This window comes from Cryptomeria japonica, chromosome 7 (assembly GCF_030272615.1).
Source record: "Cryptomeria japonica chromosome 7, Sugi_1.0, whole genome shotgun sequence".
Taxonomy (NCBI): domain Eukaryota; kingdom Viridiplantae; phylum Streptophyta; class Pinopsida; order Cupressales; family Cupressaceae; genus Cryptomeria; species Cryptomeria japonica.
Genome location: NC_081411.1, coordinates 630,341,248 through 630,485,426, shown reverse-complemented (window position 1 = coordinate 630,485,426; position 144,179 = coordinate 630,341,248).

The following is a 144,179-nucleotide window of genomic DNA, read 5'->3' as shown; positions in this document are numbered from 1 at the left end:
TCCTCCACATGAGCAAGGGATGTGTATACAATTCAACCAATATTACATAGGTATCAAATCATTATCCACAGAATTGAGATCCAACCAGGCTCCATCTCTAAAATAATCGGCCACCCAGACACCAATTTTTCTAAGACATAATTCTTTGAAAGGAGGAGCTCAAACAAAATCCATTAGGGGGGCATCACTAGTCCACCATTCATCCTAAAACCTGATTTTGGTACCATTCCCTAGTACCCATCTACAACCATGCAAAATAACTTTAGACGAGTCAAAGAAGTTGCTCCATAAATCAGAAACAACATTGGGAAGGTCATAAGATTCCAGAGTGTTTTGGATATCCAAAATGTGGTATTTATGTTTGAAAATATCAATCCATTTATTATTCTCTTTTAAGACATCTCCATAGTTGCTTGGCCATCAAGGGTTTATTGAAATCTCTCAAATTTTGGATGTCCAGTCCCCCCATGGACTTGGAAAGGAAAACCTGATTCCAAGCCACAAGATGTAATCTATTCTTAGATTCAGTCCCTATCTACAATTTTTTTTGTATTCTTTGCAATTTATCAGCAATTTTGACTAGGATTTTGAATAACCTCACAGCGTAAACTGGGAGACTTTGAAGAAAAGCTTTAGCAGTTGGAGCTTACCAACTTCGCTTAACAAAGCACCTTCCACCCAACCAACTTATTCTAGAATTTATCAATAAGGTTTGACAAGAAGAAGTCTAGGGCCAGACCATGGCAGAGGGAGAGACCTAAATAAGAGTCGGGCATAATTCCAACTTTATGCCCTAGAATCGAGGCAATCTTCTTTTTTCTATGCTTAGGGGTGTTAAATAAAAAAATTGAGCTTTTAGCGAGGCTAATTTTTTGCCAAGAACCTTGTTCATAAGTATCCAGAGTCTTTTTTAAATTATTATCTTCTTTAACCAAGCCTTCCCCCATCAACAAAGTATCATCTACAAATTGTTGGTGAGAGCATGGATAGGCCTTAAAGGAGGGTCGTAATCCCATAATATTGTCTTTTTTGACTTCCCTCTGTATAAGTTTACTAAGAGCTTCACTTATCAAAATGAAAAAGAAAGGAGATAGAGGATCCCCTTGTCTAATGCCACTTGACATGGAGAAGAAACCAGAGGCAGATCCATTGATCAACACTACAAATTTGGGGGTGGACACACATTATTCAATTATTAGGATGAAGTTATCTTTGAATCCAAACACCCTAAGGATTCGGAGAAGAAAACTCCAGTTGACTCTCTCAAAATCTTTCAATAGGTCCAATTTCAGAAGAAAAAAAAAGTCATGTCTTTTATTGATAGATGGGGAGTGGATGTTCTCATGCACCACAATAACAGAATCCAGGATCTCCCTCCTAGGAACAAACCCATTTTGATGCTTGGAAATTAAAGAAGGGATGAAATTCTTTAGTCTGAGCACTAGGATTTTGGTCAAAATTTTATGTAAAGAATTGTAGAGACTAATAGGTCTAAAATCCTGGAAAGAGAAGGCATCAGATTTCTTGGGGATGAGGACAAAGAAGGTGGTATTCATCTCCTTCAGGAGAGAGCGGGAACCAAAAAATTATTGAGCCACAGTGACCACATCAGAGAAAATAATCTGCCAAAAATTCTAAAAGAAAAACAGAGGGAAGCCATCAGGACCAGGGACTTTGCTACCTTCAAAAGAGAAGACCGCATTGTGAACTTCACCAACAGAAGGGATTCTGATAAGATCCAACTTCATATCTAGGGAGATAATGGTGGGAACCTTGTACAAGATTTCATTTTGAGCTAGAGGGTCAAGGGCATCATCCAAAAAAAGGAGATTAGAGAAATAGCTGATGGCTTCCTAGCAAATCTCTTCATGCTTATCAACCCATCTTTGGCCAATCTGAATTTTATTTATTCTATTAGCAACCTTGTGCTTAAGGGTTGTTATATGAAAGAACTTAGTTTTTTTGTCACCACTTTTAAGCCATAAATCTCTAGATATCTGTTTCCAAAATTTCTCTTTTTTGGAAATAATATCATGCAATCTAGTCAAAATCTTAATTTCTTTGTTTGAGACATCTTTATCAAACCCAAATACTTGTGTGTGCTTTTGAACATCATCAAGATCCAGTTTGAGATGATCTTTAATTTTGAAGATATTGCCAAAAGAGGACTTTCTCCAATGTTGAATATTGAACTTGACATTATATAGCTTCTTGGCTATACGAAACATGGTCATACCCTAGATATCAATATTCCACCACTCCATAATTTTATCTTGGATGTCAGGGGCCATCAACCATATTTTCTCAAATCTGAAGGGATACGCCTTTCAACCAAATAATGGAGTCACTGAAAGGCAAATAGGGAAGTGGTTTGATCCAACATGAGGCAAGGCATTGAGTCTACAAAAAGTTTTTTGAATCGAATTAGGAGAGACAAGGCCTCTATAAAGCTTAACTTGAATTAGATCCTCCCCAGTGGGTCTATTGGACAAGTTGAATTTAGCACCAATAAGGTCCAGATCTAAAAGTCTCAAAGAGCTGATCATGTCAACCAAGTCTTGTCTACTATCAATAGAGATAGGCATACCCTTGAGTTTCTCCAAATTTGAGAGTGGGGTGTTGAAATTGCTCAGAAGAACCCATTTCTCATTAGGGAAGAGCGATCTAGCATGGAAAATGGAACACAAGAGGGCTTTCCTAGTAGATCTCCCATTAGGAGCATAGATGTTGGAAATCATCTAGGAGGATCCATCTTTAAGATTATAGAATTTAGTAGAACTGTGATTAGGAAAAGAGAGGACCACCTTGCCACATAGCAGTATCAGATTCAAAAGGGTGGTAATACCGCCTGAAGCACCATCTGCATCCACATAGTGAACATGACAATCTCCAAAAATTGCGAGTTTAATTTTTTCCACTTTGCTTCCATGCATTTTAGTTTCTCGGATGAGGCAAATATCTGGTTTATGATCTCCAACCAAATTGGATAGCAAGTCATGCTTGTGGGGATGATTTAAACCCATTATATTCCACGAGATGACTTTCATTTAGTGTGAGAGGGGGATCCCATCCCCATTTTTGGTAATGTTCTCTGAGCTCCATCTGCAATGGAAAACTGACTCTGCCTATCTCTATTGACTACATTGGGTGGTCTCCCAACCCCCTTGAGTTCAACCCATAGTCCACTTTTTATTTTTTTCTGGTGAAGACCCCTTGAGACCAAAGTGTTTTGGCTAATAGGAGAGTTCCTTATTCTTTGTTTGGGTTTGAACTCAATAAAAGGAGTAGAGTCCTCAAGGGATGGATCCAGCATGGAAGAGGTTAGGGGTTTCATTTCAATAGAGTTATCCATATCAACAACCAGTTGAATGGGAATATCCTAGGCAGATCTAGTAGCATTAAAAATCTCTTCATCACAAGGGGCATCCATAGTAGGGGATTCCCCATTATTCTCCTTAGGGAGCGAGAGGTTTGGGTCAAGGGCAACAAGAACTTTTGAAGAGAAGTCAACTCTAGGCAACATCCCAACCCCCACAGTCGACGTAGGAATAGAGGGAACAAATCCATCCAAATCATTGCTCAAATATTTCAAAGGAGGCTCTGCAAGCAAGGCATCCGTCTTCTCTAAGAGTGGCATATCATTCCTCTTTCTCTGTTCCTTCTTTGGCATAGACAGACATTGCCTGGCCTAATGACCTTCTTTTTTACAATAGAAACATGCAAAAGGGATGGATTCATACTCCACTTTCTACACCCATCTACCTAACTTAGAGAAAAGATCTGTCTTGGAAGGTAGGTTTGTAGACATTTTAGCATCGACACATAGTCTGGCATAAACCAATGGTCTTTTAGTTACAGTCATTGGGTCAATTGAGTTTAGCTCACCAAAACAGGCTGCAATGCCCGCAAATATTTCTTCTCCCCAAAATTCCATGGGTAAACCTAACAATCTGACCTAGATAGGGGCTTCATTAAATTTCCAATCTTTAGGGTTAAAACCTAGTTCCCACTTTTAAGGGGTAGCAAGGCTTTGCCTAGCTTCCAGGGACCTCCTACCAAAATAGATCAAAAAGCTTCTTCATAGGTGAATGAAAAGGAGAAGAAGCCACCAGCCATAGCCACAATATCAATTTGACCCTTACCTTTCCATTTCCTAGACACCTAGTATCTAATAGCCTCAATATTAGGGTGTGGTCCAACAAATTTTTCCACCAAACTAAGTTCATGTGAGCCACATTCTAATCCACAATACAGTCTAGGATAGACATGGAGCAACTGCAACAATCTTAGTCAGCTTTATGTGGTATCGGCGAAATGGCCTTACCATTAAGATTAGTTGCAAAAGAGAAACCCATTTCTTGTTGTATTCTACAAAGGGAATCTTATTATGTTGGCATTTTTTATGATTATGTTTTGATTGTCATTGATGGACACACACTTGCTATAAGATCACTTTGTGAATGTATGAATTATGCTCAACCGGTATCATGTTGTAGTCTTTAGACTATTGATGTTTATGCAAAGAGTGTTTACTGATCTCAAGCGGTATAAAGACCCAAGCGATATTGAGAGATCAAGCGGTTTAAGGATTTCAAGAGGAATGAAACAAAGGAGCTAGAAGCGGCAGTTATCATTTTCCCAGTCTTCAATTTTTGTCAACCGGTAATTTGTTTTATAATTGAACCGATATTACTCTATGTTACCAACCGATAATTGAAAAGTTGTATAAACCGGTAATACTTTGTGATGAGTTACCAGTTAGTATATTTTGTGATGAGTTACCATCCACCGACATTTTGATGGTGATTTTGTGTTGTGTTACTAAATGAGTCTAGATACAATGAACCTAGGAACTTGCAATGTAATCCTATTGGACCAACATGAAATTAGATTCCTTTTAAGGACATCATGTCTAGGGTTTTGTATGTATGAGTGTAGCTGTTAGGTCTTGGTGGTTGTCCAAGTTCTTGTATGTGTGATCTTAACTGAGAAGATTAAGTCTGTGTGTTGTAATAGAGTGTGGAGTTACTGAAGACTGAAGTAATACTAAAATGCATTAGCAATGAGCTATCATGGATCTAATCAAGCAGATTGTGCCATTTGCTAGATCATTCACTTGTTGATTACTCACATCTTTGACAAGTCAGAAACCTTTAACTGGCTAGGCCCAGAAAAGCCTTTGTAAATCCTCTAACAAGGTGGTTCACATGTGTGGATCTAAAATCCTCTCACAAGGTAGTCTTTAATTGGACTTATCTCCTAACAGAGATTGAGATTCCTAATAGGATCTATTCTAGTAAAGAACATTGTATGACCTTAACCAGTTTGACATTAACTAGTCTGGTTACTATTCTGTAGATAGTTACTTGTGAGTTTCATCTCACCGTGGTTTTTCCATTTTGGGTTTTCACGTCAAAATCTCTTGTGTTATGGTGATTGTGCTTCTATTGGTGAATGCCTTATTTTCTATTTGGTTTGCATGTGTGTTAACTGGTTTGTTAGTTAAACTAGTTTATCAGTTTACTGGTAGACTATTAAAGTGTTTAAGTACAGTATCTTTTGGTATACTAATTCACACCCCCTCTTAGTATTCATCAATTGGTATCAGAGCCAACCTTTCTATAAGTCTAACCACTTGGAAAGAGATATGGGGGAATACACTGTGAGGGAACTTACTCATCGGCTCACTCAGACTGAGAAAGCCTATGATGAACTTAAGGTCAAATATAAGGCCTCTCGAGCAAAAAGAAGAGAGCATGCTGAAAAACTGATGGAGCTAACTGAAAATAGTTCTTCTGATGAAGCAGACATGGAAGCTCTGATTCAAGAAGTTAAAAAATTGAATGAATCCGATACCAAATTGAAAAAGGAGTTGGAAGTACTGACTATCCAAATGTGTCAAGAGCTTGAGAATTGAAGGAAAACTGAAGATCTAGTAAAAGACAAAGATCATGAGATCTCCAAGCTAAAGCAAGAGATTAGTGCACTTACTGCTCATCATCATAAAAGCAAAATGGAAAAAGAAGAAGTGCAAGGTGAAATAAACATGGCTATCTCTGAGAACGCAACCTTGAAGGAATCCAATGCTACTATTTCCAAATAACTCACTAAATCAAAGGAAATACTTGCCAAATTCAACAAGAGCATTGTCAAGCCAGAATAGAAGCTTGAATCAGCTAAGCTGGTAAAGAATACCAATGGTCTTGGTTTCTCTGATCATGAGGAAGGTGAGACCTCTGGAACAAAAGATGGAGTATCAAATAAACAACCGACATGAAAGGATAAAGGTAAGCAAAAGTTCCAACCTGTTTGCTTTAATTGTCTCAAGGAAGGACACACTGCTAATGTATGTAGAAGTAAGGCTTACAATAAGTTTCCTTATTTTCTAAACGATAAGCCTAGACCCAATAGATTCAATGGTAATTGTTATGCATGCAACAAGTTTGGGCATAGAGCATTTGAATGTAGGTCTGTCATGCACAATACGAGAAGGTATCCTCAAAGGAGTCAAGCAGTTTTTTCTGAACCCTTTGGGAATCGGAATCCAAACTAGTTTTATACCCATAATCATCAGTCAGGTAGCAGTGGCTATCAAGCAACAATCAGATGGAGAGCAATCTGTGTGATTTGTCGTGGTCATGGTCACACTGATGCAACATATAGAAGGAAGAGTGGAAACATGAATAATGGACCCTGGAAAGCACCTGGAATGGTTTGCTATCATTGCAACAAACCGGGTCATATAGCAAGATTCTACAAAACAAGATAGAGTATATCAGATGATATACCAGTCACTCCGGAAGGAAAGATTGATGTTGAAACTGTTCAAGTGGATATGAAGAAAATCTGGAAGAAGAAGCTAGAAGAAGTTATTCAAGTAGAACTAATTTCTGCACCTAGTGTGGAAGTCGTTGAACCGGAAAACTAAGCATCAGAAAAGCTTAGGGGGAGGAAAGGATGAAATATCTCAAACCCCCAGTTTACACCAATAAAAGACCTCAACTAGTATGTGATACTTGTCAGTTGGTAGAAGACCAAAAATGGTAAAAGGAAAATTAGGGTTTACGCCCTAATAGTGGAACATTTATTATGGTAGGTGGAGAATCTGTTTAAAAGGAATTTTCAAATCATTTTTCACTTATCATTTTTTTGAGCAAAGGAGTTTTCAAGCACAGAGCAAGGAAAAGCGATTTGGATTGCGATTCAAAGAATTTATCAAAATCCTGAAGAAGAATCAGAAGCAAACATCTATTGGTGAAGTGTAGAACAAAAAGCGATATTTCAGCAACCAAAGGAGTGTATAGCGAAGTTTAAATTGCGAGCCCCAAATTTTGACTTACGAAGGTATTTTTCAAATTTTTTTGTTTATCATGGCTTCCACATCACATGATAGTTCTAATGCACCCATTGATTTAGTAGACTTCATTCAACGAAAGGAAAAATACAATGCCCTATCTCAAATACCTACTAGTGTCATAGTCGAAGAAGGCATTTCTAATTACATTGACTATAAGATTGAAGATCTGGGATCTCTGGTGATCCATTCTCAGTTGAGTTTTTTCTATGGGAAGGAGAAAAAGATTAAACTAAAATTCAGCATTCTGGAAAAGAAGAAACTTCACAATGTTGTTTATTTCCTTGAAGAATTTTTAGATGATCACATCCACATATTCTAAGCAAAGTACACGGTGAAAAAATGTACTTAGAGTGGATGCATGATATTACACTAGAAGCAATTCATGCCATCATCGGTTTATATAACGTCAATGAAGTGCCAACCCTAAGGAAGATCAGCAAAATGGAAATGACCAAGCTCACCGGTTCTATGAGAGACTCATGAGGAATGATTGCCAATTCCATCAAGGATGATCTTGTCAAATATGCATGTATGGTGATAGGATACTAGACGTTCCATGCTAGCAGAATCAACTCTGTCTCTACTACAGCAGTAAATGTTGCCTAAAGAATGATCAAGGAAGATGCATTGTTTGATTTGTGCACTTGTATGCAAAGACAACTTATGTTGAATCTCAAGTCGATCAAACAGGACAATGCCTTGAGATTTAAGTTCAGACAACTATTTGTTGGGTTGTTCTTCTACTTCCAAGGCTACTTTCTAGGAGTGGGTGATATTTAGTGGTCTACTGACCAACTAGTGACAAAGAAAATCAAGGAAAGCCTACAAGTGGTAGGAACCAGTTATCTGGAAGTGCTGAACAAATACTTTTATGAGTTCAGATGCAAAATGAACCAAAGAGTAAGAATATCTGGTGATATTGTCAAGAAGTATGAGGAGGACATCTGCATCACCATCAAAGTTGATGAGTGCATAATGGAGGCGCTTGAGCCTAGATAGGAAGAAGTGGAACTGATGGGATACAAGGTAATGTATGATATGCTAGATGGGTATACCTCTACCCTACTCACCTTGCCTCTTGATACAAAGGCAAAGAGAACTGACACCTATTTAGAAAGGGTTACACTGGTTAAAGAACCCTCAGTAAAGAAGGGAAAGGCAGTGCCTTCAACATCGACACCTGTTATTGTAGCAGGTCCCAAAGTGACCAAACGGTCACCAGTAAACAAGAAAATGAAAGCTGCACACACTAAAGTCTTTGAGAGGAAGCGAAAGACAAAAAGAAATACACTAGACTCAGAGGATACTGTCTCTAAAGAACAACCTAAAAAGACCAAGCAATCAAGGAAAAAGACAAAGAATGAACCGACAACATCTGGATCGGTAAATATTGATATTTCTTCTTACAAACCTTTGACACATTGTCAAAGAATAATTAAGAATATTAGAAGAAAAGTGCTTGGTGATTTGGAAGACTGCTTTGATGATTTTAATGATGATGAAAAGGAAGAAGTTGAATAGGAAGTCATTAATTATTTATGTATTAATGACCAATGGCCTTCAGAAATTAAGTCTGAGACACCTGATTCTTTATATAATTCTTTAGATAACAAATGGTGCATTGCCATAGAGAAAGAACAAGAAATAAGAGAAGAAGTATTTGCACAATACTTCACTGATGTGCCTAAATCAGAATTGTATGAAGTGGTGGAGAGATATAAGGGCCTCTTCTTCATGAGAAGAAGAAGACTCATGTTGCTAGAAGGAAAAGTTTCAGAAGTGGTGAAAGATACCCACTCCCTTGCTCAATCAGCTTTAAGATTGCATCAAGTGGCTGAAGCCAATGAAAAGGCTGAGCAAGAACTGGAAATCACTCAACCGGATAAAGTATATGATAGTGAAGGAGAACCAGTCACTACTTAATTGGACCCAATTGATGTTGATGCCTTGAATGGTGAAAATATTACTCTGGATGCACCAATTGAAATAGAAGGTCAAAAGAATCAGGAGGAAGACAAGAGAAAATAGGCAGAGGAAGAGAAGAAGAAACAAGAGGAAGAAAATAGAAACCAAGCAGAAGTGGAAAAGAAACAAAAGGAAGAAGAGAAGAAGAAGAAGGAAGTGGAATAGTAAGAGGAGAAGAAATAGGAAGAGGAGAAGAGAAAGGAAGAGGAGAAGAAGAAGCAGGAAGAGGAGAAGAAGAAGAAGGATGAAGATGAAGAGAAGTAGAAAGAAGAGGAGAAAAAGAAGGCAGATGAAAACAAGAAAAGAGCTAAAGAGAAAGAGGAAGTGGCACAGAGCACTTAGATGGAGACCCCAAAGGCAACTAGTAGTCACGCCAAATCGGTTGACATTACCAGTCCCATTGACCTCTAGTCTATAAATGAATCGGAGCTGCTGCAAAGCATTAAGCTTTCTCAAGAGCGGTTGGATGCTCTAAGGATGGAAAAGGAGGACGATGTTATTCAAACTGCGGTGGAAACTCTTACCTATTTGATACTCAGTATGAACCTCCTCAGTACCAAATCCTCACTTGCCTAATTGGAGCTCCTATGTATAGTTGTGGAAGACTAGGTCCAAAGCCTCAAAGAGGTTGCAGAAGCAAATGCCAAGAAGGAGCATCAAAAGGCTCTAAACATTGCCTTGGTGAAGAAGTTGAATGAGCTTCAATTAGAACTTCAGAAGGCACAAGAGGACATTAGAGATGGAATGGATGAGGGAAAATTACCACTTAGTAAGATATGCCAACCCCATCTATTATGTGATGATGTACTTGCTCAAATAGACAAACTACAATCTGATATGCAATCATTCATTAGCACTTTCAAGATGCCATATGATTCCTTCTCCACATATGGACAAACTGCTCACCGGTTTCAACTCCAGTCTACAAGAATAGAGGTAGAGATAAGCAACCAGACACGTAATCTCCAGGAACTTCAACTAGTCCTACTACCAAGACTACAAATTCTCCATAAATGCTACCTCAATCTAGATGCCCTAACGGTCACTCAAGAGATGAGTACCATGGAAGAGCAAGTTTATTAGATGCAAATGGAGAATGAGGTTGCTACCTCATTGCTTGAATCATGGTCTTTATCCATGAAGACATTTATGTAGGACTTTAAATCAGTTTTTGACAAGTTTCACTCTTTATTGTCATAAACTCTTTAAATTAGTTTTTAATGCTAATGGAACAAGGGTTATTCAGTTGTACTTTGTCATTGTTGGCAAAGGGGGAGTAGTATTCTATTTTTAAAATTTTGATGGGGAGTAGTATTCTCTATTTAAATTTTGATGCATGCTATGTATACTTTCATGTCTATCTTTGTAAGGAAGTAATATACATTGTATTATCTGAAAAAGGGATAGTGTATATGCTTAGGCAGAGTAATTTTTATTATGGCATGATTTTGTTGTAAAACACTTAGATGTCAAAAATTTTCCTAAGTGTTGCCATCAATGCCAAAGGGGGGGATTGTTGGCATTTTTGATGATTATGTTGTGATTGTCATTGATGGACACACACTTGCTATAAGATCACTTTGTGAATGTATCAATTATGCTCAACCGATAATTGATCCAAACCAGTATCATGTTGTAGTCTTTAGATTATTGATGTTATGCAGAAAGTGTTTATCGATCTCAAGCGGTATAAAGACCCAAGCGGCATAGAGAGATCAAGCAGTTTAAGGATTTCAAGCAGAGTGGAACAAAGGAGCTAGAAGCGGCAGTTATCATTTTCCCAGTCTTCAATTTTTGTCAACCAGTAATCTATTTTATAATTGAACCAGTATTACTCTGAGTTACCAACCGGTAACCAAAAAGTTGTATAAACCGGTAATAATCTGTGATGAGTTACCAACCGGTATTATTTTGTGATGAGTTACCATCCACCGACACTTTGATGGTTATTTTGTGTCGTGTTACCAAATGTGTCTAGATACAATGAACCTAGGAACTTGTAAAGTAATCCTATTGGACTGACATGAAATCAGATTCCTTTTAAGGACATCATGTCTAGGGTTTTGTATGTATGAGTGTAGCTGTTAGGTCTTGCTGGTTGTCCAAGTTCTTGTATGTGCGATCTTAACTAAGAAGATTAAGTCTATGTGCTATAACAGAGTGTGGAGAGTTATTGAACACTAAAGTAATGCTAAAATGCATTGACAATGAGCTATCATGGATCTAATCAAGCAGACTGTGCCATTTGCTAGATCATTCACTTGTTGATTACTCACATCTTTGACAAGTCGAAAACCTTTAACCGAGTAGGCCCAGAAAAGCCTTTGTAAATCCTCTAACAAGGTGGTTCACATGTGTGGATCTGAAATCCTTTCACAAGGTAGTCTTTAATCAGACTTATCTCCTAACAGAGATTGAGATTCCTAACAAGATCTATTCTGGTAAAGAACATTATATGACCTTAAACAGTCTGACCTTAACCGGTCTAGTTACTATTCTACAGATAGTTACTTGTGAGTTTCATCTCATCGTGGTTTTTCCCTTTTGGGTTTCCATGTCAAAATCTCTTGTGTTGTGGTGATTGTGCTTCTATGGGTGAATGCCTTATTTTCTATTTGGTTTGCATGTGTGTTAACCAGTTTGTTTGTTAAACTGTTTTACCAATTTACTGCTAGACTGTTAAAGTGTTTAAGTACAATATGTTTTGGTATAATAATTCACCCCCCCCTCTTGGTATACATCAATTTGTATCAGAGCCAACCTTTCTATAAGTCTAACCACTTGGAAAGAGATATGGGGGAATAAATTGTGAGGGAACTTACTCATTGGCTCACTTAGGCTAAGCAAGCCTATGATGAACTTAAGGTCAAATATAAGGCCTCTCAAGCAAAAAGAAGAGAGCATGCTAAAAAACTGATGAAGCTAACTGAAAACAGTTCTTCTGATGAAGCAGACATGGAAGCCCTAATTCAAGAAGTAGAAAAGCTGAATGAATCCAATACCAACCTGAGAAAGGAGGTGGAAGGACTGACTATCTGAATGTGTCAAGAGCTTGAGAACCAGAGGAAAATTGAAGATCTAGTAAAAGACAAAGATCATGAGATCTCCAAGCTAAAGCAAGACATCGGTGCACTTACTGCTCATCTTCATGAAAGAAAAATGGAAAAAGAAGAAGTGCAAGGTGAACTAAACATGGTTATCTCTAAGAATGCAACCTTGAAGGAATCCAATGCTGCTATTTCCAAAGAACTCACTGAGTCAAAGGAAATACTTGCCAAATTCAACAAGAGCACTGCCAAGCTTGAACTCAATCAACTTTATAAGGTACCGGTGAAATGGCCTTACCCTTAAGATTAGTTGCAAAAGAGAAGCCCATTTCTTGTTGCATTCTATAAAGGGAATCTTATTATTGGGGCACTCAACCTCACCAGGATTGTTAGAAATGACAGATTTACCATTGGCAGTATTTTACATGGTACCACCATCCCATCTATCATTCGAGGCCCCATCCAAAGGATCAGGTGCCAATTTTTTGGGGTGAGTCATGGGGGAATGCCCTGGAATCCCAGAACCAAAGTCATTCAAATTCAAACCTAAACCTGCTCCCATGTCAACCCCTGCTCCTGCTCCTTGCTCCTAGAAAGTGTGCCATTTTTTATTTGCTACTAGGATATGTTGTTGTCGTTGATGTCAATATATTCTTGTATTCCTATGTTGTAGAGAGTTTCTTTGGTGGTTCGGTGTTTGTAGTGAGTTGATATGATTGGTTTATCTATTTGGTATTTTGAATCAACTAGAGATACTTCATTCCATATTGATTTTATGATTTTATATGGTGATTTGACCGAGTTGTGGATTCTTGTATGAAGAATGGTTTTTAGTGTTCAATGTTGCAGTATTTTGGTGTTTGATCTGTTGTGCTCTAGAATGATTATATCTTGTGTTGTGGATTTGGGAGAGTGTTTGGGATGTTTGTGTGTATGATCATTTCAGATGGTTCATGATTTGGTGCTCTACAAGTTATCTTTCTTGTCTGACTTTCTTCTTTTGAGTTGATTGAATTTGGATAATCACATGGTAAATTTGAGACTGCATTTGAGGCCTCTATATTTGGGAAGCAGAAGTATGATCTGGAAGAGATTTCATCTACAGTTTCCAGATATGAAAGAGAAATGAGAGAGATGGAAGAACCAGAATAAGATTTGGATGAGCTTGAAGCACTTATTGCTCAGAGATTGCCTAAGGGAGCCGATAAGTGTGATGGAAAGTTACCTTTGAAATGGTTCTCTTATAATAAGATAGGACATTTTTCTTCTAGGTGCCCTGAAATAATGTCAAGATATGATAAGCATGATAAATTTGATAAGAATGATATATATGAGAGATATGATAAGTATGATAAGTATGATAAGCCCTATAAGCCTAATGTGAAGGAAAAATATGAGAAGAAATGTTATTATGTTGCTGATGAAGGTGGGATAGATGAAAAATCAGTGAATTCAAAAGATGAACTTGTATTTATTGCTATCAAGGAGATGATCTAGTACTAGTGAATTATACAAGCTACATTATTGGGAAGAAAGCTTTGGCTGCTAAGATTGAAGAGAAAGATGAATGGGTAATTGACAACAGTTGTTCACATCATATGATGGGTGATAAAATAAAATTTGTGAATATGTAGAATTGTGATGGTGGTATATTAATATTTGGTTATGATAAAGCTTGTGTGATTCATGGTAAAGGTTATATTTCTTTTGATGGTAAGCATACTACGGATGATGTCTTATATGTTGAAGGTTTGAAGCATAATCTTTTGAGCGTTGGACAGATGGTTGATAAGGGATATGATTTGCAATTCAAGAATGGTAAATGCAAGATTTTGAATGCCTTTGATATAGAGATTGCATTGGGGACTAAGACAAAAGGTAATAACTTTCACTTGAATGCTGGCGAGAATATTTATTTGATTTCTTAGATAGATGAAAGTTGGTTGTGACATAGAAGGATGTGTCATTTTAATCTTGATTGCATGACCAGGATAAGTTCTACTCAAGCTGTTAGAGATTTTCCTAAGATTTTGAAACCTTCTAATCTGATATGTAAATAATTTTAGTTGGGAAAGAAAACAAAAATTTCATTTAAGAGTAAGAAGTATACATCTAATGTATTATTAGATCTCGTGCATACTAATTTGCATGGTCCTACAAGATTGATAAGTATGTAGGGTGAAAGATATTTCATGTTGTTGATTGATGACTACTCTAGAATGATGTGGGTTACTTTTCTAAGGGAGAAATCAAAAGCATTGGATAACTTCAAGATATTCAAAGCTAAGGTGGAGATAGAGACAAGGTTGAAGCTAAAATGTCTGAGATTTGACAAAGGAGGAGAATTCACATTTGGTGAGTTTTATTCATTTTGTGAAAGGAATGGAATTAGAAGATAGTTATCTTCTCCTAGAACCCCAAAATAGATCTTTGGCATTGTTGTCAAAGCGGGAGAGAAGCATGTGAAAAACTTCCTTAGATTGGAAGCTTTGTGTTCATGATCTTAGGGGGAGATTATTGGTGTTGATTTATTCATTTGCATTATTTTTTTTTCACATTCATATGTTGCAATCAATGTCAAAGGGAGAGATTGTTGGATATTGTTGCTACTACGATATGTTGTTGTCATTGATGTCAACATATTCTTGTGTTCCTATGTTGCAAAGAGTTGCTTTGGTGATTTAGTGTTTACACTAAGTTGATCTGGTTGGTTTATCTATTTGGTATGTTAAATCAACTAGAGATACTTCATTGGACATATTGATTTCATGATTCTATGTGGTGATTTGATCAAGTTGTGGATTCCGGTATGTAGATTGCTTTTTAGTGTTTAGTCTTGCAATGTTTTGGTGTTTGATCCATTGTGACCTTGAAATGATTATATCTTAATTTTAGATTTGGGAGAGTGTTTGGGATATTTGTGTGTATCTTCATTTTAGATGGTTCATGATTTGGTGCTTTGCAAAATATATTCCTTATCTGAGTTGTTGGTCTTGAGTGTTCTTGAGTATTAGCATGTTGATTGATAAAGATTTGATTAAGTGGTGTTGGTGCAGCTAATGCAGATGGTTTTTATGTGCTTGTTGGTGTTTTCTAATCATGTTTTATTTGTTTTGGTGGTCTGTATTGATCATTGTGCACGTTATTGAAGATCTTATGGGTCCAGTGATATTCTTTGTGTTATGCGACATATTCAGTGGTGTAACATGTTGCATTCGAGGAGTTTATTTATGTATCGTATGGTGTAATTTTGTAATTAGGTGTTGCAGGTATGGTCAACCTTGTAGTCAAGGTTGATGATTTATATAAATAGGTGTTATACTCATGTAATTTGGGTATGGGTGTTGAGTCTACAATTTTAAAGAGTGGTAGATGTGAGAACAAGAGAATTTATCTTTCGGTGTGGTGTATTGAGCAAAGTATGTTGTAGGGCAGATAATTGTGCTTAACTAGAACTTTTATCAAGCACTAGGAGATGCTATTCTTTCAATTCATCTTAATCGGATTGTAGTTTGAATATTTTTGTAAGGTAGTGAACCTTCCTTGAGGGTTGTAGCCTTCTGGGTCATCATATTTTCTGCAGTAAGCTCTAGGTAGTGTGTCTTAATTCATGTACATTCCCCATTGTAATATTTACATATACATCTGCAGAGTATCCTCTTACTATGGGTAGGTTCCCACTATGGTTTTTCCCTTAACCAAGTTTCTCCATGTCAAAAATCTTGGTGTTATGTGTGTTACTGTTATTATGTTTATTTTTATTCTTATTGCAGTTGATCATATCTGAGATTGACAATATTTATAATAATCAACATTTTTTAGAAGTGACATTTATTCTATAATGCATAACATATTTTATAGGAAGAAGGAAATTCTAATTTTTAAAATACAGAGTTGTCACACCAATATCTAGTGGATGGATACTTTTCCTTTTTTTTTTGTTACATATATATTTTTTTCATTAATTTTTAAAGTCGGAGTAATTATAATTTCGATAGAGGTGTGTTTTGTAAAGCATAATGTTTTTTGTATGCATTTGAATTAACTTCTTTTTGTGTTGAAATTAGGATATCAATATCTATGAAATAGATATTCTTTACAATTTTAATTCTCTATTTTTCAAATTTACCACATGTGAAACACAATCCTTAATGTTCAATGAAAAAATTACATTCATAAGAAATAAAACAAAAATATATTAAAAAATATAATATTTGGAAATATTATAATAAGGACTTACATACTTAAAAAAATAAAACTTTTAAATGAATTCATTTAACACCCCAAAAGCTAATGTAAATGTGGCTTTTAATAAATATTTTGATAGGTGCGAAGGATATTCCATTGCAGGTATGATTTAAGAGTAGAGAGTTTATATCCAATGGATTTTGATCTAAGAGGATTTGATATATCTCTCTTCAATTAGTTACTTCAAATGGGACCTCTCAAGACAAATCATTGTATTTTATAAAATATGTACAATTTCAACAAAAATCAACATGTACCAAAAAGTATAACCTAGTGTTATGGGATCACCCAAAGGAGAAGTGGAAGTGACAAATGGTGTCTCCCTATACAACAATGGATCCCATACCTCTTTCTTCAAGGCTACCCTAGATTCTGGCACCCCGTCCTTTGCAAAAGATTCAAATAAAAATATTTCCTTTTTTTAAAAAGTTAGAGTTCAATGTAATGAATGGAATGAAGATAATGCCCCCATTTAGTAGACCATCCCTTCATGTCTTTGGGGTGTGGCTAGTTGGTTTTTTCTTTTTCAATTTGTCTCTAATCTTGTTAAGGTCATCTGGTGGTTTCTAGTGTGTTTGGGTGTCTTATATTTTTTCGCTAAGTGCACATTCCTCTTATGCCCGAGGTATTGATGTTTGGTAGATATGTAAGGGTTCAAGCCTGTACAACTCTAATTACTTAGAACATATATACATATTACAACTAAATAACTCATATAGAACTAAAATTAAAGCACTTGAAGATTTTAATGAATTAAAAACCAAAAATTCATGTTTTTTCATTAACTCAAGATATATAGTGCTAGAAAAAATATTATTATTAACATAAAGAGAACGGTTCATCATAGGGAGCTTTAATATCATGAATTGGTAAACAGACTAAAAGTTCTACATAATCTATACCAATACTACAAGGTATACGATAAGGTAAGATCTTAGTAGATATGTAGTTATCACTATCATAATCTACAATCTCATCATAGATGATATAATTATATATAATAGAAATGAATCAGTAACACTTTTCAATTCAATAAAGAAAATAATGGTATGTGGTATAGAAAAATATTCATAAAATGTACATCTTTATCTATAATGTAAGACATGTAATTGAAATGACAAGGATAGGGGGATAATGAAAATTGAAATATGTGAACCTATTAAAATTTGAGATGTATGCATGAATATCAACTAATAAGTAATAGATATTAGGAACTATGAGGATATGTTAGATAAGGGTGGTGGGGTGTACTAAACTATGTCTATCAAAATGAAAAACTTAAAGCCTAATCAAAGTATATTAAGCATATGTAATTTAATTAAATTCAAACCTTAAGATGTCTAAAATGAATTATAAAAATAAGAAATATAGTAGACCTAAAATACCATGAGATTAGTGTAGATACTTAAGGTCAAACCTTAATTTGATATTGTAAACTTGATCACATTAAACAAAAAGATAAATGAAAAAAAAATCTCAAATTAAGTTATTCTATGTTAACTAAATTAATGTATTGTAATGACATCTAAACCAACCAATATTAACCAATTCATAATAGGTAAAAATGATGAGTTAATTACATTATTTTAGAAAAAGTAAATAAGAGAGATCAAGGAGTGTGTATCTAGGAACAATGTTGAAGAAATAAGTCTAATGTAGCATGAAATCCCACTCACCTAAATACTAACAATGATTTCCCTTATTCAAATATATCCCTTGGATTAAAAACAATATTCAAATTCTTTGTGGCATTTTTTTATCCTTCAAGATTTTTCTCACTTGGCTCATGAGACTGTTAGGACATGTAGTAGTGAGTCATAACTCAAGCGAATTTACCCACTAATAGTAAACTGAAGTGACCTATATCACTTGGATATATCTAAGATGATAATCAAGCTTGTAATTGTCTTCTATTATGCGTAACATAATTTAGCTATCTAAACCAACAAATTTATTAAACACCCACATAATAATTATATCCATCATATATTGTTAAGGCTATGAACTCATTGATCATCCTCAAAGGTGCATTTTCAACATCTATTTCTTCTGATAATTTTTTTAATACTTGATAATAAAAGGTGCATTATGTATGACATTGATGTCAATAACTTTCAAAGACTGTTCATCAATGCCTTAGTATTTTGAGCATCTATTTTTCTATATTCATGTAACAATGGATATATCATTTAAAGAAAAACTTCTGACTATTTTTAATTAGGATAGCACATGAAGATTCACTCTAGATTGCCATATGCTAATATTCAAATTTCACTTCTCTGCTAAATGACAAATCAAGAATAAAGCCTTACATACATCACTGACACAATTTTAGAAACCCTATACTTTCACTAATCCTTTACATTGATCCAAATTAAACTCTTCAATCATTTGTTTCACTAATTTCTAATGTACATAAAAATACATAATTTGAATTTTCAAGTTTACAAGCCATTTTCTTCATAAAATCCAAACATGTTCACATCAACTCAAACAAATTTAACACATTTATAATTTATCTTTTTTTAAATTAAATAACTTGAAAAAATTTACAAGCTCAATTACAAATCCATATAATCCATAAATTGATCCAATCAAACTTTGCATCATTAATTTCATAAACTTTTAATACATAAAAAAACATAATTTGACTTTTAAAGTTGATAAACCTTTTTTCTTTATAAAACTCAAAAATATCTACATTCCCTTAGATGAATTTGACATCAATAAGCTTAAAAATTCATTGAATGCATGTTTAAAACTTTTCAATTAAATTAAAGAATAATTTTCTTTAATACTAGTAATAGGCTAAGAGCACAAATTAGTGAAAAGGCCAATGAAAAGAAAGGTACCACTAAAGAAAGAAAAGGGGGGAAGGGGAATTCCAATATACATGGTGATAGAATACTTTGCTTTGATTCTTATGGTTTACCTACTTTTTCGAGAAGTAAATGGCCTGTAAAGTTGTCCAATCAATATTTATTACTTTTACAATATAGTCAGCAATTAAAAGGACAAAGATCACTGCCATGAATTTAGTATAAGAGTACACACTATAAGATCTGGTATTTAGTCAAAAAGATTCGTAGAGAAGAGTACACACTATAAGATTTCGTATTTAGTCAAAAATATTTGTAGAGTAGGTAATTGTGATTTTTAGTTCCTGCCTATTGGAACTATAGCAAAGGCCAAAACCATTGAACACTAATTAAATTTTTACCGTACAACCAATGGAATTGATAGACCTTATTTAAATATGCAATGTAGAAGTTGCATATTTTTTACAAGAATTTTGTACCAATTTTTTTTTGGCTGTGTTTGATTGGCTTTTCAGATGGTCTGTAGAGCATTTCATGAAAATCAACTTAAGAGAACACAATCCAAACAAGGTCTCGAGGGTGTGAATTCTTGAAAATCTCTATAGACTGCAAGTTCCGGTTGGCGCTAGGGTTCCAATTTTGCTTGCATGTTGCTGCGAGGTGGCGATAACAAAAGAGTTTCTTAAGAAATATATTTATGCTTTCAACAATGGTTAGTTTCCACTTGTAGTAAATACACCATCCTGTGCAAAAAAATAGAATGAAATTTGAGTAATATCCATAATTTGGAGACTCATTCTTATTAGGATGAAAAATCGAATTGAAAACAATGGATAAATAGAACTAACAACACACAACACAAACAATGAGACACACAGATTTATTGTGGTTCGACAATTGCCTACATCTACACTTGAAGCAGGGGAAACACTCTATTATTCACCAATTTGGTTTACATATACACAGCTACAATCAGCTCCAGCAATTAACCTTTTGAAATGAATTATAATCAGCTCTTAAAGAGCTTGCAAAGAGAATATGAATAGCCAACAGTTTTGGCAGCGAACAAGGAAGGAGTCCATTGGACTTCAACTTCCAACAATCTCCCACTGAAGGCCAGCAAACTGCTGCAATAAGTAGATTCCCCCACTCCGTTCTACTATCAGTTATTGGAAAGGCCAAGAGAAGCTCGGTAGAAATCAAACTTCTCCCACTTAACCACTTTAGTGAGCGCATCTGCTGGATTCAGGTTGGTATGAATCTTATCTACATGAAACTTGCCTTCTTCAACCATTTGGTAAACATAATGACTGCGAACATCAACATGTTTTGACTGTGGCTGAGATGTCTGATGTTTAGTCATAAAAATTGCACTGTTGTTATCACAAAATAAAGAAAAATCTGATTGCTTCAAACCCAACTCACTGAACAAGAGCTGCAACCATACCATCTCTTTTTCTCTCTCAGAAAGAGCTATGTATTCTGCTTCTGTGGTTGATTGATCAACTATATGTTGCAATTTTGAAGCCCAACTAATCGCTGCCCTAAAAAATGTGAAATCATAACCAGAAGTAGACTTTCTTTAGTCTAAGTCATCAGCAAAATCATAATCGGTAAACCCTTGCAAAACTGCCTTGTCCTTTCCAAACCATAAACAAAAATCAAAATTACCTTTGAGTTACCTCAAGATATACTTAACCGCCTCCCAATGTGATTTGCCCAGATTAGCCATAAATCTTCTCACCAAACCCACAACATGAGCAATGTCTAGTTGAGTAGACGCCATAGCATACATGAGGCTTCCAACTGCAGATTTGTATGGAATTTTATCAATAAACTCTTTATCTTCTTGTGTTTTAGGACACAATTGAGAAGACAACTGAAATTGAGAGGCTAAAGGTACACAAATAGACTTAGCATCTACCATACCAAATCTGTCCAAGAATTTTTTAATGTATTCTTGCTGAGATAGTTTGAGTTCTCTCTTTTTTCTATCCCAAAAAATAGTCATTCCTAGGATCTTCTTTGCTGCCCCTAAATCTTTCATGGCAAATTCCTTTGTTAAATGAGTCTTAAGCTCACTCACAACCCTCATGCTTGTTCTGGCCACTAGCATATCATCCACATAAAGGAGAAGAATGACAATTTTTCTATTAGGAAACTTCTTGTAATAGATACAAGGATCAGACTTGTTGTGAGTAAACTTGTGATCAATCATGAACTTGTCAAATTTATGATACCACTATCGGGGGCTTTCTTAAGCCCATACAAACTGTGTTTCAATCTGCAATAAAGGTGTTCCTGCCCCTTTTTAATGAACCCTTTTGACTGACGCATAAATAGTTCCTCATCAAGGTCGCCATGGAGAAAAGTCGTCTTTACATCTAGCTATTCAAGTTCAAGATCCCAGGCTACAACTAAGCCCAATACTGCTCGGATGGTAGTCATTTTAACTACTAGAGAGAAAATTTCTTTGAGGTCAAGGTTTTGCTACTGAGCGTATCCCTTTACAACCTGTCTTGCTTGAAATCTTTTGTGACCATTGGCTTCATCTTTTAGTTTGTATACCCATTTATTTCTTAATGCTTTTCTGTCAACCGGAAGTGGCACCAAATCCCATGTCTGATTTCTCACTAGCACATCCATTTCTTCCAACATTGCAGCATGCCAGTTATTATTGTCTACATTTTTACAAGCTTCTTTGTATGGTGCAGGTTCTGTTTGATCAAAGATGAGCAAAGAAGTTTCAGCTTCTTCACAAAACAATAAGTCATAATCAAAAAAATTTGCAAGAGGTCGCCTCTGTTTGGTTGATTTCCTCAATTGACTCTTTGTTTTAGTGGTAGAGTCATTTAATTTTTGTGATCCTTGTTTATTCAATTTTACATCTCTCCCATTGTCTTTGATTATGTCCCCTTTAATGACTCTATTTTTGAGTCTAGTTTGATCTCTATCTGCAGGGTAATCAGAAACTTGTTGATTTTTATCCATGTTTGATGCACGCAAATCGCAAGAGGGGAACCTTGTAGAAGTTTTATCCATGATGTGAAATGGGCAAGAGGGCTAGGTGTGCAAGGCCGTGGAAACATCCTCACAGGCCTGCATGGGAGGGAGACTCTACGAGTGGACTACGGAGGTGGATCCTGCAGGGACCACATGGAGTGGACTGCAGGGAGCCCGCAAGAGAGATGAGAGGACTGCGAGAGACTCACAGGGGGGGGGGGGGGACTGCTAGGGGCTTGCAGAGGAGTGGAGGAAACTATGGGGAGCTTACACAAGGAACTGCAGGTTGCGAGGTGTGAGGACTACGGTGGGTGTGCTGCACGTGAAGACTGCGCAACATGCCATGAGGAGTATACATCACAATTTGCAGAATGCGGTGGAGGTGCAAAGCACCATGGAGGATCCCCAAACAATGTGGAATAATGTGAGCCAAGATGCTCACCATAAGGGTGATCTTCCAAGTTTCCTCCAACATCAGTGCTATTTTGGGGAGGATTTTCTCTGTTTGGCAGACCCCCAAATTCTAAATTAAATGTAAACCAAACATTTTCAACACTTTCTTCATCATTCACAGACTAAGAATTGTATTCAACTGATGTAGATTTAATAGGAGCTCCCACTAAATGAGAGACTGGAGGCAGAGTGCTGGTAGTCGAATTCTAAAATAGAGACATAGGGACATAATTTGTCTCTGATTTATTTGCATCTTGTAGTGCGGGAAAGGAGGTTTCATGAAAGACTACATCTCTACTGCGAACAATTCTTTTGTGAACTGAATCCCACAATCTTAAACCAAACTGCTCTTATTCATACCCTACAAAGATACATTTCAGTGACTTTGGATCTAATTTCATTTTCTTTTCTTTGGGTATATGTGAGAAGGCTTCGCATCCAAACACATGAAGATGCAAATATGAAATCCTCTTCCCTTGCCATTCCTCTTACAGAATACCAAAATACAATTTAGATGATGGACTTTGGTTGATTAAATATACTGTTGCATTATATGCTTGTGCCCAAAATTCTTTGCCTAAATCTGCATTAGACAACATACATCATGTCTTCTCAAGGTTTGTTCTATTCATCCTCTGGGCTGCACCGTTTTCTTAAGGAGTGAAAGGAACAACCTCGATTCTTCTAATCCCATTATTAGCACAAAAATCATCAAATTTATGTGAACAAAATTCCCCGCCATTATCGGTTTGTAAGCATTTAATCCTATGCCCAATTTGATTTTCAACTAAAACCTTGAAAATTTTAAATTTTGAAAATACTACAGATTTCCTAGAAAGCATATAAATCCATACTTTTCTTGTACAATCATAAAGAAATGTTACAAAGTAGTTATCTCCTCCAATGGAGGTTACCTCGGTCGGTCCAAAAACATCCGAGTATACAAGCTCCAGTGGTGTTGTCTTTGTGTCATGCCCACCTTTCAAAAAATTGACTCTCTTTTATTTACCATAGAGGTAATGTTCACAAAAGGATAAGTCAACAAGCTTGAGGCCCGGTAGCTGATTTCTTGTATGCATAACATGGAGACTTGTCTTGCTAATGTGCCCAAGTCTTTGATGCCAAAGATCCGCTTTGTTGTCCTCAATCACCATTGCAGCTCCCACTTCACCATAAGTCTTAAATATGTATAGACTTCCCACTTTATTACCATTTGCAATCAGCATGGTACCATGTATTACTTTCCATGTATCTGAGAGAAAATTAACATTAAGACAGAGTTTGGGGTCCAGATTCCAAAGACAGAGTTTGGGGATAGATTAACTATTAGTTAATGATTGCCTTTAGGCATCATTTCTATGATCAAATGTGTGAGGAGGATTATCATAATAAATGTTGGTTTTATGTGGCCATTAACATCAGATTTTAAACTACGAAAGAGACTTTGTCCTATTATTCTAGAATTTTGCACAAGAACTTGGGGTTATACCGGCAAACTATGAAATACATCTTTGGGTACTTCTACTTGCTATTCAAAATGGGTGGTAATTTAAATAGGAATGAGTCCCTTGGCTGCGAAAACTAGAAGAGTGAACGAAAATTCTAGAGAAGGCTTCATAGATATGGCTTTACTGACTATATGGAAAGGCTATACGGAAGTAGAAATTCGGTGTCACATGATTTTGCTAGAGGCTAGAACAACAACAAAGTCACCTTGTTTAGGGAGACATGGCAAATTGATGAGGATCTGGTTGCGGAGGTCACGGGTCTTCAGAAGGAGGGTACTAAATTCTATAGAGACCGGAAGTATGCAGCCGAAGCGTTCAAAAACTTCCTGAAATCGGAGGATGAGAAGGTCAAGCTTGTCAAGAAAGAAAACATCTCCTACTACCTTCCCCAGTAGGTAAAGTCCTTTTGGCAGAAATTTTTAAGGGTTTTAATGGAGTTTCTCACTGTTGATGGTAGATTCACTAAAATCTATAACTATCATTTTGCAATTCTTAATCACTTCCATCATGGGGATAAAATCTCCCTGCCTTATTACTTAGCGTCCTCTCTGAATGAGAGTTTGGTTGATCATGCTAAAAAGCCTAATTCTTACCCTATAGCCCATTAGGTGCTCATCTTGCTTATTTATGAATACCTAAAAGAAAAAGCTAGGGCTAGAAAAGATGATCCCCTGGTCACTAATGCACTTATTACTGAGAGTTGTTAAGATTCTAATTCAGATGAGGATCAGCCTAATGCCCCTATACATAAAAATAGGAGAGTTGATATAGATAATGTGGAAATGGAGGTGCACTATGATTTGGAGGAGGAAAAGGGGAAGGATATTGAGACAAAAATGGAGAGTGAGAAGGATGAGAATGTTGGTGAAGAGGAAGAAGGGGGTAACTTTGAAAACCCTTACTCTAACCCTATGGGTTCGGATAGTAGGAATGTCGCCCTGAATTCTAAGGAGGAAGACAACCCTAATATATGTGGGCACTGAGCAGGGTAGGGATTCAGCAAATACTATTTTGAATACTTCTCGTAACTGTACTCTAGAATCCTTCAACTTCCAGAAATGGGTTATTGACAACATTACTAGCATTCAGAGCAAACAGAAGGATTTGGAAAATAAGATAAACAATTTGATTAAGGAAACAAATTTAGGGAAAAAGAATGAGGAGACGGAAACCAGTAAAGCCGAGGAGGAAATCGAGATGGAGGACTGGCTGGAAAAAGACCCGATTAAAGGGGATTTGAAACATCTGGAGGATGTTAACAGAATTGTGAAAAAACAGGCTAAGGAGGATAAAGACAATATCAATACTCGGGTTGCTCACACTGAGAAGGCTCTAAAAAGTTTCATGAACCACAGTCTTGAGATCCCAAAAGTTTCGTCATAGAATATGAATGCCTTGGTGGATCACTTAGAGAGGAAAAATCAGGATAAGAACTTGGTAATCATTGAAGATGTACCGACCTCCAGCTCCACCCATCAAATTTCTAGGTGAAGGACTAGGCAGAACACCACTGAGATGGAAACCAAAATGAAAGACATCCAGCTGAATCAGGAGAGAAATGATCTGAGGGAAGCGGCCAAGGTGATGATGCTATTGGTTCAGAATGTTGAGGATTCTATAAAAGTATTCAATTGATATGTAATGTTGGGTTTTGGATGCCAATTTCTTGTTGGCTCCTTGTTGTCTTTTTGTCCTAGCTGCCGATTTTTGTGCTGGTCTTTTGCAACTATTTTGACTTGTTTATTTCATGCTCATCTTTCATATTGTAAGCGGGTTTCGGGTCCCTTAAAACCTATTTTTTCTTAAACAAAAACATTAAGACCTTGACCAAAGAGCTGTCCAACGGATATCAAATTTCACTTTAATTTTGGGACATGGCGAACATCTTTGAGCAGCCATGTTTCACCACCTTCTAATGGCAACAATACATCCCCTTTGCCTGTAATTTCACAAGCTTTGTTGTCTCCTAAGAAAACATTGCCAAAATGACCTTCATGGTAGTTAATGAATGCTTCAAGACATGAGGTAACATGATAGGAGGCACTGGAATCAAGCACCCATGAATCTGGAGTAGTGTTGGTTGTTGAAAGGATAAAAACACTATCATCTTTATCAAAAACTGTATTTGCTTTGTTGTCCCACACTCTCTCTTGTTCTCTTTTGAAATTTCTGCAATCCTTTTTCACATGACCAGCTTTGCCACAAAACCAACATTCACCATCTATGTTTCTAGACTTTGATCTCTTTGCTAATTTTGAACGTCTATGGTAATTATTTCTGCCTCTATTATGACTTCTACCTCTATTATCGGTGCTGTCCACCGTTAAGGCTTCACCTGATGAAGGTTCATCATTCTTTCTTCTCAAATCCTCGCTGAGAAGAGTAGCTGCTACATCATTAAAAACTAACTTATTTTTACTGGATATAGATGTGCTAACTGTTGTTACAACACCATCCTAGCTGCTTGGTAAAGAATATAATAGCGAAACAACCTTGCTTTCATCATCTTGTGTCATCCCCACCGAAGTTGCTTGACTAATCAATGTATTGAATTCATTGATGTGCTTTGCCATAGCACAACCTTCCTTCATTTTTAGTTTGTACAAGCGCTTCATAATAAAAAAATTATTTGCAGTCAATGCCATTTCATACATGGCTAAGAGTCTATCCCATACATCTTTTGTTGTTGCATCACCCATGACATTAAAGGGAACATTATTGGATAATGAGAGAAAACTTGTCGCTCTCACCTTCTTGTCCAATATTTCCCAATCTTCATTAGCCATCCCAACTAGTTTCTTTGATTTCCCTTCAAGCGCGAGTGAAAGGTCTTTCTTTATCAGCAAAGACTCCATGTGCACTTTACATAACCCAAAGCTCTGACCGGAGAACTTCTCTATCTTTGATTCTTCCATGATTCTCGAAATTCAAACACCAAAATCTAAGCAACGATCTAACCTCACTCTGATACCAATTGTTAAGATGAAAAATCGAATTGAAAACAACAAATAAATAAAATTAACAACACACAACACAAACAATGAGACACAAAGATTTATCGTGGTTCGTCAATTGCCTACATCCACACTTGAAGTAGGGGAATCACTCTATTATTCACCAATCTGGTTTACATATACACAGCTGCAATCAGCTCCAGCAATTAACCTTTTGAAATGAATTACAATCAGCTCTTAAAGAGCTTGCAAAGAGAATATGAATAGCTAAGAGTTTTGGCGGCAAACAAGGAAGGAGTCTGTTGGACTTCAACATCCAACAATTCCTGCCTCATTACAATGAGTTTGGTGAGATTCTTCTTTTGTTTTGTCGCTTCTTTTCCATGTTCCATTGGAGCTCTGTGCTTCTCCAAATTTTCATACTTTGCAGTAAGTTCTTATACAAGTTGCATTATTTAAATTGTATATTTTTTAAACAACTTTATATTGTATTTTTTATTATTTTAATTAAGCGTTTTACGAGAAATGTCCTGAGAGAGTGGTATTGGAAATATAGAGTTTGGATTTCAAGGATTTACCTTTTTAGTATGTAGTTTGCTCATTTTGTCGAGTATGGCCTTACAATGGCCAATTGCATTAGCTTGAAAGTTCTTAAAGATATTTCAACAAAACCATTTGTGGATATTGTACAGTCATTGTAGTCCGTGAGACTGACCCTCTTTGTGGCTTTCTATCAAACAAATCACATGCCTTGTGCTTCAATATTTTACATTCATATCTACCAGGAAAGTTGTTCTTACAATGTCTGACCAAATTTCTCTGTCTATCTTACAATGTCTGACCAAATTTCTCTGTCTATTATGCCTTGATATATGTTTATACCCTATTCCAAAGCTCTTATTTTGGCTCAGACAGTAATGATGCTGGCAAAGGTTCTACAATTTAGCCTCTAAACCTGCCAATTGCATTTTCTTGAAAGTTTCTTAAACCTTTTCAACAATTCCATTTTGTGCATAATCTGCAATCGTAGCAGTCCACGAGGACACATCTCATTGAGTTTTTCTGTTGAACAGTTCACATGGCCTGTAAGTGCTTCCACATTGAATGCAAAACTACCAGGGCAGTTGCAGCTACAACATCTAACATGCATGCTTTGATGGAATTCCATACCTTGTTCTAAAGCTCCCATTTTGGCATAGGCCAGCAGGATGCTGGCAAAAATTGTGGAATTTGGCTTTACAACTACCAATTGCATTTGCTTCAAAGTTTGTATATCCTTTTGAAAAAATCCATTTTGTCATATCCTGCAATCATGGGATTTCATGAGACCACATTTCTTTCAGACATCCTGTCAAATGGTTCATGTTCCTTTTCTATGCTTCAACAGTTTGCAAACATGTCTACCAGAGAATGTCCTACTATAATATTTGACAAAAATCTCCCTTCCACTATGCTTTGATGGATGTCCATACCATCTTCCAAAGCACCCATTTAGCACAACATGTAGGATGCTGCAAAAGGTTATTAATTTTGAATTTACACCTACCAATATAGTTGCTTGAAAGTTTCAAAAGCCTTATCAAGTTATCAACAAATCCATTTTGTGCATATCTTGCAATCATTGTATTCCATGAGATGAGATATCTTCGATGCATTATTTAAAATAGGTCATATGTCTTGTCTATCTTTCCACATTTTGCATACATGCATACCAAGGCAGTTGCAGCTATAACATCTGACAAAAACCCCCCTTCCATTATGTTTTGATGAATGTCCATACCCTATCTAAGTCTCCCATTTTGCCACAGGCAGGGAGGATACTGGCAAATGTTGTTGGGTCTGGCTTTACACCTACCAATTGCATTGGCTTGAAAGTTTCTAGAGACTTTTCAACTAATCCATTTTGTGCATATTCTGCAATCATTGTTCCATGTGACCAAATCTTTTTGAGGCATCCTGTCTAATAATTCACATGCCCTTTTAATGCATTCACATTCTGTAAACAGAATGTATGAAATCAAAGGAAGAGTACCTGTCCACAAATTTGGTCTCTTGGATTTCGAACTTGATTCCATTGTTTCCAAGCTAGCTCTAGCCTCTCAAGACCAACATCGGCCTATCTCAATTGTAATGCCTACTAGTCAAACCCTTATGCCCATGCCAATCTTAAAATCCAGCCTTGATGGTTGTCACAAGCAATCTATTAACATCATCAGGCCACAAATCTTAAAAACAGTGTTGTGTATCAAATAACTAATTTCAGATTCAAAAAAGCAATATCTGTGGCTTAGTTATAAATCTAGTATTAGAGATGTGTGTGGCATCACATCACACCACAGACTGCTTGGTTAACATCTGAAACAAGTTTTGGTAACACTCAACAGCATAAATGTGTTCTTCAAAGAAATTTCTCTTTTCTATTTTTAAGAGTACAAATTCAAGACTTGCAAACTGCGAATCGAATAATGCAGGAAGGAAACTCCAAGTTGTGCCTCAATCAACAAAAAGGTATAAACTTAAATGTTTGAAAAGCACTCATCAAAGAGTAAATGTAAAAGTGAATTAAAATACATTTGAGTGAGAAAAATGGAAACTGTTTGGTGTCTCTATTTTAATATGATGCCTAACTTCATCACCAGCCATTAAAGAGTCAAATTCACAAGGCTCACCAAAAGGTAGGCCATGTAGGGTCCAATTCCAATCTTCAATTTTCAAGATACCCATCAAAAGATAGGCCATGTAGAATCTGATTCCAATATTTAATTTTTAAGCCACTCACCAAAAGGTAGGCCATGTTGAGTCGAACTTAAATCCTTGAGTTTCAAGGCACCTTATTCTAGTGCTATCTATTCTGACACCACATATGGAAAACAAGCATGATCTCTTAAATAATTGAAAAGATTAACTGACCTGTAGCGACCCCCAAGTTGGCTCCTAAGGACTGAATAATCAGCAAAGCATTGTATATGAAGAAGTACAACATGTTTGAATTCCTTTCAGTGAAGCCAGATACTTGGTTGAAGGGCTTTCGTTAATAAATTTTATATCTCTGGCAAGTGCAATGTCTTATAATTTGAAAGGTAAAGTTGGTTGTTATAATTGCTTATGGTACAATGGCAAATTTGGTTGTTATAAGTGCTTATGGTACAATGGTAAGAATGATCATTCCACTATCTTGAGTGGTCCATGGTGGATGAATTCTTACTTAAGATTTATGCTGGTAGCATTGAAATGTTTTTCACTTTGCCTTGTAGACAATTAAAATGTATGTTTTTTTCTACTAAACTTGGCGCTATACTGTTTCAATATGCAAAGTTTTCTATTACGTAGACAAAATTTTTAAAATAAAGCTCATTTTCTTTATTGGAAAAATTGTATTTTTGTACTTTTGATTTTTGTGATTGATAAAAATATACCTCTCTTTTTTTTCTACAGGAAGTAATTTTAATTTCTCTATAATCTATTGGAAAATCTTTATTCAAATATATGACCTTTGATGAAAAATGAATTAAACTATCATAAATTTGGCCAGAATTTATGTATATCTTATCAAAATAATGGAGTGATTTAGATATATCTTATTCAAAATAATGGAGCGTTAGATGGTGCATTCAAAACGGTATTGTAAACTTTAAATTTCCTCTTAAACATGGATTTTTTTTGTTATTTTCAAATGTTGACTAGGGGAGTGTTGAAATGCACCTTTTCAATCCAACTCCTCTCTTTACTAAAATTGATTAACTGACTTTTGTTTCTCTATTCTTAAATAGATCAAACAAATGAAAAAAAAAATTTCTTATCTTTGGCAGGAACTTTGCTGCTCTGCAACCTTGTTTCAAAATGATGTGTCCATTGAAGGAAATGCGCACTTAATTTCTTAGAAACAGAAACAGTGAGAATCAAGTACTTGAAATAGTCGAGTCATATGCCAAGTATCAAGGCATATGACAACTAATTCAACAAACGGTCTACCTCATTGCCAACACAATCACCATAAGGCTTAAATCTACTTGTAATTTCTAAAGTAACATTTTCCTTCACCTTAAATTAAGATTAAGGTTTATTATTCTTTTATTTATCAGAATATTTTCCTTCATGTTAGGTTATGCTAATTAATATATATATATATAAATATATATATAAAATACGCTAATAAATTTTTAATAGTTAAGAATATGTTAATTAGTTTAGTCAATTAGTACAAAGAATTAATTTTTTGAAAAAAAAGTATAGTCCAAGTTTAATTTTTTATTTTAAATGATTATAAAAATGACTATTTTTTTATTCTTATTGATGTGAGAGTATTAAATTTAATTTTCTAAAATAAAAACACCACTTTTTAATGCATTTAATTCATTAATTAATTTGTTAGTTTACTCAAATTGGTCCACCGTCTTAGGTTTTAATGGCTCAAAATAAATAGGTCAATGTGTTGGTTCCACTCCCTATACTTTTGTAATGGAAGAGGTTCAATTATATTTGGCCTTAAATTGCCTTATTACCTTACTCATGCTAACAAATTGCAATAAAATCATATTTTCTAGGGGAAGAACACCAATTACCACCCATGTTCCATGTTCCAATAATTGTGCACTACTTGTGCACCCAACCCCCACTTACTAACTATAAGGAAACCATAAAAATGATTACCAAAATCTCATTAATAAATTTTAAATGTAGAAATAACCGCTCAGTTTTAGCTTTGTCACTCCATAATTGGCCCACTTGTGCACGACTACTGGGGCATTTGTCCACAACTACTAGATCATTTATGTATAAGTACTGAAATTTTTTAAGTGTGTGATTATTCGGGCATCATTATGTAGGTATTGGATGACACTTTGAAAAATGAACGTTTTTACCCTTAAGTGCATAACAAATCCTATACCATGCATTCTTACTACCTAGAAGCCAGAACAATAGATATAAGTATCTAAGTCACATGTGGAGACAACCAAAAATAAATAGATTGTTGAAATCTAATGTACCGTAGAGGATTTCTGGGTGCATGAAGTTAGCTATAATGGCTACTAGTACACTTCCCCTACTACCTAAATAAGAAGTAGCATTAACAAACTTCATTATTGCAATGGACAAAAATAAATTTGCTAATTTTAAACATTGTCACATAAATACTTTTTTAACTACATAATATTGGATTTATTTCACACATTAATGAATTTTAGCTATTTTAATAATAGAATATTTTTGGCAATTAATATATTTTTGTAATTTGAGATTAGGTTGGATATTGTGGTTTAGTTTATTTATTAGGTTATTATATATGAAGTTTTTGATTAAGATAAACAAGTTTTACATGGACTCAAAACCCAAAATCATCCAAAATATAAACAGAGTTAATAAAAAACTAACTAGAAGCTAAACAACAACTAAAACAGAGACTCGCCTCAGCAAGTCTAACCACAAGAAAAACCAACCCAAAAACTAAGTAAGAGCTTTCAAAAGCTCAGTAATCTTTTGGATCACTCTATTGTTGATCTCGTAGAGTTCTTCCATGATGAACCTCAAACTACCTCTTTCTTGTTACTTGCCCTTGGTCCTTGTGGAGGGTCTCATAGATGTAGGCATATCCTAGATTCTCTTGTCCCAGTTAGTGTCTGAGGATAATTTAGATCTGGTCATGTGAAATTTTTGCAAGGGGATTTCCTCATTGACTCTTCTGAGACCTTCAACACAAGTATATTTTTCTTCCTTACTAACTTCCACCAAACCCTTAAGCTGGCTCTTTAAATACTGGATTTCTTTCTCCAACCTGTCTGTCCTAGCCTCATGTTTAGTCTTCATAACCTTAATGTCTTCCACATTTTTTGGGGAAAAATTCAGGAGTTTGTCAGTTTTATTAGGTGTTGGATTCTCCATGAAAGAGTCCACAATACCCTTGATCCCCTATTTCGGGAAAATAATTTCACCAAAAACCCATCGAAAGCATTTCTCCTTGTTAGCCAACGAATTTCCCAAGAGCTTGTCAATATCCATTTCATCACATTTAATCTCATTGGGGTCCACATTTAGGGGAATATCAAGTGTAATTTTATTTTCCCCTTTTCCTTGAATTTGTATTGTTTTTCCAGTTTTCAATTTTTTAGGATTTTGTGGACCCAAGTTTTGGGGATGAGACATGGGAGATTTCAATTTTTTCACTGCCCATCTAGGTGGATTTTTCTTGCTACTATTTTTTCCAAGTGTGGGCTTCTATGAGGATCCTCATCCTCTGAGGCTTTATATTCAAAATCTTTTGAAACCTCTATGTCATTCCAGTCCATAGAAACTGTGCCCTCTGTCTTGCCAAACTCAGTATCTAAAACATCACGCACCTTCTGGTTGGCTAAGGTCTTAGGGTCTCTCATAACCGGGGAGGGTTTAACCTCATGAGCCTGAGCGAACTCCATAATCAAGAGGACTAAAACCTCATGCAAAACTGGGTTTTCCTCATTCTAAAGATTCTTATGGATGAAATTCTCAAGAGATGACATCAAATAGAATGGAATTGAAATTATTTTATCATGCCTAAAGTGGTCCACAATTGTAAAATTATAAATCTAATAGCAAAGCAGCCATCGAGGGTTATGTACCACATGATAAATTCCACCATATTTGCCCAGAGCTTCAGAAGGACCTTTCGATTGTAGCCTTCATCCAAGTTCTTCTTGACTCTGCTTTGTTCACTCTTTTTATCATAGAAAGATGAAAGGCCTTCTTCCAAATTTTTCCTCTCCTTGTAGAACTTTTTACCCTCCATGCTAAGCCCAGAAATCTCAGCGATGAAGGGTTCATCAATCCTGAACTTTGCCCTATACACACTTAGAACCCCATTATTCCACTTTTTCACAAACAAATCCGCGAGCTAGTGATTTTGACCATTGAGTTTTGTGATAAATGGTTCCATACCTCCATCCACGACTTCCCTCCAAACCTCTTCATTATTCTCCCAAAGCTTGCACAAAGACGACTCCAATTTGTTCTTGTCTCCCCCATAAGATTGTTGCCTCTATAGATTTCTAAGAATAGCTTTACACATGTGCAAATATTTCATAATTAATTCTCAATCGAAGAGAAATTTATGACATCATCCCTCGCTAGTTCACACAACTGAATCTAAAATGGATCCCCTTCCCACCACCACTTTTAATCATCTCTAGCAACACCAAGATTTTCTACATGGTCTATAGGCCTATTGCCCTCTCTGAAAACATGTGAAATTTGAGTAGCCTCAAATTTTTCAATCATATCAGAAAACTCCTACATTAAATGATTAATCGTCCAACTAGGAAGAGTCTTTTTAATCAAATAGTTGATTATATTCAGTAAATCACTTTCCAACTAGACTTTCTTAAAACCACCATGGATAGCCATTTTTAACCCAATATAGATTGCATTTGCCTAAGCGACTTGGTTTTTATTGGTGCCCAATGGGAGTGCAACTACCGAGACAAGCCTACCATTGTAATCACAATCAACTCCCCCACAACCTATTGGCCTAGGATTTCTTTTGGCCACCCCATCAACATTGGTTTTGATCCATCCTCTGGGAGGAGCAATCTAGCTAATGTTAGGTCTGATGTGCTTTGTTTTAATAGTAGGTCTTGAAATATCCCAGTCAATGTTCCATTTATTGAGAATGTCCTAGTCCAAATTGGAAGGGAGGATGACAGGATCAAGCTTACAGAAAGGGAAATAACTAATGAAGTTCTCCTTCATAAAGGATTGAATATGTTGAGCAACCACAATAGTCGGAGAATCTCTATCTCTAAAGATGTGATTATTCCTTTCCTTCCAAACACCCTAGGCAATATGAGGAAGCATAAGATTCCATAAGGCCAAGTGAGATTGGTTCAATCTGAGTTGTGGATCTTCATGCTGACTTTCCATTGCCTTAGAGTCATTAACAAACTTCTTCCATGACTCACCAATCATTTGATCCACTCCAACTCATCATCTTCCTTCATTAAATACTGCATGGAAACATTTAATGTATTCTGTTATAGCTCGGTTACAACTCAGTAACAACTTGGTGAATGCTAAACTCCACTCGGTAGACATTACACCTTCATTAATCGATAGCAATAACCTTAGGGTTTACCGACTAGGTTCTTTGCTTGATAACATAGTATAGTATTAACCTTTACAATTTACAACATATGTATGATGTTAAAACAATCTAAAACATCATGATCTCATCATTGTTTGACTCGGTAGTAGTTGCCCATTGAATACCTTATTCATCCCCTTATTCATCATATTATTTCCTGTGTCTTTTATCGACATCTTTATAATCTTCATATCATACTTCTCAAGATATGGCAACATCATACTAAATTAGAAAATCAATCTCTTGACATCAATGACAAAATAATAATATCAAGATAGTAAAACATCTTTAATCAGTTATATCCATAATCATCAACAACCTTCTCAATATCCTTAAGAAATGCCAACAATCTTTCATTGTCTGTTATAATGCAATATTGCCAACAACTTATGTATAAAACCATTTGAGGTGCATGTTGTTGATTGGATCTGCTAGTGGTTCTCCTTCTAAAGTAGCCAACCGATATGCCTTAGACCCAAATATAGAAGTGATAACATATGGACCCAACCAGTTTGATTCAAACTTTCCCTGATATTCTCTGTTGGGTTGGTTACGAGGATTCTCTTGAAGAACAATATCACCTACCTCAAATGTATGAGGTTTAACTCAATGATTATAGCTTCTTATCATGTGCTACTGATATGCCTTGAGGTGGTTGTATGGAACTTGTCATTTCTCATCAAGTAGTTCCAAGTCTTGAAGACGTGATACTCTATATGCTTCATCATCTATGAGATTATGCAAGGAAACTCATAGAGATGGTATCTTGACATCGATGGGTAAGATAGTTTCTACTCCATAGACTAGTGAGTAGGGAGTTGCATCTGTAAGGCTTCAAATCCTAGTTTGATATGCCCATAGTGTTGGATTTAATTGAGCATGCCAATCACGACTGGCATCATTGACTATCTTCTTGAGGATTCTCAATATGTTCTTATTTGATGCTTCAGCTTGACCATTTTCTTGTGGATGATAGGGAGTGGAAAAGTGGTGTTGGATGTGAAATTCCTCATAGATCTCTCAAAAATCTTGGTTTTTGAATGGAAGCCTTTTATCTATGATGATGGACATGGGTACACCATACTAAAAGATGATGTAATTAAGGATGAATGAGGTGATCTGCTTGCTGGTGACTTGGGTAAGTGGAATAGCTTCGATCCACTTTGTGAAGTATTCGGTGGTGGTAATAATGAATTTGTGGCCATTTGATGAAGATGGATGGATTTTACCCACAAGGTCAAGTCCCCATTGATAAAAGAGGAATGGTGTTCTAATTGGTTGTAATTCCTATGTTGGTGCATGTATTAGATCTCCATGAACTTGGCATTTCTTTCATTTTCTGACAAAGTAGTAGGAGTCTTTTTCCATGGATGGCCAATAGTATCCAACGCGTATGATCTTCTTGGCTAGTGATGGACCACTTGTGTGAGTTCCATAAATTCATTCATGTACCTCTTCCAAGGCCTTTGTTATCTCATCCTATTCTAGGCATCGAAGGAGAGTACCATCAAGACTGCATCGGTATAGGGTTTCAGCAATAATGGCATATTGAGTGGTTTGGTGAATGAAAGTTTTACATTAGTTATTTGATTGGTTAGGAGGGAGTGTGTGATCATGGAGGTAGGTGTAGAACTCACCATACCATGGGGATTCAGAACTGACAAGGTGACATATCATCTCAGATTTAGGGATATCATAAGTGGGAATCCAAAGTTGTTCTACCAAGAACTCATAGCATGTTGAATTTTGTGGAAGATCTAGGAGAGATGCAATAGTAGCCATAGCGTCAATAGCTTGGTTTTGATCTCTGGGTATCTTCTCAAAGGTGATAGTTGTAAATTATGCCTTTAAAGTGTCCACCATTTCCTTGTATGGCAGGAGTTTATCATCCTTGGTCTGATATTCATCTGTTACTTGTCGAATGACCAGTTGGGAGTTGCCATATATTTGTAACTCTTTTAATTTCCATTGTATGGCTAGTATGAGTCCTGTGATCAAGGCTTCATACTTTTCTATGTTGTTTATACATGGAAAAGTTAGCATGTAAGACTTTGGGATACTATCACCTTGAGGTGTGATACACAAAATGCCTACCCCCGAGCCATGCCTAGTATATGAACCATCAAAGTATAATTTCCATGGTTGTGCTTTTGTGATCATGACTATCTCTTCATCTAGAAAATTGAAAATGAGAGGATGATCATTTGTGACGGGTGCATCGGCCAACTGATCTGCAATAACTTAACCCTTGATAACCTTACGGTCCACATACTCAATGTTAAATTCACTGAGAATCATCACCCATTTGGCCAAGCGGCCTGTCAATGCTGCTTTGTTGAGTAAGTATTTTAGTGGATTGATCTTTGCAATGAGTTGTAATTTTTTTGTTAAGAAGTAGTACCTCAATTTAGTGGCTGCCAAGATTATTGCTAGGCAAGCTCGCTCAATAGGTGTGTAATTGAGTTCATAGCCAACCAATGTGCAAGAGATGTAGTAAACAACACATTCTTTCCCTTTTGCATTGTGTTGAGCCAGTAGCACTCCCAATGATGTATTTGTTGCTGAAATATAGAGTAATACAAGTTTACTCGGATCTGGTGGGATCAACAATGGTGTATTCATGAAATAGTCTTTAAGCATCTGGAATGCTTGCTGGCATCTGGTATCCCATTGAAAGCAGATGTTTTTGTGTAACAGGTATGTAAAGGGGTGACACTTATCTACCAGTTGTGCAATGAATCTTCAGATGGATTATAGCCACGCTTGTAATGTCCTTAGCTGACTGATGTTCTTGGGAGGTGGCATGTCCATGATTGCTTTGATCTTTGTTGGGTCGACCTCAATACCTTTGCTTGAGACAATTTATCCTAGAAGCTTCCTTAAGGTTAATCCAAATACAATTGAATTTTTTGAATGACTTCTTTTATAGCATTGCTTTGCTGGTCTGTTAATAACCAAGGAAGATCACTTATATTAATCTGGTCTTCTTGGATATTTGATTGAATGACATGATTGGAATCCTGAATGTCACTACAATTTTGACAATTTTTTCTTTGTCATGCCTTCCATCCAATATTTTCCATAATGTCTCTATTATATTCTTTCCAATATGTATAGTATCAAACAAATGCACAATTTGTAACTTCTCATAGTAGGCAAACCTACTAAATTGTCGGGGACAACATTTTAGTCTCTTAGGAAGGTGGTCATTTATTCCTTTACGACCTTCACGATCATCAATCACATCATCAGTAAACAAAACATAATAGAAAAGATGTTTTATGACATAAGCCATTAGATGGAGTGGCATTACCTTGACGATTAATTCTATTATATTCCAACTTCCACATGTGAGGTGTCATTCTTCGTGGCTTTGATGTATTCTCTTCTTTCCCATTGAAAATATGTTTTTTCAGTATTTTGATACTTCTGATTTCTATGGAGAAAGTGCCTATACTCATCAAACACCTACTTTCCTAAGCTTCTTGAATGATGATATTTTATCTTTGGACCACAAACTGGACATGCAAATTTTTCCTTTGTTTTAAGACCTACAAGATAATGTTTAATTGGATTTAATATGTTAATTTTTTGAATTATAATTATCATGCGCAACTTGGACACTATAACATACAACAAAAATGTGTTAGCCCTGGGGCATCATGTATTGTCCTATTGGTCTAGAGATGTCATACATAGTGACACTATTAGGATTCCCACAAATACTGAGAGGGGGGGTGAATCAGTATCTAATCGGTAATTAGAATTTCTTAACTTAAAACATGTAGAGCAAATTAAAACTATGTACTGATAAGAAAGAAGTAATGCAATAAACAGAGATTAAAACAACCACATGAAAAAAATACCCTAACACAAGGATTTAACAAGGAAACCCGGTGTGGGAAAAACCTTGGTGGGATTTGTGACCCACAATATTCACTTACTGGCCAATAAGAGAATGTTACTGCTACAAGAGGGGCATACACATGTAGAAAGCCCAAGTGCCTAGAGCTCACTGCTCAAAATAAAAGTCTCACTGACTTACAAAATGGATTATTTAAATCCAGTGTCTTGTAATGCTTCAGAATAGCATCTATAATGCCAAATCCAATACCGGTTTTTTCTCTGCTTCTTACATAAACCCTTAACCTATATTTTGTATAATAGGTCCGCCTAATTACATTCCATATCTCACTTCATCTACCTCTCTATCAATGTTCTACAATGAACTCTTATATATATGAGTCATTTTATATTATGCCAAGTCAGCTTACAATGTTTTTCAATAATAAGCAAAATATATTATAACAAAAATCTTGTCGGCCTCTGTACCGGTATGCTTCCTTTCTCTACTGGTGCCGGTGGTTTGAGTTCCAGTGTAGAGTCTATTCTTGTTGGTGCTAGTGGAATGTCTTGCCGGTGTCATAGGATTGTAAGGTTGCCATCAATGACAAAACCTTCAATCACCTTCAATGTCTCATTGGAGTGTGCATATGCCAACAATCTCCCCCTTTGGCATTGATGGCAACACTCATGAGAAAATTCTAAAACTATATCCAAAACTTATTGTAGACACTCAAAATTGTCATGTCTAATTAAATAAATATTTTATTTATTTAATTATCTAAGCCTAATTCTTCTATTAATTAAATAAATCCTTATTTATTTAATTAATTCATTTATCCTCTTCTAGCCTTATTTCTCATTTAAATAAATACATTTATTTATTTAAATTATCCCTTTCCTAAATTAAATAAATATTTTATTTATTTAATTGTCCTATTTCTTCTATTAATTAAATAAATCTTTATTTATTTAATTAATTCATTATCCTTTTCCACACATGACACATGTCATTCATCTCTTATTTCCTACACTACCTACCCCTTTCATTATTTTGGTATTTCTTTTACCTGCCCTCTAATCCTAGCCGACCTCTCTTTTTACACCTCTCAATCTTAACCCTCCATTTCTTATTGTGTCTTCTATTTAAGGAGATTCTTTCTTCATTGTCAAACCCTAATGACATATCCTAATGACTGATTTTGGAGTACTTGGCTACACTATAATTCCACTTGCAACCACATTCCATTCTTTGTTGAGCTCTTGTGCATATAAAAATCTGAGAGCAAGTATATCAAGCAAGATCAATGGAGATAGGAAGAATGGAGATCAAAACCCTATTGGACATGTGATGGTATAATCTTTGTGATTTTGAGTTATTTGCATTGTCTTAGGTAATCTTCATATGTTATGGTGGATCTTTGTTCATTGTTAGGCTAGGGTTTGGTGGTTGAATTCATTTAGCCTTTCAATTTTGTTATTATTGTTATCCATTTTCACCATACACACTTATAATCCAAAAATTTGTTTCCAAAAATGTGTACCCAAAAATATATGAGCTGAGCTCCCCCTGAGTAGGTGAATCCTTTGCTGATTATTTTCTCATAGACTACTACTCCCCCTTTGGCATCAATGACAAAGGTTGTCAAGGTGTCAATAGAGTTGTAGTTTCCTGTCTCAACCTTGTAACTGGGCAGTTACAATTTGAAAACTATCTTCCAAAACCAAATTTATACTTTCCATAAACTTCTTACTCTCTTTTATTGTTGCCTCAGTTCTTTGTACTGTACCAGTGAGATGCTACATATGCTCTGTCGGTGTTTTCTGTCCCTATATTATTGCCTCAGATATTTCCTTTCTCAAAGATGCTAGATAGTCTAGTTTTGGACTTATTCTTAGTCTCAGATCTTTAACCTTGTTTATTATTCTTTCATTTCTCTTTCTAACTTAAGTAATTCTCCCTCAAAACTTGTCATATTTTGTTAAAAAATTGATAATGCATCAGGTGAGTTAACAAAACTATCAGCAAGTTTATTGATTTCATCTTGTACCTTGTTCATTTTCTTATCTATGTCAACCATTAGGAAGTTTATCTTGCAAATGTCTCTATATAGAGTTTTGAATTCCTTCAATGAGTTGCATAGTTCTGGTAGAAGTGTGTCAAATTCTCTAGTACACTTCTTTATTTGATCATCAAAGAATTTTTGTTTCTCAATTTCCAATTTCTCTTTCAATGCCTCTTCCTTTATTTGCTCAACTGTCACTGTCTTGTCAGTAATGTACTTAGACAAAGTGTCGAGTTGGCTCAAAGAATCCTTATTATCTACATTGTAGTTAGGAGCTATCATCTTCAAAATTGGGATTGTGTCATCTATAGCTTTATAGGCTTGTGAACTACAATCTGTTATTTTCTTTAAAGAATCCAAAAGAACTTCAGTTACATTTGTTGATTTGTAACGTGCTAAGGAGGAACCAATATTCTGAATTATGTCAGTGGAGGAAGCAACCATGCTTGTAGTGACCTCTGGTAGGTTAGTCTATGTTTCCGTTTCTTTAAGCAAAGGTTTTTGTTTCTCTCCTATTGCTGGTGGCACTGTTTCCACATGAACCTGTTCCAGTTCTAGAGCCTATTGCTCTGCTTGACTCTCTGTTTGTTGATATGTCTCTATCTCTATCTAAGTCTCTATCTATTGTCTTGTGCTATCATCTATCGGTTTGTCAGCTTGATCAGTTACTGGTGGCTCACTAGCCATGTCTGTCTTGCCAGTTTTATCTTTATCTACCACAATATTGACTGTTTGAGTGTCAACATTGACTGTGTATAGAACCTCGGGATTAGGATTTGTATCCTTTATACCCATACTCTCATCTGTTGTATGATCTTCAGTTTTCATTAATGGTGGAGTAATTAGAGGTGGTGGGGATAAGTTATCTTTTATTCTGATATTAGGTGGTCCACCAACCTTTCCTTTCCCCTTATCTTTCTCCTTTTGATAGACTTTGATAGGCTTGGGGTTCTTGTACTCTTCTTGCTTTTCTTTTTCCACAAGGAATATATCCCATGCATTTTCAGTATTTGTTGTTACCTCATTTACTCTTCCTACCATGAGTGCAATATGCCAATGTGCAGTAGAGAATACTGACCGGTTGGGTTCTACAATTAAATTATCAATCTCCTTTTTCAAGTTTACTGGGTAAACAGCAAGTAATTTTTCAATTTTAATTTTCTTATCAAGCTCTACAACAACTTGTCTTCTTCCTTCTAGTATTTTGAACAATTCATCTGGTAGTTCATCTACCACTTGCATTAAAAACTTCTTGTAGATGTCTAGGTGTAAAATGGCACTGCTTTCAACTTGTTCTTTCTCATCTGCTGATAGTGTATCATATAATTTTTTTATATTCTTTAGTTTTCCTTCTTCTGTGATTTCATTTAGCAATTCATCAAGTGGGGCAATGTTTTGTTGAGTCCTTTTCCTCTTAGGAGTTATCTTTTTCTTTGGGGTTGACTTCTTTACTGATGACCTCACTGCATGTTGTTTTTGTCTAGTTCTTCTAGGTGAGGGTGTTGATGTTGGTGAAGGATCCCTTTTCCTTACTACTCTTTTGAATGTTGCTAGCATGTCATTTTCAGAGGAAGTTTCTACCAGTGATAGATGAGTTTCAGGCTGTAAAGTTACTAACTCATCCTCAGTGATGCCGGTTTGTTTTAGCACATCTTCCTTGATGGCTTTTGCCTACCGTGAGCCTTTCCTCACAATTGCCTCAACTTTCTTTACCCTCTTCTTGGACTGAATTTGGCTTTCAATCATCTTTGCACTATCGAATACCTCTTCCTTGGGTTCCTTAGGTGCTTCCAGAAGGGCTTTTGCATAAGTTTCAATGATATGATCATCAGTCTCATAGCCCATCTCAGTTACCTAAATTGTTCTTGGGATCACTACTTTCATCTAGATCTCATCCTTTTTTATTACAAAACATATATCATCCTTGTATTTGTCCACAATTTTCTGTAACAATCGAATTCTTTTGTTCATTCAAGCCTTAAGTGCTTGAAAATACTCATGGATATTCTTTTCTTTATTCTCATCCATGTTGTTGAATAGGTCTAATAGTTGTTTTCCTACCAGTATATCAAATCCAAGGCTCTTGTCGCCTATACTAGGAACTTGTTTGGTTATGTGTAGCATTAAGCATACAAGTAAGTTACCAAATCTAAAAGTCCCTTTCTTATCCTTCTTGATTTTTCCTAAATTATCAATTAAGTCATCCTTTGGCCATTCACATACATCAATTTTCACATTGTCCTTAACCATTTCATAAGAACTCTTAATGCATAAACTTGAAATTGAGTTAAGTCAGTTTGCATGAGTTGCTTTGTAACCTAGAATCATGCTAACAAATATCACATTTATATCAGTCACATCATTAACCCTCAGAGACCTTCTGTCAGATGTTGCACTGGTTAAGTTTATTACTAGGTCATTTGAGACCTTCTTGGTTTTGTCTAGTCTGCTGCCGGTGGAAGGTAACCCTATTACAACTTTCACAGTTTCCTTGGTAATTTTGTGAATCTAGTCTAACCAAAAGAATTCACCATGTATCCTGCTCAACACTATCCTAATAAATTCTTTAGGAAAGTCCGGAATGCTAAGGATCTCAGTGAATCCTAGGCTTTCAACAATTTTATGTTCATGCTTCACTTTTCTAGAATCATCACATATAATGGTTTTGTACATGTTTTTGATATCCTCATCTCCTAGTTCATCTATGTGGCAATGGATGTATATTTTGGGGTCTTTTGCGAAAACAACTCCTTTGGGAATTTGGGAAAATGCACCAACATTGTCATCCTTTTTAGCTACCTCGGGAACTAACTGGAATATGGGCCTAGGGCATTTGATAAACTCAACTACAGTAGGGTTTTCTATGAATTCAGGTGCAGAGGAGGATGCCATGATAATAAATACCTTTTTCTGCCTTAGGAGGGATTTATTGCTGAAATACTTTGCCTCTTTCTCGAAATGCCTTAGCTCTAGAGATTTCATGCTCTTCAAGTGTTTGAATTCATGGTGAAGTGAAATGGAGCCAAAAGCACTGATTTATAATGTTAATTTGCCAACTACCATGTTTAATGCATGCCGGTGAAGTAATCACTTAAGTTTATTTGCCAGTATAGAAGTAATTTTCAACTTCTCATCATCAACCGAGGCAATAATAGCTTATGTCTCATTTGATTACCAAACCCTCAAAAAAGATATCTTCAATTTGATGAAGAGCTTCCTGCCAGTGGAATACTACTCTATTCTACTGGTGGAGTGTTGATTGGTTCTACCGGTGGAGGAGTATTTCCAACATTATTTAGGTCTAACTTTCTAATCCATTGTTTTGAGAATTCTTGCTTAACCTCTTCAACTTTTTCTTTTCCTTTCAAACTAGAACTTTTGTTGTCTACCAGTGATCCATTACTTTTGCAAAATTTTGTAATATGCCCAATCTTGTTACATGCATAGCAAGTCACATTATTCTTCTGAATAGCTTTCCCATAACCTATGCTAGTTTGTGTTCTACATTGATTAGATAGGTGTCCAAATCTTTGATAAATATAACATCTCACATTCATTTTGCAATTTTTAGAGTTATGACCAACTTTGTTGCATTTTGAACATTGATCGGTAGGTGTGTTGGTGTTTTGATAATTTCTAGATCTACATTGATTTTCTCTATGACCATACTTATTATAGTTAAAGAATTTTCCATTAAATTTGTAAGCAGTAGGTTGTCTTACCGGTTTACTATGATCCTGTGTGTTTGTAATACTGGAGCTTTCTCCAACTTCAAAGCCAATTCCACAAGTGTCACCTTTACATTTCTATTTCTTTAGTAATTCACCATGTTCTTCTAAGCTTTTCTTGAATTTTTCTTTATGCTGATTTGCAATATCCAGTTCTCTTTCTAAGATCTCTTTCTGTCTCATCAGTTCATTTGAGTCATTCTGTGTATGCATCAGATCTGTCTTCAACAAATCATTTTCATAGCTAAGTCTGGTGTTCTCATTTACTACATCACTTAGTCTTTTGGTCAAATCTTCTTCATTCTTCTTCCTATCTTCAATTTCTTTGCAAAATCTCATAGTCATATCCTGCATCTCATTCCTTATTGTTATGTTCTCTAGCTTTAGCTTGTTTATCAAATAATTAAGAGTTTCTTTTTCATCATCCTCAATTTGCATCTTTTCACAGAGTTCTCTTCTCTTGTTTCTTGCAATGGTAAGATTTTCTTAAAGTGCTTAAATAATTTCCTAAGCTGCCTTTAGATCAGCTTCAAGTTTGATATTTTTCAATTTTTTTGTATCATAGTCTGAGAGAGCTACTTCTAATTGCTTCATCAGATTTTCCATCTCTACCGGTGTCAAGATCTTCCTCAAGCTATTAGGCTTTTGAAAATAGAGGACCAGGCTCTGATACCAACTGTTAGGATTCCCACAGATACTAAGAGGGGGGGGGGGGGGGTGTGAATCAGTATCTAACTGGTAATTAGAATTTCTTAACTTAAAACATGTAGAGCAAATTAAAACTATGTATAGGTAAGAAAGAAGTAATGCAATAAACAAAGATAAAAACAACCACATGAAAAACACACCATAACATAAGGATTTAACGAGGAAACCCGGTGTGGGAAAAACATTGGTGGGATTTGTGACCCACAATATTCACTTACTGGCCAATAAGAGAATATTACTACTACAAGAGGGTCGTGCACATGTAGGAAGGCCAAGTGCCTAGAGCTCACTGCTCAAAATAGAAGTCTCACTGACTTACAAAATGGATTATATAAATCCAGTGTCTTGTACTACTTTAGGATAGCATCTATAATGCCAAATCCAGTACTAGTTTCTACTCTACTTCTGACATTAACCCTTAACCTATATTTCACATAATAGGTCTGCCTAATTACATTCCATATCTCGCTTCATCTACCTCTCTATCAATGTTCTACAATGAACTCTTATATATATGAGTCATTTTATATTATGTCAAGTCGGCTTACAATTTTTTTACAATAATAAGCAAAATATATTATAACAAAAATCCTGTCGGCCTCTGTGATGGTATGCTTCCTTTCTCTGCCGGTGTCAGTGGTCTGAGTGCCAATGTAGAGTCTGTTCTTGCTGGTGCTGGTGGAATGTCTTGTCGGTGTCATAGGATTGTAAGGTTTCCATCAATGACAAAACCTTCAATCACCTTCAATGTCTCATTGGAGTGTGCATATGCCAACAGACACCATTCCATAACTCTAGTAAATCATTGATAAGAGGCTCGATATATACATTCATAACTTTAACTTGGTACTTACCTAATCAAATAAACAAAAAACATTACATAATTATTATGACCGTTTTACTGCAATATTTATAATGAAATGTAGATGACTATATTTAAATGATAAAATACCTGGAATAATCATTTCCAACATTATGTGCTCCCTCTTTATTGACATCCATGGAGGAATGTTATTATTGATAACAAAAATAGGTTACATTGATTAAATAGATTGCATCTCTCCAAATGGATTGATACCATCCACTACTAATGAAAGCCTAAGATTATGACGTTCTTCTTTAAATTGTGGCCACTTTTCCTCTATGTCCATAAATGTTGAACCATCCACAGGCATTCGAATAATGTCATCTCAACTTCTATTGCATGCATGGTAATCCATAAATTGTGCCAAGCTAGTGCACTTGAATAATTGTTGCATACGTGGAATAATGGGAATATAACGATGAACCTTGCAAGGAACCCTTTTTGTTATTTGATCTATTTGATATCTACTGATATGACATTTAGGGCATTCAGTTTGAAATTCATGTTGTTTGTGATATATTATATAATCATTGGGACAAGCATCTATTGCTTGATACTCCATTCCAATATCTTTCATAACGGTAGATAATTGTCGATACGAGTGAGGTAGAATATTTGATGGTGGTAACAAAAAACTCATCTATCAATCTACAACAAAAAAACATAATTTTTTAATATAAAGAATATTAATGGTATAACATGATTAACCATTTATTATGACATATATGACATACCTTAACATACGTGAGATTTTTATGTTGGATAAACCATTCATAACCTTCAATTTCACCAACAATTATACAACAAAGAGAAGATTTGTCTGGGAGCCTTCATAAAGGGCCTCAGATGCCTTCTCAAGTAGAGGGACACCATGAACAACACCAAGGTCATCTTTATCATCATGATCAGTTGTGCTAGTACTAAATGTGTCATGTATCAATGTATTTGTACCATCATCTTCAATTGTGTTTTGTGGCCCATGATAGTCATCTTCCATGGGATCATTATCTTCAACCTCGATATTCACACCTCCATGTTCCTCCACTTCAAAAATGATATTCTTCAGGTTGTGTTGATCCATATCATGTGCTTCAGGGTGCTTGACCTATATAAAATTGATAAACATAAATAAACCATGATCATGATCTCATCATCAAATGATTACTTATGTATATAAATTGTTAAAACAATATAATGAAAAACTTACCAATGGATGATAATCATGTCCACCTACAATGTGATCATGTAGTCTTCTAGTCTTTAACCCCTTACAAATTTTGCAGGGACAATAACATTTTCCATCACCTTTTCTTTTCAAGTTAGGCCACAACCTAGCAATTGTCTTCTTATTTTGTTGTTCCCTAATATTGTCTGACATGGTCTTTCTTCACAGGCAAAAAAATTGGTCTATAGAACTAGTTATATAAACGTTGAAATGTTAGTTATGAAATCACGTTTTAATATAATATACCAAATTAAATTACTTGAACATAAAAATTATGCAAATTGAACCAAAACCATTTAACTCTTCTTTTTTATCTCAAAACATATCTAATGGCTTTGTGGTGATTTAGAGCAGGTGATATGCCCATTGAGAGTCATAGACCCAAGTTATAGAGATTCATGGACACAAGTTATTCTAAAAGGAAAGTAACTATCCATTCCCATACTCATGCATACTTACATGACTAATGTTGCCCTTGTCTAGACCTTATTTGACTTGCCTAATCAATATGGTTGCTTTCCTAATATGAAATACTGAGTTTTATCCTTGCATCTGCATCAAACTTCTCACATCATGTTTCTTCACCAAAGCACACTATTCCTAATCTTCACCAATTAAAACACACTTTTTCACTTTCTAGGTTAGTTGTTTTTTGTCGAGTCTTTGTTGTTAACCTTTTGTTCATAGTTGCTTAGGAGCTACCTAGGTATTTCTCTTTGAAATGAAGTGAGGTTTAACATTCCCTTTTCTCAAGTAATTAATAATCCCTTCCACTTGTGTTGATCCTATCTGTGGGTGCCCAAACCCAATCACTCCCATTTCAACCTCCCTTAACACTCTTCACTTCCATTTACCATACCTTCTAGCTCACCTACTTTCCTATCCTCTATCCTTTGACCACCTTCCATACCCCATGCCTTAACCTCTTTCACATCTTAACTTAAACCTACTCTTCCATCTTACACCTTCACCTCCCTCCACTAACTTCCTTTCCACCTTACCCCTACCCCTATTCTATCCTAGCATCTCCCTTCCCCTAATACCTTATATCTCACACTCCCCTCCACGATACCTACCCCTTTACCCCTTTATTCCCCTAAAATAACCTATTCTAACCCACATCCCATAAGTCTTACTTCCTTTATTTCCCTAAGCTTACCTCTTCCACACACCTATTAACCTACCATTTCCATCTTATCACCTACCCCCATCCTGGCCTACCCATATCCTATCCCTATCCAGACCTACCACCCTACCCCCTTACCCTTTTTCCTTGCCCCTTATAACTCGCATTATAACCTATATCCCATTTACCCTTTCATTACCCCCTTATACCTCCCACTCCACTTTATTCCCCAACATATCCTAACTCCAGCCCCTTCTACCACCCACATCCTAAACCTCTTTCCCCCCCACATATCTCCTTCTTCCATCATTTATATCCCTTATGTGTATAAAGAAGAATGAGATAAAAGAATGTGCCTATTATAGTGACATTTGTGCCATTTATGAAGACATTTTGAAAATAAATAATTTAAACACACTTTTTGAGGAAAGAAAAATTAAAAAAATGATAAGTTTGCTAATTAAAATTTGCTGAAGAAGAGAAGATCTCCAGAACAGGTTACATGTTATTTAAAGTCATAATGCCCTGATTTTATAGGGCATGTGTTGTCTATGGGTCCCATGGACTTCTTTGGCCTCATGGACATTATTAAAATCCATCATCATGATCATTTCACGTGGAATTCAAGGTATCTTTGTGTTCATGTAAACTTTTCTTCCTATTTGGGCTCCTTCATTGTGAAAATGAGTTTAACTATTCTAAAAAAGTTGCTTGTAAACCCTTATATGCCTACTGCACCACCAAATAAGCCACAAAAATGACAATAATCTGAACCATGTGAAGAATCATGCATATGAAGGGCAGTCCCAAAGAATCAATGAACAGTCAAAGAGCAAGTTCAGAAGAGTTTTCAACCAAGATCAAAGATTGAGGTAGGATTTCAACCCAAAGCCAACACCTTACATTGCAAAGGAAAAAGTATTTGCATTCAATTTAGATTGTTTATTGATAAATATATAATTGTTATCAATTACTTAGGCTAGATCATAATTTATGAATATTACATAAGGAGGGATAAAATAAGATGTTTGCAGAGATATGATGACAACCCCCAAGGGTTAATAGTCATAGAAACCACATAGATGTCAGCCATTAGGTAGAAGACATTGAGAAGAACAATGGGAAGATGATCAAAAATAGATGGAGCAACAAATTTTACAATCCAAATAGAAGTTTTATAGTAGCAAAACATAGAGATTAAAAGCTCATGCCTAATGGATAGGTCTGAAGTGCTAAAGACAACAAGGGTAAAATGAAAAGTTTTAGAGATGAAGAAAACACATGCTTAGAGGGATTTCATTGACACCAAGGAGTAGAGATTTGTTCTTGGCCTTGAATTCGTATGAATGCATGCAAACCATTGCCAATGATAAAAGATATAGGTTTGTATAAAGAACCAATAATGGAGAATATGATATTATTAGGAACACAAGACTATAAGCATGAATCTCAAAGTAGTCACAACATCAAAAGACAATCCAATGATAGATTTTGACATCTCTTTTTGGAAAAAAAATATCAAAGGGTGATAGTTGAGATTCACCACAAGCATATGGAAACAAGGCCAAGTTGGTAGTTATGTAGTCCAAGATAGTTCAAGGACAAAGGAATTGGAACTTGTAGAATTTTTTTTTATCATCAAAATGGTATGAGGCAACAAGGTTTATGACAAAAATATAACTATGTGAACAAAGAATCATGTCAAGACATAAAGAGGTAAGGTGGTATCCTTATGATCAAAGTATGAAAATACCAATATTGTGAAGAGAACTCACATGAATAGATCTAGTCACCTATGCAAACATTTTAGTCATGTTGTGTTAGTCAATGAGGGCAATAGTAATAAGTCTTCATGATGGAAGTCCATTAAAGGTGGTAGTCAACATAGTGAAAAAGCCTAATCATGTTTAGAGAAATAGGCAACCCTAAGAACAAGAAAAAAGAGTCATGTGATAATACATAGGACAACCTTAATGCCCAAGTTTAGAGAGAATACAAGATGAATAATGATAGTCCCCTAGCAGGGATAAAGACATGGGTAAGTTCAGTGTCAGGTATGTATAAGAATGAATTTCCTGAGTTAGAATTAGAGTATATATCACCCTGTATGATATACATATTTAGATTCAGATTTGTGCATCATTGAATATAAAGTAAGATGTTCTTAATCAAGTCAATGATAGTTAATATCATATTAAGTTAAGAAGGTAAATTTTATCTATTTGTTCAAACAACATTAAAATAACATAACGTTACTACTAGACATAACATATAAATATATATATCTGCACATAATCTCAAGAATACATAATACAATCAGATTCAAGTTATGCAAATTATGGTAATACTGCAAATTCTCATAAGGAATAACAAACTGATTATAATGAAATGATAATAAGTGGTTAATGTTGATACAAAGTAACACTAATAGGAAACTTTGATGACAATCTAATACACATCAATGTTGAACTTACCCCTATCTCATATAACCATATGCTGGATAGGCCCCACCATAATTAGAAGATCCTAATTACTACTGTCCTAAACCTTGCATTGACTGTCACAATTTGACACTGAATTGAGTTAGTCCATTAGTAAGATTCAGAAAGAGTTTGGTATTGAGTTTGGTGTTGGTGGAAGGTTTAAGGAGGTACACTACAACATGGAATGACTCTTCTTGTCCGTCATGTGAATGTTCTCCTCTTGAAGCAGTACGACATGGATGGCCCTTCCTTCCATTTCCTACACCCTAGTTTCTAACCCACACCTCATAATCTTTACCTCATTTCCTATCATTATTACCTTCCATCTACCTTTCATATCCCCTCTCTTAACCTCCTCCCCTTTCCTACATCCTATCCTAAACCTTAATCTCATACACATTTACTTTTACTTCACCTACCTAACCCCATTCCATCCTTCACATCCTTTTACCTCCCCCCATTCACTTTCCTACCTTCCAGACCCCTAACATATCCTAACTTACTCTTTCACCATTACATCCTTCATCGCTTACCTCCCTATCTTATCCTAACCCACACCTCATAACCTTATACCTCTCAGCTTCCATTTTATACTACCTTCCTATCACGGTACAATTATCCTCCCTTCCAAAATACCAACAAAAAATGGCACTCGATCACTACATAGTGGTCTCACGGTCCTGCAATAGGGAGTTTCTATTACAGCCATATATACCAGCATCCATACCCAAGGTAATCTCCTCAGCTAGAGCCTACATTCAGGCCACTTCTAGAGGATGTTGGATACAAGAGTGACACAATCTGTCTATGTGCCGATTGTAATCTCCAAGTTAGATCAGTTAATGATTTTGCATTTTCCATCCTTGAACTATAATTGAAATCCCTTATCTACCAATTGTCCTACACTCAAAAGATTATACCTCAAACATTCAACATAATAAACATTGTTAGTATTGTTCTTACCATCTAATGATATAGTTCCTTTTCCTTTGATCATGAATGCTTTGTCATCTCCAAATCTAACTAGACCACCATCAAATTCTTGCAAAGATAGAAACTTCTCTTTATCTCTAGTCATATGATGTGAACAACCATTGTCAATTACCCATTCATCCTTGTCTTTTATTTTAGTAGCAAGTGCCTTCTCTTCAGGTACATTCTCTTTTAGTGCCGGATCATCTTCCCTGATAGCCAGGAACACCCATTCCTTCCCATTACCGGATCCACTAGAAGAATCTTCTACCGGTTCATCATTAGAATCGGTAATGCCTTCCTCATCTTCTATGTAGCATGATTTGTCTTTGTTTTTCTTGTATTTATACTTGTTTTGATATCTAAGGTTAGGCTTAAAATGGTCTTCTAACTCTTTTTTCAAACCTTGAATTCCTTTCAGGACATCTAGATGCAAAATGATCAATCTTATTACATGCAAAACATTTAAAAGATGCTTTTCCTTCATACTTACTTCCTATCGATCCTTTAGGTACTCTTCTAGAAAATAGTTCTTCAAGTTTCTCAAACTCATCATCTTCTCTCTTCATCTCTTTTAATCCCTTTGCATACAAAGCTTTCAAGTCTTTCTTACCGATTGTAGTTGTAGATGCATGAAAAGCAGGTTCAGACTTCACACCTCCAGAAGGTCCAAATTCCTTAAGCTCAAAAGAAGATAGTTTCCTAGCCAAAGTATTTCTGTTGACAAATATATAAGTTATTTTTCTCAACTTCTTAATAAAAGTAGGCTATTTTTTAAGCCAGTGGTAGGGCTCTCAGGATTTTAGAAACAATTTCATCTTTTCTCAGAGTTCCACCACAACAATGAATTCCCATAACAATCTCATTTACCCTTTCCATGAATGCAGTAATCCTTTCATCTTCTTTCATCTTTAGGTTTTCATCTCACTCAGTAACCATCAAGCTTAGCAATCTTCACTATAGGGTCACCTTCATTAAGAGTCTCCAACTTATCCCATATAGCCTTTCTAGATGATTTTTTGATTAATCCCATTATTTTCTAATCAAAAAGTGCACACAAGAGGGATTCTCTTGGTCGACAATCATTCTCAAGATCCTGTCCATGTTTGTCAGAGGAGGATAGCCAGATCTCAGATTATAGGGTGTGACACCATTCCGTGTGATCTCCCAAATATCCTTGCCAAGACACTTGAGATTAATCTGCATCTGAATCTTCCATAATATGTAATTTGTTCCATCAAGCCTTGGAATATCCCTTCAAAAAATAGCTCCAGAAGGATTGGATGAACTTCAATTGTTAGTTGACATAGGATCTTCCTCAAGTGGTTAAGCTTTCTACAAAGAGGACCAAAGCTCTGATACCAATTGTTAGACAATTCAAATAACCAGAAGACAACTAAGAGGGGGGGGGGGGGTGAATCAGTTGTCACAGATTACCAAAACTATTAGCAATTTAAACTTTAATACCAAAATAGCAGATAAACCAATTAAGCATAAACAATAATCACAAAATAAATACCATCCACATAACACCAAGATTTGTATGTGAAAAACCTAGTAAAGGGAAAAACCATGGTGGGAAGCCTACCCACAGTCAGATAATACTTCTGCAGTAATTATGTGAATTAAAATTGAGGGGAATGCATTTGCATGAAGGCCAACAACCTAGAGCGTACTGCTCATCCCAAAAGGAGCCTCACTGACTACATAGAAATCTAGACTACAATTCGGAGAAGTGTTGAATTGCAAAAGATAGCATCTCCTATGCCTGAATGATATTAAATTATTTGCACATTACATTCCTTGACCATGACTATTGGTATTTTGGTATGGTTTTGTCATAGATGTCAACACCTGCTAAATTCACCTACTTTGGAGATCCAGCAACATTCACCGGCAAATAGTTACCGGTATATGGTTAACCGACAAGATATAATGTTCACCGGTACCTGCATTTACATGGAAGACACTTGGTAATGTCGAAGACATCATGTGGACACTTTACTTTGAAGTAATAATCATTGGTATATTCTCATTTGCATATTTGCTTTTACCAGCAAATAGGTCCAAGTTATCTAGGGTTAGACCGGTAGGTTTATCTTTTCCAGATCAGCATGGCACGCTATGGAGATGATTTATTATTGTTGTAAATGCATTAAGCCGACATGTTCAATCGGTTATTGCATCGGATATTGTATTTTTTGTAAAATGTTTTTATTGTAATATCTTGTAGACCCGACCTACTAAAATTGGTCTTAGGGTATGGTATAAATGTAAGATCTTATTTGTAAGATCAAGTGTGGAATGCGAAAAAGATTTAAGGAAGGATATATGCAAGATCAAGCATGGATATACACGAAGACATCATTTGAAGGTAAAGTTAGGTTTTTGTAGAAGCATATCAACATTACACCGGTACTAAATCCAGCATATGAAGATGTTATTTTGTGTAGTACATTCTCATTGGATTTAACCATCCAATTGTAGTCAGTGTGACTCCCATTTGTGTTTTAGCAGTGAGCTCTAGGCTGTTGGCCTTTCTGCATGTGTAGACCCCTCTTTGTACACTTACTATATGCAGTAGTATCATTTGATTGTGGGTAAGGTTTCCCACCATGGTTTTTCCCCTTACAGGGTTTCCACGTACAAATATTGGTGTCATGTGTTGTGGATGACTTTGTGCTTATGTTTCATGCATTAATTCTTACCAGTACAACAATTTTCTGTTAACATTGTTTATCGGCATACTTAACTGTGTTACCGGTATTAAGCATTAAGTTGGTTAATAAGTTTTTGGTTTGAATTTATTAGACAACTAATTCACCCCCCCCCCCCTCTCAGTTGTCTCTGGGACCTACAATTGGTATCAGAGGTTAGTACTCCTTTTTGTAGAAGTTTAACAACTTGAGGAGATCCAATGTCTATTAATTATTTCAGAAAGGATAGTCCTAAACTTGATGGAACCAACTATGGGATATGGAAAATCAGAATGGAGACACATCTGAATTGCATTGGTAAAGATATTTGGGAAGTTACTAAGAATGGCTATACTACTACTGTAGCTGGTCAGACGGCTCCCATTACTTTAGCTAAAGATGAAGAAAATGATTGCAAAGCAAGAGAAACACTTTTGAGTGCATTATCAGATCAACAAATCATGGGATTATTAGATAGATCCACTGCAAAAGCTATTTGGGATCATTTGGAAACACTGAATGAAGGGGATTCCATAGTCAAAATTGCAAAACTTGAAAGCTTCCAAGTCAGGTATGAACATCTAAAAATGGAAGAAGATGAAAGGATTTCTGCTTTTATGGAAAGATTAAATGAAATTGTTTTGGATATCAAATGTTGTGGAGGAACCTTGAATGAAGATGAGATTGTTTCAAATATCTTAAGAGGTTTGCCACTGACATATAAAATGAAGGTTACTACTATTAATGAGTTGAGAACAATGCCTAATACATCAGTAACTAGGGATACATTGATTGGAAAACTTTCAACTTTTGAAATTGAGGAATTTGGTCCTATTGCTACTATAAAAACTGATTTAGCCTTCAAAGCATCAACATCATCTACTCCATCTTTTGACAAATCAGACTAGAGAGCCATTTATGCAAGAGAATTTGAAGAAACAAGGAAGGAGAATGAAGAGCTTGAAGAACATGAAGCACTATTTGCAAGAAAAATGCCAAAAGGTCCAATTGGAAGTAAGTATGAAGGTAAAGCACCCTTTAAATGTTTCAATTGCAATAAGATTGGTCATATGGCTTCAAGATGCCCTGATAGACATGCTAGACTAAGAGAAGAAGCTAGAAGGACATACAAACCTAATCCTGAATATCAGAGATACAAATTTAAAAAAAACAAAGATAAATCTCGTTACATTGCTGATGAAGGTATGACTAATGATTCTAATGAGGATCCAACAGACAATGGATGGGTCTTTGTTGCTATAACAGAAGATCAACCGGTACCTATTGCTCAACCGGTAGAACAAGCCATAGAATCTAAAGTTGAATCAAAGGATGAATGGATTATTGACTCAGGATGCTCACATCACATGACTGGAGACAAAGGTAAATTCTTGAACTTTCAAGAATACAATGGAGGTTTAGTAAGATTCAAAGATGACAAAGCCTTTTCAATCAAAGGTAAGGGTTCAATATCTCTTGATGGTAAACATAACACTGACAATGTCTACTATGTTGAAGGATTAAAACATAATCTTTTAAGTGTTGGTCAATTAGTTGAGAAAGGTTTTCAGTTACAATTTAAAAATGGAAAATGCAAAATCATGAATAGAACTGGTTTGGAAATTGCAACCGGTAATTAGACTAGAGGTAATATCTTTCATTTGAATAATAGTGAAAAGGCATGCTTAATTGCACATATAGATGAAAGTTGGCTATGGCATAAAAGACTATGTCATGTAAATTTTGATTGCATGGTAAAAATAAGTACTTCTAAGGTAGTTAGAGATCTACCTAAAATTGTGAAACCTTAGAATACAATTTGCAAGGAATGTCAATTTGGAAAACAAGTTAGAGCTAGTTTCAAAAGTATTCTAAAAAAATCCAATAATGCTCTTGATTTAATTCACACTAATTTATGTGGTCCAGCTAGAACTAAAAGCTTACAAGGTGATAGATATTTCATGCTAATTATTGATGATTATTCTAGAATGTGTTGGGTTACTTTTCTCAGAGAAAAATCAAAAGCACTTGGGAAGTTCAAACTATTCAAAGCAATAGTTGAAAATGAAACTGGTAAGAAAATTAAATGTTTAAGATTAGATCAAGGAGGAGAATTCACATCTAGAGATTTTAATACATTCTGTGAAGTAAATGGAATCAAAAGACAGTTATCAACACCTTGGACACCACAATAGAATGGAGTTGTTGAAAGGAAGAATAGAACTATTTTGGATGCAGCAAGAAGTATGTTATCAGAAGCAAATCTACCACATGTGTACTGGAGAGAGGCAGTAAGCACTTCTATCTATACATTCAACAAAGTTCACATCAAAGGTGAAACCGGTAAGACCCCTCATAAACTATGGTTTGGTAATACTCCTACTCTTAAGTATTTCAGAATTTTTGGAAGTAAATGTTATATTAGAAGAGATGAGTATATTGACAAGTTTGATCCTAGAAGTGATGAAGGAATATTTCTTGGTTATTCATCTAAGAGTAAAGCTTATAGATGTTTTAATAAAAGATTACAGAAAATTGTTGAAAGTACAAATGTAAAGATTGATGAACAATTGAGAGGAACTCCAAGGTATATAGACTCTGAACCGGTAACATAAATTATGACAAATGAACCAACAATAAATCCACTGATATAGAATGATGATCCAATTACTCTGGTATCACCAGAGGATTCCACAATAATTGAAGAGCAACAACAGACTAAGACACCCCAGTATGTAAGACTGAATCATTCTGAAGATCAGATAATTGGAAGCAAATTTAAAGGAGTCATGACAAGAGGAAGATTGAAGAATGAAGAGGTATGTCTTATTTCTCAAATTGAACCATTATCTATCAATGAGGCATGTAAAGATAAATTTTGGATTAAAGCTATGGAAGAAAAAATTAGGAAAAATTGAGAAAAATAATACTTGGACATTAGTTCCTCGGCCTGAAAATAAAAATGTAATTGGAACCAAATGGGTATTTAGAAACAAACTCAATGAAGATGGTAAGGTTGTCAGAAATAAAGCAAGACTAGTGTGTAAGGGATATTGTCATGCCCAAAACTTTAGGGCACAAAAACGGAACAACAAATTTTTTTTTGACAACATGAACTCGCTATACATCCTAATATATAGTAACTTTATTAAAGTTTTGTCTTATCTAGGATGTAAATAAACTTACTTACTAAGGTTGAGTTAATTAACCAACTCGAACGAGCGACTAGTTTAGCGAAGATTAAATTAGGATCATGGATTATTGGCTAGCTCAATTACCTAACTCAAGTTGTTGCTAATTAAAAACAAAGGTTAATTGGTTATCTTAAATGTATTAAATCATTCCAGGTCATATAATGATATTGCTAATGATTAATTGATGCTCATGTAAAATTTATTATTTAAATCCAACCGATGAGGGTTCGAATTTCTATAAGGTCATTTGCTCACTAAGACAGACAATAAGCTAAGCCAATTCTAATTTTTCAATCCCCTTAATTTTGATGATTTAATCTCGATCCGACCAAATATCGGTCTCAAGGGCTTAAGGTTCATAAATTTACAAATTCCTCCTTTTTAAATTTTCCTAACGTCCAAATGTATGGGGGAAAGTCTATTGATTAATTAAATATATTGATGGATTTAACGTATAGTTTATCCAACTATATTAATCCTTTATTATTAATCCTCTTGAATTAACTATATTAAAATTTTAATCCCCTAAAGAATAAATGGACATATAATAATTCCACTATTAAAATAACCCCATTATATATATTAAAATCAAAGTTTAAAATCCCAATTTAAATTTCTCATATATATATATATATATATATTCATATATATAAATTCTTAAAATGCTAACCCTAACCCGAAATTGGGTTAGGCTTGCATTTCTATATATTACACTTTGTTTTATTTTTTTATCATTTTATACCCTAACCCGAAATGGGTTAGGGTTTATAATACCATTTTTTTTTAATTGTTTAGTGGTGTGACTGCAGGTACGGAGGTGAAGCTAGGGCACGGCAGAGGGTTGCAAAGTGTGAAGAGGCAGAGGAAGTGGGGGGGGGGGGGGTTTCCGGGTGCCGCTGTGCGTACACACAGTGGCGGCAGTGCCGCCCACTATGTGTACACATAGTGGCGGACAGCATAGCCGCCGCCCACTGTGTATACACACAGTGGCGGGCGCCGCTCGCTGTGCATAGCACAGTGACGGCCGCGACCGCTCCACTGTGTTACACACAGTGCGGTGCCCTTCGGTGCTGCCAACTGTGTGTAGCACAGTGGCTCGGCCGTGGCCATCCACTGTGTTACGCATAGTGGCCCATGGCTCGTGCCCGCGTTTTCCCATTTTTTATTTTTTTTAAAAGGTTTTAATATTTCGTGGGTTTTAAAATATTATATGATGTGTTTTCTTTTTTTTTTGAATATCAAATATATATATATATATATATATATATATATATATACGGTGCACAATGTCTTATATGAATATGTAAATTTTTTTTTTTCTACAGGCATCCACAGAGTATGTTTTCAGATGCAGAAATATATATATATATATATATATGATTAAGAAGTTTATTCTGCAATATATATATATTTTTTAACACAGCCGCATGCAGTACTTTTATATATTTTGTAACCGGGATACATAAGTTCAAAATATGTCTCTTTTCTTGTTGTTGCAGGGGTATGCACATACAGGAAGTTTATATATATATATTTATATATATATATATAGGTATATATTTTTCAATATATATACTTATATACCTATAGATATATATAATTAAATATTTAAATAATAGGGCTGAAAACCCTTATATTGGTTTGAGATTTTAACCATTAAACGTTATGTTCTTAGTCTTCTAACAGCATTAAGAATAGGTCTTTTTTTTTTTTTATCTTCTTATTTAGCAGTCCTACATACTACTTTCTACAGCAATACAAATACTAGTTTTCTTTTTTTTTTTTACAGTCATAAAATAACAGTAACTTGAACTATGCAAGTAAATCATGAAACCTAATGCATTTTTTTTTTCTTTTATTTTCTTTAATATTGCAGTAAATAAACAAGTGAATAGACCAGATTTAGATGTAGTCTACAACAACACAATAGACATCAAAATATAAATAAAAATTACATTGTTTTTCCAGAATGATAAGTTACAATAGCCCATATATATAAAAATGGGTGAATAATCTAAACAGTCATCTCTTTCTTAATCTTTACACAGAGAATAAAAGAATACATTTATTTAAATAGAAAAAGAATCAATTTAAACCCTATATTTACATATACATTTTCTTTTTTTTTTTGCTACAAATCATAAAGTTACATTTCCTTTCTTTGCTTTTACGTATCTAAATAAAAATCTGAGTCTGAAACATCCGCAACCCAACAAACTGCAACTCCTAGTCTTTTTCCCATGCCACCTACATGTAAAATTTAGGGCTGTGACCATGGCATGCTCACCTCCCAGCCTAGGCTTACTAGAAGCCACCCCCGAGCTAGGAGAATCAAGTTCTAGACAGGTTACAAACAAGCATACAACACAACAATAGGGCAAATACTCAAACATACACCTTCCCATCCCAAGCTACACTTTCGCCACATTTGTGATGATCAATCTACGGGTGGAAGTGGACCAAGTACCATTGGGGAGACTGCAGCCAAAATACAACCCAAGACACCTCATGGCAACACAAAATACACAATAGTTTCATCCCACACATCTTATGCCCCCTAAAGGCTCAAAGCCATATTCTCTCCCCTTATGACCCCCAAATGCATACACAAGGCTATGCAGCAAGGGTCACAAAGGACACCCTTGAGATCACTCTCCTTAAGGAGAGCCTCTCACCCAAGGCTGTCATGCTTCTTCCACCCCAAGATCATCCTACTCCCCCAAGAGTAGGAGATCTCGGACACTCCCAAAGCAAGAACACATAAACACAAAAAAAAACATAAAAATGAAACTTACATTTATCTTTTTTTTTCTACAACAATCTACATATACACAACTCTTTTCACAAGCATTTCTTTCAAAAGAAGGAACAACTTAAACAACATAAACAAAGAGAATACAACCAACCTTAATCTGCCAATAGGTATGTTAGACTTAGTTGGAGATGAGCTACCCAATCCACACAACTTTCTGCAATTCCTTGGCCCCCAAATTCCTCTATTCCTAAAACTGGTTTTCCTCCAAAGTTTTTCCAAAAATATCCAAGGATGGAGAGTGGGTGATTAACTCACTAAGCTTCCATTCTTAGCCTAAGAAGGCCTCTCTCACTCCTTCCAACCTCTTGGATAGAGTGAGAGATCCCCCATTGGATTGGTCTTCCCTAGGTCTTACACACTCCCTAACCTAGGTGTCTAGAGAAGGGAAATAGAATGGGGAAGAGGGATTACTATCTCAAAGAAGGTTCTCCTACCAAGGAAGGCACTCCTATAGATGGAATTCGTCCATCTTGGGAAAACCACTTTTTTGGGTGGTTAAACAAGTCCTAAGGGAAAGACACATGGCCAATTTTGGCCTTCACCCATAGGTACCCCATGAGGCCTAATAGAAAAGCTCTAAAATTGACTCTAGGAGTTGATTTGACCTTCAGAAAGTCCACCTGAAGTTAACCTACGGGTCAACTCTGAGTTGACCTTCCTTGTGGCTTTCTAACCTAGATTTCTTGGTTCCTTCAAGGATAATTAGGAGATATAACAATTAACAAAAATAAAACTCTCAAAAAGGTGACATGACAAATTGCCAACACAACATACTACATAGGTGTCAAGTGACACTACAAAATAATTCCACATCACAATACACACATGGCAATTGTCCCTTAAACAATTTAAACAATCCAATAAATACAAATTACACTCATGCAACATTTTACATTTACGAATAAAATACAGTACATACGGGGTGTTGTCTCTCCAAATAGACAACCCCTGGTTTTACTAACACACATTGGCCTAGGCTTGATTCTCCATAATATTTCCATGGTCACATAGATAATTTCTTGCACATCTCAAATTAAACATTAGTACTTCCCAAATAACTTCATAAAATATATAACACATAATCAGAAGACAATACATTCATTCTGCAAAGGCTCGTCATTATAAAGTACGATTTATCACAAATCAAAGCAATTCATTATAATCTTCAAAATTTCATCCATCTACAAGATATGCAAACATTTTTCTAACATTATAACAAATTCTGAAATTCAGATAATAACCTACATCATCACAATATTACTCTAATCTACAATCATATAATATTCTATAATCCACAAGGCATAGAAATGAAGCATCCATATATATCAATGTTACCAAAATCGCGGGACCATGTAAAGTTCTATATCCATAGTGTGTCAAAACTAGCATCCAAAATAGTTCCAAAATGAAAATAACTAAAGAGATAGGATGGGTCGGGGTAGGGCCTCACACCCTCCCCCTCTAGGCATGAACGTCCTCCTGGAGTTCATCAAAAAGATGAGGGTACTGTGGTCTCATACGTGCTGCATCCTCCCATGAAGCTGTAACCTCGTCATAGCAATCCCACTGGACCTTAACCTGATCCAGCTCTTGACCTCGAAGGACGAACATCTAGCAAGCCAAAATGCGAATGGGCTCCAAGGCTAGCTACCCATCCGACTCCACCTACAAGGCATCCCAATCTAAAATATGAGACTCATCATAAATATACTTTCTCAAAACTGACACATGAAACACATCATGGATGCGTGACAGGCTAGGTGGCAAAGCTAGGTGATAAGCAACTAGTCCTATCCTCTCAAGGATCTCGATAGGTCCGACAAAGCGAGGTGCAAGCTTAGAACCCTTTCTATAGCGGATTGGACTCTTATGCGGTCACACTCTTAGGAAAACTCTATCCCCAACCATGTAACTCCGGTCTATCCTCTTTGCATCTGCATATTTCTTCTGCCTATCATGTGCCTCTCTAAGGCACTGTCTAATCAAAATTACCTACTGCTCCATATCACAGACCATCTCAGGGCCTATGGCCACTCTATCCTCAATACGGTCCCAACCCAAAGGTGTCCTGCATGGTCTGCCGTACAAAGCCTGAAAAGGTGGCATCCCCAAAGAAGTGTGATGCCCATTATTATAAGAAAATTCTACTAAATTCAGGTACTCCTCCCATCAGGTCTGATGATCCATGACATACATGCGGAGCATATCCTCTAACACCTGGTTAACCCACCCTGTTTGTCCATCTGTTTCTGGATGATAAGCTATGCTGAAGTTGAGCTTGGTGCCCAATGCTGCCTGTAATGCCTTCCAAAAGGAAGAAGTAAAGAGAGAATCCCTATCAAAAATAATCTTGCGTGGGACACCATGAAGCCTAACAATGTCTCGCAAGAACACCTGTGCCACTGCTGGGGCTGTGAAGGTAGTCCGGACTAGTGAGAAGTGGGCTACTTTGGTCAATTTGTCAATTGTCACCAAGATAGCATCATGGCGATGAGATGACATAGGAATACCAATGATGAAGTCCATGGATATAGTATCCCAATTCCACTCTGGTATAGCATGGGACTGGAGTAACCCACCTAGATGGCAGTGCTCCGCCTTGACTCTCTGACACTCAAGGCATCGGGCTACTAACTCGGCGATAAGCTGTCGCATTCCTGGCCAATGATATAACTGCCTCAAGTCAGCATGCATCTTCTTAACCCTGGAATGCACTGCATAAGGAGCTCTATGAGCCTCCATGATAATGAAATATCACAAACCCCTAGGAGAGGGTACATAAATGCGCCCTCTATGGCGTAATAAACCATCGGACTCCAAAGAGTAGTCCACAAACTTCCCTTCCAGGGCCTCCTGAGTTCGGATCCTCTGACAAACCTCTAGATACAAATCATCCTCTGGCAATCACTACAAAATATGGTCTGTCAAATCTGTGCTCATGGATATAGTGTAAACCTCATGTCGTCTCCTACTTAGGGCATTTGCGACCACTTTCTGCTTTCCTTTGATGTAGTGAGCATCAAAATCATACTCACAAAGGAATTCCATCCATCTCCTCTGACGTGCATTAAGGTTAGGCTGGGTGAAGATGTACTGCAAACTCTGATGGTCTGAATGAAGCTCAAAGTGATGACCTAAAAGGAAGTGTCTCCACCTCACAAGTGCATGTACAACTGCTGCAAGCTCTAGGTCGTGCGTAGGGTAGTTAAGCTCGTGAGTCTTAAGTTTCCTAGACTCGTATGCTATAAACCTACCCTCCTGCATAAGAACTGCTCCCAATCCATCTAAGGAAGCATCTGTGCATACCATGAAGTCGACCGTGGGGTCTGGCACAATAAGAATAGGTGCACTAGTAAGTGCCCTTTTTAGATCCTGAAAAGCCCTCTCACACTTCTCTGACCACTCGAATTTCTTCCCCTTTCGCTGGAGGGATGTGATGGGGTGTGCAACTCTGGAAAATCCCTCCACAAAACGTCTATAGTATCCTGCTAAACCCATGAAGCTCCTGACCTCTGTCACATTGGTAGGCGCCAACCAATCCATGATGGCTCTAATCTTTGATGGGTCAACTGAGATCCCATCACTGGATATAACATGCCCTAGGTACTTGACCTCTGATCTAAAGAAAGCACACTTCGACAAACTGTCGAACAACTGGTTGTCCCTCAAACACTGCAAAACCTACCTCAAATGCTCCTCATGCTCCTGCTCATTTCGGGAATAGATCAATATGTCATCGAGGAACACAATCACAAATCAGTCAAGGAAGGTACGGAATACCCCATTCATGAGACTCATGAATACAGTTGGAGCATTTGTAAGACCGAATGGGACCACAGTGAACTCGTAGTGGCCATATCTGGTGCGAAACGTGGTCTTGTGGATATCACTTTCCACAATCCTCAACTGATGATATCCTAACTTCAGGTCTATTTTGGAAAACACTTTAGCACCCTGAAGTTGATCAAACAATTCATCGATCCTCGGCAAGGGATAGCGGTTCTTGATGGTCACTTTATTTAATTGCCTGTAATCCATGCACAACCGAAGGGATCCGTCTTTCTTCTTCATGAAGATGACTGGTGCGCCCCAAGGGGAGACACTAGGATGGATGTGACCCTTCTCTAAGAGTTCCTCTAGCTGCATCTTGAGCTCATTAAGCTCATGAGTGGTCATCCTATAAGGTGCTCTTGAAACTGGCTCGGCTCCCGGTACCAAATCTATGTGGAAGTCAATCTCCCTGCTGGGTGGCATACCAGGTAGCTCATCAGGAAACACATCTACAAATGCCTCAAGAATGGGATGATCATCTATGGAAGGCTCCTTCTCATTTTCTTCCTCTCGGTCACTAATTGTGATAGCAAACAACTGGCATCCCTTCCGCATGCTCCGCTTAATCTGCATAGCGGATATCATACGAAGAGACACAAGTCTCTGAATCCCAGTGATTACTATGGGAGCACCATGATCATCCTCACACTTGACCTTTTTCAAGTGACAGTCCATCTTGGCTCTGTGGGCGTAAAGCCAATCCATGCCAAGTATGACGCCATAAGATCCAAGTGGCATAACTCTAAGGTCTACTAAGGTGGTGGTATTACCAATCTGGAGCGGACATCCCCTAACCTCTGAATCTACTGACACTCTAGCCCCTGAAGCTAACTCCACTTCCCAGCTGACGCTTTGCCTTACTGCCACTAGCCCGCAACGCTCCACAACCAATGGAGATATAAAGGAGTCAGTCGCTCCTGAGTCAAATAATATAGAAATACTACTACCTCTGACCTTACTTGCAGCCTCGATGACTGTGGCCTAGTGCTCTGCCTGGCGATTGTCAACTGCTGCGAAGACTCCATGGGACTTGCCCATGTCCCCAACTGTAGGCTCTGATGTTGCCATCCTCTGATTCCCTGTCATCTGTCCCTGAGGACACTCTCTTGCCATGTGCCCCATGGCTCCACACATGAAGCAAGCACCGCATGCCTGAAACTGTGCGCCCTGAGGCCTAGAAAAAGGATGCCCACCTGTCCGGCTAGAACCACTGTACCCACCCCTGGAGGACTGTTGAGCCCGTGCCCGGGGTGTGTATGTACCCTGTGCTCTCTAGTCATGCCTGGGACCCTATGACTGCCACTGCTTGGGCCTGGAGCCCTATTGTCCCTGAGGTGGCCTTTGTCTCTGACTCTACTATGACTGCTGTGGAGGAGGGGGTTTATAGGACCCCGAAACATTTCTGTGGTTGCCTTTCCAATGGGGTTTCTGAAACCTGAAAGGCTGGGGAGTTGGGTTTCAGTTCTGGAACTGATCCCTCATGTCCTGTGGCCTGATCTAAATCTCCTTGGCTATAAGGGCCTTCTCTACAGCAACCCGAAGGCTCCCTGGAGTGGCCATCCTCACTAGTCCTACTATCCCAGCATTAAGTCCCCTAACAAATCGGTTGATGAGCAGCTTCTCGTCCTTTAGGTAATCTACATAAGGTAGGAGCTCAATAAACTTACTCTCATACTGGGTCACTAAGAGATCCTTCTACTGGAGGTCATGGAACTCATCGATCCTACGCTGCCTGAAGTGCTCTGACAAGTACCTCTCTCTGAACCTCTTTGTGAAGATTTCCCATGTGATGGTATCTGCAGTGAGTCCGCACTTGAATTCATCTTGCTTCCACCATGTGGAGGCTATCGATCTCAGAAGGTGGACTGCAATGCGTGCCTTCAGATTGCTTTCATAAGATCGCAATGCGAAGCACCGATCTAGGATCAAAAGCCATGCCTCAGCCTCTACTCCGTCAATATTTCCTCCAAAAGATGGTGGCTAGAGGCGTAAAACCTCTCTAATCAGGTCTCCTGGTTCCTGACGTGCTCTCTCAAAGTACACAAGTGCTGCTACTAGAGGGGGTTCGGGTAGGTGAACGGACTCTGGCTCATGCTCTGCCTCGCCTTCTATGGAATTAGGAGGTGGACTCCTACTGCATTCCCTATCAACTAATCTATGGCTCCCTGAGTTTTGATTGTCTGCATGATGGTCCACTACTGAAAGCTTGTCCTGCACTATCCAAATCAAGTTCTGAAGAGCTAGCAAGATGTCTCAGTTAGGGTCAACCGGTGGTTCAGGAGGTGCTTCCGAGTTCCCTTTTGGAACCGGTTCCTCCCTAGTAACATCCTCGCATACCATACGTGTACGCCTAGGATCCCTTCTGCGCTTGCGAGCTTGTCACGTAGTCGGAGGCATCCTAATGAGGAAACAAAAATAAAATAAATAAACAATTAGTAAAAAAATTAAATCTTCATATATTTTTATTTTTATTTTCTTTTTAAGAAAATATTTGATCAATTTAGATAATTAAGCGAAACGTAATGGAGAAAGGTTCCTAGTGTCAGAAACCTTGCTTTGATACCAAAATGTCGTGCCCAAAACTTTAGGGCATAAAAATGGAACAACAAATTTTTTTTTGAAAACACGAACTCGCTATAAATCCTAATATATAGTAACTTTATTAAAGTTTTGTCTTATCTAGGATGTAAATAAACTTACTTACTAAGGTTAAGTTAATTAACCAACTCGAACGAGTGACTAGTTTAGCGAAGATTAAATTAGGATCACGGATTATTGGCTAGCTCAATTACCTAACTCAAGTTGTTGCTAATGAAAAACAAAGGTTAATTGGTTATCTAAATGTATTAAATCATTCCAGGTCATATAATGATATTGCTAATGATTAATTGATGCTCATGTAAAATTTATTATTTAAATCCAACTGATGAGGGTTCGAATTTCTATAAGGTCATTTGCCCACTAAGACAGACAATAAGCTAAGCCAATTCTAATTTTTCAATCCCCTTAATTTTGATGATTTAATCTCGATCCGACCAAATATCGGTCTCAAGGGCTTAAGGTTCATAAATTTTACATGAGCATCAATTAATCATTAGCAATATCATTATATGACCTGGAATGATTTAATACATTTAGATAACCAATTAACCTTTGTTTTTAATTAGTGACAACTTGAGTTAGGTAATTGAGCTAGCCAATAATCCGTGATCCTAATTTAATCTTCGCTAAACTAGTCACTCGTTCGAGTTGGTTAGTTAACTTAACCTTAGTAAGTAAGTTTATTTACATCCTAGATAAGACAAAACTTTAATAAAGTTACTATATATTAGGATTTATAGCGAGTGCATGTTGTCAAAAAAATTTTGTTGTTCCGTTTTTGTGCCCTATCTCTTTAGTTATTTTCATTTTGGAACTATTTTGGATGCTAGTTTTGACACACTATGGATATAGAACTTTACATGGTCCCGCGATTTTGGTAACATTGATATATATGGATGCTTCATTTCTATGCCTTGTGGATTATAGAATATTATATGATTCTAGATTAGAGTAATATTGTGATGATGTAGGTTATTATCTGAATTTCAGAATTTGTTATAATGTTAGAAAATGTTTGCATATCTTGTAGATGGATCAAATTTTGAAGATTATAATGAATTGCTTTGATTTGTGATAAATCATACTTTATAATGACGAGTCTTTGTAGAATGAATGTATTGTCTTCTGATTATGTGTTATATATTTTATGAGGTTATTTGGGAAGTACTAATATTTAATTTGAGATGTGCAGGAAATTATCCATGTGACCATGGAAATATTATGGAGAATCAAGCCTAGGCCAATGTGCGTTAGTAAAACCAGGGGTTGTCTATTTGGAGAGACAACATCCCGTATGTACTGTATTTTATTCATAAATGTAAAATGTTGCATGAGTGTAATTTGTATTTATTGGATTGTTTAAATTGTTTAAGGGACAATTTCCATGTGTGTATTGTGATGTGGAATTATTTTGTAGTGTCACTTGACACCTATGTAGTATGTTCTGTTGGCAATTTGTCATGTCACCTTTTTGAGAGTTTTATTTTTGTTAATTGTTATATCTCCTAATTATCCTTGAAGGAACCAAGAAATCTAGGTTAGAGAGCCACAAGGAAGGTCAACTTAGAGTTGACCTGTAGGTTAACTTCAGGTGGACTTTCTGAAGGTCAAATCAACTCCTAGAGTCAATTTTAAAGCTTTTCTATTAAGCCTCATGGGGTACCTATGGGTGAAGGCCAAAATTGGCTATGTGTCTTTCCCTTAGGACTTGTTTAACCACCCAAAAAAGTGGTTTTCCCAAGATGGACGAATTCCATCTATAGGAGTGCCCTCCTTGGTAGGAGAACCTTCTTGGAGATAGTAATCCCTCTTCCCCATTCTATTTCCCTTCTCTAGACACCTAGGTTAGGGAGTGTGTAAGACCTAGGGAAGACCATTCCAATGGGGGATCTCTCACTCTATCCAAGAGGTTGGAAGGAGTGAGAGAGGCCTTCTTAGGCTAAGAATGGAAGCCTAGTGATTTAATCACCCACTCTCCATCCTTGGAGATTTTTTGAAAAACGTTGGAGGAAAACCAGTTTTAGGAATAGAGGAATTTGGGGGCCAAGGAATTGCAGAAAGTTGTGTGGATTGGGCAACTCATCTCCAACTAAGTCTAACATACCTATTGGCAGATTAAGGTTGGTTGTATTCTCTTTGTTTATGTTGTTTAAGTTGTTCCTTCTTTTAAAAGAAATGCTTGTGAAAAGAGTTGTGTATATGTAGATTGTTGTAGAAAAAAAAAGAGAAATGTAAGTTTCATTTTTATGTTTTTTTTTGTGTTTATGTGTTCTTGCTTTGGGAGTGTCCAAGATCTCCTACTCTTGGGGGAGTAGGATGATCTTGGGGTGGAAGAAGCATGACAGCCTTGGGTGAGAGGCTCTCCTTAAGGGGAGTGATCTCAAGGGTGTCCTTTGTGACCCTTGCTGCATAGCCTTGTGTATGCATTTGGGGGTCATAAGGGGAGAGAATATGGCTTTGAGCCTTTGGGGGGCATAAGGTGTGTGGGATGAAACTGTTGTGTATTTTGTGTTGCCATGAGGTGGCTTGGGTTGTATTTTGGCTGCAGTCTCCCCAATGGTACTTGGTCCACTTCCACCCGTAGATTGATCATCGCAAATGTGGTGAAAGTGTAGCTTGGGATGGGAAGGTGTATGTTTGAGTATTTGCCCTATTGTTGTGTTGTATGCTTGTTTGTAACCTATCTAGAACTTGATTCTCCTAGCTCGGGGGTGGCTTCTGGTAAGCCTAGGTTGGGAGGTGAGCATCCCATGGTCACAACACTAAATTTTACATGTAGGTGGCTTGGGAAAAAGACTAGGAGTTGCAGTTTGTTGGGTTGCAGATGTTTCGGACTCAGATTTTTATTTAAATGCAGAAAAGCAAAGAAAGGAAATGTAACTTTATGATTTGTAGCAAAAAAAAAAGAAAATGTATATGTAAATATAGGGTTTAAATTGATTCTTTTTCTATTTAAATAAATGTATTCTTTTATTCTTTGTGTAAAGATTAAGAAAGAGATGACTGTTTAGATTATTCACCCATATTTATATATATGGGCTATTGTAACTTATCATTCTGGAAAAACAATGTAATTTTTATTTATATTTTGATGTCTATTGTGTTGCTATAGACTACATCTAAATCTAGTCTGTTCACTTGTTTATTTACTGCATATTAAAGAAAAGAAAAAAAATAAAAATGCATTAGCTTTCATGATTTACTTGCATAGTTCAAGTTATTGTTATTTTATGATTGTAAAAAAAAAAAGAAAACTAGTATATTTATTGCTGTAGAAAGTAGTATGTAGGACTGCTAAATAAGAAGATGAAAAAAAAAAGACCTATTCTTAATGTTGTTAGAAGATTAAGAATAGAATGTTTAATGGTTAAAATCTCAAACCAATATAAGGGTTTTCAGCCCTATTATTTAAACATTTAATTATATATATCTATAGGTATATAAGTATATATATTGAAAAATATATAGCTATATATATATATATATAAATATATATATATAAACTTCCTGCATGTGCATACCCCTGCAACAACAAGAAAAGAGACATATTTTGAACTTATGTATCCCTGTTACAAAATATATAAAAGTACTGCATGCAGCTGTGTTAAAAAAAATATATATATTGCAGAATAAACTTCTTAATCCTATATATATATATATATATTTCTGCATCTGAAAACATACTCTGTGGATGCCTATAGAAAAAAAAAAATATTTACATATTCATATAAGACATTGTGCACCGTATATATATATATATATATTTGATATTCAAAAAAAAAAGAAAACACATCATATAATATTTTAAAACCCACGAAATATTAAAACTTTTTAAAAAAAAATAAAAATGGGAAAACGCGGGCACGAGCCACGGGCCACTGTGTGTAACACAGTGGACGGCCACGGCCAAGGCACTGTGCTACACACAGTGGGCGGCACCGAAGGGCACCACACTGTGTGTAACACAGTGGAGCGGTCACGGCCGCCACTGTGCTACGCAGAGCGAGTGGCGCCCGCCACTGTGTGTATACACAGTGGGCGGCAGCTATGCCATCCGCCATTGTGTGTACACACAGTGGGCGGCACTGCCGCACTGTGTGTACGCACAACGACGCCCGAAAACCCCCCCCCCCCACTTCCTCCGCCTCTTCACACTTTGCAACCCTCTGCCATGCCCTAGCTCCGCCTCCGTACCTGCAATCACACCACTAAACAATAAAAAAAAAATGGTATTATAAACCCTAACCCATTTCGGGTTAGGGTATAAAATGATAAAAAATTAAAACAAAGTGTAATATATAGAAATGCAACCCTAACCCAATTTTGGGTTAGGGCTAGCATTTTAAGAAGTTATATATATATATATGAGAAATTTAAATTGAGATTTTAAACTTTGATTTTAATATATATAATGGGGTTATTTTAATAATGGAATTATTATATGTCCATTTATTCTTTAGGGGATTAAAATTTTAATATAGTTAATTCAAGGGGATAAATAATAAAGGATTAATATAGTTGGATAAACTATACGTTAAATCCATCAATATATTTAATTAATCAATAGACTTTCCCCCATACATTTGGACGTTAGGAAAATTTAAAAAGGAGGAATTTGTAAATTTATGAACCTTAAGCCCTTGAGACCGATATTTGGTTGGATCGAGATTAAATCATCAAAATTAAGGGGATTGAAAAATTAGAATTGGCTTAGCTTATTTTCGGTCTTAGTGGGCAAATGACCTTATAGAAATTTGAACCCTCATCGGTTGGATTTAAATAATAAATTTTACATGAGCATCAATTAATCATTAGCAATATCATTATATGACCTGGAATGATTCAATACATTTAGATAACCAATTAACCTTTGTTTTTAATTAGCGACAACTTGAGTTAGGTAATTGAGCTAGCCAATAATCCGTGATCCTAATTTAATCTTCGCTAAACTAGTCGCTCGTTTGAGTTGGTTAATTAACTTAACCTTAGTAAGTAAGTTTACTTACATCCTAGATAAGACAAAACTTTAATAAAGTTACTATATATTAGGATTTATAGCGAGTTCATGTTGTCAAAAAAAGATTTGTTGTTCCATTTTTGTGCCCTAAAGTTTTGGGCATGACAGATATTCTCAGAAAGAAGGAGTGTATTACAATGAAACCTTTGCACCGGTAGCCAAAATTGAGGCAGTTAGATTATTCTTGGCCTTTGCAGCTCACAAGGATTACAAAGTTTATCAAATAGATATTAAATGTGCATTTTTGAATGGAGATCTTGAAAAGGAAGTCTATATTGAACAACTTGATGGATTTTCTTTGACAGATGATAATAATATGGTTTGCAAATTAAGAAAAGCTCTATATGGATTAAAACATGCTCCAAGAGCTTGGTATGCAAGATTGGATAAGTATCATTTAAAGATTGGTTTTACTAAAGGAAATGCAGATAGCAATTTATACTACAAAGTAACTAATGATGACATCTTGATTATGGAAGTATTTGTTGATGATATAATCTTTGAAGGAGAAGATGGATTATGCAAAGAATTTTCTCTTGAAATGCAGCATGAATTTGAAATGTCTATGATCGGAGAAATAAAATTCTTTTTAGGATTGCAGATTTTACAGACTGATAAAGGCATATTTTTGAGTCAATCTAAGTACTTAAAAGAACTACTTAAGAAATTTGGGATGGAGAACTCTAAACTAGTAAGCACACCTATGACTACAAATGATAAATTATCTCAAAGGGATGAATCTACACCTATTAATCCAACTAGATACAAAGCTATGATAGGAGGTTTACTGTATTTGACACAAACCAGACCTGATATTATGAATGCAGTATGCATAGTTTCTAGATTTCAAAGTAATCCTAGGGAAAATCATGAATCAGAAGTAAAAAAGATTTTTCGATACTTACAAGGCACAACAAATCTTGGATTATGGTATCCTAAAGATGAAAATTTTGATCTATATGCATACACAGATGCAAATTGGGCAAGAGATGTGGATGATAGAAAAAGCACCATTGGAGGAGCATTCTTTCTTGGAAAGAGATTAGTTTCTTGGTTAAGTAAGAAATAGAGTTGTACATCTTTATCAACAGCAGAATCAGAAAATGTTGCAGCAGCAACAAACTGTACACAGGTACTTTGGCTTAAGCAAATGTTGAAAGACATATAGGTAAAATGCAAGGAACCTATTACTATATATTGTGATAACACTGCAGCAATTGATATATCTAAGAATCCAGTATTACATTCTAAAACAAAACATGTTTCTATCAAACTAAATTTTCTAAGGGAAAAAGTTGAAGAAAAGGAGATAAAACTGGTTTAAGTGAATAATAAAGAATAGCTTGCAGATATTTTCACAAAACCTTTGCCTAAGGAAACTTTTGAGTATCTCAGAGATCAACTTGGAGTCTTACCTCCACCGGTAGAGACTTAGACAGTTGATGATTGTCATCAACTGGCATAATTAAAAGGACAAATCTTTTATTCCAGTATTTGATGAGGAAGCTACCTCCTAGGGGGAGTAGTTGGTATATTGACTTGGTTGGTATTTTGTATGAACTTGACTTTTTGTGACTTTGGCATTTGATGTCAAAGGGGGAGAGATATATGGAAAAACATTAGGGAAAGATATATGGAAAAATGCATTATCTTTTTGAGGAGAGATTGGTATGAGAGATTGGTATTGAAAATAAATCTTTGAATAAACACTATTACTCCCAGGGGGAGAAATGGAGATTGTTGATTTTTGTACTTGGCATTTCTGTTTTGGCACTTTGATGGTTTTTCCATCTTGTGTTGCCATCAATGCCGAAGGGGGAGATTGTTGGTATTTTGGTATGGTTTTGTCATTGATGTCAACACCTGCTAAATTCACCTACTTTGGAGATCCAGCAACATTCACCGACAAACAATAAACTGTGTAAATAGTTACTGGTATATGGTTAACCGACAGGATATAATGTTCACCGATACCTGCATTGACATGGAAGACACTTGGTAATGTCGAAGACATCATGTGGACACTTTAATTTGAAGTAATAATCATTGGTATATTCTCATTTGCATATTTTCTTTTACCGGCAAATAGGTCCAGGTTATCTAGGGTTACACCGGTAGGTTTATCTTTTATAGATCAGCATGGCACGCTATGGAGATGATTTATTATTGTTGTAAATGCATTAAGCCAACATGTTCAATCGGTTATTGCATCCGATATTGTATTTTTTGTAAAATGTTTTTATTGTAATACCTTGTAGAGCTGACCTACTAAAATTGGTCTTAGGGTATGGTATAAATATAAGATCTTATTTGTAAGATCAAGTGTGGAATGTGAAAAAGATTTAAGGAAGGATATATGTGAGATCAAGCAGGGATATACATGAAGACATGATTTGAAGGTGAAGTTAGGTTTTTGTAGAAGCATATCAGCATTACACCGGTACAGAATCCAGCATATGAAGATGCTATTTTGTGCAGTACATCTCATTGGATTTAACCATCCAACTGTAGTCAGTGTGACTCCCATTTGTGATTGAGCAGTGAGCTCTAGGCTATTGGCCTTTCTACATGTGCAGACCCCTCTTTGTACACTTACTATCTACAGTAGTATCATCTGATTATGGGTAAGGTTTCCCACCGTGGTTTTTCCCCTTACAGGGTTTTCGTGTACAAATATTGGTGTCATATGTTGTGGATGACATTGTGCTTATGTTTCATGCATTAATTCTTACTAGTACAACAATTTTCTATTAACACTGTTTATCGGCATACTTAACTTTCTTATCGGTATTAAGCATTAAGTTGGTTAATAAGTTTTTGGTTTGAATTTATTAGACAACTAATTCAACCCCCCCCCCTCTCAGTTTCCTCTGGGACCTACAATGACCTCTAACAATAACCATGATGATCGACAATGAGATCTTACATCTATATATACAAACCCTCGACCATAAATAATCATGTCTGCCACCAGACAATAAACCAATTACATAATTACAAACCATGTCGGCCTAAGACCAAATAAATACTATCCAACACATAAGAGATTTCAAAAATATATCAATAGGTTATATCCACACATTATATTAAAGTCGGTCCATAACCTAGATCAACCGGGACCTAGTATAGGTCCACACGCTACAACAATGATCTTCATCTGCCAAGTCTTGAGCATGATTACCAACAACATCCTGAAACTCCACTATAAGTTGCACCAAAATCACTTATGCAATTCATCAATGATATCCACCAAAATTTCTACCAGTGAAACCCTCGCCAGAACCAGAAACCAAGCTTCTAGGCAAGAAGGATAGCATCTGATCACCGGACCAAAACTAACTATCTGAATATGAGCATGAGTATCATGAACAAGCCAATTCTATCACCAAACTATACCAAATCCTACTGGATCATGCCAGATCCAAGTTAACTAGAATCCACTCAACCTACCAAGACCAGAAGGGTGTCGGTAAATCATCCAAATAGCTAGTGTTGGCATCAATAACAAAACATCAATGGAACACATAATAAATTCCATTGAATGGCCAACAACACTTCTGGTGGATCTTTCTTTCTTGGAAAGAAGTTGGTTTCATGGATCAGCAAGAAATAGTCATGTACTTCTTTATCTACTGCTTAAGTTGAGTATGTTGTTGCTATTACTATCTATACACAAGTTTTATGGATGAAGCAAATGTTGAAGGATATAAAGGAGAATTGTGATGCCCTAATAGTTATTCACTATGATAACTTTGCTGCTATTGATATATCAAAGAATTTGGTATTTCATTCTAAAACAGAGCACATATCTATAAATTATAATTTTTTGAAGGAAAAGGTAAAGAAAATGAAGTTAGACTAGTTTATGTGAACACTAAACAACAAATTGTAGATATTTTCACTAAACCTTTGCCCAAAGAAGAATTTGAGTACATGCGAGAGAGATTGGGAGTTTCTTCCCCTCTAGCAAAGACTTGATTGATGTGGTTTGACAGTAGTCCAACATGCACTATCAAAGATACTATTAATTTCAGCACTAATGTGGGATGCTACTGCTTAGGGGGAGTAGTCATCTTTATGATTCAACGATTTATATTTTTTGCTTTGATATTTATGTCAGATTTCTAGCATTGATGTCAAAGGGGGAGTGATATTGATGTGAAAAAGATAAAGGAGGAAAAAGAAAACATGAAAGAAGTATAAATTCAAATATTTATAGAGATATTATTCACAGGGAGAGATATTGATATTCAGGGCTTTATGTGGGAGATTATTGGTTGTCTTCCATTGGGGGAGACATGTTTGGCATTTCTTGGTACTTAGATTTTTCACATCTAGTGTTTCCATCAATGGAAAAGGAGGAGATTGTTGGCCATTTGGTGGAATTGATTATGTGTTACATTGATGTTTTGTCATTGATGCCAACATTACCTGTTTGGATGCTTTAACGACACCCTTAGGTTGAGTGATTTCTCATTGATCTAGATCCAGCATGATTCGGTAGGCTTCGGTATAGTTTAGTGATGGAATTGGCTTGTTCATAATAATCATGCTCATATTTGATTAGTTGGTTTTGGTTTGGTGATCGGATGCTATCCTGCTAACTTGGAAGCTTGGTTTATTGTTTCAGCGAGGGTTTCACAGATAGAGCTTTTGATGAAGATCTTTAATGAATTGCATAAGTGGTGTTGGTGCAGCTTTTGGTGGAGTTTCAAGATGTTGTTGGTGATCATGTTCGAGACTTGGTGGATGGAGATCATTGTTGTAGTGTATGGACCTATACTAGGTCCCGGTTGATCTAGGTTATCGACTGGTTTAATTTAACATGTGGATTGGACCTATCGATGTATCTATGAGATGTCTTATGTGTTGGATATTATTTGTTTGGTTTGAGGCCAACATGGTTTGCAATTATTCAATTGGTTTATTGTTTGGTAGCCGACCTAATTGTTTATGGTCGAGGGTTTGTATATATAGATGTACGATCTCATTGTAGATCATCACATGGTTATTGTTAGAGGTCATGGTCAAGAAATGTAATGTGCGAATATTGTAATATCATTCAGGCAGAGGATTTGGTTGATCATTGAAGATCGAATTAGGTTTATGTAAGAGGATGTAGTCCTCGGGTATTGAGCTTAACAAAAATTATACTCAGGCATAGGAGATTCTATCTTTTGTAGTTCAACACTTCTTTGGATTGTAGTCTAGATTTATATGTAGTCAGTGAGGCTCCTTTTGTGATGAGTAGTGCGCTCTAGGCAATTGGCCTTTGTGCAAGTGTAGACCCTCAATTATAGTTCACATACTTACCACAGAAGTATTATCTGACTGTGGGTAGGCTTCCCACCATGGTTTTTCCCTTTACCGGGTTTTCCACCTATAAATCTTGGTGTTATGTGGATAGATTTTATTATGTGATTATTGTTTATGCTTAATTGGTTTAACTACTATTCTGGTATTAATGTTTTGGATTCCTATATTAATGTTTAAATTGATAATAGTTCCAATAATCTATGACAACTAATTCACCCTTCCCCCCCTCTCAGTTGTCTTCTGGTTATTTGAACTGTCTAATAGCGAATATGCAAATTCCAAGGGGTGAATATGTAGATGCCAATGGGCGAATAACAGATACATGCCCGCTTTTGAGGACATCATGTGTATGACTTTTTTTTTCTAGTTTTGGGAATGTATACCCTTATCTAAGACATGTATTAATGCCATTCTTGGTTTCATGATTGAAACATCTCGTATAAGAGTTTTTTTTCTATGGTTTCAAGAATGAATACCCTATTTAAGTCATGTAAAAATTTATATGCAACAATATGGTATAATATGGTACAAAGGGAGAAATATGGGTCCCCCCCAACTTAAGTTCTCAACATAGGTCTATGTTGATGTATTAAGAAATCTTAGAGACAAGGATACCTAGCCTTCAACACCAAGGAGATATCTTGAAAGAAATAATGTTCGTAAATCCAAGCTAAAAGAGGGAGTACTCTTCGAGCAAGGATAAAATAGTTGAAAAAGAGATATCTTGCAACAAGTATGAAGAGGACCCTTGGAGGAGAAGAGATCTTTTTTCAAATTACATCTACCTCCAAGAGGGGTTTCTTAAACAAACGTAGCATCTTCTACCAAAAGAAAGGAAAGGGAACAAGAATTCATACCTTCCTCCTATTGCTAGATGAAAGAGATTCTTGATGAAGGATGATACACTTTTGACCCAATGTGAAGGAGCAAGTTTATAATAGATGTACACTACCAAGTGAAGAAGAGGTTGTAGCTAAGGACTTACACCTCCTATATATGAGATAATTATTGAGAAAACTACAACTTCATGCAAGGAAAGACATCAGATCATAAGCAAATACCACTCGAGAAAGGAAAACTAGATCCTTTAATAAAATAAGAGAGAAAAGAAATCATTGTCTCCCAAGTGTAAGGATGGCGAGAAGAATTACACAACCTCTAAAGAGAGATTGGACATAAGAAAATTCACAATTTACTCACATAAATAAATATTCAATGCAAGAAGAGACATTAAGTTATGTAAAATGCAGCTCTAAAGAAGAGGTAATCTTCAAAAAAAGAGAGATAAAGAAAGAAAGATCATAGATTTCCCTAAGGAGGGATTAGTCATAAGAGACATACCATTCCATTCAATAAAGGATATCAACACATGAAAAAATCAACCCCTAAAGGGAATAGTGATAGTTTAGATAGAAAGAGAGAAAGGGAAAGAGTTGTAAGGACCCACTAGTTCTGACATTAGAAAAACTAACATAACTGATTCCCAATTAAATCTAAGTAAATTTCCATTTACATAAATGAAATGTGTTTAAATAAATGAATATATATTACCATTAATGTGAGTGAATTCAATGAAAAGAATAATATAAAGTAAGATCCATAAGTTATGAATAAGGAATGACAACATAGATAAATACGAACGAGTTAAGATAAATAGATGTATATGAAAAACTATGAAATATAGTAAGAATCTAATCTAGGCGTCGAGCTTTCAAATAAACTCATCAAAAAGAAAACTTACGTAATGGTTCATGTGTATAATAAATGCATACTTACAGTATGCATCAATTAAAACAAGCATTCATGAAATGAAGGAAAACTAATCATGAAAACACACATTCCACACATCATACACAAGTAGGACACATGTTAGTGGGTTAGTAGCTAGTATTTTTCCTCATTTTTTTTTAGTTACATACTCTTGGCGACTTCTTGTCACATTTTTGATAGTAGGTCTCATAAACCCCTTTACATAGCTTACATAGCTTGATCATGCATAGCTTACTTAACTTGATTCTGAGACCACATTGGTCTATTACAAGATATAATTAATACATCATACAATATTATGTATAAGATTTTACAATGATAAACATAGTTCTCTTTCTCTGGATGTAGTGCCCTCCTCACTATTGAACTCACCTCCATTTGCGATCTGGAAGATAAACAAATTACCTAGGCATTTTATCCGCCCAACCAATTGAACCTTCTGCTTCCTAGTTCTCATGAAAATCTCTCGTCCCTCACAACATATTATCCTAGAAAACTGACATCAACTTTTGGGAATGGACCTCTGCATGCATGTAGCATCTAACAACAACCTATTAAACTTATCTACATGTGATATGGTAGGGAGAAAAATAATAACTTGGCAAAGTTTAAACTCTTTTGGGGTAGGTGTAAACACTCTTCCCTATTTAACCCATCATCAAGCACCCTAGGATCCATTATACATGTCTCATAGACAAAGATAGAAATTACCCCTCTCAGGTATATTTGTATATATATGTATTCTTCCTTATATTTACAATTAATTTTTTGTTCTATCATGTTGTTATTTCTCTTTTAATTACATCCATTTATGGAATTTAGAATTCATTCAACTAAAAAGACATCTTATGTATATAGATCCAGTTCAGTGGTTGCTTTACTTAGATGTACACCAATACTAGTCCTTGGAAAATAATAAGGTAATAATGAAATTTTATAATCATATTCTAGACCAATTGATTTTTGTTAGAAAGATAGTCATATTGACTAAAAGAAAAATAATCAAAGGCTAAACAAAATAATATACCCAAATAGTGACTCAAAAATTAGCAAAAGAATAGTCCAAGTTAGCAAAGTAAACATAAAAACAAACCAACCCATATCGATTGTATGAAAAATGAAAGGGGCATAAGAGTTCAAATTGCCTGCAACATCATGTGGAAAGGAGGACAGATACGGAACATGGGTAGAAATATATACCCTGCACAAGTTATTGGAAACAAATTCTTAATCCCAATATAAAGGAGTGAGATCAGTTCACCCCATAGAAGAAGAGAAGATGTGAATAATAGCAGGTATAGACTCTATTCTACAAACATGTAATGGTAGGAGGAAACAATTATCCGATCAAAAGAAGATATAATGGTGAGGAATACTAAAAGAAACCTATCAATAATAATAATAGTGCAGGTCAGTCCTTATGAAATCAACAGAACAATTAAGTCCATTCATTGTAACTTTGCAATTGAGAAGGAAGAAGGAACAAATCAGTTCAAACAATATGTAATGGAACCAAATGAAAATGGGGTAATGGGTGATACTAGTAAGAGTATACCTTGCTTGAAATCGACTATGCATTTGGATAAAAAGAAAATGTCTTTAGAACCCAAAATGATTAATCGATGTGTATAGAAAAATCAGAACAACTAAAGCAATGTAACAACAAATTAAGTATTTCACCTTGTAATTCATGGATAGGAGAGGTGTAGGAGAAACTCTTTTTGGAGACAAACCGAATTCTCTAATCACCTTGTAAAAATTTACCTTAGTTAGTAGATCGATCTCTTGTTGCCTAAGAATTGATTCTGCCAATTGGCTTGAAGATTTGGCACAATGGGAAGGGAAGCAACATTATTTGAGGTGTAGGATCTATACTAGAAATAAAGAAAGTGTTGTGATCATATCATTTGCCCCGTTGTTCCCTAACAGTTACAATAGTATTGAAATCCCTTAACTAGGTAGATCCTAACAGATCTTATTTGTAAATCCCTTGACTGGGTGGCTCATTAGCTTGAGTTTAAAATATTCTAACAAGGTTACTCGTAACAAGGTAGATATCCTAATAAGGCTAAGTTGAAATCCCTTAGCTAAGTGACTCCTAACATGGTTTTCTCTTAACCAAGCATATTATAAAGCTCCTAATCAGGCTAGGCCTTTAACTGGGTGCATTCCTGAAGAGTGCAAATATTTTGTCGGTGATAATTCCCACCATGGTTTTTCCCATTTAAGTTTCCATGTGATAAATATCTATGTTTATATGGTGGTCGATTTGTTGATGTATGCATTTGATATTATTACTTTGTATGCAAGTTGATGAACACTAGAATGCATGGCTTGTTAAATCTTCTTAAGGAATTTGTTTGAGTAGTTACCGATACTATTTTTAGAAGAGTTGTAAAATTGTTTTACTACTAATTCATCCCCCTCTCTCACTAGTAACTAGATCCTCATAATAATAATTGGTATTAGAGCCTAATTCCCTTAAAGGATTAACTCCTTGGGAAGAATCATTAAGGATAACATGGGGGAAGGTTCAAAGAGTTACAGAGAGATTTCAAAAAGGCTTGCAAGATCTAAAGAAGCCAATGATGAACTAAAGGTCAAGTACAAAGCTTAATTTTATAAAAGAAAAGAGTTGGCTAAGCACTTTTTAGAGCTCAGTGAAAATAGTTCAACTGATGAAGCAAATATTGATGCCTTGGTTAATGAGGTGGAAAAGTTGAATGATGATAAGACAAATCTAAGGAGAGAGCTGGAAGCCCTTACCATCAAGATGAGCCAAGAGTTGGAAGCTAGAAGGACATATGAAAACACAATAAGAGATAAGGAGCATGAGATCTTAAAGCTGAATTGGGAGATTGGTAACTTGCATGTACATCTTCAAGAGGAAAAAGAGGAAATGCAAGATGATCTAGAAATGGCTATGTCTCTCAAAGAAATTCTTACAAAGAAGAATGAGGAACTTATCAAGGAGTTGGCTGACACAAATGAGTTACTATCTAAATTCAACAAGAGCACTACTATGATTGATGAGAAGATTTAGTCACAAAGGCATACAAAGATACACATGGCTTGGGATACACAACCTTTGAACAAGGAGAGCCATCTAATACTAAGGACACCATGCATGAACTAGCCAAATTTTCACCAAATACCCAAAAGAACACTGGTAAGAGAACCTACAAAACAATATATTTTAACTATGATAAGGTAGGTCATACTATTAATATTTCTAGAAGTAGATCCAATAATTTTGATGGATATAAACCTAATGCATATGAAGGATATAAGCCTAGTACTTTTGATGGATATTGCTTCAAATCCAACAAGTATGTGCATAAAGTTGTTGAGTGCAGGTCAAGATTGAACAATGAGAGATCTTACATAGATCAGAGGTCTAATGGTGAATGGTAGAGATCTTACAATAACTAGAGAAACCCTACTCGATAGAGATTTTACAATGAATAGAGGAACCCTACTTGGCAGACACCTTATGTTAACTGGTCTAGTCCACATGAAATAGAGAATATATGGAATGTGACATGTTCAATCTATCACAACTATGGTTATGTGGCTAACAATTATCAAAGAAGAACTAGTAGAGGCAATGCTGGACACTGAAGAGCATCTAGAATGGCATGTTTCCATTATCACAAATTAGGACACCTTCCAAAGATTTGTAGAGCTAGAATGAACAAACCAATTAATTAGTCTTTTGACTAAAAAGGAAAGAAGATGGTAGATGTAGAAGAAACTAGAAGTGAGATGAATAAGATATGGAAGAATAAAAGTGGGGAGAAACCATATGCGGACTCCAATTCTTCACCTAGTGTGGAGAATCCTTCACTAGTAAACTAATCTATGATAAAGTGTAGGGGGGACATATTGTCAGATCCATTTTTGGACCCCCTAAATGGTGTGCAGAAAGACAAATCTGCATATTTTGATGCAATATGATGTTAAGAAATTTTTTTTGAATAGGTTACATCTCAAACTGGTAAATTGGATATGATATGTGTGTCGGTATCAACTTTTAGAGTTGAACACTAATTAGGGTATGTTCAACCGGTTTGGTTAAAGGAAAATAGAAAGGTGTTTTAAGTCTCATTTTTAAGAGCACGTCTAGAAGGTGAGAAAAACATAGAAGAGATTTTGATTTCTACTTTGGCAAAGTTGATAGCAGATTGTGAATATTGTGGAAGAGCATTCTCACCAAAAACCCTAGTTGCGAATAAATCTAATGATACCAGCAAGTCTGATGTAGTAGATGAACAAAAGCTAGTGATTATTGAACTAGAAGTTCAAAATGATGATGAGAAGAACAGTTTGGAGGATAGTGCTCAGCTGGTAGATGAAGAAGATAAACATGAAGAACAAGAAGAGACTTCGGTATACTAGAACCAGTTATACCTAGATATGTAAATTTGAATCACTAAGAAGATCAGATAATTGGAGACACCTGAATGCTAGAGTACAAACAAGAAGAAAGATCAGAGAAAGCACTTGTCTAATTTCAATAGTTGAACCTAAGACAATGAGAGAAGATCTTAAGGATGATGATTGGAGAAAGGTTATGAATGAAGAGCTTGATCAAGTAGAGAAGAAAAAGACTTCGTCACTTATCCCTAGACCAAGTGATAAAAATGTGATTGGTACTAAGTGGGTGTTTAGAAACAAATTGAATAAAGATGGTTAAGTGATTAGGAACAATGCTAGACTAGTTTTCAAAGAACATGCACAAGAAGAAGGTGAGGATTATGAAGAAACCTTTGCACCAATTTTTAAACTTGAAGGAGTTAGAATGCTACTTGCATTTTCTGCATTCAAGGGATTCAAGGTTTACTGAATGGATGTTGTCTGCATTTTTTAATGGAATTATAGAAGAAAAAGTTTACATAGAGCAACCAGATGGGTTTGCATTTATTGAAGACAAGAACATGGTGTGCAAACTGCATAAAGCTTTATATAAATTAAAGCAAGCTCTGAGGGCATGGTATAAAAGAATCCATCCACACATGATAAAGATTGGATTTTAGAGAAGTAGTGAGGATAGCAACATTTATTTGAAGACAAGAGGAGATAAGTTATTGATTGTAGAAGTATTTGTATATGATATCATATTTGGAGGAGATGATGACACAAGTTTATCTATGAGAAAGGAATTTGAATTGTCTCTGATAGGTGAGATCAAATTTTTGATTGGTTTGTAGGTACAATAGATGAAAGGTGGTATCTTTATCAGTCAGTCCTATGTCAAGAAGGTATTAAAAACTTTTGGAATGGAAGATTGTAAGCTAGTTGGAACCCCTATGGTTACTAGTTGCATATTATATAAGGAAGATGATTCATATCTAGTGAATAAAAATGAGTATAGATCCATGACTAGAAAACTACACTATGTTGTTCATAGCAGACCGAATATTGCTCATGTAGTTGGTATAGTGGCTAGATTTCAAAATAATCCTAAAGATACTCATATGGTTGGAGTGAAGAGAATTTTTAGGTATCTTAGAGGAACTATTGATTATGAATTATGGTATCCATATAAAGGAAACTTCTCTTTGAAGGTGTTATAGATGCTGATTGGGAAGGTAATATAGATGACTTGAAGAGAACAACTGATGGAGCATTCTTTCTAGGAGGAAGATTGGTATCTTAGACCTGTAAGAAACAAAGTTACATTTCTCATTCTATAGAAGAACTAGAGTATGTAGCTGCATCGATGAATTGTACTCAAGCAATAAGAATGAGACATGTATTGCAAGGATTCAAAGAGACTATGACAAAACCGGTCATCATATATCGTGATAATACAAGTCTAATAAGTATTTCAAAGAACCCAGTATTGCATGCTAGAAGAAAGCATATTGAACTTAAGTATCATTTTCTAAGAGAGAGAGAGTGCAAGAGAAGATAGTTAGGATGGATCATGTGTCAATCAAAGAGTAGTTGGTTGATATCTTCACTAAGTCATTTCCTAAGGCTACCTTCGAATATCTCAGAGGAAAGTTAGGGGCTATACCCCTATTGAAGGTCACCTAAGATGCTTTTGAGGCATCAATCCAATGGACTAATTGAAGATCTTTCACTATGGATTGATGAGAAGTGGGCTACTCCTCAAGGGGAGCAACTGAGATGAAGGAAACAAGAGCAGCAAAGATGTATAGAACCATAATAGCAGAAGATGAATTTGAAACTATGCACCTTTGGAATTGTTGTCAAAGGGGGAGAGAAAGTGATAGGGGAGAAGTAAAGAAAAGAAGGAGAAGAGTAGAGAAGATCTAGTACAACAGTCATAATTGGAACTCTAACAATTTTGCATGATGATATTTTGATGAGCTTTTGGTACTTCTATTTTTTGTGTTACCATCAATACCAAAGGGGGAGATTGTTGACATAACTAATGAAGATAATTATGAAGAGATTATTGGCATATGGAGATGTTAATGAGATGAGAAGATGACGGGTAAAGTTATTGTTGGCATAGCTTGTAAAGTTGATGGAGATTGTTGGATAGATGATAATGATATAGTTGTAAGTTGTTTGATGACTTTATTTATATTGTCATCAATGGCAACCATGTTTGTTGAGTCATCTAAGTCATCTAGGTCTACCAGTAAAGCCTAATCGGTAGTGGAACTAGTTTACAACAAGGTAAGTAGGAAAAATGCAATGATCAAGACACCAATATGGACAATTGGTGAGGAGTTAGATTTTGTTGTTTTATAGGAGTGTTGAAGATAGGAATATACATCTATGTTACACACCGCATCAAAAAATTTAGTCTATTGAGTGAGTTATAATTTACTATCATAAACTCTATGAAGAAGGATGTATACTTGTAACAAATCTTTAATCGGTAATGATTTTTGGTTTAACGGTGGATCTTATCATGTTCATAACTTAGTGATTACATGTCAGAAACCATTTGTAATGATAAGATTGCATTTAAGCACATACAAGGAGAGGTTTTCTTGGGAAACAATAAAGTACTTAGTAGAATGTGGCAAAGGTTTGATTGCTTATCAAATCAATGTGTGGTGATGAGAAATGATCATTCAATGGTAGAAATTGTCTTGAAATTTTTTGTAATGATCTGTATTGATCTGAAATGTAAATTCATTGTATTTTGAATGTAGTTAGGGTAATGTAACTGACCTAGTTGAAAATTTTATTTAGTTGGAGTTGGAGAAGAGATTTTGTGTTGGTGATTTGAGAAGAAGAGTATGCCAAGCCAGATCAAAGAGTCTGCATGTGGGAAGTAGAGTTAAGCTAAAAAGGATCTGTACTAGCAAGAAAGGAAGTGTTGTGATCATATCATATTCCATTTTTTTCCCTAACAATTACATCAGTATTGAAATCCCTTAATCGGGTAGATCCTAATAGGTCTTATTTGTAAATCCCCTGATCGGGTGACTCATTAGCTTGAGTTTAAAATCCTATAACAAGGTTTCTCCTAACAAGGTAGAGATCCTAATAAGGCTAAGGTGAAGTCCCTTAACCAAGTGACTCCTAACAGGGTCTACTCTTACTTGGGCATATTGTAAAGCCCCTAATAGGACTAGGCCTTTAACTAGGAACATTCTGAAAGAGTGCAATTATTTTGTGGTTGATAATTCCCACCATGGTTTTTCCCATTTAGGTTTCCATGTGAAAAATCTCTGTGTTCATATGGTGTTTGATTTGTTGATGTATGTATTTGATATCATTACTTTGTATGCATGTTGATGAACAATAGAATGAATGGTTCGGTAAATCTACTTAAGGAATTTGTTTGAGTAGTTACCAGTACTATTTTTAGAAGAGTTGCATAATTGTTTTACCACTGATTCACCCCCCTCTCAGTAGTAATGGGATCCTCATAATAACAATACCCTCTCCATCAATGATTGTGGTTGTAAATTTTCTTTTAGGCTCAATACAACGACACAAAAATTAATCCATTCCTTCTTCATTGTTCTCTTCTAGAACAAGTGCATACACATGACTTGCATTTAATAGAATGATAATTAATACCAAAAATTATGTGTGATGTAACAAAATAAGCTAAAAATAATTCCTACCAAAAAATCACTGGTTCAACTAGGTCGGATACATGGTCAAAATCCACTGATGCTTCCATTTGGTTCAATTGTAGTGCTTTGGGAACTTGATATGTATCAATTGGAAATGTATACACCTAAAAAATGGTCTGAAGATAATTAATTAAGTAAACAATTATTTAATTAATCCCCCTTCCCAATTTAATTGGATTCATTAGCAATTTGATTAAATTCCCACATTCATCTACTTATTAATAAATCTAAGGATTTATTTAATAGGTTCATTTCAATAGTCCCCTTTGATTAATTAATCCTCCCCCATTTAATTCATTTCTTCTAATCCCCTAATTAATTAAAAAAATCAATTTACGAGTTGTTGAAAGTTAATTAGCCTTAATTTTTAAAATTTAAATTATCCACATGCCTCCTAACTTCTAACCACCCCCTAACCTAACCCATTCCACCTAATCCTTGGTTTAACTAACCCTATCTTATCTTTCACATCCTAACCTCCTTATCCTAACCTCCTATGGTATGGACATTCTCCCCTTGAGACACATGACACATATGCCACATGTCTCCTCTTTCTGACACTTGCCCTCTTATGAGAAAGGCTCCTTGACACTTGTCACCATAGAGATGACAAGTGTCCCTCCCTCCAACCTCCTTCAATTTCACCCTTGATATCTTCAGACTCAATGTTGACCATTGATTATTGCCACCTCACCCTTGGCCTTGGAAATCCTATAAATATCCCCCATTTTGGAGCACAAAGGATCCCATCTCATTTTCATCTTATGCATTGTTATTATAGGCGGATCCCATATCATATCAATTTACACATCGTTACTATAGGCATATCCATTTTAGCATATCTTTTAAGCATTATTATTATAGGCAATTACATCTTAGACCTAGCTTAATTTTATCATTTTTTAGCATAATTGTTGAATCATGTAGCTTAATCAATCTCTATTCTAGCTTAATTGCATCATCATCATAGCTTAATCATGCATATAATTAACTTAATTAGCCTCTTGGATGAATATAGCATAATTAATCTTATCTAGCTTGCATATCATATTATTTTAAATCCTTCATCTAGGTATAGTCAGGTCATTGGGATTGCTTATCCAGATCCAAGAGAAAATCCACACTCACATCTCTTAGAAGGTGATAGGTCGATTTATCACGGTTTATCTTTCATTTTCTTTTTATTTACCAACCATTATTGTAATGATCTATTGAGTGTTTGTGTTACAACTGCAGGTACCCTACTTCACACACACGATATTTTGGCACCCACCATGGGGTAGAAAATCTAATTTTTTGGCCCCTCTCATCATCAAATATTCAATCTCATAGCTTTTTGGATGGGCCTTCTCTAGAATCTCGTATGACTACCATATGATTTTCTTTGTGCACTCATACAGGTATGTGAGAATACTTGTACGAGGAGGTGAGAATACTCATACGATTTTTTGCTTCTATGTTTTCAAAACACATTGCATTTTAGGGTTTTTATGCTTTAATTTGACTATTACTAATGCTAACCCTAGTCTGTTTGTGAGTTTTCTAGCAGCCTAACTAGTTTTTTGTAGGACAATTATTGAAGATTACTCTTGCTAAAGCTTCATTTCATCAAAACAACATGACTACTAACACATCTATTTTGTAGGTTGCCTAAGGAAAATCAACAAGACTTTGTGTATTCTTAAGTTTTCTAGGCACACTTATTTTGCTAAGGGTAAATAAACATCTCATTTTCTATGCTTGACAAGTTGTCTAAAAGGTAGGAGAGTATGGTCTTGTCCATTTGGACAATCATAAATTTTGACCCTTGAAGCACTTCTATGTTTAAGATTTGATTACCTTTAGTAGGGCTATCAAAATGGGAAAAAGTAATCACCCTATGAGAACGACCCAAGTGAGTACAATTAGACCTAAGCTTTCTGACTCACTCTAAAAAAGAGGCCTCTCAAGATTAAAGTCTCAGAGGATGGGATTATTTAAGTTTTCTCTTTTGAGATCTCTCATATCGTACATTTAGTAGGGCCTCGTGGTCTCAATCACACTTGCATGAATACTTCTTGTTTTGTTTCCTTGTTGGGCTATAGGCTTCAATCGTGCTTGTGCGATTGCAAGGGGTAATTTCAAATGGAAACCCTTACTACGAACCCTAGGATAGAAGCTACCTGATTCACCTTCGAAAGGGGGATAATCTTTGTGCAAGAGAGATAGTAACTCTCCCAAGCTACTAGCCATATCGTGCCCTAATTAGTATTTGGAGTTGAATAATACAACATTGAGAATCCATTGCATGAGACTCAGCGATCATATTTTGATTAGCTATTGGGTGTGTACCTAAGTTTGCAAGAAAAGGTTTTCTTTCTTTGCCAACTTCCTTAGGATTTAGCATGTTGTGTTTGAGGTCACTTATCATATCACATGTTTGTTGTGTCTTCATCCCTGAAACAAAAAAATAGACATCTAACAACTAGAAAATGGAATCAAAACATCAAACTTCATTCATCAAAAATATGTCCAAATAAAATTTGTCTTTGTTCTATCCTCAATCATACAATCTTTCTAGTTTGTTGTACGGAAAATTTAGTTTATCATTTGGTTCTGTGGGAATTCTCATACGAGTTAGTTTAGCAAAAGCTTTTTTGTTTTCTTTTTTCATCTAGTTTTGCAATAAGTGTTGTATGAGTTTAGGCCTTTGTCATGCGAGATTTCTATTTTATGATATGGTTTTGTCTAAATTTTCGTCTAAGACTATCTAAACTATCATATGAATTTTTGTCTCTGTCATTCTAGAGTTGTCTTCTTGCATGTCTTTTTCAGGTCTGTCATGTTTGTTTGGTCAATTTACAGTGAGCATAAACACCTAATATCTGTCATTATGTGTTTAGGTTGTCTTCTTGGGTCACTTGGTCAAGTTATCTTCTATCAAATTGGATTCTAGAACTAGACACTTGAAGATTTTCAAGTATTCACCTTCAACAAGTTCAAGATATAAACATCTCAAAGTGCATTATCACCTCTTTGATAAACTGATCACTCAAAACATAGTTTCTCATCAGGATCTATCATCCTCTATCAAGAAACTCCAACATTTGGTCAGGATAAGCTTTTCCAACATCATAGGATATATCGTTTCTATTGGACTTGGTTTTATCAAAATCATCATCATTGTACTCCAAAACTGAAGATCAAAAAACTTGCAAACTTTTGAACACTTGAATTATCTTTTCATGTCATATCACTCTATCATATCTACATTAACAATTGGTCACTTATTGAAACACCTATTAGACAATCAAATACTTGAACAATATTCAACACACATGTATGCTAGTTTTAACTAGAGCGTAGAGTCGAAAGAAACATAAATATAAACATTTAAAATAGCTGAAGATCATAACAACATAGAATGGCAAAGCAAAATAAAAGAAGAAGACATAACAAGTCAACATATCAGAGAAATCAAACAATTCAAAAATCAAAAGATAACTATATCAAAACCTCACAAGGATTCAAATACATCTCCAAAGAAAGGTGGCTCTTTTATGCAACTCTAAAAGAGATTCCTAAGGGATCTTGCTAAGGAAGATCAAAATCACACATCTATGTCTAGAAATGGCTCATCCCCCATAAGAAAATAGACTCTCCAAAGGGATCTATTCCTACACCTATTGAAAACTTAAAAGAACCTTCCATAGCATCCTCACCAAACAATACACCCAAAGATGAAGTTCCCCAAGGGATATCCATAATTGCCATCAAACTAGTTTTAGAGGATCATATCCAAAGCCCATCTCCTTCATATCCAAGCATTGATTCCTTTCAACATGCCCATAATTCTCGCTTGCAAATTGAAGTCCTAATTCATAGAATGCTCATTAAATGTGTCCTAATTGATGGGGGAGTTGGATTAAATATTTTCTTATTGATTCTTGTCTATGCTCTAGGTTATTCTGGATATGTAGTTGATCCCTAGGAAAAGATTACGATCAAAGCATATGATGAAGAAGAGCATTCCTCTAAAGGAATTTTTATATTACCCATCAGAGTGGGACCTTTACAGAAAGACACAGCATGCCAAGTTCTAGACTTGGACTTACCATACAACATACTCTTGGGAAGACCATGGATACATGACATACAAGCTATTTCATCAACATATCATCAATGCCTAAAATTTCCCTACAATGGGTAGGAAATCACGATCTCAGTAGACTCAAGTCCATTGCAGTGTTGTAATAATCTAAAACCAGCCCTAGAGGTTATTGTTCCACATAACAAAGAGACATCATCTTCAAGCACACAATCCTAGGGAAAATCTTTTGCCTCAATTTTTTCAATCATGGAAAAACAAATGCAGCTAAGAGATCGAATGAATGAAGAATATTCACTACCATGGCAAAACAGACAAGATCAACTTGAAATTGAAAGGGGTGAAGAATATGTAGGTGTTGATGTAGTTCATGCATATGCAGGACAAACATTAGGAACTAGACCATCACATTCACTTGACTTGGACTTAATTGAAGATGATCAGGAGCTACCTGCAAGAGGTCATTCTAATGAGAGTATCATTCTAGACATGGAAATACAAATTGAAAGCTTTGGCATCTCTATCATGACCCCTAATATCCTTGAAAGAATTCAACTTGAGAATCCTTTACCCTTAATCCATCCTGAACTTATGGACTGGGAAAATGAAAGACATACTACCATTGATACTTTTCCTAATGAGCATGCCATATCCTTATATCTTAATGCAATCGAACCCACAACAACTTTCACCAGGGATTTTGCTAATGCATCTTCAAGTCAAGTGGGTGCCAAATCTTCTAGTTGCAAAACTGAAAATAAAGAAAACAGTATCAGGTCTAATGTTGAAAACCATTTATTGGCAACATTAGACCGAGAAAAAGTAAAAGGAAAGGATGCATCTAATGGTGAAATCCTCCTTGAGGCACCAGAAGATGGGAGATTTGAGACTTTACCTAAATACTATCGAGAAAGGTCATCCATTTTGATCGAACCAACAAAGGCAATTAACATTGGCACAATAGAGAAATCAAAGATTCTATATCCAGTAACTTCTTTATTAGAGCAAGAAATGCAGCAATATATGGAACTCTTCGAACGATGCCAAATCAATTTTGCCTGGTCATATGCAAACATACTAGGGTTGGATCCAGAGCTTATTGTGCATCACTTAAATGTCAATCCAGGAGCCAAACCAATTAAACAGAAATAAAGGAAGATGCTTCCCCATATCACTCTCCTAGTCAAAGCAGGACTAGAGAAATTAGTGGATGTAAGATTCATCAAGCCTATAGCATATCCTCAATGGGTATCAAACATCGTTCTTATTTCCAAACTAGAAAAAAGTATCAGAGTATGCATAGATGTAAGAGATCTTAATAAGGCATGTCCAAAGGATGACTTTCCTTTACCTAACATTGATATCATTATGGATTTAACTGTTGGACACTCCATGTTTTCTCTAATGGATGGTTTCTCTAGATACAATCAGATTAAAATAGCACCTGAAGATCAAGAAAAGAAAGATTTCACATGTCCATGGGGTACTTTCTATTGGAACGTCATGCCATTTGGATTAAAGAATGTAGGTTCTACATATCAGAGAGCTATGACAATGATATTCTATGACATGATGCATACATTCATGGAAGATTATGTGGATGACATATTGGCCAAATCATGCAATAGAGAAGGCCATATAGGTATACTAGAAAAGATATTTGATAGGTTAGAATATTATAAGATATGGCTCAATCCTAAGAAGTGTGCCTTTGGTGTCACTTAAGGCAAGTTATTGGGATACATTGTTTCAGCTTGGGGTATCGAAGTAGATTCTGCCAAGGTCAAAGAAATCATGGAAATGGAATCTCCTAGGAATATCACTCAACTAAGGTCACTCCAAGGAAGACTACAGTCAATCAGAAGATTTGTTTCTTAGCTAGTAGATAAATGCCAACCATTTACTCATCTATTGCATAAAAATGTTAATTTCAAGTGGCACCATCAATGTGAGGATGCATTCAATAAGATCAAAGCCTATCTCATGCAACTACATGTCTTAATGCCACCAATTCCAAGAAATTCATTGTTACTTTATGTATCAACCACCGAAGTATCATTAGGAGGTTTGCTTGCACAATAAGACAATGAAGTAAAAGAATGAGCCATCTACCACATTACCAGAATATTAGTAGACTATGAGATCAACTATTCACCAATAGAAAAAGCATGCTTGGTGGTATTTTTTGCTTCTCACTCCATCAAGACACTATCTACTATCTCACTCCATCAAGTTGATTGCTAAAATAGATCCATTGAAGTATTTTCTCAGCAAGGTGAAATTGACAAGAAAACTAGAAAATGGATCATGATTCTAAGGGAGTTTGATATTGAGTATGTTGATAGAAAAGTTATCAAGGGGCAAGTCATTGTCAACTAGCTAGCAGAGGCACCTCTTCAAGATGATCATTCCTTACAGATTGAGTTTCCTGATGCTGATATCCTAATAGTCAACACAAAAACATGGCAATTATATTTTGATGGTTTATATACACAGCATGGATAAGGAGCAGGTATTCTATTCATCATGCCATAGGGTCTTGTTATCATCTAGAGATCATTTGGTTATGTCAAAGACATGGATTGGAAGAATGTATTTGGTTTTTTTCTTATTGGTCTAATCGGGTTGATAGATTTGCCTTTAGTGGAAGACAGGTCTAGGTTATGGACTTGTACTCTAGATCAGCACAACATGTTATGGAGATTGTTTATTGACTGGTTATTGTGGTAAATGTATTGAGCCAACATGATGTATCGCATCAAGACTTGTTTGTAATTGATTTAACTATAATATCTTTAGTGACCTGACCTATACATTTGGTCTTAGGTTTAGTATATATGATTGTAAGATCTTGTTCAAGATCAGGATATGGTTATGGTATGAGTGTGTTAGAATATTGAAGAGGGAAAATAAGTAGATCCTTGTGCGAATCATACAAACATTATTTGAAGGTTGAAGGAAGGTTATGAAGGTGTTTTGACACTCATGTTCAGAGCTTAAACCATACTGAATCCAACATTTGAGATGCTATTTTGAGTAGTAGATTATCATTGGATTTAACCATCCAATTGTGTAGTCAGTGTGACTCTTATTTTGTGATTGAGTAGTGAGCTCTAGGTAGTTGGCCTTTCTACATGTGCAAACCCCTTTTGTATACACATACTATCTGCAGTAGTATCATCTAATTGTGGGTAAGGTTTCCCACCATGGTTTCTCCCTTACCAGGTTTCCACGTCAAAATCTTTGTGTTATGTGTTGTGGATGTTGTTTCTCTTTATGTTATATGGATTAAGTTAAAATGATACTGCTATATCTATTAATATGTTTTACCAGCACTTAAGTTTGGTTTACCAGCATTAAGTTTAAGTTGGAATAATTTGCATTTCAATTACAATTTATTGATAGCTGGTTCATAACTAATTCACCCCCCGTCTCAGTTGTCCTTCCTGGGACCTAACAATTGCATCTTAGATCTAGCTTAATTTGATCATTTTCTAGCATAATTGTTGAATCATGTAGGTTAATTAATCTCCATTCTATCTTAATTGCATCATAATAATAGCTTAATCATGCATATCATTATCATAATTAGCCTCTTGGATCAATCTAGCAAAACAATCTCATCTAGTTTGCATATCATATCATTTTAAATCCTACGTCTAGGTGTAGTCAAGTCACTGGGATTGCTTCTCCCGATATGAGAGTAAATCCACACTTGCATCATTTAGGAGGTGATAGGTTTCATTGCAATGGTTTATCTTTAATTTTATTTTAATTTTCTAGCCATGATTGTAATGATCTATTGAGTGTTTGTGTTGTAGCTGTAGGTACTCTACTTCACACACACGACAATAATAACTGGTCTACAAGACCATTTGTCAACCCACTCTTGTGATTCACATTCTTCCCACCAAAAATACATACATGAAGACTGGTGTAGGGGCACCCCATCAAATCCTTATAGATGATAAGGCAAACTCTGAGAAGGGAGGATAAGGCATCAAATATGTCATTAGAATATTTTGTATAGGTTTTCAATCATGCATTGTGTGTTTGTAATAATGAACCTCATCTTGTGAGCCAAATTCCTATTTTGGCATTTCTATAAGCCAATTAGGACTTTTGGACAATAGGAGATCAAATTTGTTGGTTTTAGTGCTTTTAGGATGTTTTAGGAGGGGTTATACTTGACCCAAGCCATTAGGAGGTGAAAGATGACATTTTGACAACTTTTGCAAAAGTTGTCAAAAGTTGTCATGAGGAACTTTTATGTACTTTTACATTTTTGCTTATTTGAAACTCCTCCAATGGCTCTAACCTCTTGGTTTCGGTTGAGAGCAGTTTTGTAGTGGTTTATACACCTTGTGGATCCAATTAACAAGGAGAGATTGTACGAAGAAGAGTTTTGATGACAACAAACTAATAGAATTATAAGTTTTTCCTGCAATTCTAGAGTTTTGGTCCATGGTATGGTATTTTACGGATTGGTATCCATTATAAATGATGTGAATTGGTTGGAGAGGAGAGTTAATTTTTTTTTGGCTTTGATTTGAAGTTCTAGTTGTGTGTTTTTCTTTTGATATTCAAATGTTACTATAGGTACCCGAAAAACCAGGGTTTACCTTGGCTTTTTCCTCCTCCATGGCCATGTCTTGCACTTTATCAATCTAAGACCCATGGGATTTGGTAAAAGGAAAGTATGGTCAGTGTATTCTAGGATTCTAGGAGCTTTTTGTAGGAGGAACAAGGGAGAGGTGTGTTTGAAGTGACCCTAGGTAGACATCTCGATGTGGCTACCTAGACCTTGAACAACAAAGTTACCCTTGTGTGCAAATGGCGATGATTCCAGGAATGTAACCCTGGAATCCCCTATGGTTTATTGTTCCCTACATTCCCATGGGATTTTAATTGGTTGGTTCATTCATCTGGACATAGGTGCTTCACAAAAGAGGCCTAATTAACCCTTTAGGACAATCAACATCCTACCAGCTCAGACCTTATTTTGTCAAAACCTAACCCTTTCTTTTGGGGATTTGTGTACTTCCAAAAGGGTACTTTAATCCATAATTTTTTTGTCAAGGTTTTTGGGAAAGTTTGAACTTAAGTTCTCTTTACCCGTTAAAAAGGGCTACAAGTAACTAGGCCTAATTAGGTAGGTTTCTTAAGGAGTGGGTACGAATCATTACAACCGATGCTTGGTCTAACCTTGGGGAGTCTTGTATGACCATAAATTGGTATGAAAATGGTTTGTAACCCTTGGAGGTATCATAGAGTTTGTTAGAGAAAGGTACCTAAGATTGAGTAGGTATGAGCCTTGAAGATGATGAGAAGATTGAACTAATGTTGTAGAGCCCTGTTGGTAGGATCTCATTATTGTTCTGAGTGGTCAGTGTCATACATCCTAAGGTGTTTGGTAGGTTACAAGGAGGGCTCTACATCAAGTGGTATGAGAGCTAGTAATGGCTTTGGTAAGGAGACAAAGAATTGAGAGATGTCAGAGGGACAAGAAGAAGAGATCCCTAGAGGACCAATCACCAACATGGAATTGGAAAATATTGTGAGAGAGCATACCACTGCTTGCAAGGCAATGCAGAGGGAGCTAGAGAGGTTGAGAGGAAGAGTAGATGGGAAGGAAGATGGAGGCACTGGTAGTGGTGAGGAAGGGGATGACGATGAGATCCCTATGCTGGAGGAAGAGGCGATTCCTCCGGACTAGAGGCACTTCCTTAATGCCCTCAAATCCATGGAGAGGAGAACCATGGAGTAGAAGATTGATTTGCCAAATTTCACTGGGAAGATGGAACCAGATGTTGTGGTGGATTGGATGGACTCCCTGTCTAGTTTCTTTGAATGTGAAGACATTCCAAGACACTAGAAGGTGAAGATTGCTAAGTCCAAGTTGAAGGGATCAGCCCTAACTTGGTGGAACTTTGTCCAAGAGGAAAGAGAGAAGGACAACAAGCCCAAGCTTGTTTCTTGGAAGAAGATGGTTTCCTTAATCAAAGAGGCCTATGTACCCAAAGACTATGAAATACAACTCCATAAGAGGAGACAAAATCTCAAGCCAAAAGAGATGGATGTGAACTCATACACTGAGGAGCTCCAAAGGCTATGCATGAAGTCTAAACCAAAAGAGGAAGAGAGTGAGAAATTTTCCTGGTACCTAAATGGATTAAGGTACAACATTCAAGAAGAATTGAACCTTCTTAGCCTGGATACCATTAGTAGATGCCATCAAATTTCTATCAAGGTGGAAGAGAAGATCAAAAGGAGACAAGAACAAAATAATAAAGGAAGAGGAAGACAACAAAGGGGTGGAAGATTTTTTTTCAAAAGTAAGGGAAACAGTTTTGGATACCAAAGTAAAACCAGTCAAGAAGGCACTAAAGGAGAGAGTAGTTCCATTAACAATGGAGGATACGATCAGAGAGGTAACTTCAGAGGAAGAAGACAACCATTTAGAGGGATATCTCAAGGTAGAGGTCCAACCAAATGTTATAACTACAATCAAGAAGGACATATGGCCAATAGATGCCCAAACAAACCTACTAGTTCCATGGGAGAAAGGATAAGTAACTAGATTTTAGAGGCTGACTGCCAAAGTGTGGCTAGTGAAAACAAATACCAAAGTGTCAATACCCCTGATAGCTATGGCTACCCTGAAAGAGGTGAATCTTTGATGATCAAAAGAGCAATAACTACTATGAAGATGTCTGATAGAGAACCCCCAAAGAGGAAATCTCTATTAAAGACCACTTGCAAAGCAGGTGGAAAAGTATGCAAGGTCCTCATAGATTCTTGTTCAACTAAGAACTTTGTGTCTCTAGAGATGGTGGAGAAACTAAAGTTGAGGAGACTGCCTCACCCTTGCCCCTACAAGGTCTCATGCCTCACATAAGAACAACAAGGAGTTGTGGAAGAGTAGGATTGGGTAGAATTCTAGATTGGAACCTATAGAGATAGGTTGATGTTTGACATTGCAAAGATGGATACTTGCCATCTCCTATTTGGGAGACCATGGCAGTTTGATTTGAAGGCACAACTTGATGGTGCTAGGAATACATATTCCATCACCAAAGATCGTAAGGTCATTGAGTTACTACTTTTAATGGAGGATGAGGAGGAGACCAAACAAAAGGAAGCCAAGGTGTTGGTGCTAGGAAGGAAGTAGTTCATGAAGAACATGGAAAATGAAGGCATGGTCTATTATGCCCTTATCTCTAGTCCAATAGTAACAAAGGTGGAGAGGTCTGAAGACAAGAAAGAGGATAGATTGAGGTTGATTGACCTTGCAATGCAACAGCTACTAGACAAATACAAGGGTGTCATCTCTGATGGCATACCAAGGTCACTACCTCCCATGAAGGACATAAACCATTGTATAGACCTTATATCTAGATCCGCCTTACCTAATAAAGCAACATACAAGCTCACAATGGATCAGAATGTTGAGATGGCAAAGCAGGTTGAAGAATTATTGGAGTCCAAATTTATTGGCAAAAAGTTTGAGCCCATGTGCAGTCCCTGTAGTCTGGGCACCCAAAAATGAAGGCACTTGGAGGCTTTGCACCGACTCAAGAGCTATTAAAAAGATTACTATCATGTATAGGTTCCCAATGCCTAGGATTGAAGATTTCTTAGATTATTTGGGGGGTGCTAGGTATTTTACAAAGATTGACTTAAAGAGTGGCTATCATTAGATTAGGATTAGGCCGGGAGATGAGTGGAAGAATGCATTTAAAACAAATCAAGGGTTGTATGAGTGCAAAGTCATGCCCTTTGGCTTATCCAATTCACCTAGTACCTTTATGAGGTTAATGAATGAAGTATTGAGGGATTTCATAGGGAAATTTATTATAGTTTATCTATATGACATTCTAGTTTTCATTCCAACCAAAGGAGAGCATATAAAACATGTAGACCTGGTCCTAAGAAGATTGTATGAAGAAAAATTAATGATCAACTTGGAAAAGTGTTTCTTTATGCAAGAAGAGATAATTTACTTGGGGTTTTTAATCTCATATAGTGAATTGAAAATGGATCAAGAAAAGGTGAGTGCCATATTGTCTTGGCCTAAACCTAGAACAATAAATAATGTTAGAAGTTTCCATGGCTTAGCTACCTTCTATAGGAATTTTATAAGAGGCTTTAGCCATATTTGTGCTCCTATGATTGATACCATAAAGGGAGGACAAAATTGTAGGTTTAGTTGGACGGAAGAAGTAGATAACTCTTTTGAAACATTGAAGAGAAAAATTGGTGAGAAGTCGGTCCTTGCCCTACCTGATTTCAACAAGATCTTCCAAGTGGAGTGTCATGCTAGTCACATGGCTATTAGGGTAGTGCTCAGTCAAGAATGAAGACCTATTGTTTTCTTCAGTGAGAAGTTGAATGAGGCAAAGAGAAGATATTCATCCTATGACCTAGAGATGTATGCTCTAGTCCAATCCTTGAAAAAGTGGAGACATGACTTGCTACCAAAAGAATTCATAGTTTTCATAGACAATTAGGCCCTTATCTTTATAAATAGTCAAGAAAATTTGAATTACTGACACATGAAGTGCGTAGAGACCCTACTGGCTTTCACTTTCATTCTTAAGCACAAGAAAGGGGTCAAGAATAAGGTGGTGGTTTCTTTGAGCAGAAGATTCCTAACTACAAATCACATTCAATTGGAGAGTGTTGGAATAGACTCCTTGAAAGCCATGTATGAGGGTGATGAAGACTTTGGAGAGGCCTATAAGGTATGTGCTTCATTTGATGAATGGTTTCATGTTGAGTATTCTGATTTTTTATTCAAAATGGATTGTTGTTTAAGGGTGCACAACTATGCATACCCAAATGCTCTATGAGATTGAATATAATTAAGGAGAAACATTGTGGAGCAATGGTAGTCCATTTTAGTCTTGACAAGATACTACATTTGGTGAAGAGGCACTATTTTTACCCCAAACTGTAGGTAGATGTTAGGAGATTTGTGGAGACATGTGTGATCTACCAAAAGTCAAAGGGAAAGTTCACCAATACAGGCATATACCAGCCTTTACCCATACCTTCAAGACCATGGGAAAGCATAAGTACAGATTTTGTTTTAGGATTGCCTAGAACAAGGAAAGGATATGATAGTTTTTTTGTTGTAGTGGATAGGTTTAGTAAGATGGCACATTTCTTGCCATTCTTATGTTGCAGACTTGTTCTTCAAGGAGATTGTTTGGATACATGGTTTGCCTTTGACTATAGTCTCTGATATGGATGTGAAATTTATTGGTCACTTCTAGAGGACCCTTTGGAAGAAGCTTGGTACAAATGTATCCTCCTCCTTAGCTTACCATCCCTAAACAGATGGCCAAAGTGAAGTTGTAAATGGTTCATTAGGGAATCTACTAAGGTGTTTGACTAGACAACATGGAGAAAGGTGGGATAGTATATTGTCTTAGGCATAATTCTCCTATAATTTTATAGTGAATAGGAGTATTGGTAAGTCACCTTTCTAGATTGTATCTGGCATCCACCCAAGGGGTGTGATGGACTTGAGAGAGATAACTCAAGGAGAAGCCATTAGTGCAGATGGAGAAACCTTTGCTACTGCCATAAAGGAAATCCATGACCAAGTTAAAACTCATCTTCAACAATTTGTAGAGAGATATAAAGCTCATGCTAACAAAAAGGAGAGAGATGTTCAGTTTGATGTGGGAGACTTGGCATGGGTTCACTTAGAAGGAAATATTACCAAAGGAAGATATACAAAGTTGATGTAAAGAAAGATTGGACCCTGCCAAATTTTGAAGAAATGTGGTTGAAATGCCTATGAACTTCAACTACCATCTGATCTTGGTTTGTCACCTATCTTTAATGTTTGTAACTTACTCTTTATAAATGTAGTGTTAGTGCAGGAGAAGACACAACTTAGGTTATTGCTGATGATGACATTCCCAAACATGAACCACCAAAGTTGCATAAGGTTATAGACACTAAGGTTGCAAAGTGAACTAGGAGAAAATTTTACATGGAGTATTTGGTGGCTTGGAAAGGAAAACCTGATTCTGAAGCAATCTGGATGATAGAGCAATAGATCAAAGACCATGGTGCAGACCTGCAGACTCTCATCTCAAGTGGACTTGAGATTTCTTCTTCTAGGGAGTATGGTGCGGGAGCACCCCATAAAATCCTTCAAGATGATAAGTCAGACTCTAAGAAGGGAGGATAAGGCATCAAATATGTCTTTAGAATATTTTGTATAGGTTTTGAATCATGCATTTCATGTTTGTAATAATGAACCCCATCTTGTGATCCAAACTCCTATTTTGGCATTTCTATAAGCCAATTAGGACTTTTGGACAATAGGAGATCAAATGTGTTGGTTTTAGTACTTTTAGGATGTTTTAGGAGGGGTTAGACTTGACCCAAGCCATTAGGAGGTGAAAGATGACATTTTGACAACTTTTGCAAAAATTGTCAAAAGTTGTCATGAGCAACTTTTATGCACTTTTACATTTTTGCTTATTTGAAACTCCTCCAATAGCTCTAACCTTTTGGTTTCAGTTGAGAGAAGTTTTGGAGTGTTTTATACACCTTGTGGATCCAATTACCAAGGAGAGATTGTACGAAGAAGAGTTTTGATGACAACAAACTAATTGAATTATGAGTTTTTCCTGCAATTCTGGAGTTTTGGTCTGTGGTACGATATTGTACAGATTGGTATCCATTTCAAATGATGTGAATTGGTTGGAGAGGAGAGTTTTTTTTTTTTCTTTGATTTTAAGTTCTAGTTGTGTGTTTCGCTGCTGATATTCAAATTTCACTATAGGTACCTGGAAAACCAGGGTTTACCTTGGGTTTTTCCTCCTCCATGGCCATATTTTGCACTTTATCAATCTAAGAGCCATGGGATTTGGTGAAAGGAAAGTATGGTCAATTTATTATAGGATTCCAATAGTGTTTTGTAGTATGAACAAGGGAGAGGTGTGTTTTAAGAAGCCCTAGGTAGACATCTCAATGTGGCTACCTAGACCTTGAATAACAAAGTTACCCTTGTGTGCAAATGGTGATGATTCTGGGCATGTATCCCTGGAATCCCTTATGGTTTATGGTTCCCTACATGCCCATTGGATTGTAAATGGTCGGTTCATTCATCTAGATATAGGTGCTTCACAAAAGAGGTCTAATTAGCCCTTTAGGACAGTCAACATCCTACCAACTCAGACCTTTGTTTGTCAGACTCTGACCATTCCTTTTGGTTATTTGTGTAAATGCCAAAAGGCTACTTGAATCCATAATTTTTTTCCTGGGTATTTGGGAAATTTTAAAATTAAGGTCTCTTTACCCGTTAAAAAGGGCTACAAGCAACTAGGCGTAATTGGGTAGGTTTTTTAAGGAGTGGGTATGAAAACTTACAACTGGTGCTTGGTCTGACCTTGGGGAGTCTTGTATGACCCAAAACTGGTATGCAAATGGTCTGTAAGCCTTGGAGGTATCATAGAGTGTGTTGGAGCAAGGTACCCAAGATTGAGTAGGTATGAGCCTTGAAGATGATAAGAAGATTGAACTAATGTTGTAGAGCCTTGTCTTGGTAGGATCACATTGTTGTCTTGAGGAGTCAGTGTCATACATTCTGAGGTGTTTGGCAAGTTACAAGGAGGGATAGGCATCAAAGAGAAAAAATATACAATCTATCTAGTATAAATTACTAGTGAACTTGCATTTGATCTTCTAAATGAGTGCATTTCACTCAATCCTGCAATTGTACAACAATCTTGATAGTTTTCAATATTAGATTGACTGATAAACTAGAAATATCTATGAACCATTGATGTACCTGGCCCCATTGTGGAGTTACACTATTGCACAATTGTTGTTGCATCTATCAACTCAGCACCACGTTCGTACTTCAATTCTTCTCTAGCTAGGGATATTTTTATGCATGCTCCTACACAATCGTTCTCCCTTTTTCCATGTCCAACCTCAATGAAATTCTAAAAATGTTGTACATCGCTTGTCATATGCATCCTAGTCAACCAATAGAACATCATTTCATTCTTAAATTGTGAAGTGAAATTATTTGACCATATTATGTGTTGGTTGTATCATATGTTTATTTCCTTTAAATTATCATAGAAAACTTTAAAGCATCCTGTGACAACCTATGATGAATGAGTACGATCATCACTAATGTAGAAGTGATACTCTCTTACAACCTTTCTATCCTCTTATGTGCTATCCTCTTATATAGAAGTGATAAATACCATAGTGCATGGAAAATTCAATATGCATCCTACAACAACACGTGGTGCGTACATGATTAATCTTAACATAAAAAGGTTTTTCCATTTCAACAAATCTTTGACTAATTCTTATTTGAGGAAAATTTTCAAGGAATCTTTCATAAAATTTTCTTTGAGTCATATCTAAATAGTGTTTGGCATGTGGCTCATAATTTTTAGATCCAATTTGCCTTCTAACAACATATTTATGGTTGGGTGAAACACTTGTGTTGTCGTGCCAAAAATTTTAATTAATGTTCTTAGTGCATCAACAACAACCTTATCTTTGTGTGGTAGTCTACCCGAGAACAACCAAAGAGAATTATTGTTAGGATCCTCTATTTTCTCCTACCTCACTAATGCTTTACGTAATGTTGTTCTACTTATGTTTAATGACTTGTTTTTCTTATCAAATGATCTTTTTTTATTTTCTCTCATTATGGTTGATGTAATAACATGTAGAGTAACTTTATAATCTTTAGTACGTGATTTTGAACCAATAGCTTGATATGCATCAAATATATTTCTCACAATAGTTCTTTCACTATTACTTTCTGATGATCTTAGGCCTAGAATTGTCATTGTCTCTCTAAAATTTAAATTTTTAATCATTTCAACATTTAGTTGGAATCTTCCAACTTGATTTATGTTTTAAAAATAGTGTTTCCATATTATTTTAATCATTCCTCTACAAGACCATTTATTTATTTTATTGGGCATTGGCTTCAAAATATTCTCATCGATGTCAATTAGATACTTAGGTGTCCTACGAATAATTCTAGGAGGTGTTAATATTGGTGCATTGCATGCATTAGGTACATTCATCACATCAAATTGAGTTGATGTATGTTCATCATTTGATTGATTATTCATTGTGGTCTCTTCTTCAATTGCATTAGGTTCATTCAAAAAATCAAATGTTGTTGGTACATATTTATCGTTTGTTTGATTATTGATTGTGATTTCTTCTTCAATTGCATTAGGTTCATTTGGTACATATAATTGAGATGCTATGGATGGCATACCTTCTTGTCCCATTGTTCTTAGTTTAGGTAATTTATTCATACGCTACCTTTATCTTTCCTTTTCAGCCTCTTGTTGTTCAATTGCTCCTCGCTTATTCTTTCCCATCCTTAATATCGATTTTCCTAAATAGAATCATTTTGCACTAATTAAAACAGCAATTCAATCATTTGAAATCATGCAAAACAATATTTCTCTTGCTTTGACATATAAAAATATCACGGAATCATAGTATTAGTTGCAGTGGGGCCTCCAATGACTTCAAAAATTCCTTTTGCAATCATTGAGAATGTTGACCAAATAAAAATATGTGCAAGAAATGTGTATGGGTTATTTTTAGTTAACCCATACACATAATCCCTAAAAACACCCCAACAAGGAAACATTCATAATTTCCATAACCCGTATGTGATTTTTATGTTGACAAACTCGTACACACTTTTTATGCTAAAAAATTGTACATGCTTTTTATGCTAAAAAATCATACATGCTTTTTATGCTAAAAAATTGTACCCCCACAGAGTTGTGGGCACCCCCCCCCAAATCCCTTGTGGGAGTGTGATAACCATTGTGCTCCCACAACGGATTTTGGGAGGGGGCGCAGAGCCCTGTAGGGTGAACCTCAGCCTTGTGGGTTTGTAGCAAGCACCTTGTAGCCCCAAGGGTTCTGAGCCCCCCTCTTTAAATCCCTTGTGGGACTGTCATGGTTACAACACTCCCATAAGGGATTTGTGGAGGGGGGCTCTCAGCCTTGCAGGGTTGTGGGTTCCTTGCCCCTCCTTTTTTAAAATAAAACAAAACAATATAGATTAAATAAAAAATTAAAAAAAAATATTAAATTAAAATAATATAAAATGGAGAGGGAGGGATGAAGAGAGAGAGAGGGAGAGAGATGGTAAGGGGGAGAGAGAGAGAGAGAGAGAGAGAGAGAGAGAGAGTGTGTGTTAGGATTCCCACAGATACTGAGAGGGGGGGTGAATCAATAGCTAACCAGTAATTAGAATTTCTTGACTTAAAACATGTAGAGCATATTATAATAGTGTACCGATATGCAAGAAATAATGCAATAAATAGAAATGAAAGAAACCACCTAAGAAACACACCATAACATAATATTTTAGCGAGGAAACCTGGTGTGGGAAAAAACTCAATGGGATTTGTGACCCACAATATTCACTTACTAGCCAATAAGAGAATATTACTTACAAGAGGGGCCTGCACATGCAGGAAGGCCAAGTGCCTAGAGCTCACTGCTCAACGGGAAGTCTCACTGACTTACAATGTGGATTATACAAATCCAATATCTTGTACTACTTTACAATAGCATCTATAATGCTAGATTCAGTACTAGTTTCTGCTCTGCTTCTTACATAAACCCTTTAACCTATATTTCGCATAATAGGCCTGCCTAATTATTTTTCCTTATTCATTCCATCTCCTTCCTTACAAAATGTCTTACAATGACTTCTTATATATATAAGCCATTTTACAATGATATCAAGTCTGCTTTCAAATTTTTTACAATAATAAACAAAATATAATATAACAAAAATCCTATCGACCTCTGTGTCGGTATGCTTCCTTTCTCTTCCGGTGCCAGTGGTCTAAGTGCCAGTGTAGAGTGTGATCTATTGATGCTAGTGTAATGCCTTGCTGGTGCCATAGGATTGTAAGGTTGCCATCAATGACAAAACCTTCAACCACCTTCAATGTGTCATTGGAGTGTGCATATGCCAACTGAGAGAGAGAGAGAGAGAGACAGAGTTGGGGAGGGAGGGAAAGGGGGAGGGAGGGATATGGAGAGTGAGAGGATGGAAAAGGAGGGGAGATAGAAGGGGGGGATGGGAGAGAGAAAGAGTGGGGAGGTGGAGAGAGAAAAAGAGAGAGGATTACAGGGTGCACATGTGTGTGTGTGTGTGAGAGAGAGAGATGGTAAGGGGAGTGAGGGAGAGGGAGATAGATAGAAAGATATCATGGGGTCCTAATGGGGTTGCATGTGTTAGAACATCATATGACCCCTTAGGACATCATACGACCCCTTAAGATATCACATGGTCCTAAGGGGTCATGTCATGTCCTAAGGGGTCGTATGGTGTCATTATAGGTCTTTGGGGTCCTAATGGGAACACACATGTGTTAGAACACCATATGACCACTTAGGACACCATATGACCCCTGATGACATCATATGGTCCTAAGGGGTCATGTGGTATGCTAACGTGTCATATGGTGTCATTACAAGTTTGTTGGGTCCTAATGGGTTTGCACATGTGTTAGAACACCATATGACCCCTTTGGACATCATATGACCCCTTAAGATTTTATATGGTCCTAATAGGTCATGTCATGTGCTAAGGAGTCGTATGGTTTTGTTACAAGTCTTTGAGGTCCTAATGGGGCCACACATGTGTTAGAACAACATATGACCCCTTAGGACACCATATGACCCCTTAGGACATCAAATGGTCTTAAGGGGTGATGTGGTATGCTAAGGGGTCATATGGTGTTGTTAGGGGCCTTGTGGGGTCCTAATGGGTCTCCACATGTTGTAAAACATGATATGAACCCTTAAGACACCATATGACTCCTTAGGACATCATATGGTCCTAAGGGGTCATGTGGTGTGATAAGGAGTCATATGGTGTCATTAGGGGTCACATGATGTGCTAAGGAGTCACTTGGGGTCACATGATTTCCTAATGGTTCCATACATATGTTACAACACCATATGACCCACTAGGACACCACATTATCCCTCAAGACATCATAGGCTCCTAAGGGGTCATGTGGTGTGCTAAGGGGTCACATGATGTTGTTAGGGGTCACTTGGGGTTATAATTGGGCCATGCATATGTTACAACATCATATGACCCCTTACAACACCATATGACCCCTTAGGATATCATACATGATCCTAAGGGCTCATATGGTGTCATTAGGGGTCAAGTGGGGTCGTAAAAGGGCCACACATGTGTTAGAACATTATATGACCCCTAAGGACATCATACAACCCCTTAAGATATCATATGGTCCAAAGGGGTCATGTTATGTGCTGATGGGTCATATGGTGTTGTTGCGGGTCTTTAGGGTCCTAATGGGGTCACACGTGTTAGAACACTATATGACCCCTTAGGACACCATACAACTCCTTAGGACATCATATGATCCTAAGAGGTCATGTGGTATGATAAGGAGTCATATGGTGTCATTAGGGGTCTTGTGGGGTCCTAATGGGTTTGCACATGTGTTAGAACACCATATGACTCCTTAGGACACCATAGAACCCCTTAGGACATCATATGGTCCTAAGGGGTTATGTAGTGTGCTAAGGGCTCATATGGTGTCATTAGGGGTCATGTGGAGTCCTAATGGTACCAAACATGTGTTATAACACCATGTGACCCAATAGGACACCATATGGCCCCTTAGCACATCATATGCTCCTAAGAGGTCATGTGGTGTGCTAAAGGGTCACATGATGTTGTTAGGGGTCATGTGGTGTCCTAATTAGGCCACGCATGTCTTACAACACCATATGACCCCTTACAACACCATATGACCCCTTAGGATATCATACATGGTCTTAAGGGGTCATATGGTGTCATTGGGGTTCATGTGGGATCCTAATGGGGTTGCACATGTGTTAGAACATCATATGACCCGTTAGGATATCATATGGTCTTAAGGGGTCATATGGTGTGCTAAAGGACCTTTTAAGATGTCATTAGGGGCTGTGTGGGGTCCTAACGGGGTGAGAGAGGGAGAGAGAGATTTAGAGAGGGTAAGAATGCAATGTACTAAGGTATTGAGAGTATATATGAAAATATTTTACATTTGTATATGTATACATAAATATATGTATATACACATACACATTATATACATATATATACATATTATACATACATATATATAAATATTATATATATATATTATATATATATTATATATACATATGTATACATATTATTGTTGTCACATGGATTCGCACCCGAAGCAAGCTTGAATTTACTGCAATCTAGTGACACATGATAACTCAATGATGAACCACTAGTACTAAACCTGTACTGAGAGGGGGGGGATGAATCAGTACAAACACAAATACAGTCCAAAACTAGTTTGACAACAAATACTCCAAATGACTGATAAACAGGGATACCGGTAAAATAGAGTGCAGCCGATAACATCCAGTATAGCTCAATCAGTCATGAACCGATCACTCAATAAGCTTTTCTCTTAGCTCAATACCACAATATCATTATATTCTCATGCATAAACTAGTAAACTTAACCATCAGATCTTCACAACAATGAGTTCAATATGTTTTATAGATAGGCATTAAACATAGAACCTTCATGTGCTTAACAAATAAAACAGAGCATGACAAGACAAGAGCATTACACATGACACACATATTTTTCACGTGGAAACCCAACTGGGAAAAACCATGGTGGGGATGAATACCCACAAGGTACTTTTTGAACTCTTTAGAAGTCCACTCTATTAGGAGCCTTGTCCGGTTAAGGACATTACAATAGGTTCTGGTAAGAATCGATCCTATTAAGGATCACCTAGTTAAGGGATACCCGGTTAAGGGTTAAACCTGATAGGGTCACCTTGTTAGAGGATTTTAAGAACTCAATAGCTAAAAGGATCTCCTAAGCTTCTCTAGCTTCTTAGAACTCATTAGCCTCAAGTTACCCGGTTAAGGGATTTGAAACAAGCTGGTTAAGACCACCCGATTTAAGGGATTTTGAATCAAGCCAGTTAAGGCTACCCTGTTAGGGGATTTTACAACTATTTAAGTGGTTAGAGATCAATAGGTATTACAATGATCTATTAATAGCACTTAATGCTAATGCAGATCTATTTAGGATCCTCTTTTCCTTCTACACATTCACTTTGCAGGTATCTCTTCTCTCCTTTGGTCTGGCAAGAATCACGTATTACTTTCCTTGGATACACACTCACAACTTTTGCCAACAACCTCAAACAAAAACCCAACATCGACCTTATAGGAAACATATAAGTCAGTAGCAAAAATCGTAAACCCTAAACCAGTTAGGTTAAGCAATTCAAATGGTTCAATCTTGACCATTGAATCATACTGCATTAAATGCAACAATCTTGAATCGATCTCAAGACATTCTCCATCCTCCATTATCCACTATTTCCATGGCGGCTGACAACCCTTCATGCGTTATCACCATTTGATAGACTTCACACATTCTCGAGGTAGATAGGAATAGTCATCTTCATGCAAGATCCTTCACGCACACAGAGCTTACATGGCAACATGATCTGTCCTCCATCATACTGTTAACTCATCACACAAAGGTCACCGATTGAGTCACACAGACTTGAGGTAATCCAACCAGAAACCCTGAAATGGAAGCTACCTACCAACCAGTAGTCATACAGTGCTTCCATGTGCCAGTTCCCATAAGTTCATGCTAGTTCATTTTGAACAAATATGTCGCTTCACTTTGGCATATAAACTAGTTCACACATATGCCGGTTTCTCTCTCTTCACTTATCACATGTGTCAGTTCACATTGTGTCTCATATTAACATCAATGAAAACATACAATATCATTATGTCTTCATTCCAGTTCACATAAGGCTCATGTCAGTTCACATAATACCAACAATCTCCCCCTTTGGTATTGATGGCAATATACAAAAGATATCTTCTCTGCTTCACATCTTCACCCCATTTTGTGCAGAGATCTTTTCACTTCACTCCTTCTCCCCTTTTGACAATAATGCCAAAGTGGAGGTACAATCATCACTATTTCATCATGCTGCTCCCCCTAAGGAGTAGCATCCATAAACACACCAATCGACCAAATATTTGTCTTTTTAGTACCTGACTGATGTGGACCAATCACTTTTAGTTCACCTCGTGAAGGGGCAATACCCCTAATTCATCTCTCAAATGCACAAATGTTGTCTTTGGGAGAGGCTTGGTGAATATGTCTACTAACTTCTCCTTAATAGACACATGCTCCAGTGCAATCTCTTTATTCTGAACCTTTTCCCTCAAGAAATGATACTTAAGCTCAAAATGCTTGGTTCTAGAATGTAAAACTGGATTCTTTGATATATTGATAGCACTTGTGTTATCATAGAATATACTTAATGGTTTAGCTATAGGAATCTTGAAGCCTTCCAGTACATGCTTCATCTAGATTCTCTGAGTGCAGTTCATGAAAGCTGCAACATACTTCACTTCCGCTATAGACTAAGAGATGCAACTTTACTTTTTACTCATCCATGAGACTAGTCTACCACCGAGAAAGAATGCACCACCATTTGTGCTCTTCTAGCCATCCACATTACCGACCCAATCAGCATCTGTGAATACTTTCAGATTGAAATTATTGCTATATGGGTACCACAATCCATAGTCAACTATTCCCTTTAGATACCTAAGAATCCTCTTGACTGCACTCAAGTGAGATTCTCTTGGACTCTTCTGGAACCTTGCAGTGATGCCAACTGCATGTGACATATCCAATCTGCTATGCACTACATAATGCAACTTACCAATCATTGATTGGTATTCCTTCTCATCAACCAGTGCAAAATCATCCTCCTTTGTCAATTTGCAACCAGTCACCATCGGTGTACCAACCGGTTTGCTATCTTCCATGCCAAAAGTCTTCAACACCTCTTTGACATATTTAGACTGAGTGATGAAGATTCCATCTTTCATCTACTAGATCTGCAGTCCAATGAAGAACTTAATCTCCCCTACCAGTGACATCTCAAACTCTTTCTTCATCTCATCAGCAAACTCATGACTCATCTTTTCATCTCCACCAAAGATGATGTCATCAACAAAAACTTCACAAATTAGAATCTGATCTTCTTCAGACTTCAATTAGATATTGCTCTCTTCACTTGTTCTCTCAAATCCAATCTTAACAAGATGGGAATGTAGGCACTCATACCATGCCCTAGGTGCTTGCTTTAAACCATATAATGCTTTATGTAGCCTACATACCATGTCACTCTCTTCAGATATGGCAAACCCATCTAGTTGCTCAATATACACCTCCTCTTCAAGTACACCATTTAGGAATGTAGATTTTACATCCAATTGATATACCTTGAACCTCTTAAAAGCTACATATGCAAGAAGCATACGAACTCCTTCCAATCTGGCTACAGGAGCAAAGGTTTCCCCATAGTCTTCACCTTCTTCTTGAGCATATCCTTTGCATACCAGTCTAGCTTTATTCCTAATCACTGTGCCATCCTCATTCAACTTATTTCTAAACACCCATTTGGTGCCAATGACATTTTTATGCTCTGGTCTGGGTACTAAGGACCATGTACCATTTTTCTCTATCTGGTCAAGTTCTTCTTCCATTGCCTTGATCCAGTCTTCATCTTTATGAGCCTCTTTGAATGACTTAGGCTCAAATTCAAAGATCATACATGATTTTTCTCTAATCTTTCTTCTGGTAAGGATTCTTGCATCCTTATCACCTATGATCTACTTGGCATCATGATTCAACTTGACATATTGAGGAATGGTCTTAACTGGTTCTTCTTGCTTTTCTTCTTCATCCTCATCTTCATTAGTATCAGCATTCACCAATTTAGGAACATTGTTACTAGTACTAGGTTGACTGACAACCGGTTCCTAGAAGGTTGCAATTGGTTCATTTACAACTTGGTCACTGTCGGTTTCCTCAGTCTTCTCAAAGGATTCATCAACTCTTACATTGATGCTTTCCATAATTCTCTGAGTCCTATTGTTGTAGCACTTGAAAGCTTTGCTCTTGGTGGAATATCCTAGAAATATTCCTTCATCACATTTAGCTTCAAATTTGTCCTGATGTTCACTCCTCTTGATGTAACATTTGCTACCAAATACCTTAAAGTAGTTAACCATAGGTGTCTTACCGGTCCAATACTCATAAGGAGTTTTGTCCTTACCCTTTTTGATGAGTACCCAGTTCATAGTGTAGACTACAGTGCTCACCGCTTCTCTCCAAAAGGTGTGAGCAACCTTTCCTTGGATCAACATAGTTCTAGCTACTTCAACCATAGTCCGGTTATTCCTCTTTGCTAGGCCATTCTATTGTGGAGTCTGGGGGGCAGACAGCTATCTCTTGATGCCAAATTCTTCACAGTACTTGTTGAATTCACTGGAAGTGAATTCCCCTCCTTGATCAGTTCTGAGACACTTGATCCTTTTACTGCTTTCCTTCTCCACTAATGCTCTGAAAGGTTTGAATTTCCCAAAAGCTTTAGACTTGTCTTTCAAGAATGTGACCCACATCATTCTTGAGCAGTCATCAACGAGAATCATGAAGTACCTATCACCCTGCACACTTCTAGTTTTCATAGGACCACATAAATCAGTATGCACAAGATCAAGCAAGTTGTCAGCAGTGAAAGATTTACCTTTAAAGGTTGAGGAAGACATTTTCCCCAATTGACATTCTCTACACAAGGTATTATCCAGTTTTCTCAGCACCGGCAACCCTCTAACTACCTTGATCTTACTAGCCTTTACAATGTTATCAAAGTTCACTTGGTAGAATCTCCTATGCCATATCCAGCTATCATCAATCTTAGCCATAACACATGTACTTATATTCACCTTTAGATGAAATAGGTTACCTTTAGTCTGCATGCCAATGGCTACCAATTTACCATCTTCATCTTTGATTCTGCAAACTCCATTCTTGAATTGCAAAGTGAGGCCACTGTCATTTAACTGGGCAACACTTAGAAGGTTGTGTTTGAGACCATCAACCTAATACACATTGTCAGCACTACTCTTTCCATTCAAGGAGATGGACCCTTTGCCTTTGACCATGCATGGTGCATCATTGCCAAAGCAAACCACACCACCATCATACTCTTCTAAGGATAGAAACTTGCTCTAGTCACCAGTCATATGATGAGAACAACCACTATCAATGATCCACTCATTGGAATCATCAAACCAGGAGACAAGAGCCTTCTTGTCTACCACATCTTCCTTTACAGCAATGAACACAATGTCTTCATTCTCTTCATCTTCTGATTCCTCATCTATGACACCTTCATCAACTACCACAAAACAATTTCTCCAGTTTCCTCCTTTCAATTTCTTGAACCTTTCTGGTTTGTCCTTGTTGTCACTATTAAGACAGTTCATAGCAATATGTCCTATTTGGTTACAGGAGAAACATTTCAAAGGAAGCTTATCTTTGTATTTACCAGTCCCTTTTGAAAATCTCCTAGCAAGAAGAGCTTCAAATTCCATCAAAAACTCTTCATCCTTCATTTCTTTGTTCTGATTGGGTTCCCTACTAGTGCTAGCCTCTTTCCCTTTTCTAGATGGTATAGTAGAAGCTTTAAAAGTTGATTCTGACTTTTGAACACTACCATCAAAACTATTCAGCTCATAGGCTATCAACTTAGCTATGATGGAGTCCAAGGACGCCTTAGACTTGTCTATTGATCTTAGCTCCTGAATAGCAACAACCCTTATTGCATAGACCAGCAACAGGGATCTTAGGACTTTACTTACCATAGTGGAATCTTCTATTTTGCCACCTCCACTCTTTATTTCTCCAACAACTATTTTGATTCTTATTCCATACTACTGAATGGTCTCTCCTTCAATCATTCGCATGTCTTCAAACTTTCCTCTCAATCTCTCTTCCTTAGCTTTTTTAACATGCTCATCACCACCATAGATATTTTAAAGAGCATCCCATACCTCTTTGGGATTTTTCTTGTCTTGAACATCAATAAACTCAATGTCAGATAGACTACTGATGAGGGCTTCCATGACATGCCCATTTTCTTGTATCTCTCTCTTTTGGTCATCAGTGAGAGTACCGGTAGGAACAACATATACATTTTCAACATAACTCCAATGTTGAACACCCATGCTTTTGATGAATATCTTCATCCTGTCTTTCCATATACCAAAGTTTTCCCTATTGAACTTTGGACCTTCCCTCTTCATCATTTGGCTAGGATCTTTTCCTCAAGCGGTTAAGCTTACAACACAGAGGACTTGGAGTGCTCTGATACCAATTGATAACTCAATGATGAACCACTAGTACCAACCCAGTACTGAGAGCGGGGGATGAATTAGTACAAACACAAATACAGTCCAAAACTAGTTTGACAACAAATACTCCAAATGACTGATAAACAGGGATACCGCTAAAATAGAGTGTAGCTAGTAACATCCAGTATAGCTCAATCAGTCATGAACCGGTCACTCAATAAGCTTTTCTCTTAGCTCAATACCATAGTATCATTATATTCTCATGCATAAACTAGTAAACTTAACCATCAGATCTTCACAATAGTGAGTTCAATATGTTTTATAGACTGGCATAAAACATAGAACCTTCATGTGCTTAATAGATAAAACAGAGCATCACAAGACAAGAGCATTACACATGACACACATATTTTTCATGTGGAAACCCAACTAGGAAAAACCATGGTGGGGATGAATACCCACAAGTTGCTTTTTGAACTCTTTAGAAGTCTACTCTATTAGGAGCCTTGTCCAATTAAGGACATTACAATAGGTTCTGGTAGGAACCGATCCTATTAAGGATCACCCAGTTAAGGGATACCTAGTTAAGGGTTAAACCCAGTAGGGTCACCTTGTTAGAGGATTTTAAGAACTCAATAGCTGAAAGGATCTCCTAAGATTCTCTAGGTTCTCAGAACTCATTAGCCTTGAGTTACTCGGTTAAGGGATTTGAAACAAGCCAGTTAAGACCACCCGATTTAAGGGATTTTGAATCAAGCCAGTTAAGGCTACCCTGTTAGGGGATTTTACAACTGTTGAAGTGGTTAGAGATCAACAGGTATTACAATGATCTGTTAACAACACTTAATGCTAATGCAGATCCATTTAGGCTCCTCTTTTCCTTTTGCACATTCACTTTGCAGGTATCTCTTCTCTCCTTTGGTCTAGCAAGAATCATGTATTACTTTGCTTGGATACACACTCACAACTTTTGCCAAAAACCTCAGATAGAAACCCAACATTGTCCTTATAGGAAACATACAGGTTGGTAGAAAAAACCATAAACCCTAAACCAGTTAGGTTAAGCAATTCAAACAATTCAATCCTGACTGTTGAATCATACTGCTTTAAATGCAACAATCTTGAATTGATCTCAAGACATTCTCCATCGTCCATTATCCACCATTTCCATGGTGGTTGACAACCCTTCACATGTTATCATCATTTGATAGACTTCACACATTCCTGAGGTAGATAGGAATAGTCATCTTCATGCAAGATCCTTCATGCACACAAAGCTTGCGTGGCAACACGATCTGTCCTCCATCATACTGCTAACTCATCACACAAAGAACACTGATTGAGTCACACAGACTTGAGGTAATCCAACTGGAAACCCTGAAGTGGAAGCTTCCTACCAACCAGTAGTCATATAGTGCTTCCATGTGTCAGTTCCGATAACTTCATACTGGTTCATTTTGAACAAATATACCGCTTCACTTTGGCATATAAACCAGTTCACACATATGCCAGTTCCTCTCTATTCACTTATCACATGTGCTGGTTCACACTGTGTCTCATATTGACATCAATGACAACATACAATATCATTATGTCTTCATGTCGGTTCACATAATGCCAAGAACACATTAGAATGCTCTTAGACTGTGGGTATCATATTATGAGAGCGGACCTTTGGATTATATGTCGGCTTATTGTTTGATCGCCTAAAAACTTAATTGAATTTCTGAGAAAAGGGAAGAAGGATATGCATAAAATGAAACTATAGCTAAAAAGGTGATCCACCAATGACTGAAAATGACTTGCAAATGCTTACAAACCTCACAAAATACTCATATAATGAAACTTTGTAATCTTACAACTCAAATATGTATGTTTGCAAAAATGATTCATACGAAAGGTTTAAAATTTAATATGTTTGCAGGAGGAAAACACAGATATTTTCACAACTTCAAACATTAAATATAACAACACACTCACTAGCATTCACTATAACATGCTCCATATGATCATAACAGTGAGGCAATAAGATGAAAATAAGGATTCCATCAAAATCACAAAAATTCACTCTAAGTACTCACACACAATGCTTGGACAACACAAATCTGAGAAGGAAAATGGACTTCTTTATTGATCAATAGGAGGTATCTACATTACAAATCTCAAAAACTCATAAGAAATGAGTTACAAAAGCATGAATATCTGCTACTACACAATCTCAAAACTCTAGAACTCTAGAACTCTAGAACTCTAGCCCTCTAGACAGAGTGAAAAACCAACACTTATACAAACAACCTCCAAAATTCAAAATTTGAATTTTGGCTCTCAAAAATATGTGTTGTCATCTCTTCACCAAATTAGGACTCTAACTGAAAGAAAAACTCCTCCAAAATTGCATAAGGAGTAGCCAAACTAAACATAACTCCTTGGGTTGAATTCAACTGAAAATCCCTCAAAATTAGGGATGAAACTAAAATAATCAAAGAGTCAAACCCCAAAAAATGATCCAAGGCTGAAACTCAACCCCCTAGGACTCCTAAACTGAAAGTAAACTGACAATTAGGTGATAAATCACCTATTTTAATTCCACTTGTTGGCAATGAACTTCAATTATCTCTTAAATACTTGGATTATAACTCAAAAATAACTCAGTTTTCTCCTTTTGACTCATGCCTTTTCAAAGCATGTAGATTACTATTTGCATTGATAAATAACTTTTATTAAAGTGACATATATCATCACTCTTAATAAAGTTTCTACATCTTTTGAAAATCAATGCCTATAATAAGGAGTTTTAAACTGTTTATATAAAACACTTAAAATGATGCCATGGCTCAAATATTAAAATAAAGGAAAAAGCCTTGTAACTCATATTAGGCATATTTAGGGTTTCAGCGCTAAAGAAAAAATAAAAAACTCTTGATCATTTTCATTTGCATTTCTAAGAAGAGGAAGTTGTCTCCATGAGGAAACCTGGAGTTTGAGCTCGAATGCATTCCATTCATGTCATTGTTGATGCTTTGATGAAAATTCTTACAGGGAAATGTATGTTTAGGTAAGACCAATCGAGATTTGTTCTTACTGCCTTGTATTTGGAATGCATCTATAGGCTATAAGCTTCTATGAACGGTTGTTGTGAACTCACGTTCTGTTATCAAGTCTTCTCACTATCTTTATTTGCACCCTTTAGGACTAGTGAAGGTTTCTTAAAAATTGTCAACTGGGTTTTCACAGGATTTTCTAGGTTTTTTTATCTCTTAGTCTTCTAATTTATATGGAAACATTAGCTAGTTTGGCATTTGGGTTTTTGTGAAATAATCAAAACATGTGATTGCACTTTAGGTGAGATTACTGGTTTTTTTTTTTACTATGACTATGGATTTTTCTTACTTTATGACAGTCAAATGAATATGGACTTTATTGTAAATCACTAAATTCTATATTTCTTTGGACCATCAAGATCATGAGTTTCAAATATCATGGTTGTGATTTCTTTGAGACGATCATTTGGCTTGCTAGGACTGTCATAATCTTTTCTCTAAATCATTGATTCTTTTTTCTAAATCATTGTTCTGAGTTTGGACTGAGATTGCCCCAATGTCTTGCTATAGGACCTAGTGTTTGTATGCTCATCAAAATAATATCTGCTCATTACCATTCACAACTGCATGTATGCTCTATCCATCAAAGATGTTGCTCTTATGTTTGTGGAGCTTTATGGGTTGTTCTTTACCTTTGTTGACTTCATTTCATCAATTTGCATTGTTCTTACACTTGGATACAAACTAGAACAAATGCCTTCAAAACTCCAATGCATTGTATCTATTCTTGAGCAATGTTTTGCGCTTTCTTTCTCACTATGAAATCAACATGATGAACAACTATGTTCTTTTTACTATCTTTCCACTTGCTCATGAGTTCCTCACAATATGCTATATTGTTTCTATAGTATGAAAGTCTTATTGCTTTCCTCTAATGAAGTTTATTCTCTTTTACATTGTATTGGATCTGCCTTAAGAGATAGATAATCTCTTTTTCAAATAGGGTTGAGATTGTTCCTATGATACTCTATCTTTTACTCAAACCTCTATTGTCACCATACATTTGCTTTGTATTTTGGAAAATGTTAGGTCCCGAGAAGGACAACTAAGAGGTGGGGGGGGTGAATCAGTTGTGAAGAAGTTGTCAATAAATTATAATCCAAATGCAAGTTATTACAATTTAAACTTAATGTCGATAAACCAACTTAAGTATCGATAAAATAGATTAAGAGTTATAGCAGTACTGGTTGAACGTAATTCATGAAATGGAAACAAAAATAATATCCACAACACATAACACAAAGATTTTGACGTGGAAACATGGTAAGGGAAAAACCACGGTGGGAAACCTTACCCACAATCAGATGATACTACTGTAGATAGTATATGTATACAAATGGGGTTTACACATGCAGAAAGGCCAACTGCCTAGAGCTCACTGCTCAATCACAAAATAGGAATCACACTGATTACATAATTGGATGGTTAAATCCAATGATAATGTAGTGCTCAAAACAACATATCCAATGTTGGATTCAGTATTGGTTAAGCTCTAAACATGAGTGTCAAAACACATTTATAACCTTCCTTCAACCTTCGAATAATGTCTGTGTGATTTGCACAAGGATCTTCTTATTTTCACTCTTCAATATTATAACACACTCATACCATAACCATATCTCCTTGATCTTCAATAAGATATTACAATCATTTATACAAAACCTAAGACCAAATGTATAGGTTGGCTCACTAAAGATATTACAATTAAATCAATTAAAAATAAGTCTTGATGTGATACAACATGTCATCTCACTACATTTACCACAATAAACAATCAATAAATAATATCCATGATGTATCGTATTGATCTGGAGTATTGGTCAATAACCTAGATCTATCTACTGGAAAAGGAAAATCTATCAACCTGATTAGACCAATAAGCAAAACACCAAAACCAAGCTTCCAATCCATGTCTTCGACATAACCAAATGATCTCCAAGTTATCATTGTTGTCGATGAACCATATAACCTACTGGTGAACACATACTGGTGACTGTGCATAAGACACTAACCATACCGATGAACATAGTGTAAATCTCCAAGAAGACAATTGTTGACATCAATGACAAAAACAATGCAACACATGAAAAATTCATCCATAATACCAACAATATCCCCCTTTGGCATTGATGGCAACACTAGATGGAAAAACATCTAAGTGCCAAAAACAAAATGCCAAAATCGGTAAACCAATCAATTTCCCAAAGATAGATCTCAATACAAAGTTTGTTACAAAACCAAAAATACATATATCCAAAGAGTATATCTCTCCCTCAAAGAATAATCTCTTACCCAAGGAATAATGTGTTTCCATAGATATCTCTCCCCCTTTGACATCAAATGCCAAAGCAATTAAGAATTCAAAACTTAACATTTAGCTAGCTACTCCCTCTGAGAAGTAGCTCTCCTCCATCAAAGTTGGAAAAAGTATTTTTTGTTAGTTCCTGATGGTTTGATGCCAATCTTGAACATCTAAGTCTCTTTCGGTGGGGAAATTACCCCAAGCTTCTCTCTAAGATATTCAAATGTTTCTTTAGGCAAAGGCTTTATAAACATATCTACAATTTGTTCTTTAGTATTCACATAAACCAATTTCACTTCATTTGCTTCAACATTCTCTTTGAGAAAATTATACTTAATAGAAACATGCTTTGTCTTAGAGTGAAATACTGGATTCTTTGATATATCAATTGCTACTGAATTATCACAATAAAAGATTATTGGTTCTTTGCATTTTACCTTTATATCCTTCAACATTTGCTTAATCCATAATACCTAAGTATAATTAGTTGCTGCTGCAACATATTCTAATTCCGATATTGATAATGATTTACAAGTCTACTTCTTGCTGATCCATGAAATCAATCTGCTAACAAGAAATAATGCACTGCTAGTGGTACTCTTTTTTTCATCTACATCTCCTGCCCAATTTGCATCGGTGTATGCACATAAATAAAAAATTTCATCTCTAGGTTACCATAAACCAAGATTTGTTGTGCCTTGTAGGTGCTGAAAAATATTTTTAACTGTTGATTCATGATTTTCTTTAGGATTTCTTTGAAACCTTGAAGAAATACATACTACATTCATTATATCAGGTCTTGTTTGTATCAAATACAGTAAACTTCCAGTCATAGATTTGTACCTTGTTGGATTAATAGGAGTTGAATCATCCTTCAATGTCAATTTGTCAGTTGTAGTCATAGGAGTACTTACTGGTTTGGAATTTTCCTTACCAAATTTCTTCAAAAGTTCCTTCAAGTACTTTTTTTGACATATGAATAACCTTTATCTATTTGTGAAATATGCAAACCTATAAAAAATTTTATCTCCCCAATCATAACATTTCAAATTCTTTTTGCATCTGATTAGCAAAGTCCTTACATAGTCCATCTTCACCTCCAAAAATGATATCATCTAAAAAGACTTCAATAACTAAAATATCATCATTGGTATCTTTGTAATACAAATTGTTGTCAGCATTACCTTTTGTGTAACTAAGCTTCAAAAGATATTTATCCAATCTAGCATACCAAGCTCTGGGAGCTTGCTTCAATCCATATAAAGCTTTCCTTAACATGCAAACCATATCCTTATTATCTGTCAAATAAAATCCATCAGGTTGTTCAATATAAACTTCCTCCTCAAGATCTCCATTCAGAAATGCACATTTTACATCCATTTGATAAACTTTATAGTTCTTATGAGCTGCAAATGCAGGAAATAGTCTATCTTCCTCAATTCTGGCTATCGATGCAAAGGTTTCATTATAATCAATTCCTTCTTTCTGTGAATAACCTTTACAGACTAAGCTTGCTTTGTTTCTAATTACTTCTCCATTTTCATTTTGTTTATTCCTATATACCCATTTAGTTACAATTACATTTTTGTCTTTAGGTCGGGGAACCAATGTCCAAGTGTTGTTCTTTTCAATTTGTTCTAATTCATCTTTCATTGCTTTTATCCAATGTTCATCCTTACATGGTTCAATAACATATGTTGGTTCAACTTGAGAAATTAAACATACCTCTTCATTTTTGAGTCTTCCTATAGTCATAACACCTTGATTCTTGTTTCCAATTATCTGATTCTTTGAATGATTCAATCTTACATACCTTGGTTTGTTCTAATTAACATTCACAGGCTATTATTCTTCAGTCATTGTTGAGTTTTCTGATGATGTTAGTGTGACTGGGTCTTCATTATGTACCGGTGCAGCCTGTGTCGGTTCATCTATAATTGTTTCAACTACCAGTTCAATAGATTTTGAATATCCTCTAAAGTGTTCATCTATCTTCACATTAGTACTCTCAATGATTTTCTGTAACCTTTTATTATAACATCTATATGCCTTGTTTTTAGATGAATAAGCAAGAAATATTCCTTCATCACTTCTAGGATCAAATTTGCCAATATACTCATCTCTTCTAATATAAGATTTTCTTCCAAATATTCTAAAGTACTTAAGAGTAGGAATATGACCAAACCATAGTTCATAAGGGGTCTTATCGATTTCACTTTTGATGTGAACTCTTTTCAAAGTATAAACCATTGTATTCACTGCTTCTCTCCAGTACACATGAGGTAGATTTTCTTCCATTAACATTGTCCTTACTACATCCAAAATAGTTATGTTCTTCCTTTCCACAAATCCATTTTGTTGGGGTGTATGAGGTGCTAATAGTTGTCTTTTGATTCCATTCACTTCATAGAATGCATTAAATTCCCTAGATGTAAATTCTCCTCCTTGATCTGATCTTAAAAATTTGATTTTTTTTCTGGTTTCATTCTCTACCATTGCCTTGAATATCTTGAATCTTCCAAAAGCTTCTAATTTCTCCTTGAGAAAAGTAACCCAACACATTCTAGAATAATCATCAATTATTAGCGTAAAGTATCTATCTCCTTGTAGACTTCTTGTTCTTGTTGGACCACATAAATCAATATGAATTAAATCAAGAATACTATTTGATTTCTCAGTAATGCTCTTGAATGTTGTTCTAACTTTCTTTCCCATTTGACATTCCTTACATACCAGATTAAGAGGTTTCACAATCTTAGGTAAATCCCTTACTACCTTAGTTGAACTAATCTTTACAATGCAATCAAAATTCACGTGATAGAGTCTTTTATGCCATAACCAACTTTCATCAATGTGTGCAATCAAACATGTTTTATCACTAGTATTCAAGTGAAAGATATTGCCTTTAGTCTAATTACCAATTGTAATCTCCAATCCAGTTCTATTAATGATTTTGCATTTCCCATTCTTGAACTGTAACTGAAATCCTTTTTCCACTAACTAACTAACACTCAAAAGATTATACTTTAAACCTTCTACATAATAAACATTGTCAGTATTGTGCTTACCATCCAAAGATATAGTGCCTTTTCCTTTGATTAAACAAGCTTTATCATCTCCAAACCTTACTAGACCTCCATGAATTTCTTAAAAAGATAAGAATTTTCTTTTATCAGTAGTCGTATGATGTGAGCATCCACTATCTAGAATCCATTCATCCTTTTCTTCAATTGTTTGCTGCTAGTGCTTGCTCTACCAGTTTGACAATGGGTGTTGGTTAATCTTCTTTTATTACAACAAAATCCCATCCATTATTTGCTAGATCTTCATTTGAGTCATATGTAACACCTTTGTCTACATAGTAACATGGCTTATCTCTGTTTTTCTTGAATCTGTATCTCTGATATTTAGGATTAGGTTTATATGATCTTTTTGCTTCCTCCCTTAACCTTGCATGTCTATAAGGACATCTAGATGCCATATGACCAATTTTATTGCAATTAAAAAATTTGAAAATTGCTTTACCTTCATACTTACTTCCTACTAGACTTTTAAGGATCTTCCTTGCAAATAGTGCTTCATGTTCTTCAAGTTCTTCATTTTCTCTCCTCGTATCTTTAAGTTCTTTTCAATAAAGTGCTTTCCAATCAGTTTTGTCAGATCATGATGTTAGGTCCCGGAGACAACTAAAAGGGGGGGGGGGGGGGGGTGAATTAGTTGTCTAATAAATTCAAATAAAAAACTATTAAACCAACTTAATGCTTAATACTGGTAAACCAGTTAAGTATGCCGGTAGACAATGTTAACAATAAATTGATATATCGGTAAAAATTAATGCATGAAACACAAACATAAAGTCATCGACAACACATAACACCAATATTGTACGTGGAAACCTTGTAAGGGGAAAAACCATTGTGGGAAACCTTACCCACAATCAGATGATACTACTACAGATAGTAAGTGTACATAAATGGGGTCTACACATGTAGAAAGGCCAATAGCCTAGAGCTCACTGCTCAATCACAAAATGGGAGTCACACTGACTACAGTTGGATGGTTAAATCCAATAAGAATGTACTACACAAAATAGCATCTTCATATGATAGATTCAGTACCGGTGTAATACTGATATGCTTCTACAAAAACCTAGCTTCACCTTCAAATGATGTCTTCATGTATACCTCTACTTAATCTCGCATATAGCTTCTCACAATCTTTTTTTGCATTCCACATTCGATCTTACAAATAAGATCTTACATTTATACCATAACCTAAGACCAATTTTAATATGCCGACTCTACAAGATATTACAATAAAAACATTTTACAAACAATATAATATCCGATGCAATAACCGATTGAACATGTTGGCTTAATGCATTTACAACAATAATAAATCATCTCCATAGCGTGCCATGCTGATCTGGAAAAGATAATCTTGTCGGTGTAACCCTAGGTAACCCTGGACCTATTTGCCAGTAAAAGAAAATATATAAATATGAATATAACAATGATTAATTATTCAAAACAAAGTGTCCACACAATGTATTTGACATTACCAAGTGTCTTCCATATCATTCCAAGTGTCGGTGATCATTATATCCTGCCAGTGAACATTATATCCTACCGGTGAATCATATACCAATAATTGTGCAATAGTTACTTGCTTGCCGGTGAATGTTGTTGGATCTCCAAAGTGCTAGTGTTTTAGTAGGTGTTGACATCAACGACAAAACCATACCAAAATACCAACAATCTCCCCCTTTGGCATTGATGGCAACGCAATATGGAAAAACCATCAAAGTGCCAAAACAGAAATGCTAAATACCAAAAATCAACAATCTCTCATAAACAACAATCTCTCCCCCTGGGAGCAACATGTGTTTATCCAAGGATTTTCAATACCAATCTCTCCTTAAAAGATAATGTGTTTTTCCATAGATATCTCTCACCCTTTGACATCAAATGCCAAAGTTACAAAAATCAAGTTCATATACAAAATACCAATCAATTCAATATACCAACCAATACCAATCAATACCAACTACTCCCCCTGAGAAGTAGCTTCCTCATCAAAGACCTGAGTAAAATATTTGTCTTTCAATTATATCGGTTGATGACAATCATCAACTTTCTAAGTCTCTACTGATGGTGGTATGACTCCAAGCTGATCTCTAAGATATTCAAAAGTCTCCTTAGGAAAAGGTTTTGTGAAAATATCTGCAAGTTGTTCTTTAGTAATCACATAAACCGGTTTTATCTCCTTTTCTTCAACTTTTTCCATTAGAAAATTTAGTTTGATAGAAATATGTTTTGTTTTAGAATGTAATACTAGATTCTTAGATATGTCAATTGCTGCAGTGTTATCACAATATATAGTAATAGGTTCCCTGCATTTTACCTTTATGTCTTTCAACATTTTCTTAAGCCATAGTACCTATGTATAGTTAGTTGTTGCTGCAACATATTCTGATTCTACTGTTAATAAAGATGTACAACTCTATTTCTTACTCAACCAAGAAACTAATCTCTTTCCAATAAAGAATGCTCTGCTGGTGGTGCTTTTCCTATCATCCACATCTCCTACCCAATTTGCATCTGTGTATGCACATAGATCAAAATATTCATCTCTAGGATACCATAATCCAAGATTTGCAGTTCCTTGTAAGTACCAAAAAGTCCTTTTTACTACTGATTCATGATTTTCCTTAGGATTACTCTGAAATCTTGAAACAATACATACTGCATTCATAATATCATGCCTGGTTTGTGTCAAATAAAATAAACCTCCTATCATAGATTTGTATCTAGTTGGATTAACAAGTGTAGATTCATCCCTTTGAGATAATTTGACATTTGTAGTCATAGGTGTGCTTACCGGTTTAGAGTTCTCCATCCCAAATTTCTTTAGTAACTCTTTCAGGTTGACTCAAAAATATACCTTTGTCAGTCTGTGAAATCTGCAATCCTAAAAAGAATTTTATTTCTCCAATCATAAACATTTCAAATTCTTGCTACATTTTAATAGAAAATTCTTTACATAATCCATCTTCTCCTCCAAATATTATATCATCAACGAATACTTCTATAATCAAGATGTCATCATTAGTTATTTTTTAATATAAATTGCTATCTGCATTTCCTTTAGAAAAACCAATCTTTAAAAGATACTTATCCAACCTTGCATACCAAGCTCTTGGGGCTTGTTTTAATCCATACAGAGCTTTTCTTAACCTGCAAACCATATCATTGTCATCCGTCAAAGAAAATCCATCAAGTTGTTCAATATAGACTTCCTCTTCAAGATCTCCATTCAAGAATGCACATTTAATGTCCATTTGATAAACTTTGTAGTTCTTGTAAGTTGCAAAGGCCAAGAATAATCTGTTTGCCTCAATTCTAGCTACTGGTGCAAAGGTTTAATTGTAATCCACTCCTTCTTTCTGAGAATATCCCTTACACACTAATCTTGCTTTATTTCTGACAACCTTACCATCTTCATTAAATTTTTTTTGAAATACCCACTTGGTTCCAATTACATTTTTATCTTTAGGTCCAGGAACTAATGTCAAAGTATTATTTTTCTCAATTTGTTCTAATTATTCTTCCATAGCTTTAATCCAAAATTTATCTTCACATGCCTCTTTAATAGATGATGGTTCAATTTGAGAAATAAGACATACCTCTTCATTTGCCAGTCTTCCTCTTGTCATAACTCCTTTAAATTTGTTTCCAATTATCTAATGTTCAGAATGATTCAATCTTACATACCGGGGTGTCTTAGTTTGATGTTGTTCTTCAATTACTATGGAATCCTCTGATGGTACTAGGGTAACTAGATCTTCATTCTGTACCGGTGGATTTAGTGTAGGTTCATTTGTCACAACTTCTGTTGCCAGTTTAGAGTCTATATACATTGAAGTTCCTCTGAATTGTTCATCAATCTTTACATTTGTACTCTCAACAATTTTTTGCAATCTCTTGTTAAAACATCTATATGCCTTGCTCTTAGATGAATAACCAAGAAATATTCCTTCATCACTTCTAGGATCAAATTTGCCAATATACTCATCTCTTCTAATATAACATTTACTTCCAAAAATTCTGAAATACTTAAGAGTAGGAGTATTAACAAACCATAGTTCATGAGGGGTCTTGCCAGTTTCACCTTTGATGTGAACTTTGTTGAATGTATAGATGGTTGTGCTGACTACTTCTCTCCAATACACATGTGGTAAATTTGCTTCAGATAACATACTTCTTGCTACATCCAAGATAGTTTTGTTTTTCCTTTCAACAACTCCATTCTGTTGTGGTGTCCGAGGTGCTGATAGTTGTCTTTTGATTCCATTCACTTCATAGAATTTATTAAAGTCCTTAGACGTGAATTCTTCTCCTTGATCTAATCTTAAACATTTGATTTTCTTACTGGTTTCATTTTCAGCCATTGCTTTGAACAGTTTGAACTTTCCAAGTGCTTCTAATTTTTCTCTGAGAAAAGTAACCCAACACATTCTAGAATAATCATCAATAATTAGCATGAAATATCTATCACCTTGTAAGCTTTTAGTTCTAGCTAGACCACATAAATCAGTGTGAATCAAATCAAGAGCATTATTGGATTTTTCTGGAATACTTTTGAAACTAGCTCTAACTTGTTTTCCAAATTGGCATTCCTTACAAATTGTATTCTAAGGTTTCACAATTTTAGGTAGATCTCTAACTACCTTAGAAGTACTAATCTTCACCATGCAATCAAAGTTTACATGACATAATCTCTTATGCCATAACCAACTTTTATCTATATGTGCAATCAAGCATGCCTTTTCACTATTATTCAAATGGAAGATATTACCTCTAGTCTGATTACCGGTTGCAATTTCTAAACCACTTCTATTCATGATTTTGCATTTTCCATTCTTAAATTGTAACTAAAATCCCTTCTCAACCAATTGACCAACACTTAAAAGATTATGCTTTAATCCTTCAACATAGTAGACATTGTCAGTGTTATGCTTACCATCAAGAGATATTGTACCCTTATCTTTGATTGAATGGGCTTTGTCATCTCCAAATCTTACTAAACCTCCATTATATTCTTGAAAGTTCAAAAATTTACCTTTGTCTCTTGTCATATAATGTGAGCATCCCGAGTCAATGATCCATTCATCCTTTACTTCAACTTTAGCTACTAGGGCTTGTTCTACCGGTTGAGTAGTAGGTGTCGGTTGATCTTCTGTTATAGCAACAAAAACCCATCCATTGTTAGTTGGATCCTCATTAGAATCATCAGTCACACCTTCATCAGCAACGTAACAGGATTTGTCTTTGTTCTTCTTAAATTTGTATCTCTGATATTCAGGATTAGGCTTGTATGTTCTTCTAGCTTCTTCTCTTAGTCTAGCATGTCTATCAAGGCATCTTGAAGCCATATGACCAATCTTATTGTAGTTAAAATATTTAAAGGGTGCTTTACCTTCATACTTACTTCCAACTGGACCTTTTGGCATTTTCCTTGCAAATAGTGCTTCAAGTTCTTCAAGCTCTTCATTTTCCTTCCTAGTTTCTTCAAGTTTTCTTGCATAAAAGCTAATCTGATTTTTCAAATGATGGAGCAGATGATGTTGATGCTTTAAAGGCCAAATTTGTCTTTATAGTAGCAACATGACCAAATTCCTCAATTTCAAAAGCTGAAAATTTTCCAATCAATGTATCCCTAGTTACTGATGTATTAGGCAGTGTTCTCAACTCATTTATAGCAGTAACCTTCATTTTATGTGCCGGTGGCAATTCTCTTAAGATTTTTGAAACAATTTCATCCTCACTCAAGGTTCCTCCACAACATTTAATACCCAAAACAATTTCATTTACTGTTTCCATAAAAGAAGAAATCCTTTCATCTTCTTTCATTTTCAGATTTTCATACTTGACTCAGAAGCTTTCAAGTTTTTCAATCTTAACTGTGGAATCTCCTTCATTTAGTGTTTCCAAATGATCCCAAATAGCTTTAGCAGTAGACCTATCTTATAATCCCATGATTTGTTGATCTGATAAAGCGCTCAAAAGTGCTTCTCTTGCTTTGCAATCATTCTCCTCATCTTTAGCTAAGGTAGTTGGAGCAGTCTGACTAGCTACAATAGTAGTATAACCATTCTTTGTAACTTCCCAGATGTCTTTACCAATGCAATTTAGATGTGTCTCCATTCTGATCTTCCATATCCCATAGTTGGTTCCATCAAGTTTAGGACACTCCTTCCTGAAATAATTAGTAGTCATTGGATCTCCTCAAGTTGTTAAACTTTTGCAAAAGAGGACTAAGCTCTGATACCAATTGTTAGGTCCCAGAGACAACTGAGAGAGGGGGAGGTGAATCAGTTGTCCAATAAATTCAAATAAAAAACCATTAAACCAACTTAATGCTTAATACCGGTAAACTAGTTAAGTATGTTGGTAGATAGTGTTAATAGTAAATTGCTATACTGGTAAAGATTAATGCATGAAACACAAACATAAAGTCATCAACAACACATAACACGAATATTGTATGTGGAAACCCTGTAAGGGGAAAAACCACAGTGGGAAACCTTACCCACAATCAGATGATACTACTATAGATAGTAAGTGTACATAAATGGGGTCTGCACATGCAGAAAGGCCAACAACCTAGAGCTCACTGCTCAATCACAAAATGGGAGTCACACTGACTATAGTTGGATGGTTAAATCCAATAAGAGTGTACTGCACAAAATAGCATCTTCATATGTTGGATTCAGTACTGGTGTAATGATGATATGCTTCTACAAAAACCTAGCTTCACCTTCAAATGATGTCTTCATGTATACCTCTTCTTAATCTCGCATATACCTTCTCATAATCCTTTTTTTGCATTCCATATTCGATCTTACAAATAAGATCTTACATTTATACCATAACCTAAGACCAATTTTAATAAGTCAGCTCTACAAGATATTACAATAAAAACATTTTACAAACAATATAATATCTGATGCAATAACCAATTGAACATGTTAGATTAATGCATTTACAACAATAATAAATCATCTCCATAGCGTGCCATGCTGATCTAGAAAAGATAATCCTATTGGTGTAACCCTAGGTAACCTTGGACCTATTTGTCGGTTAAAGCAAATATGTAAATATGAATATACCAATGATTAATTCTTCAAAACAAAGTGTCCACATGATGTCTTCGATGTTACCAAGTGTCTTCCATATCATTCCAAGTGTCGATGATCATTATATCCTGTCGATGAACATTATATCCTATCGGTGAATCATATACCAGTAAATGTGCAATAGTTACTTTCTTGCTGGTGAATGCTACTAGATCTCCAAAGTGCTAGTGTTTTAGTAGGTGTTGACAGCAATGACAAAACCATACCAAAATACCAACAGATGATGATGCTTTGAAAGTTGAATTAGTCTTTAGAGAGGCAACAAGACCAAACTCCTCAAGCTCAAATGTTGAAAGTTTTCCAACCAAAGTATCTCTAGAAACTGAAGTATTAGGCATTGTTCTCATTTCATTAATAGCAGTCACTTTCATTTTGTAAGTCGGTGGCAAAACTCTTAAAACTTTAGACACAATTTCATCTTCACTTAAGGATCTTCCATAACATTGTATTCCTAAAACAATTTCATTAACTCTTTCCATAAATGTAGAAATTCTTCCATCTTATTCCATTTTCAAATTTTTATACCGGCCCCAGTAACATTCTAATTTTGCAATTTTGATAGTGGTATCTCCTTCATTGAGTGTCTTCAACTTATCCCAAATAACTTAAGTAGTAGATCGGTCTGATAATCCCATGATTTGGTTATCTAATAATGTGCTCAGAAGTGCTTCTCTTTCTTTGCAATCATTGTCCATGTCCTTAGCCAATGTTGGTGGATAAGGTTGATTCAAAATAGGAGCAACATAGCCATTCTTTGTAACATCCCATATATCTCTTCCAATGCACTTCAAATGTGTTTCCATTTTGATCTTCCATATACCATAGTTAGTTCCATCAAGCTTCAGACTGTCCTTCCTTAAAATATTTGTTGCCATAGGATCTCCTCAAGTTTTTAGGCTTCCACAAAAAGAGGACTTAGCTCTAATACCAATTGTTAGGTCTCGGGAAGGACAACTCAGAGGGGGGGGGGGAAGGGTGTTAATCATTTGTGATCCAGTTGTCAATAAATTTTAATCCAAATACAAGTTATTCCAACTTAAACTTAATGTTGGTAAACCAGCTTAAGTGTTGGTAAAACAAATTAACTTAATGTATGAAACAAAAAAGAAACAATATTCACAACACATAACACAAAGATTTTGACGTGGAAAGCTAGTAAGGGAAAAACCACTGTGGGAAACCTTACCCACAATCAGATGATACTACTATAGATAGTATGTGTATACAAATGGGGTCTGCATATTTAGAAATGCCAACTGGATAGAGCTCACTACTCAATCACAAAATAGGAGTCACATTGACTACATAATTGGAAGGTTAAATCCAATGATAATGTATTGCTCAAAATAGCATCTCCAATGTTGGATTCAGTACTAGTTAAGCTTTGAACATGAGTGTCAAAATACCTTCATAACCTTCCTTCAACCTTCAAATAATGTCTAGATGATTCACACAAGGATCTACTTATTTTTCATTGTTCAATATTCGAACACACTCATACCATAAATATATCTCCTTGATCTTCAATAAGATCTTACAATCATTTATACAAAACCTAAGACCAAATGTATAGGTCAGCTCACTAAAGATATTAAAATTAAATCAATTACAAATAAGTCTTGATGTGATACAACATGTCAACTCAATACATTTACCATAATAACCAATCAATAAATAGTCACCAAAATATGTCATGCTGATCTAGACTATCAATCCATAACCTCGACCTATTTGTCGGTAAAGGAAAATCTGTCAACTCGATTAGACCAATAAGAAAAAAACCAAAACCAAAATTCCAATCCATGTCTTCGACATAACCAAATGGTCTCCAAGTTATCATCTCTATTGGTGAACCATATAACCTACTGGTGAACACATACTAGTGACTATGCATATGCCACTAACCATACCGGTGAACATAATGTAAACCTCCAAGAAGACAAGTGTTGACATCAATGACAAAATCAATGCAAGACATGATGAATTCATCCATAATACCAACATAAAACATACCCATGAAGTTGTATTACTCCTCTTCATGCTCTTTGTGGTGTATGATTGTACTATAGCATCTAAAAGTATTCATTCAATAACTTTTCATAGGAACAAGTTAGGCTCAACCCTTGTGGGAGCCACATTTTACCCCACATGCTATAATTCAATGAACAAAAAGTTATTTTTCTTGTGTCTGCACATGAAGCAAACAAGTTAGACAAAAACATGTATTCTTTTCATACTTAGCACTTGTTTCTCCTTGTAAGGCATATTGATCTGATATCTCCTCCATCTTTCTGCCATGAAATTGATTATACATATCTGATATATTTTAGATCTACATTTGCATGCATGCATTAATGTACATGATATGAATGTAATCATCCATTTCTTAGAACTAAAATTTCTAACTCATTCAGGCAATGACTAGTTCTATTCCTATCATGTGTTCTCCTTCATATTCATGCATACATGTTTATGCTCTTCTTTCTTATGTCATTTAAGTATAGCCAGTCTCATGGCCATTGTGTGAGACAAATATGTTTGAAATCAATAAAATATAACTTTTCTAAAAAATTATGTTCTCTCTATTTCATATGGAACTTTCTACCATAAAATATGATATTGCAATCTTTTGTCTTTGTTTTCAAATAATCATAAATGCAATTCAGTGGAATAAAAATGAACCTTCTTGTGTGCTATGTAAAACATCATAGCTCTACCTATTTAATCTAGTAGAAAAAATATATAACATTTTTGGTGACATCTTCTATATGTTTGTCTGCTAAACATGACCAGCTGCCTAACTCTATCTATTGGGCACAGAGTCACTAAAACTTGTAGAAAACTGAAAACACAACTAACACAACATGAACTTTGAAAATTCCTCAAAACTTGTCCAACTTCATTGTTTATAGGTATGAGGTTTGTGATAGTAAGCTGAAAAAACTTGCTCTCATGAATGATATGGTTGTAATTAATAAAATAAGATAGGTTAACAACAAAAAAACTTTGAAAAACACTGTTGTAGCAATTTATTGTAGCTATATGAGGCAGATGCCTTTTGTGTGTTATAGGGGATAAACGTATTCCTTGTTTCATATAATGGACACCTCTCTTTTATAGCTTTGATGGATTGCAGCAGTATGACTCTTATTACTCCTTCAGAACTGTGCACGAGGCAAGGGAAAACAAACCTACAAATTGACCTACTATGTGAAGCACTTATTACCACTAGAAAAACTGAAATATGTATAGATTTTAGGCATACCTCAAAAGCAATGCTTGAGGTGAATCTCATTGACTGGGAATGGTTCAACTTCACCATCCAGCTTAGACACTTAGAAGTCATTGTGTTGCTTGCACTCAAAAATTATATAAGGCCTAGTCCAAAAAGCATCAAACTTTGTACGCTTGCTTGGCTTGCTCTTGAATTCATCCCATTTTAGGACAATATCACCTTCCTTGAACAATCTAGGAGAAAACCTCTTATAAAAAGATCTTTTCATTTGATCTTAGTGATGCTCAATCTACCTGATTGCCTCATTTCTAACTTCTTCTAGCTCAATCTATTGAGCCAATCTTTTTGTCATAGACTCTTCTTCAATCATATCTAGCTCATTAGCTAGATCAAGGGCTAGAAAATCAACTAAAATAGGAAACCTTGCTTCTTTCCCATACACAAGAATGTATGGAGGCATTCCACTGGACCTCTTTCATGTGATTCTATTAGCCCATAAGGCTGATTTGAGTTTGGTATGTCAAGCTCGCTGAATTCCTTCCATGGTCCTTTTGATGATTTTGAGCAGATTTGTATTTGTGGACTCAGCTTGTCCATTACCTTGTGGGTAATAGTTAGATGAGGTGTTGAGATAAACACCATTCTTTATAGCCCAATTAGATATTTTTCTTCCTACAAAAGCAAGAGCATTATTTGAAACTATAGATTGTGGAACACCAAATTTGGTTATTAGCTCATCATTAAAGTTCAAAACTATTGTCTCATTTGCTTCCTTTAGTTCCATGGCCTCAGTCCACTTAGTAAAATAATTAGTGGCTATGAGCACCCACTTGTGGCCAACACTTGAAGGTGGATTTATGACTCTAGTGAAATCCAAACCCCACTTCATAAAGGGTTGTTCTACCTGAATAAGCTGCAATGGCAGCTCTGCCAACCTCTCTTTTCCCAAAAATATGGCACATTCTTTACACTTTCTAACCCAGGAATGTTCATCTCTAAACAAATTAGGCCAATAATAGCCTCCTTTCATAACTTTCAGAGTTGTAGCTCTTGTTGAAAAGTGTCCTCTTACTGATTCTTCATGAAACTCATGCAATGCCTTATCAACCTAATCAACATCTATGCATCTCAATAATACACCATGAAAATTCTTTCTAAATAGAAAACCATTCTAGATTACATAGTGAATGGACTGAAGTCTATAGTACCTTCTTCTTGATTTACTCAATCTATGAGGACACTCACCGGTCAGCAAGAAATGAGTCATTTATTGTACTCATCTAGTAGGAGGAACATGAATATCTACTTGTTCTTCATCTTGAAGGGATAGAATAACCTTCTCCTCATTCTCTTCACTCTTGTTTGTGTGATCAGAAATCTTCTCACATAGTCCTTTACCTCTGACCAGCTTGGTGACCTTAAAATCCACATCAAATTCCATTAGTTTAGTCACCTAGCCATCTCTCTTATCATTTAGGTACCTGCTGAACAAAAACTCTTTAACTAAGGGGTGAGAAACCATCAACTTAATCGTGTTGTTAGACAACATATGCTTAAACTTGTTCAAACTCCTAACAACAACAAGAACATGTTTTTCGACAAAAGATTACTTAACCTCATAGTCCTTAAGACCTTGGTTGAAAAAGGACAAAGGCTGCTCTAAACCATTCTCATTCTCTTGAACCAACATAGTTGATATGTTTTCAATGTTGTCATAAGCATACAAGATAAATTATTTTGAAAAATATGGGTTCAGCAAAGTAGGAGTAGTTGCAAGTGCCTCCTTTATGAGCTCAGAACTTCTCTTCCCATCCTTAGACTAGCTGAAATGAATATTCTTTTTCCGCATATAAGTTAGAGGTTTTAATAATTCCACAGTATCTGGAATTAACCAACTAACAAAATTAATCCTACCCAAGAATATTTGCAAGCCCTTCTTGTGTGTTGGTAGGGGAAGAGAAATAATTGCACTTACTCTCTCTAGATCAATAATAATACCTTCTTTTGACACCACATAACCCAAAATCTCACCCTCATGAACAATAAACACACATTTCTTTGGGTTAAGAGATATACCATTATCCCTACACCTCTCAAAAATATTTCTAAGGTGAGCTACATGTTCACCTGAATTTCTAGAATAAACACTGATATCATCCAAATAAACAAGGACAAATTTATACATCAAACCATGAAATGCCATATCCATGGCACGCTAGAAAGTGGCACCACCATTTGACAAACCAAATGCTATCTTTTTATATGTCATAGTGCCCCATTTAGTTGTAAATTCTATCTTAAATTGATCCTCCTCCTTCACTAAAACTTGGTTATAACATAAAAAGCCATCTAGCAAGGAGAATCTCTCAGAACCGGCAACAACTTGCAGAATCTCCTCCATAGAGGGCAACAAATATCTATCCTTAAATGAGGCTCTATTGAGGTCTCAGAAACCAACACAAAGTCTGATTTCACCATTCTTTTTCCTAACTAGGACAAGGTTTGACACCCAAGAGGTGTGTTTAATAGGAAAAATGATGCTACTCTCAATGAGCTTATTAAGTTCTATGACCATAAGGGGCTCAAGCTTTGGGTTAAGAGGCCTCTTTTTTCGCCTCATAGGTTTAGCATTTGGCTTGATCTCTATGGTATGTTGGACAATACTAGGGTCAAAGCCTTTTAAATCAGAATATTGTCAAGCAAATATGTCACTAAACTCTTGGTATAGTAAAACAAATGCATCCCTTTCCTCTAAAGTACACACCCTGCCAAGCTTTAACAACTTATCCTTGAAAATTTCAACATTTTCATAGTGTTCCTCCTTGATCTGCAAGCTTGATTTTTATTTTCTCACTTGGTCATCCTCATTGAAAATTGACTCCGATGTGACCAAACCCTTAGGTAGCTTGTTTGTTTTCAGCTGTATGATTTGATCATCATACTGTTGCTTAAGCTTCTCTTGATTGGTACCTGAAAAATTCTACTTCTTCTCTCCAAAAGTTAATAATCTGTTGATCACTATCAAAACTTGCCAATGATCAACATTATTAAGAATAGAAGACCTAACAATTACTTTTACATATTGATTTTTATTAATATGGTTGATATCACTTGGAATATCATACTATGCTCCTATTGTAGCTAGTCTATCAGCATGCTTTTAAAGTTTTCCAGGAATATACAACAGATTGAAAGCTTGGAAATCTTGAATAAGATCCAATTCCCTATATTTATAACACTTAAAAAGATAATTCTTAGTGGCATGGATACCTCGTACTTGGTTGACAACCAATTCACTATCTCCATAAACCTGTAAACACCTCATTCCTCTCCATTTTGCCCATTGTAGACCATGAATTAAGGCCTCATACTCAGTTGTATTATTGGTGCAGCTGAAAGAAAACCTGAAAGTTGCATAATACTTATCATTAATAGTGGAAATCAACATGCAACCACCACCAACACTATTCTTACTTCTTGACCCATCAAAATAGAGCTTCCAATCCTCATTTTGATGTTGATTGTCTTGTTGTCATGTATCCTTCATCAAGTTTGGGACAATAGAACCTTGTTCAAGAAACATGTAGACTCCAAGGTTTACCTCATCCATGTTTTTAAAGGGAACTTCCTCAACATTTTCAGTTGCCCATTCATCCAAAATAATTTCAGGAATGTCATCAATAGGGGTGTTTGGATCATGCTGAATGGGCTGGTCATCTTGCTCATGAATGGTCAAGCTGGCATTGACAACACTAAGGACATAAGGTTCTATGTGATCATTAGCTAAATCTTCTTATTTAATAGTAACTTTAGTTCCATACCTAGTCCTAAAAAACATATGTGACCAGTCAGATGATAAATAACCCCCTAATTTGGCTGTAAAGTCACTTTATAAGAAAATTGCAAAGTAGGATGGCATGTCTATCACATATACATTTTGTAGAATAAAAAAATTAGGAAAAGAATGGAGTGTTAGACTCAAATTTTTGATGACTCCTAGTGTATTTATAATAGTCCCATCTAACTGCACTATACCTTTATTCAATGGCTCATAAGTCAATCATAATAGGTCACCCAACTGCTTGGGCATGACTGAGCTACTTGCACCTGAATCTATCATGTAGTTATGTACTAGGTGCTGGCCAATGATTAGAGTGACATAAAAGGGAGGTAGTTGATTTACCTTTGATTGTTGAGACTGTTGTTCACTCTTTTGTTGAGGCTTATTGGTAAGAATGACCTTTGAAGCTTGCTAATTAGATGGTTGGGAAGTCAAGGAAAGGTTAGACAAAGCATCATGTAACAAATCTTTTTGCCTAAGTAGAGCTAGTGAATCCCACATTGACATGCTAACATGAGGTTTCTTCAACTGATCCAAAATATTAAAATTAGTCATACTAACCTTTTGTTGTCCCTTAGTAACAATAGTGTCATTTTTCACTTGTGCTGGCTGAGGTTGGCTTTTTGGTTGATCTTTAGGCACCACAAGTTGTGATCTCTAAAGAATCTATGTATTTTGAGTGGAGAAAGACCCTGCATGAGCCTGGGTACTTGAGAAAGGTTGATTATCATTCTTATCAGTCTGTTGCCTCATATCAGCAACCCTTTTTTTTGGATCTTGTATTGGCTGCTATAGAGATATATGGCTGATTTTGAGGCTGAGTAACCCCACAAAACTCCTCACCTTGCCAATTCATCAAAGTAACATCAAGACTACCTTGTTCCATGGGTGCAGGTTATTGTTCATTAACTTCCTAAGACTAATTTCTTGGAACAAGAGCACTATTTTGTGCCATCAATGGCTAATTTAACATGCCATTGGAGCATGTAGATTGGTTATGTGGTTGGTTGCAAGGAAAACACCACTCATAGTCAGCTACCAAGTTTTTCTAGACTGGAACAATATCCCTTGAGGAACTAGGTGTATTAGGGTTATACTACTGAAAAGGCCTTTGGTTAAAATTCTTTCTCTGACCTTGAGAGTTTGGCTGGTATGGGACCTAGTAGGGAGCTTGGAAAGGAATTTGGTAAGGTGGTTGAGTTTTGGCTTTCTTGATATTAACCAACTCATTACCAAATTTTGCAAAGTCTTGTTGTTACCTATTTTCGCTACAAGCCAAATATACCTCAGAAGGAGAAACAAGTGCTAAGTATGAAAATAATACATGTTTTGGTCTAACTTGTTTGCTTCATTTGCAGATAAAGGAAAGGTAAAATATAGCATGTGTGTTAAAATGTGGCTCCCACAAGGGTTGAGCCATGCATACTGATAGAGATGAATGTTACAAAGATAGATAGATCACATAAATGTTCATGCTCCATTGCAAAATTTATTTTTAAATTTGGAGAGGATCATAAACCTTGAGGTAAAAGCAAACTGCAAGGGTCACGTGACAAAGGAAAGGCCCAAGAATGAATATTTATCCCACATTGGCTACGCGGAAGAAATTTATCACATTTATATGCAAGGCTACATATATCCTTAGTGTCAAAGCTTATGGGCTTTTGACAAGGAGCAGTTCAGTGTTGGTGGACCTCCTACATGTGTGTGCATCTCAAAGCTGCCAAATTTTGTACATGCCAAAAAGGAAAATTTAAAGCTTGAGAAGATTGCTGAGATCAATGGCAGATCAAGGAAGATAGTATGGTGGAGTGACATTCCGGGGCTATCCATGATTGTCAATGTACTGCGGTTGTGAAGTGCCTAGAATGAATACCCTCATGCCAGGTGGCAGGTCAAGTGGTGCCACAGTAGACTCTGAGTGTATCACAAGGTGACATGCCTCGCGAGAGGTGGCATGTCATCAAGGTGAATGAATAATCCTTAGCTGTAATAGATCTCTAAATGGTTTCATCGAATACATTAGTTTCATCAAAATAATAGGCATCGATGAAATTGCAATTTCAATGAGACATAAAAATTGTTTGCCGAAGGAGGTAGTTTGGCCAAAAGACTGATGCCAAAAAAACCAAAGTAAAATAGTGGGCTTGGTGGTACTAAGGTGGTGGATGAGGATGTACTCAGGTGGATCAGGTGGCAAACTAGAGATTGACATGTGGCACAGATGCTTAGAGAGACTAATGACTGAGCAGATCAAGAAAGATCAACGATAGTTCAAAAGATCTAACGGCCATCACTATACCACTATAGAAAGAAGCTCACTAGTTATCATAGTGACTTGGTGACAAAGCAAGTGTGGAAAAGGTGAGTGACTAAGAGGTTAAAGATTGAGCTGTTTGAGGATAGATCAACAGTCGTCGCTATACCTCATGATGAAGATGCATGTTGGTTATCTCCTGTGACTTGGTGATTGGCGAGGTGGTAGTTGAGGTGGTCATCCAAGTGGGCTTAGAAAGAATGAGGATGTGCCATGTGGTAGAGAGAAGATGAAGAACCAAGTCAAACAAATTCCAGATAGTAGTCTAGATGGAAAACAAAGTGGACCAGTGACCAAATCAGAGGTTGACACGTGGCAAAAGTCTACAGACAAGCAAATGTCTATATTTTTTAAATCAACTTTGAACTTGAACTTTGAACTGGTTCAAAGTGGTTCAATGGTTCAAATTTCATTATCGTTGCTCATTCCCATTGGCCCAAGATGAAGAGAGCAATTCATAATAGATAAATACCGAACAAGTTCCTAAAGATCTAGCGGTGGTCGCTATATCGCAATTGGAAGATGCATGGTGTTTATTTGTCGTGACATGGAGACCAAGAAGTGGGCCCTTCTAAGGAAGCATTTAGTTGGGAAGTGCATCATCAGGCATCATAATCAGTGTTTTAGTGCTATTTTGATGACCCGATGGAGAAAACCATTGAGGGAGTGCATAGTTTGAAAAATATCATTAGGCATCCGAGTAAGTATTTTGATGCTACTCCGATGACCCGATAGGAAAGTATGCTATTTTGGAGTGCACCATCGGCTATCAGTACAACACTTTTATAAGCTACACCTGATAACCCGATAAGAAGGTGTGCCAGTTTCAAACTCTCTGTAGACAAATGACTCAAAAGCAAGCCAAGTTCGATAGCATCTGGGTGGAATCAGCGAGGAAGAAAGGAGAAGTCATCAAGTAGCAAGTTGCAGTTTTGGAAGACTTTCTCTCTCACTTAAGCCCCCTGATTTTGAGGAAAAGCTTAGAATTTATGATAACTATTCCATCTTGGAGCCAAAATTTTAAATTTTGAAATTTTTGCAAGCTTTCGTATAAGTGTTTATTTTTCACTCTTTTGAGGAGACATGTTCTAGAGTTGGAGATCGAGAGTTTTCAGATTGGGTAGCATCAAATATTTAGGCTCTTGTAACTCATTTTTTAGGAGTTTTTCTAGATTTGTAACATAGAAAGTTCCTTGTTTTCAATAAAGGAACTGAGTTCCTCCTTAAATTCTTTGGTCTAAGTGTTTTGATTGTAAGCATTTTGATGAAAATTTTGTGATTCTTTTGTAGAATCCCTCATTTTATCTTAGTTTTTTCAAATTCTTAAGGCAGAGGTACATGTTATAGTGTAGGTCTCTGATTGTGTATGTGATTCTATTGCATCAAAATTGTGAGAACATTATTATTCTCTTTTTTGTGAATATTAGTAAGCTAGCCTTTCAAGAGAATCATTTATGCAAACATGTATGTTGAAGTTGTGAGTTTAAGTAGTTTCATTAGCTGGTTATCTTATGGATTTGTAAGTAGTTTGCAGGTCTTTTATCATTTGTGGATCACCAAGTAGTAGTTAATTTTCAGTTTTATGAATATCCTTCTTTCCTTTTCTCAAAAATTCAATTACGTTCTTTAGGTGATCAAATAGGAAGCCAACCTATAATCTGGAGGTCTTCTCTCATAATAGGATACACACAACCTCAGAGCAGTCCAATGTGTCACTATATTGTATGAATTTCAAGCTTGCATTAGTTACAAATCTAGGTCACAATAGATTTTGGCATGCCCAGTGGGACCATTGGACTTTATAATTCATAGAAGGCCACCATATGTTGTCTTGGTGTGTGTAGCAACAAATTATTTTTCACATCTGGTGACTCAAATCTTCAGTATTTTATCAGTTCAACCTTCCTAGCTTATGCGAAAACACCAAACTAGGCAAAGTGCAGCCTCAGTCAATCACACCCAGCTATCACCCCCAAAAAGGAGAGCTAGGGTAGTTAACAAAGTTCTAGATCTAGCAGTTGGTGTTCTACCTATTAATTCTAATTCTTACCTTGTTGTTACAACTTATAACAATCCATTATTTGCAAGTTCTTCCAATCAGAATACACCAAATATGGCTCTTAATCAACCCCTTAGGGTACATCCATTTGTGCCATTTAATTAGGGTAGTCCTTTAAATTTTGTTCAACATGATGACATATTAGCTGCAACACTTAAGAGTTTGTCATTTTTCACTGGAGAGGATCAAACAACATCTATTGAACATATTAGAGATGTGGCTTCCTTGTGTGGAGTGCATCATATTGTTGTAGAAAATGTTTCTTTGAGGCTTTTGGCAACCTCTTTCAAAGGGAAATCCCTTCAGTGGTTCAAGGGCTTGCCTGTGAACTCAATAGCTACAAGGGATGAGCTAGGACAACATTTAAATCAGTATTTTGAAGACAAGTTAGATCATCTTTCATTGGTGGAGCAGCTCACTACCATCAAAAGAGCTCCACATGAGCATATGATGGATTTGAACTACCGATTTCAAAGGACTCAGAATTGGATTCCAGCATCCATAAAACCTTCCAATGATTAGCCTTTTTTGTTTTACCTAAAGGCTTTGAATAGTGATATTGCACTCATGATACAGTCCATGAGGGGAAATACTTTACCAACAACATTTGTTGTTGTTGTTAGGGCTGAGAATAGTCTTATTCAAGTAGGGAAGATAGCACCTAGGCCTTTCATGCTAATTTTTGCTGATATATAGCCCATTATCCCTATAGTTCCACCTGCTATAGTTGGTGTACCTTCATTTGAAAGAGATAATAAGTATTAAGGAGCAAAATGCTAACCTACATAAGACTATGCAAAATTTTGGTAATGAGTTGGTTAATATCAAGAAAGTCCAAACTCAACCACCTTACCAAATTCCTTTCCAAGCTCCCTACCAGGCCTCGTACCAGCCAAACTCTCAAGGTCAAAGAAGGAATTTTAACTAAAGGCATTTTGAATAGTATAATCCTAATACACCCAGTTCCTCAAGGGATATTGTTCTAGTCTAGAACAACTTGGTAGCTGACTATGAGTGGTGTTTTCCTTGCAACCAGCCACATAACCAATCTACATGCTCTAATGGCATGTTAAATTAAGCATTAATGGTGCAAAATAGTTCTTTTGATCCAAGAAATCAGTCTCAGGAAGTTAATGAACAACAATCTACACCCATGGAACAAGATAGTCTTGATGTTACTTTGATGAATTGGCAAGGTGAGGAGTTTTGTGGGGTTAATCAGCCTCAAAATTAATCATATATTCCTATAGCAGCCAACATAAGATCCAAGAAAAGGGTTGTCGACATCGGGTAGTAGATAGATAAGAATAATGATCAGCCTTTCTCAATTACCCAAGCTCGGGCAGGGTCTTTCTCCACTCCAAATACACAGATTTTTCAGAGATCACAACCTGCGGTGACCAAAGATCAACCAAAAAGCCAACCTTAGCCAGTAGAAATGCAAAAGGACATTGTTGTTACTAAGAGACAATAGAAGGTTAGTATGATTGATTTTAATATTTTAGATTAGTTGAAGAAAACTCATGTTAGCATGTCAATGTAGGATTCACTAGCTCTCCTTGGGCAAAAAGATTTGTTACATTATGCTTTGTCTAACCTTTGCTTGACTGCCCAACCATCTAATCAACAAGCTTGAAATGTTGTTCTTACCAATAAGCCTCAACAAAAGAGTGAACAACAATCTCAATAGTCCAAGGTAAACAAACCACCTCCCTTTTATGTCACTCTAATCATTGGCCAGCACCTAGTGCATAACTGCATGATAGATTCAGGTGCAAGTAACTTAGTCATGCCCAAGTAGTTGGTTAACCAATTAGGACTGACTTATGAGCCATTGAAAAAGGGTGTAGTGCAATTAGATGGGACTACTATAGGAGTCATTAAAATTTTGAGTCTAACACTCCATGCTTACCCCAATTTTTCTATTCTAC